This window comes from Bos indicus, chromosome 4 (genome assembly GCF_029378745.1).
Source record: "Bos indicus isolate NIAB-ARS_2022 breed Sahiwal x Tharparkar chromosome 4, NIAB-ARS_B.indTharparkar_mat_pri_1.0, whole genome shotgun sequence".
In the NCBI taxonomy this organism is placed as follows: domain Eukaryota; kingdom Metazoa; phylum Chordata; class Mammalia; order Artiodactyla; family Bovidae; genus Bos; species Bos indicus.
In genome coordinates, this window is record NC_091763.1 from 12,171,856 (window position 1) to 12,316,034 (window position 144,179).

At 37.8% G+C, this 144,179-nt stretch overlaps 1 protein-coding gene and 1 long non-coding RNA gene across 8 annotated transcripts; one reads left to right on the forward strand and one right to left on the reverse strand.

Annotated features, from left to right (window-relative positions):
- Positions 1-12,633: 12,633 nt before the first annotated feature.
- On the reverse strand, positions 12,634-53,118 carry LOC139182661 (uncharacterized). Of its 2 annotated transcripts, none has more exons than XR_011566167.1 (3): positions 52,847-53,118; positions 50,185-50,263; positions 12,634-14,090 (listed from the first exon to the last, which is right to left on the reverse strand). It is a non-coding gene; the product is annotated as an uncharacterized lncRNA (long non-coding RNA). The 2 variants fall into 2 exon arrangements; XR_011566166.1 differs by lacking the exon at positions 12,634-14,090 and adding an exon at positions 43,487-45,315.
- Positions 53,119-53,298: 180 nt separating this feature from the next.
- Positions 53,299-107,354, forward strand: CASD1 (CAS1 domain containing 1). Of its 6 annotated transcripts, XM_070787500.1 has the most exons (19): positions 53,299-53,999; positions 61,702-61,798; positions 62,328-62,448; positions 73,469-73,513; positions 74,724-74,786; positions 79,529-79,573; positions 80,019-80,142; positions 81,318-81,532; positions 83,310-83,732; positions 84,787-84,876; positions 90,004-90,123; positions 91,501-91,657; positions 93,074-93,153; positions 94,981-95,061; positions 95,632-95,733; positions 96,673-96,813; positions 97,523-97,600; positions 99,681-99,773; positions 105,912-107,354. In XM_070787500.1, the coding sequence occupies exons 1-19, from the start codon at positions 53,438-53,440 to the stop codon at positions 106,176-106,178; spliced, it is 2,904 nt and encodes a 967-aa protein (XP_070643601.1). In that variant the 5' UTR covers positions 53,299-53,437; the 3' UTR covers positions 106,179-107,354. The 6 variants fall into 6 exon arrangements, with proteins under 6 accessions (XP_070643601.1, XP_070643603.1, XP_070643602.1 ...); XM_070787502.1 differs by lacking the exon at positions 99,681-99,773; XM_070787501.1 differs by lacking the exon at positions 94,981-95,061.
- Positions 107,355-144,179: the final 36,825 nt, after the last annotated feature.

Below are 144,179 nucleotides of genomic sequence, written 5' to 3' on the forward strand. Positions count from 1 at the left end.
AATACTTATATTAAATAAACGCCAATAACTCTAGACCTACTGTGATCATATTCACAGCTGCAAGAGGACAGTGCTACAAATACTAATGAAGTAGAAAGAATTCCTTCTACAGTAATAAAATATTTAGTCTTTTTAATACTGTTCCTGGGGGAACAAAACCAAATAATTTTGTCAACAAACACAAATGATCTCTATTAGAGTAATGAAAAGTGGAAAAAAACTATCAGGAAAAGGTGGGGTTTTATGTCCTTTGTTAAATAACTTAAACATTTATCTAGATAAGTATCATATTTAAGGAGCCAAAGTCACCCTCAAAGGGAACCAGCTGGCCATGAAATACAATCTCTTTAGCTGGATGGAAGATAAGGATAAACAAAGTTCAGTCCTTCGTGCAGAACATGGAGTGAAGATAGAAAGCACATTGCCCTGGGATTTGTCCGGAGCAGGTGTCAGCAGCCTCTGTGAGATGGCTGCCAAGCCTTTATTTATTCACTTCTCGTGAACTGGAAGAGGGAAGGGCTCTAGTATCTTTAGGTCTCTCTCTCTCTCTCTCTCTCTCTCTCTCTCTCTCACACACACACACATGCCCAGGATGCACTTGGAGACAGCTAAGTTAATCTAGAAGCAGAAACACTGAAAAAAGCACCTGCTTTACGTTTTCTGCTCCACCAAAAATGTGGGGATAGGACATTTCCCCTCACTCTCAAAGAATCCCTGTTCCCACAATTCCAGTTACTGCTCCTAGGGCTTCTCTAGAGCCCTCAAGAATTTCCTTCCATACTACAAATAGCTTTAAGACAGACCACACCTTACATTCATCATTGCAAAAGCCTTTGTGAAGCTGAAAGACAGATAACGTTCAAGCACAGTTATGACATTATGACCCAAGCGGAGAACAATTCACTTCTATGTGTTTATCTGGTCCCACTGGTGTGGATCCAGGAGGCAGAAAGGGTAACCCTGTCGCTGGTTAAGAGGGGGAGTAGCTGCTTATTTTCTCGCTGTTCTATTTTTATCTGTGTTAAGATCTCAGAGGAAGGTGTAATAAATCAGTCTTGAGGCTAGAATTCCATACTACAATCATATTTTACATATATTTATACTACTGGGTGAGTTAGTAAACAAGAAAAATTGAGTTCTGACCAGAACCTAGAGCACTGTATCTGGGATTTATGGGAACAGCAAACACAGTTTGGTTTACCCCTAGGTTGCTAGCAAACAGATTTTTTTTTTTTAACCACTATTTACCTATACACTAGAGCCAAGTGGAGCAATGCAATTAAAGTGTTCCAGGTCCTCATAATAAATAAAAAGAGCCTTAAGGTATACTTGGATAATTTAATAAAACATTTACTTTTTCTAATTTACTCCTATATATTTCTATTTCTTTCTTTCTTCTGTTTAGTTTAATTCTAAATAAATTTTAAATAAGTAAATTAGTCTATATATAAGAACAGAAATAATATGTAAGACTGATGACAGAGCACTAATTAGAGACCTTTAAAAACCTTTATAATTTAATAAATTGTAATCAAATAGAAACTCACAGCCACCTTTACTTACTACAATTGGGAGTTTTTTGCCTATTTATCTATTTTCTCTGTCTTCAATATTCAACCATATCTATAAGACATGTTGTTGTTGACTATCCAATATCATGTCATGCTGCTTAAAGTTAAATTGCAGTTTTCCTTGGCAAACTATTTATCTTCCCTCTGAGTCTCAATCTGTGTATTTTGGGTGGCATGCCATCCTGATGCCTAGTCAATCAGAGCAAAAGATCCCCCAGGAGATTGGGTCAGAGCCCATATGATCCAAATTGGTCCCATTACAGTGGATCCCAGGAAATTTACATGGAAATTTCCAGAGGACGCTTTCTCCCATTTCCTCTGGACTTGAACACTGGAGAGGTTAGGCTTAGCCAGCCTGAGAATGAAGCCAACACACAGCATAGCTGAATGAAGAGCGATGGCAAAACCAGGTCCTAATGATAGTATTTTAAGTCCTGTATCAAACCTCTGGATTTTCTGTTACACGAGTCAACATGTTCTTTTTCTTAAGCTATTTGGAATTATTTCTCGTTTTCCATGTTGTCAGAGAAGACCTACCCGACACAGAGACCAACTTAGTTGCTTTTACCCTATTATACCCTTTTTGTTTCTATTCTCTAACTCAGTGTGTTAGATATTTACTAATAACAAGAATACCATATCTTTTGACTAAAGCAAAACTTTTTCATACTTTGTGGCCCAAGAACTTTGATGGATAAGTTGTGATGCCAACGTCCGTACACAGACATCCCAGTTAAGGAGTTTGTCATTGAGTCGTGAGCCTGTTTTCAGCAGTGGTGTCACATGCTATACTGTTACTCACAGACTGAAATTCAGATTTCAAATGTTCATTTAACATGCTCTCAAAATGAGTACATTATAAAACCACTGAAATGAAACAGTATTGTGAGAGAGGATACCCGGCAGAAGTCAGGTGATACAATTAAAGGCCCTGGAAATTGCCAGATCTTTTTAATAGATCATCAAATTCTCAAAGTGCGGAAAGACTGCTACAAACAACACATGATTACAAAGAACCACAGTCAGGCCTCCAAATAGTTATCTATTAAAATCTTTGGCTGACTTTCAAGAAAAGCTATTAAACTTCCAGAAATACTTAAGTCATTTAAAGATGAAAAGAAAACACGAACTTAATCAAATAGGAAATACAGACAGAATCCCAGTGCTGTTCCACATTATAGTGTCACTGTTTCAAGTCTAAACATACTAAAGAAGTCACTATGCTAGGAAGTGTGTTTTTCACATGGTGCTACATTTGAGTGCCCATTGAGAATGACTCAGAAAAGTCTTTTAAACTCCAAATACAAAGAAGCATTATAACTCTATCTTTATGAAGGATAAGACACAAAATGCCATTGTTTATGTAAATTCATTAACAAAAAGGTACTAAATTTCATTTATAGATTTTGGTTCTAAGATGCAGACTAACACACAACACCAGAGAATAAAGAAAAAGGAAGGAAGAGAGAGGAGAAGGAGGAGGAGGAAGAAGGGCAGAAAAGAGGGAGGGAGGGGAGAAGGAATGAAGACAGGAAGGAAGGAAGGAAAGGGAGAGAAAAGAAAGAAATTAATTCTTTTTTTTATTCAAATTATTTATTTTTTTAATTTACTTTATTTTATAAGAAATTAATTCTTAACAAGGAAAGGAAATCTTGGTGGGCATGAACTTGTGGAAACAATGGAAACAGTGACAGACTTTATTTTATTGGGCTTCAAAATCACTGCAAATGGTGACTGCAGCCATGAAATTAAAAGACACTTGCTCCTTGGAAGAAAATCTATGACAAATATAGACAGCATATTAAAAAGCAGAGACATTACTGACAAAGGTCCACCTAATCAAAGCTATGGTTTTTCCAGTAGTCATGTATGGATGTGAGAGTTGGACCATAAAGAAAGTTGAGTGCTGAAGAATTGATGCTGTTGAACTGTGGTGTTGGAGAAGACTCTTGAGAGTCCCATGGACAACAAGGAGATAAAACCAGTCCATCCTAAAGGAAATGAGTCCTGAATTTTCATTGGAAGAACTAATGTTGAAGCTGAAGCTCCCTGGCCACCTGAAGCTGAAGCCCCTTGGCCACCTGATGCAAAGAGCTAACTCATTAGAAAAGAGCCTGATGCCAGGAAAGACTGAAGGCAGGAGGAAAAGGGGACGACAGAGGATGGTTGGATGGAATCACCGACTCGATGGACATGAGTTTGACCAAGCTCCAAGAGTTGGTGATGGACAGGGAAGCCTGGTGTGCTGCAGTCCATGGGGTCGCAAAGAGTCAGACCCGACTGAGTGACTGAACTGAACTGAACTGATGAACTTGTGGAGTATTGTTAAAAGAAAGACCGGCAGTCATAGTGAGCCAAAATCACAAGAATAATTATAAGAGGCATCCATTGTGTGGGAAGCCATCACAACTGGAAGTATTATAGGCAGGAAATCTTTGGGACTTTTATATCTGGTGCACGCCACAGCTGCTGAGCTAAGAAGTCAAGACAGACATCCTGAAAGAAAATACCGCCCTTGCTGTAGCCATGTTATGTGGTATTAGGAGAACTACATCATCACCACTGGAAGTCATTTTGGACACGCAGGCAACTGTCAGTACTTGGCACACATGCAGAAGAATTCTGTCACTGGAGATAAATATCCAAATAAGATTTACTAATCCCATGGCAACACCATGAAAGACTGTCATCAAGATCAGTCATTCAACTCACAACAAAGAACTTTGACTTAAGGAGACGAATTAATGGAAAGGTCTTCAAAGAATGTTTAATACTATAGGAGAGACAAAACAGGAAATTCAATAAAATACATAAAAACAAGAAAAAGTGATTATGAAGCAAAAATAATAGTAATAAAAGAATCAGTTAAAGGTCTGTCAATGAAAAATGTACTCATTAGTAAATTCCATTGTTGTTTAGTCACTAACTCATGTCTGACACTTTTGCGGCCCCATGGACTGTAGCCCACCGGGCTCCTCTGTCCATGGGATTTCCCAGGCAAGGATCCTGGAGTGGGTTGACATTTCCTTCTCCAGGGGATCTTCCTGACCCAGGGATTGAACCTGTCTCTGTTGCATTGGTAGGCGGATACTTTACCAATGAGCCCCTAGAGAAGCCATATACAACTTAATAAACACACTAATATACTGGATCTACTTCCAAGTAAGTTGGTAAACTGGAATTTTACCAATTCCTCCAGGACATAATACAGAGGTAATGAGATGTAAACTCTGGAGAAAATTTTAAAAGACACAGAAAACAGATTCAGAAGTTCTAATGTCTGACAATGAATCTTCCTAAGAGGAAAAGAAAGACAAAAAGGAAGAGCTATGGTTGGAGAAATAGAGACAAAGAATTTCTAAGAACTAAGTGACAGGATTCTTTTGTCCAAAGAGTTCATCACTGCTACCAGAAAAAAATAATTCAGAAAAAAAAAAATCATGAAGGTAAAAAGAAAAACCCTTTGTTTCTCCTTTTCTTCCTCTACGTAATAGGCTTCTTCCACTTTCTGAAAGCACAGGAGACAGCAGTGAGTCTGGAGCTGACGAGGCATTGGGCCACGCAGCAAGCAACCGATTCAAGTGGGTGGCAGTAGGGACCAAGGCCGGGCAGACACGAGGTGGGGAGGGTGGGAAGGGGGTGAGCAAGGGCTGATGACGGAGCAAAGGCCAAACACACGGCTCCTGTGGTCCGGAGATCAGTTACGTGCAGAAAGACTGAGAAAAGAAGTAACTATATTAAAGACATTAGGGGAATTCCCTGGTGGGCCAGTGGTTAGGACTTGTGCTTTTACTGCTATGGGCCTGGGTTCAATCCCCGGGCAAGGAACTAAGATCCCACAAGCCATGTGGCAGGGCCTAAATAAATAAATAAACGACACTATAAGATGACTAGTGATACTGTGAGCCAGATTTTTCAGTGTTGGAGAAGTGAGTTACAAATAAGAAAAGGAGGACGGCTAGAAAGAAGCTTGAGCTGTTAAATTGGAATTGGAGATATCAATGCGAACTCACGTTTGAACATACTTTATACCTTTCTATGGATAGATATATGAATAGACATAGATATGTATGTGTCATAATATGTGTATACATATGTCCATACGCACATATATATTTTGTACCTTCTTTGGAGACCATCTAGAAGCAATGACACTTTAGTAACTAACAATGAACATAAGTGAGTGCCCAGATATTAGTTTCAAAATTCCATCTTCCTCTAAAGGAACCTAAAATCCTTGGGGAAATAACTGATTCCAGGATGGAGGCAAGAAAAGTATAAGATAGATGGTCCTGGAGTATCTTGGTGTGCCAGAATATAAGAAAGTACTTGAAGAATAACTGGGCAGGGTGTGGGCCGGTTACATAATGGGTAATATATCTGGTTACAGATCAGAAGAATAATTGGGCATTGTAAAAGGACATAAGAGCCAGCTTTGAAGAGGTTCATACTGGCCAAATTAAACAATTTGAGCATTAAAATAATGCTAGTAGTAGTGGTAATGTTCGTCACTCAGTCGTGTCTGACTCTTTGCAACCCCATGGACTGTAGCCTGCCAGGCTCCTCTGTCCCTGAGATTTCCCAGGCAAGAATACTGGAGTGTGTAGCCATTCCCTTCTCCGGGGGATCTTCCTGACCCAGGGATCAAACCTGTGTCTCTTGTGTCTCCTGCATTGGCAGGCAGATTCTTTACCACTAGCACCACCTGGGAAATCCAAATAGGAATTGATTAAAACTCAGTGAATAAAACAGAAATCCCTGAGTTGATACATACATATACACATACATAAAAGGGGTGATAATTCTACTACTTTCTTAGTAGAATTCCTATTAACAAGTAGACAAAAGTGGGAAAAAACAGAAATAGAAAATTACCATCCGGCAACAGCCATATGGTAGTTGATTCAGGTGGAAGTAGTCAATAGATGCTAAGGTTTCTGGGTTTGATGAAGAATGGATATTGATATAATCCAATATCCCCCTCCAAAATGGCTATCAATTACAAAAAGGAAAATGAAGCCTTCATAATGAAGTAGAAGAAACCAATATGATCAGGGTCAACATCAAAAAGAAGTTAAAAACATGACTTTCATAGAAATTCAGAAAGATCACACGTCAAAGATTTATAAACTGCTTATTTGTAAGTAATCAAAAATGAAAAAAATTGTTAATTTAGGCAAAAATATTACCTAGAACTTGGAAATAAGGCAGCACATCTTTTAATGTCATTAAAGAGCAAAGATCTACCCAACAATTACTTAAGGCAGAGTTCTGCAGTTTTTATCAGTAACGTACTGAAGAGCATATATTCTTGATCTTGCAAGCCACAGGGTGTCCATCACAACGACTCAACCCTGTTGCTGTCACACAAAAGGAGCCACAGACATCCCCCATATACAAATTAATGACTGAACTTGACTCATACTGCACTGGATTTGCCTGCAGGCTGTAGTTTACCAAGCCCTAATGGAGAGAAATATATGTAAAATAAGAGGAAATGGGTGGGGAGAGAAACAAGAATTATAATAATTTGAAAATTCATACAAGAGAGCAGAAATAATTCTAAACATATCAGTAATCATAATAAATATGAATGGATTAAATTATCCAAAACAGATTTAAACTATTCAAGCTCTATTTAACAACAACAACATGCCAGGCTAGTTATAATCAAAAGAAACCTGATAGTGTCTGATTAATAAAAGAATTGAAGGCAAAAGTCATTAAGAAATGAAGGAATGGCTTCATTCACATAAAAGCCATAAAATACATAGTCATCAAACAACATAAAATGTATCAGAATGAAAAGAAAAAACTCAGAACTGGAAAGATAAACTAACAGGCTTACAGAAATAGCAGGAACTTTTAAGATACCTATTTCAGATAGCAGAATAGATCAAGCAGATTCAAAATAAGTGTGGTGGACGACGTCTGAATGATATAACAACATTTGCTAATATATATAAATATGTACATGTGTGTCTACTTAGATATTTCTATACATACACAAACATATGTATATATAGAGAGAGATACCAGTATATACATGAATACATACACACACTCAGAGAATAAACACTTTTTTAATATAAGTAAGAAATTTATGATAAATAACCACACGCTACCCACAAGGGAAGTTTCAACAAATACAAACACAAAACCAAAAAAAAAATATTATGCACACCATGTTCACTGCCCCAAATATAATAAAATCAGGTGTATATAATTAAAAGATAGTGAAAAAACAGTAAAAACACATGGAATAATGGTAAATTATTTTGGGGCTTTCAAAACTATCATTTGAAATTGGTAACATCTTAAAATTGAAGAAATATAAGCCTACATTTTCTATTCAAAATTGCAAAATCCAGAAAGCTCTGAAAAGTCTGAGGTAAGTTTTTAATTTATCTGGCATCAAAACATAATCTGATCTGAAATTTTTAGTAGGAAAAGATATTCTGAAGTGACAAGAGACCATTTAAAGACTTAATCCTATGGAGTGTGAATATTCATTTTTTGCCATTCATTGATGGCAAAAAAAAAAAAAATTTCTGAGTAACCAGTGCTGTCCCAGGCCCCTCTGGAAGAAGTTACATAATAAATTTATATGAATTATGTTACCATTCTAAAAATCTAAGAATTTTTCAACTCCAAACAGATATTAAACTCAAGTGGTTTCTAAAGGGATTGTAGACTGGTACAGTATTTCTTCTATATTCTGAACCTAAGAGAAAGCACAATGAAGGGAGCTTACCAGCTCCAATATCAATTTTTCTACCTCCTAAAAGCATCCTAATCAAATACTTTTCTGTGGCAAGACTCCAATTTTATGACTATTATAATATACAAACTTAAACTTTTTAATTTTTTCCCTTTCATGCAGAGAATAATGGAATGCAAATATTTTTGCTTGCCTAGAGGCAGGGTTTGAATATTAAGAAAGAGAACTAATATTTTGCTTGTTAATGATTCAACCTCTAAAGGTAATGAGCCATCAAAGTTTACTGTGAGGAAAAAACAAAAGAACTAAACTAGGAAAGAAAAACTGTCTGTAAGGAAAGTCCAAATAGAGAGGAACAGATCTGCCCCTCTCCACCCATTATTCCTGACAAAAAGGAAGTTGGAAAGAGGTGAGGAAATGAGAGGGGGTAACAAAAAGGAGCCCTGGGAAATTTGGAGCCCAAGAAGAGAGCTTGCAACCTGGGAAGAAACCAGTAGGTAGATCTAATTAAGAACCACTGCCAAGAGCACCAATCAAGTGCCCAGATGGTGAATGCAAGCTGAATAAGCTGGAGCCTTCACTTGAGTGAGAATGTCACACAACTCCAGGTGATGCTCTCCTTAGCAACAAGAAAGGACTTTAGAACGCAGTGGTTCATCTACTGATTTTGAGCCTTGATGATGTCTTCTGGACTATAGGATTTTATTGTTTGAATAACCCAAAATCTTCCTCCTAATTATAATGTTTCAGTTCAGTCAGTTCAGTTCAGTCGCTCAGTCGTGTCCGACTCTTTGTGACCCCATGCATCGCAGCACGCCAGGCCTCCCTGTCCATCACCAACTCCCAGAGTTCACCCAGACTCATATGCATCGAGTCGGTGATGGCATCCAGCCATCTCATCCTCTGTCGTCCCCTTCTCCTCCTGCCCCCAACCCCTCCCAGCATCAGAGTGTTTTCCGATGAGTCAACTCTTCGCATGAGGTGGCCAAAGTACTGGAGTTTCAGCTTTAGCATCATTCCTTCCAAAGAAATCCCAGGGCTGGTCTCCCTCAGAATGGACTGGTTGGATCTCCTTGCAGTCCAAGGGATTCTCAAGAGTCTTCTCCAACACCACAGTTCAAAAGCATCAATTCTTCGGTGCTCAGCCTTCTTCACAGTCCAACTCTCACATCCATACATGACCACTGGAAAATCCATAGCCTTGACTACACAGACCCTCTTAAATTCAAGATGCATGCATGTGTGCTTAGTTGCTCAGTAGCGTCCAACTTTTTGTGACCCCATGGACTGTAGCCTGCCAGACACCTCTGTCCATGGAATTTCCCAGGCGAGAATACGGGAGTGGCTTGCCATTTCCTCCTCCAGGGATCTTCCTGACCCAACAATCGAATATACATCTCTTGCATCTCCTGCACTGGCGGGCAGATTCTTTACCACTGAACCCCCTGGGAAAACCAACGATAGGAGAGATGAAATCCTGGACAACTAGGGTAGTATTGATGATGGGGAAATTACTCCTTGCATTTCTGGTGCCGATGAAGGGGTACAGAACTGAGAAAGATTTTATTTTGTAAGTGGCTTAAGAGACTCTTCAAATTCTGAATGATTTGTAAATATATAATAATACATGTTCCTCTTTATTGGTAATTGTTATCAGAAGTGTGGGCAGTTTAGTTACTAAACCAATCTTTGAAATAAAGAAACAAACCAGGCTTTGAAATAAAGAGTACAACAAAAATCATATTAAAAATAATTGCAGTGTGTGTAACAGATTTAATGCGAAAAGATTTCTCTCTAGGTACTACTAAGGCACACAAACTAAAGCAACAACAAAACCTGAGAAATCTTTGTCATCTTAAGGACATATTTCCTGTGCTGAGTGGGTCTTTATCTCAAGCCTGGGGGAAGAAACAAGCTCTTGTCTTTCATACTTTCATTGACCATTATTATACTCATTCAAATCTACCTAAATTCCATCCACACATGAATTCACTTTCCATTAAGAGTTTCCATAAATGACAAGCCCAAGGGAGCATTAGGTTAGATGATAATTTTCAAAAGAAGATCAAATGTCATTCATACAAATGTAAAATTAACACATGTCAAAGATGTTACTTAACTCATTAATTAAATGAGGGACCCATTTCAATGGGTTCAAAAGGGGGATCGCAAAGAAGACATACTGCTGAATCTGTAATACTGAGATGAATTTGCAAAACTGGCTTTCCCACAGGAGGAAAATGTTTTCCTTCTACCAGAAAAATATTTTTACATGTCTACAGACAAGAATTCTTTGCATTATGGTGCTACTGGTACAGAACTCGCCTGCCAGTGCAGGAGACTTAAGAGATGCGGGTTCAATCCCTGGGTCAGGAAGATCCCCTGCAGGAGGACATGGCAACCCACTCCAGTATTCTCGCCTGGAGAATCCCATGGACAGAGGAGCCTGGCGGGCTACAGTCCACGGGGTCACAAAGAGTCGGACACAACTAAAGTGACTTAGCACGCGTCCATTTTATACAACTTTGTACAAAGTTGTAAAACAGCTTAGTTAGAGACAAAGTTGCATATCCCTATAGGTTCAGATAATCTCCAAAGGCTCTAAAATTGCATTGAAAATATAGAGTCACTCCTTTGTTTGTCTTGCAGTCATAAATTTCCCCATTACAAATATTATTGAAAACAATTTTTTAAATCTCACAGCTATTTCCATAATTCTCCAAGTAAAGCTGAAGGTTCTGTTTTAAAGGAAATGCTTATCACTTATGTGGATTATAATGAAATGTCAAGACTTTTGATAGTTGTCAAAGTATCAATGATAGTGAGTAGGCAGAAATAATTAGTTCTTGTTCTGACACTTAGTAGATATACTTAGAGTTTGCAGACACTTAGGCAAGGATAAAGAGAAAAATATTTTGTCAATTGTTACTTTAAAAACAATATTCAGTAGAAGAAACATCTTGATAGTCATCAACAGCAATATCAATAAATATGTTTATATGTACTATAATATTTCTGGGTAGAACTAAGATAAATAGAAGGAATTTGTTAATTTTCAAAAAAGGCTTCAGTTCAGTTAAGTTCAGTCGCTCAGTTGTGTCTAACTCTTTGCGACCCCATGGACTGTAGCAGGCCAGGCCTCCCTGTCCATCACCAACTTCCAGTTTACTCAAACTCATGTCCATTGATTCAGTGAGTTGATTCAGTGAGGCCATCCAACCATCTCATCCTCTGTCGTCCCCTTCTTCTCCCACCTTCAATTTTTCCCAGCATCAGGTTCTTTTCCAACGAGTCAGTTCTTTGCATCAGGTGTTCAAGTACTGGAGTTTCAGCTTCAGCATCAGTCCTTCCAGTGAATATTTAGGACTGATTTCCTTTAGGATGAACTGGTTGGATCACCTTGCAGTCCAAGAGACTCTCGAGAGTCTTCTCCAACACCACAGTTCAAAAGCATCAATTCTTTGGTGCCCAGCTTTCTTTAGAGTCCAACTCTCACATCCATACATGACTACTGGAAAAACCATAGTCTTGACTAGATGGACCTTTGTTGGAAAAGTAATGTCTCTGCTTTTTAATATGCTATCTAGGTTGGTCATAACTTTTCTTCCAAGGAGTAAGCGTCTTTTAATTTCATGGCTGCAGTCACTATCTGCAGTGATTTTGGAGCCCCCAAAAATAAAGTCTGTCACTGTTTCCATTGTTTCCCCATCTATTTGCCACGAAGTGATGGGACCAGATGCCATGATCTTAGTTTTCTGGATGTTGAGCTTTAAGCCAACTTTTTTACTCTCCTCTTTCACTTTTATCAAGAGGCTCTTTAGTTCTTCTTAACTTTCTGCCATAAGGGCGGTGTCATCTGCATAGCTGAGGTTATTGATATTTCTCCCGGCTATCTTGATTCCAGCTTGTGCTTCTTCCAGCCCAGCGTTTCTCATGATGTACTCTGCGTATAAGCTAAATAAGCAGGGTGACAATATACAGCCTTGATACTCCTTTCCCGATTTGGAAACAGTCTGTTGTTCCATGTCTAGTTCTAACTGTTGCTTCCTGACCTGCATATAGGTTTCTCAAGAGGCAGGTCAGGTGGTCTGGTATTCCCATCTCTTTCAGAATTTTCCACAGTTTATTGTGATCCACACAGTCAAAGGCTTTGGCATAATCAATAAAGCAGAAATAGATGTTTTTCTGGAACTCTCTTGCTTTTTTGATGATCCAGCAGATGTTGGCAAGTTGATCTCTGGTTCCTTTGCCTTTTCTAAAACCAGCTTGAACATCTGCAAGTTCACACTTCATGTACTGATGAAGCCTGGCTTGGAGAATTTTGAGCATTACTTTACTAGTGTGTGAGATGAGTGCAATTGTGCAATAGTTTGAGCATCTTTGGCACTGCCTTTTTTTGGGGATTGGAATGAAAATTGACCTTTTCCAGTCCTGTGACTACTGCTGCGTTTTCCACATTTCCTGGCATACTGAGTGCAGCACTTTCACAGCATCATCTTTTAAGATTTGAACTAGCTCAACTGGAATTCCATCACCTCCACTAGCTTTGTTTATAGTGATGCTTCCTAAGGCTCACTTGACCTCACATTCCAGGATGTCTGGCTCTAGGTGAGTGATCACACCATCGTGATTATCTGGGTCATGAAGATCTTTTTTGTATAGTTCTTCTATGTATTCTTGCCACCTCTTCTTAATATCTTTTGCTTCTGTTAGGTCCATACCATTTCTGTCCTTTATTGAGCCCATCTTTGCATGAAATGTTCCCTTGGTATCTCTAATTTTCTTGAAGAGATCTCTAGTCTTTCCCATTCTGTTGTTTTCCTCTATTTCTTTGCACTGGTCACTGAGGAAGGCTTTCTTATCTCACCTTGCTGTTCTTTGGAACTCTGCATTCAAATGGGTATATCTTTCTTTTTCTCCTTTGCCTCTAGCTTCTCTTCTTTTCACAGCTATCTGTAAGGCCTCCTCAGACAGCCATTTTGCTGTTTGCATTTCTTTTTCTTGGGGATGGTATTGATCCCTCTCTCCTGTACAATGTCATGAACCTCCATCCATAGTTCATCAGGCATTCTATCAGATCAAATCAAATCAAATCAAAAAAGGGGTTACTGAGAGAATATTTAGCAAGTTGCTCAAAGTTTTTTAGAGACATTTTAAAGAGACTTGGGCCACTCAAATTGTTTATTTTTGAAATATGTTTTACAGTCTAAAACAACAAAAATACAGTGAATTAAATGCTAAGGATAACTGACACATTAAGTATGGATCAAAATATTGGTACAACAGGTTTTCTTTAACATATTATATATCACGTATCTTGAGGTCTCATATATAGCCCAAAGAAACCCAGCCTGCTTTTATAAATTTTGAGTCATCATATCTCTGTGTAAATGTTATAGCACTGACACATAATTTTAGGGCACTCTCCTTACAATTTAAAGCCAAGTCTTCCAATCACAGATAAAACCCACAAATTATAACACCAAGAAAGTATCTTATTTTCTAAAAAGTATTACTTGCTGACACAACAGAACTATACTATAGTAAAAAGTAGGAATTCTCCTTGTATATTTCTTAAAAGAAAGCTGGGAAGACTCTGCTTCCAGTTAATACAGCAAAGTTAAATATCAGAGTAATTATCTTGTCAAAACTAATTATAAAATGCATGAAACAATAGCTTGACACATTAGCGAATGCTGACAGCAGGGAGAACGTGAGAAGCAGCCGTCCTGGAGAGAAGGCAAGCACGCGGAGATGAGCCTCTCTGCTCTGTGATCTTCCTCAAGACACCCGCAGATCTGCCGCAGAGAGAAACAGAGGCTAAACACAAAGACAAACCTGGCTGCAACATTCTCACTGGGCTGAAGAGACAGGATTCAGAGTTGAGGGCATCCAACAGGGTAGACTGGAGAAGGAAATGGCAGCCCACTTCCATATTCTTGCCTGGAAGATCCCATGGACAGATGAGCCTGGTGGCCTAAATTCCATGGTGTTGCAGAAGAGTTAGACATGGCTTAGAGGCTAAACAATAGGGTAGACTTGAAGAAAATGAGAAAACACATAAAAAGTGTACCTGAAATTCTGCATGCAATTTCCCTGCAAAGGGTTTTCCATCTTTGAAACCACATATGCACAGAGCAAGACTCACAGAAACCTAGCCAAAAATAGTAGTATGACAGCGAAGCAAAGATCCTGGCAGTATGGTAGTGCTGAGGACATGTAGGTTATCATTCAGGGCTCAGAAAGTAGAGGTGACACAGGAAACACCCTCATGACTGAGACCACAGAAAAACTATCCCTTAGAAGGAAGGACTTTGTCCTAAGAATGAAGGCAATTTAGAATAAGACCAATGCCATCAGAGTAGAGAATCCATTTTCCACTAGATCAAGGTGATCTGCCATGGTCTCTCTTCCTGTCAAATGAAATTAAACTATCTTGGGGAAAGACACCATCACCTATGATCTCTATGATTTTTCATTCAGAATATCAATACTTCATCAAATATTACTAGAGAAAATAAGAAATTGGAACATATAGAAAAAAAATAGGAAAAATTAGAGAACAGATATAGAACTAAAGATGATTCAGCTGTTGGAGTTATCATTAGATTTTAAAATAACAATACTTAATGTATTCTTTATAACAGAGAGAAGGGTGGAAATTTTATAAGAAAACAGGGATCTACTAAAAAGAATCAAGTATAAATTGTATGAATGAAAACTGATAATAATTGAAATCAAGAATCCAAAACATATGTTTAATAGCAGAAAAGGCAAAGATTAGAAAACCGAAAGAGAATAACTAGGAAACATACATGAGAAAAGGCAGAAAGAATATTCAACAGGGACAGTTCAAAGGGAAAAGAACAGTCTTTTTAAAAGTGGCCCGGGGACAGCCTCAAATGCACATGCAACAGAATAAAGCTGAACCACATACAAAATGAACTCAAAATAGGTTATATCCATAAATGTAAAGCTGAAGTCATAAAACATCTCCAGGACTCTAGCTTTAGCAATGGTTTCTTAGATATGCCGCCAAAAGCACAAGTGACAGAAATTTAAAAATGCACAAATTGGATTTCAATAAATTAAAACATCTGCACGTCAAAGGACATCACCAAGAAAATGAAAAAAAAAAACACCCTTAAATAATGGGAAAAATATCAGCAAATTATGTATTTGATAAGAGATACAAACAGAATATAAAAAGAACTATAAGAAAGAATGAAGTACATATATATGCTCATATAGATAAAGCTTGAAAATATTTTGCTAAGTGAGAGAAGCCAGACAAAGGTGATAGTTTTGTGATTCTCTTTTTATGAAATGTCCAAAATATGCAAATTTATAGAGACAAAAAGGAGATTATCAGTTGCCAAGGGCAGGGAGAAAATGGAATATGAATTGATAACGAGTACAAGGTTTCTTCAGGGATGATGAAATTAGACAGCATTTACGACTGTATAAATATAAATTAGACATTATATTTCAGTTCAGTTCAGTTGCTCAGTCATGTTCGACTCTTTGCAACCCCATGGACTGCAGCACGTGAGGCCTCCCTGTCCATCACCAACTCCCAGAGTTTACTCAAACTCATGTCCATTGAGTCAGTGATGAAATCCAACCATCTCATCCTCTGTGGTCCCCTTCTCCTCCTGCCTTCAATCTTTCCCAGCATCAGGGTCTTTTCAAATGAGTCAGTTCTTTGCATCAGGTGGCCAAAGTATTGGAGGTTCAGCTTCAACATCAGTCCTTCCAATGAAAATTCAGGACTGATTTCCTTTAGGATGGACTGGCTGGATCTCCTTGCAGTCCAAGGGACTCTTAAGAGTCTTCTCAAACACCACAGTTCAAAAGCATCAATTCTTTGGTGCTCAGCTTTCTTTATAGTCCAATTCTCACATCATACACGACTGCTGGAAAAACCATAGCCTTGCCTAGAGGGACCTTTGTTGGCAAAGTAATGTGACAAATAAAGACAGAATGTTTAGAGCGCTACAAATATAACAAAAAATAATGAATTGGAAATCTTTAAAAGGATGCATTCTATGCTCTGTAAATTATTAATATGAATCCAGCTGTTGTAAACTAAAATTCAAAACCAAGACTGAGAGAATTCAATGCAAGTATATGCTAAAAGACATACTAGCAAGGGTTTTTCCGTTAGGAAAATGATGAAGCTGTAAATCTTGTGATATAGGAATTAAGGAAAAGGATCAAAAGTTTAGAATGTAAGTAAATCTAAATTAATATTAGTTTATTTTTTAAAGTGACTTATGGGATTTAAAACATATGGAAACTAAGACATATAACAACAGCAGCACAAAAAACGACAGTTACTCTGGTGAGAATGTTTATGAGATCCTTGCATTGTCCAGAAAGCAGTAAAAGCACTAATTTAAGCTGGATTCTAATTTAATGAAGATAGTAATAATTCAAGAATGCATGTTGTAATCTCTTTATTAACTGTAATATCTTATCATCTGGAATATTTTCAGATGTATTATTATCAAGAAAAAATAGAAAAGAATAATATACTTATTAATTCAAAATAATTTAGTAAAAAGGAAAAAACAGACAAGAAATAAAATGAAATCAAGCCTAATATAGTACATTTAAACATAAATAATAGTAATTATATCAAATATAAATGGATCATATCCTCCAATTGAAGGACAAAATTATTCAAATAGATTTTTAAAAATCTGTATACTGCTTACAGAACCTTAAATTAAGGTATTTTATTTAAGACCTTACCTTAAATGTAAGGAAACAAAAGTTGAAAGAAATGTATGGAAAAAGAGATTATATGCAAACACTAACCAAAAGGGAGATGTTGAAACTATAGATAGATAAGATAAAGAAAACTTTAATGCAAAAATCAATAACTAGAAATAAAGAGAGATGTGAGTATGATTTTAAAAACAGTCAATCCAAAAGTATTTTATAATAATCTATATTTGTATGTACCTAGTAATGAAATGTCAAAATATGTAAAGCAATTACTGACAGTTAAAAGGATAGTTAATACACAATTCTGGCTGAAGATATTAATAAAATTTTAGTAATGATCAGAGCAGACAAAGATATCAAAAGGATATAGCAAGGCAAGAAAAAGAAACTATAAGCATACAAGTTGAAAAGTAAGAAGTCTTTACTTGCAGACATTAAAATATTCTATGTAGAAAACCCCAAGGAATATGCTTTAGAAATTAATAGAACTAATAGAGAAGTTTTCCAAGGTCATAAGATATAAGATTAATATAAAAAGTTAATAGTATTTCTCTATATTAGCAAAACAATCCAAAAACAAAATGAAGAAAACAATCACAATCACAGTAACATTAAAATTTAACAGTAAATTGAGTTACAAATTCAAGTTTGAGCTAACATTCAAAGTCTGAATTACAGAATCAACAAAATAATGATAAAATCCCAGTAGTTTCATTTTAAAAATTAACAAGTGATTCTAAAATTTATATAGAATTACAAATAATCTATAGCAGCTAGAAATTTTTCAAGCAATGAGAAAAAAGTTAGAGAGTTTATACTACCTGATTTCAAAATATACTATAAAGCTACAATAGTCTGGACAATGTGATCTTGGAATAAGGATAGACATACAGAACAGACAGTCCAGAAATGAACTTATATTACAGCCAACTGATTTTTTTTCAAGTCATGCAAAATATGTGTTAATAATACAAAGGTACTTTGAAAATCCACAAATCTTTAAAAACTAAATAACAAATTTCTAAACAGACCCTATGGCCAACAGATTTTTGACAAAGACACCAAGATACTTTGATGGGAAGGAATAATGTTTTCAAAAAACAGAAAAAATATCCACATGTTAAAAACAAACTTAGATATCTTATATCACATACAAAAATTAACTCAAAATGGATCACAATCCTAAATGCAAGATATAAAACTATAATATTTTAAGAGAAGATGTAGGAGAAGATCTTTGTGACCTGGATTAGGTAAAGAATGTTTAGATATGATACCAAAGCACAATCAATAAGAAAAAACTATAAATTGAATTTTATTAGTATCTTTTAAACTTTATTCTTCAAAGAACACTGTTTATGGAAATAAAAAGACAAAGCACAGACTAGGAGAAAATATTTACAAAACATATCTGATAAAGGACTAATATCTAAAACATATAAAGAACAATTAAAACTCTAGAATAAGAAGACATACAACTCAGTTTTTTAAATGAGCAAAAGATTTGATGGCACAACAAAAGATGGTCAACATTACTAGTCACAGGAGAAAGGCAAATTAAGCTACAATGAGATACTACTACATCTGCTAGAATGATTGAAATTGGAAAGACTTATCAACATCAAGTATGATTGAAGATGTGGAGACACTAAAACACTTTTATGCTGCTGGAGAGTGAAAGATAAAAGTGGTCTGGCAGATTTTTGGATGTGGAAACCTATCATATGTCCAAGAAATTCTATCCCATGTATCTTTGATACATGTAATAAAAAATGTATGCCCACACAAAGAATTGTATTAATATAAGAATGTTCAGCGAAGCTTATTCAAAATAGCCAAAAAGTATAAACAAAAGAGAAGAGACAATGTAAACATCAACCCCGGATGATCCAAACATTGAAATTAGTAGATGTCAAAAATCTAGAAATAACAAAATTAAAACCACCAAACCAAAAAATAGTATTTAGTCAGAGTTTATTGTGCATTTAAGAATAGTTTGTGAACTGGGAGTTTTCAAATTTAAAACTAATATGAAGCTCAGGGTATGACATTATAGGGCAGCTTATAATGTAAAAATGATTGATAATTATTACAATGGGGGCTTCCATAACACAGGAAATTTGTTAAAAGGATTATCTGATATCAGTTTTAGGAAGACAACTTAATGTTTCTTTTATAATTGTCAGAAGCATTTACAAGAAGCTAATCAAGTTAAATTTCACTTGCTTTGCAAAATAGTCTAAATCAAGTTACACTTACAGGATTTAATTGGTCTTGTCTGCTCAGGAAATTATCAAGTCTGGGTTCCATTTTGTACTTAATTTTAACACAGGCAAGGATTTTTAGAACAGCTATTGTAACTATACTCATTGAGGCAAAGAAAAATAGTATGGTAAATGATAAGTTTATTTAACTTATATACAGAGTACATCATGAGAAACGCTGGACTGGAAGAAACACAAGCTGGAATCAAGATGGCCAGGAGAAATATCAATAACTTCAGATATGCAGATGATACCAGCCTTATGGAAGAAAGTGAAGAGGAACTAAAAAGCCTCCTGATGAAAGTGAAAGAGGACAGTGAAAAAAGCTCAGCATTCAGAAAACGAAGATCATGGCATCCGGTCCCATCACTTCATGGCAAATAGATGGGGAAACAGTGGAAGCAGTGTCAGACTTTATTTTTTTGGGCTCCAAAATCACTGCAGATGGTGACTGCAGCCATGAAATTAAAAGACGCTTACTCCTTGGAAGGAAAGTTATGACCAACCTAGATAGCATATTCAAAAGCAGAGACATTACTTTGCCAACAAAGGTTTGTCTAGTCAAGGTTATGGTTTTTCCTGTGGTCATGTATGGATGTGAGAGTTGGACTGTGAAGAAGGCTGAGCGCCGAAGAATTGATGCTTTTGAACTATGGTGTTGGAGAAGACTCTTGAGAGTCCCTTGGACTGCAAGGAGATCCAACCAGTCCATTCTGAGGGAGATCAGCCCTGGGATTTCTTTGGAAGGAATGATGCTAAAGCTGAAACTCCAGTACTTTGGCCACCTCATGAGAAGAGTTGACTCATTGGAAAAGACTGTGATGCTGGGAGGGATTGGGGGCAGGAGGAGAAGGGGACGACAGAGGATGAGATGGCTGGATGGCATCACTGACTCAATGGACGTGAGTCTGAGTGAACTCTGGGAGTTGGTAACAGACAGGGAGGCCTGGCGTGCTGCGATTCATGGGGTCGCAAAGAGTCGGACACGACTGAGCTACTGATCTGATCTGAAATGATATGCAGGTCAGGAAGCAACAGTTAGAACTGGACATGGAAAAACAGACTGGTTTCAAATAGGAAAAGGAGTACGTCAAGGCTGTATATTGTCACCCTAATGGTTTAACTTATATGCAGAGTACATCATGAGAAACGCTGGGCTGGAAGAAGCACAAGCTGGAATCAAGACTGCCAGGAGAAATATCAATAACCTCAGATATGTAGATGACACCACCCTTATGGCATAAAGTGAAGAGGACTAAAAAGCCTCTTGATGAAAGTGAAAGAGGAGAGTGAAAAAGTTGGCTTAAAGCTCAGCATTCAGAAAACTAAGATCATGGCATCTAGTCCCATCACTTCGTGGGAAATAGATGGGGAAACAATGGAAACAGTGTCAGACTTTATTTTTTTGGGCTCCAAAATCACTGCAGATGGTGACTGCAGCCATTAAATTAAAAGACGCTTACTCCTTGGAAGAAAGTTATGACCAACCTAGATAGCATATTCAAAAGCAGAGATATTACTTTGCCAACAAAGCTCCGTCTGGTCAAGGCTATGGTTTTTCCTGTGGTCATGTATGGATGTGAGAGTTGGACTGTGAAGAAAGCTGAGCACCAAAGAACTGATGCTTTTGAACTGTGGTGTTGGAGAAGACTCTTGAGAGTCCCTTGGACTGCAAGGAGATCCAACCAGTCCATCCTAAAGGAGATTAGTCCTGGGTATTCATTGGAAGGACTGATGCTGAAGCTGAAACTCCAATACTTAGGCCACCTCATGTGAAGAGTTGACTCATTGGAAAAGACCCTAATGCTGGGAGGTATTGGGGTCAAGAGGACAAGGAGATGACAGAGGATGAGACGGCTGGATGGCATCATCAACTAGATGGACATGTCCATCAACTGGATGGACATGAGTGAACTCTGGGAGTTGGTGATAGACAGGGAGGCCTGGCATGCTGTGATTCAAGGGGTAGCAAAGAGTCGGACATGACTGAGCAACTGAACTGAACTGAACTGAATGAATGAAAAGTTAGGGAATCTCATTGAAGATATAGAAATTATGCAAAAGAAACTAATAAATTCTAAAACTGAAAATGAAATCTCAAATTAAAAAATATCCTTGGATAGGCTTGAATAATAGAGATGACAGAGAAAACAGCTTGATGATACAAAAAAAATTATCCAATCTGAAAAATAACCCAAAAAATTTAGAAGAAAATTAATAGAGCCTCAATGTCAAAAGATCTAACACATATGTATTGGAAGCCCAGGATGAGAAGAAGTATGGCCAAAAAGTATTTGAAAGAATAACCAAAATTTTTCCAAATTTGGTGAAATGCCTAAAAATAAAAGGTTGGTGAACCCTGAACATGATAAATATTTAAAAAGCTGTATGTAGAAACATCATAATCTAACTGCTGAAAATCAAAGAAAAAGAAAAATCTTGCAAGCAGTCAGAAAAAAAATGACACAGTTACATGGGAGAAAATAATCCCAATGATTACAGACTTTTCAATCTGAACTACAGAGGCCAGAATTTCATAAAAGTATCTTCCGGGTGTTGAAAGAAGAAATTGTCAGTCCAGAATTCCATATGCAGCAAACACATCTTTCAAAAACTAAGGTGAAATAATGTTTTCAAATAAAAGAAAACTAAGAACATTTGTCACCTAACAGATATGCCGAAATGCTAAATAAAATTCTTCAGGCTGAAGGGAAATGAAAAATTCAGATCTTCAAAAAGGAATAAAAATACTTGGGTATAAATTAAATATCTGAGCTAATATAAAATATTATTTCCTCACTTAATTTCTCTAAAATTATATGTGTTAGAATATACCTAGGTGTTTAGGTCAAAAATTATGAGATTTTCTTGTGAGGTAATAGAGGTAATACATATGAAAATTATTACATAAAGATTTGTTGGGGAATAATAGACCTATACAGCTATAAGATTTTTACATTTTATGTGAACTAGCTCATTATTAACTCTAAATTGAAATAAAAAGTTAAGTATATCTATTAACCTGTGGGGAACCACTTACCCTGGAATTATAATCTCTTAAAAAGATGACCTATTTTATTCGTCTTTCATCCTGAATCATAAATCACAGAGTAATGAATCTAATGACTAAATAAATATAATGAAACAATGTTTGTTGAGATGTTTTGAATCAACACTTTAAACTGGCACTCATTCACAGCTGAGTCATGATTCTACTTTTAGCACAACTGGATGTAGTAAAGGCATGATAAATGCTATTATTAGTGTTCCTAATGATGTCTTTGGAACACAAGAATATCATGGGTGACAAATTTTAAATCACCAAAGAATAATCAATTCATAGATAAGGGCACAGGTTCTAGAGTGCCCAAACTTAGGTTAGAGTTTTACTAACCACCTGTGTGACCTCTTAATTTTTGTCTAAAGTGAGATGGTGATCAAACTTGCTTTATAGAGCTGTTGAGAAGAGTAAATAAAAATCAATGTAAATTGCTTAATACAGTATTTGGCACAAGAAAGTACTCAATAAACACAGGCTGCACTTACTGAACACCCAATACAAACTTTAAATATTTATAATCCAGGGACTTTCCTGGTGGTCCAGTGGTTAAAAATTCATCTGGCAACGCAGGAGACATGGGTTCGATCCTTAGTCCAGGAACTAAGATTCCATATATCATGGAGCAACAAAGCTCATGTGCCCAAAGCTAGAGAGCCCGTATGCCACAATTACTGAAGCCCACGCTCTGGAGTCCAGATGCTACAACTAATACCGGATGCAGTCAAATAAGCAAATAAATATTTTTTTAATTTATACTATCCATGGATATTATATGTATATATATAGCAACTCTACACTAATTAGAATATTTGATGAACCAGAATACCCATTCCCCAATCTCATGTATCACTATTGATATCTCATGTATCACGTAACTCTACTGAGTTACGAAAACGTCCACATTCAGTCTAAAATGTGACACAAATGAACTTATCTACGAAAAAGAAACAGACTCACAGACATAAAGAACAGACTTACGGTTGCCAAGGGGAAGGGACATAGGGGAGGGATGGGCTGGGAGTCTGGGATTAGCAGGTGCAAGCTTCCGTATAGAATGACAGACAGCAAGGGCCCAGTGCACAGCACAGGGAACTATCAATATATTCATATCCTGAGATAAACCACAATGTTAAAGAATATGAACAAGAATGTACATACATGCACAACTGATCACTTTGCTGTACAGCAGGTATTAATATAACACTGTAAATCAACCACACTTCAACAAATACATTTTTTTAAAAAGAAAGTTTCTACATTTTCAAATCATTTGTTTTGTGCCCAACAAGTCAAAAACAAGATTGCATCTACTACTCTACCACTTGAAATAATAGCTACACAGATCTACTATCCCCCTGCAAAACCTTTGGGACTTGATATTTTCTGGAATTCAGAATGTCTCAGGTTTAAGAAAATCATGGCTATCTTATGTAACAACTTTAATGGAGGCTGTCAGGTGCTTTTAATCAAACATATTAATAATTCTTAAGTCATTAATATATAAGCCCTCTGTATCCATGGGTTCTGCATCTGGGATCCAATCAACCACAGACTAACAATATCCTTTTTAAAAAAACCTAGAAAGTTATAAAAATAAAAACTTGAATTTGCCACAGGCTGGTAACTATATGCAAAGTATTTACATTAGATTAGGTACTGTAAGTAATCTAGTGATGCTTTTAAGTATATGGGAGGATATGTATAGGTTATATGCAAGTACTACCCCATTTTACGGAGAAGGCAATGGCACCCACTCCAGTACTCTTGCCTGGAAAATCCCATGGACGGAGGAGCCTGGTAGGCTGTAGTCCATGGGGTCGCGAAGAGTTGAAGAGTCGTACACGACTGAGCAACTTCACTTTCACTTTTCACTTTCATGCATTGGAGAAGGAAATGGCAACCCACTCCAGTGTTCTTGCCTGGAGAATCCCAGGGACGGGGGAGCCTGGTGGGCTGCCGTCTATGGGGTCGCACAGAGTCAGACACGACTGAAGCGACTTAGCAGCAGCAGCAGCACCCCATTTTATATTAGAGACTTAAGCATCCAAGAATTTTGGTATTCACAGCAGGGCCTGAAACTAGTACCTGCAGACACCAAGGGACAACTGTATTTACACAAAGGAGGGGAAAGTGCACCTGTAAATTGCCACAGGTCATTTCCAGTCGGATCTTACCACTTAATGAGTTCACTGCAATAGGCGTTGGTTTTTTTTAAGTTTGCAAATAAGGGATTGTGGTCCTGTGAGAGTAAACACTTAGATTGTATGTATCATGATCCAAGCATACTCTAAATACTCTACATATCCATATATTTGACCCACAGCAAGCCTATCGGGTAGACACCAGGATTATCCTCATTATACAAATCAAGAAAGGAAGACACAAAGAGGGTAAGTCATTTACCCAATGTTACATACTTAATAAGATGTAGAATCAAGATTCTGTTCCAGGGCTTATGCCTTAACCACCTCGTTTTGCTGGCTTTCTGAAATCTAATTTAAATTCTAATTATCTGTAAAGCAAATGCGTTTAAAGGTCATTCTAAATAACAATTTCAAAATTCAGCTGGATACCAGTCATTTTCTGACCAAGAGACCATTAGGACCATAGAAGCACTTCTGCGCTCTGTGTGCACTCCCGCACTGTGAACAGAAATAGGAACTTGTTCAAAGTTCCAATAGGTACAATACCCACCAATATGTGCCAATAACCACATTTTTTTTCTCTGCCATGCTGGCAGTGAAAGAAATAGCAGGGAGTGAGAAATTAGTGGGAGAGGCAAGCAGAAGGGAAAATAACATGTGAAAATCAATAAACTCCCAAGTGGGTAGCCTTTTGTCATCCCCATGTGTTCAAGCCCTTCTCTTGAGAGAACAAGGTGACAAGTGTCTGGGCTTGACTGGAAGTTACAATGCACTGGGCCTCCAGATCTCCTCTTGAGAAATTATATAAAAGTCACATTCGAATGCTGGTTATTGATTTAGAACATTTCTCGCCTCTGATTCACTCAGTGTATTATATAAAAACAACTTGAAAAACTTTCCCAGAGTTTCTACAACTTAAATTCAACTACAAATGTATATTCTTTGAGGTCTCTTTAGTAACTGCAGAAAATCAAGAAATTAGCTTTTTTTTTTCCAAATTAGATTTCTTTACAGGTATCTAGTAACCACATTTTGCCCAGATATCTTCTGTTTGGGTGATTGGCTTTGCAGTTTAGGACATTACTGTTGAAAACGTACTTTTTTAATGAGATGTTTTCACTATTAGCCAAAGAAACAAGGCATTCATTGTGTCCCTTGCCCTCCTGGATACAGTCAAATCTAGGCTGTGCCTGCAACTTGAAAATCATTTTAATTATATGTCTATATCCCTGTTAGAAAACAATCTGCCTTATTTTATACCCTTGTTTTCCTACTCTCATTTCATGCCCTCGGCCCGCAGCATTGGCTCTTACATTTGAAAAACGACTTTAGTGAGATTAGATTTGATTCTCTATGGTGAAAAAAATGTTGATTCACTATAATATTGTATTTATGGCATTCAGAGAACATTCAGAAGATAAAGAAGTCTAAGAACCAAAGGCTCCACAAGTTACTTAATTCTTAAAAAAAAAAAGAAAGAAAGAAAGAAAAGCTAAGATAACCAGACCAATTTTGAAAGATCTGAAAAACAAATGAGAATATAACAATGTATGAAATGAACTACTTCCAGACCCCAGCCTTGAATGCCATTGAGTATTTTAAAAAAGAAGGAATTTAAAAAAGAAAAAGCTTTATATTAAATGGATACAAGTGGAAAAGGACAAAACCACATAGATGAAATTTTCAACCAACTCAGTAACCCTTATAATCTCTCTCCCCAAGGGCAGAAGGGGCATTACTGCCACTGTAGGACAGTGAAATATCCTCCTCATCGCCAAATTGAACCAATCTCCTCTCTTATCAGTGATCACAGCAAGGGTAAGTACACTAAGCGAATCAGGGAAAGAGACTGCCGGCAGGGATGTCTGCAGACAAGGCGTGAAAGAGCTCTTCTCTAGTTTTTTTTTTTACCAGGGTGATCACATTAAGAGAAGAGAAACTTTCAATCAACTAGAATAAAAAGGTCTTACCCTGGAAGTCCTCTTTTCTAATCTGGTTACAATTAAACGTCATGGGTTAGGAAGAGAAGGAAAGCAGCATTTGAACACCACAGCGGTTTAGGCACTTAGTCCATGTGACTTCCTTTGATGTTATAATAAATGCTGTAACCTAGATGTCTTCTTCCCTCATTATACTGATAAGACTCAAGCAGAGAAGCTGTGCAAATGTCGACCATTATCCTATTGGTAAGTGATAAGATGGGATTCAAGCACAAGTTTGTATGACTTCAAAGCATGTATCCTTCCCACTGCATTTGGAAAACCTTCCCTCCCAACAAACAGGTTCCCTCTTTCTTGCTTCTCTTCTCAGAAATATAAGCTCACTCCTCTCCCCTTTACCTGAGCAAAGGATTCTCCTTCAAACTGGACCATGCTTGCCTCCCCTCAAACACAGACTCCTCTGCAACCAACCATTTTACCTTGAACACCCTCAGGAAATCCCACTTAACAAAAACTGAGATTAGATGAATCACTTCCTAGTTTTCTTTAATAGTGGAGAATAGTCCACTCGTTTTTTCAGAAGTTCAGTATTACTTAATTTGCTTAACTTGCAGGTATTCAGAGAATACTTGTGACTTCTATGTGCTACCTATATATAAGTTTTAAAAACTGTACTTGTAATCTTAATTTATATTTTAGTTTATAAATGATATTCCCTCGTTCCTCAGACAGTCGAGAATCTGCCTGCAATGTGGGAGACCCAGGTTCAATCCCTGGTTTGGGAAGATCCCCTGGAGAAGGGAATAACTACCCACTCCAGTATTCTAGCCTGGAGAATCCTGTGGACAGAGGATTCTCTGGCAGGCTATGGTCCATGGGGTCACAAAGAGTCAGACATGACTGAGCGACTAACACTACATTTTAGCCTTTCCCTCCTCCAGGGGATCTTCCCATTCCAGCAATCAAACCCAGGTCTCCCACGTTGCAGGTGGATTCTTTACTGTCTGAGGCACCAGGGAAGCTCAAATGATAACCAGTGAAAGTTAAAAGTAAAATTCTCTTGAAGTCAGTACATGAAGGATTACAGTTTTCCCTGAGACTGCAAAATGAGGGACTATGAACCTTAAATGGCTAAGCAAGCTTAGAACACAATGACTAACAAGAAGAGATATAAAAGAGAGAAGAAAAGCTCTCAGGCCAGTTAAGTTGACTGTGTTCTGAATGCATTAACAGTTAAGGAATGGTTTATTTAACCAATTCCCTTTGTACTGATTTCATATTCATCAAATAAGCTTCAGGTTATAATCTTACATCTCATGTTCAATTATCTAAAGAAAGATCAGAGACTATAGCTTTCTAACTAGTATGACAACGCCACTTCCCATTAAAAATTAGTACATTGGCACTACATTTTGGATCTCAACCTTGTGAACATGGTTTACATGAAACCATCACAAAGAAATGCATCCATTTCATGAAATGACTAAAGCTTCAGGGCTTCAAGCCTAGACAAGTCAGAGTCAGATCACTTACTGTGATAAATTCACCAAAATAAAGCCCCCTCACAGGGTTCTGTGAGGTGTCTGCAGAGCCAGCTGCTGGCTTGGCCCTGACAACACACCTCTCACAGCCTGGACCTGTCTTCACGTTGCTATGCCTCCTGTGCATCCGAGTTAACCTTCAGTTCAGTTCAGTTCAGTCGCTCAGTCGTGTCTGACTCTTTGCGACCCCATGAATCGCAGCACGCCAGGCCTCCCTGTCCATCACCAACTCCCGGAGTTCACTCAGACTCACGTCCAGCGAGTCAGTGATGCCATCTAGCCATCTCATCCTCTGTCGTCCCCTTCTCCTCCTGCCCTCAATCCCTTCCAGCATCAGAGTCTTTTCCAATGAGTCAACTCTTCGCATGAGGTGGCCAAAGTACTGGAGTTTCAGCTTTAGCACCATTCCTTCCAAAGAAATCCCAGGGCAGCCCACAACTACTGGCATCCTAGTCGGCCTTATGGGCAGACATGCATTACAAACAGAACACATTCTTCACATCTAGCTGGGGGGAAATGCACCTTCGTGGTTTCCTCATCCCACTTGTGTCAGTTGCCAACTGTCACTTTCAGCAAGAAAAATGAAATTAAAAAAGGGATAGTCAATAATCTTTGCCCCTATTTTGCCACCAAGAACAGCAAGCTAATACATAAAAGATAACATTGCAAAAAAAGAAACAAAATCCCAGACTTTTACACGCTTTTTCCAATTTACCATACATGCTTACCTTCACCAGTTTTGATAGGAAAATACACAGGTTTTTATTTCCTGTGCAATTTTTCTGTTTCTTGAACATTTAAGCAGACAGATTTGCAAATCCGTCATCAAGGTAGGATACTGTAAATGTATTTTATTCATGTTTACCCCTGTTATCTAGACAGTTGTTTGCTTTTCCAACTATTTCTAGGGGAAAGTGAAAGCTCTGCTTCACAGGACTACCACAAACAACCATAATGTAATTTCATGACAGCCAACACGAAGAAGCACTTCTTTATCAGTTTCCAGGTGTATACTGAATTAAATCAACCAATATTTACTGAGTTCCTAATATGTGTGCTCAGCACAGAGGAATCCCCAAGTTCAGTCATGAAAATGTTATATGTGAAGTATGTTTTAGGTGTCTATTTGAAATTGTGTTGAGACAGAGACAATCAGGGTCATTGCTTGTTCTCGAGTTGCTGTCCCAAAAGGTTTCACTTTTATTTATGAAAAATGAAATAAGATCTAACCATCAAAGGAGAGTTAAAAATTTAAACACAAACAGTCTTAGCTACAGAAGTCTGAGATGTAGGCCCACTGGTCATCAATAGCCTTTGAGACTGGTTAATCAAAGGAATCTATGGCTGCCATGCACAGCCACAGAATCTTGTGGGAAGAGTATGTATGCTTCTGTCACTAGAAACGTGAGCAATATTACCATGTAAACCACCCTATTCCAATTAATCAGCAAAATCTTGGTTAAAAGGGAGAAGAAAAAAATGTTACACAATAATAAATGATAACCACAATAAATGTGTATGATTTCTTCTCTCTTGTATTAGCTCTTTTAGGGCTTCCCAGGTGGCTCAGTGATAAAGAATCTGCCTGCCAAGCAGAAGATACAGTTTCAATCCCTTAGTCAGGAAGATTCTCTGGAGGAGGAAATGACAACCCACTCCAGTATTCTTGCCTGGGAAATCCCACGGACAGAGTGACTGGCATGCTACAGTCCATGGGGTCATGAACAGTCGGACAAGAGTTAGCAACTAAATGCACCAGCATTAGCTCTTTTTACATATATTTTGTGCTTATTATTTTTATAACATAGGGGATGATATGTCTTCTGAATGGATGGGGAAACTGAGGAACCATAAATTCCTCAGTGCCCAGGGAAATGTAACTGCATTCTTAGCAGAGCTTTGGAAAACAAGTGATCTCTGATGAGAAGATACATTGTTACTAGGTTTAGAGAATAGATTGTGTCAAGAGTTACACTGTTCCTTTTCCCACAAGGGACCATAAAGCCCTTCTGAGAACTAAAAGATGCAATGTAGTAGACTAGATGGAGAAGGCGATGGCAACCCACTCCAGTACTCTTGCCTGGAAAATCCCATGGGTGGAGGAGCCTGGTAGGCTGCAGTCCATGAGGTCGCTAAGAGTCGGACACAACTGAGCGACTTCACTTTCACTTTTCACTTTCATGCATTGGAGAAGGAAATGGCAACCCACTCCAGCGTTCTTGCCTGGAGAATCCCAGGGACGGCAGAGCCTGGTGGGCTGCCGTCTATGGGGTCGCACAGAGTCGGACACGACTGAAGCGACTTAGCAGCAGCAGAAGCAGTGGACTAGATACAATACTGAAAATCCCACAGACTGAATTTTTATGGCTTCTGTATGTTTTTCTTTGTGTTTGATTCTTCGGTGAAGCATTTTAAATCTCCCTTCATGGACTTCATCTCAACATCTATTTATCCAACCTTTTCTATAAAGTCTCTCAATAACTCCAGTATAAACTGAACTAGCTTCTCTAGCCTCAGCAATTTAATACACAGTGGACATTTGTCATTAGCCATCCTACTTCTTGGGCTTCCCTGGTAGCTCAGCTGGTAAAGAATCTGCCTGCAATGCAAGAGACCCTGGTTCGATTTCTTGGTTGGAAAGATCCCCTGGAGAAGGGAAAGGCTACCCACTCCAGTATTCTTAAGCTTCCCTGGTGGCTCAGACAGTAAAAGAAGCCACCTGCAATGTGGAAGATCTGGGTTTGATCCCTGGGTTTGGAAGTCCCTTTGAGGAGGGCATGACAACCCACTGCAGTATTCTTGCCTGGAGAATCCCCATGGACAGAGGAGCCTGATGGGCTACAGGCTATGGGGTGGCAAAGAGTCAGATACAACTAAGCACATCCTACTTCTTAATAGCACTCTAATATCCTTTTAGCAAATAAGTTCTCTTCTTTGTGTATTTATCACAGTTAGAGAATAACTGTGCCATCTGTCAGGCTCCTATCTCTAAATACACCCTGAGGGTGGGCTCACGACCTAACATCAGCCCACTGAATGCTTTCATCCTATATTATGAACAAGTAATGGAAGAATAAAACAAATGGTTGATAGGTATATTTGGGGTGACAACCTAACAGCAGAATCCTGACAAGACTGCACTTCCCACTTCTCTGCTCTACAGAGTTCCCTGGAATTCTCCCTTTCCCCAAGCCTGGTCCCTGACCTAGCCTCCAACTGATTGTGAGAGTCCCTGACAGCTTTTGCAACAACCTCAGTTTTTGCTTAATCAGTGGACTCCTGTTGTGTGCAATCAATATCCCTCATTAACATACTATATGTGAGTAATTGATTATATATTTTCCATAATTTCTGTACTTCAATTTTGTCTCCCCAACAGGATTTTTAGTTACAGAGTTAATATTTACTAAATGCTGAAGAATCTTAGGGTAATAGAAAACCTAAACTGAAGGGGATTTAAAAAAATAAGCTACACGTAAAAGAAACAAATGCTGTATAAAGTAACTTGCCACAGGTCATATATTTAACAGTGGGATCACAAACTAGAACAAGGATCACCAGCTCTGCTGTTTATTACTTTTTCCACCAGAACCAGCTTCTTTCATATTCATCAGGTGCTTTTTGGAAAACATTAAGGCTAAACCATGAATCATATTCTCAGGTGATATTCAAAGAGAATGCAATATGCATTCAAACAAGGAGCCCTAAGAGCAGTTATGGAGCAAGCTAACAAAACAACAGAACTGAATCTGTCGGTTTAGGGTGTCATCCCGCAGAGCTAATGGAACATAGGAAATAATTCCCAAGAATGTGCCAAAGAAAGTAATTTCCCATAAGAACTCAAGGAAATATACTGCTATAATGATGACTGCAATAACTGATATACTATTCACAAGTCTTCGTTTATCATGAGTTTTACAGTTATTTCCATACTGACAGAAATTTTTCTCTGTTTCTTCCATGAGACAGCTGTGATAGTTAATGTTCCAGGATTACCTAAAAAGTATCATGTTGGATTCAGAGTGACTATTTGCATAAGTGTAGCAGAAAGAAGTTGTTTTGCGTTTGTTTTTTTTTTTAATTGGAGGCTACTTACTTTACAATATTGTGGTGGTTTTTGCCATACATTCAGTTCATATTAGAGAAGAAGCCCAGAACATCGCTGCTAGAAGGATGAGCACAGCCTCTGTACAGTCTGTGCATTCTTTAATGTGGTTATGGAAGAACTGGCTCTAACGAGAGACAACAGGCACTGCTCTTGGGAGAGACTCCATCTCTGGAGTTTATAGCTAAGTCCAAGAGGAAAAGGTTTACTCTTCTGGGAGTTAAATCATACCCATCAAAGAGGAGAACTTTTAAGCTGCCATGATTTCATTATTTTCCACACATTTTCCATTTGCTACCAAATTAATAGTTTGTTCTTTTTTTTCTTTGGGTATGATTAATATGAATTATTTACAAAGCCTGGACCCATCATTTCAGTCCTCTAGAAAAGAAAGAAAGTGGAGTCGCTCAGATGTGTCCCACTCTATGTGACCCCATGGATTGTAGACTGCCAGGCTCCTCCGTCCATTGGATTCTCCAGGCAAGAGTACTGGAGTGGGTTTCCATTGCCTTCTCCAGAGGATCTTCCCAATCCAGGGATCAAACTGGGTCTCCTACATTGCAGGTAGACTCTTTACCATCTGAACTACAAGGGAAGCTAGTTACCAGTTATAACTACTTAGGTATGTACACCCCTATGATAGCCAAGAATTCAACAAGAAAGAGTTGAATGAGATGAAAGATCGAATAGCAGAAATTTTTATAACAATATAAAGGAGCAGCATTATGGTCATAAGAGAACAAATGTAAGATATATTTATATTTTCTTACTTCTGAGAGCAGAAGTATTTAGAACTATATGGTATGTGTGACCCATCAAATATAACTATGTTAACAAATTCAGAGTCTTCTATAATACAAAGAAGCTAAGTCCAAGAAAATGTTTGAAAATTTTTTGAGGAAAGCAAAATTGCTATCAAAATATTTTACCGTGGCCTACAAGGCCTTCTGTTACTTGGCTTTCTGCCCGTTTTACCAGAAGTATTTTCTATCAGTGCCTAACTATCTAAACTCTAGCCATATTGATTTTTTTTTTAATCTTACCTTGGGTCATTTTACACTTTTGCCCCTGAGTTTGGAATAAACGGCTCTTTCTCATCATGGAAATTCTCAACCCAAAGAGGCTTCCTAGATCATCATAGCTAAAGTGGCCTCCTACCCAAACTCATCTTCATAGTTACTTTCTACTCATTACTCTATTTTCTCCACAGCATAAACACCAAATAAAACTGTCCCCCTTCTTTGTAAGTGGTTTATTTACAGTCTGAACTCTACAGAGGAATAAGCATGAAAGAAGTTTTATTTTTTTTTCCAATCATTGGCTTCAACCTTGCGTTGTTCAATTTTCCTTTCCTGCCTCTTAACAATAACTCAGGCAGCTCTCAAAGATGCTGGGTTGCTTCTAGTTATTACAACTCAGTCTAGTTCATTTTTAAGTCTCATTCTCCTTCTCAGGATGTTCCTTCACAGTTCCTCTCCATTTCTACCAATATTAGGGCTTCTGGAATTGGGAGTGAAAGGGGAAGAAAACCAGGAAAGATGGCCAAGATCTTGGGGAACAGGCTGCTTGTCAATGGTTCTCTCTTGGTCACTGAGGTGTCTCTGGGTAAGAACCACTAGCCTTCATGCTCTCTTTACAAACAGTTTCCAACTCTGTGGGTTCAGAAAACCCACAGAGATCCTTCACTTAGTCCCCCTCCAGCTCACGTCTTCCAACCTTCCCACAGCAGCTGTTCTAGTGGTATATCACAAAGCTCCTGGTGTCAAAACCTACTCATCAGGTGAGGCACCAGAAGGTCAGCCTGAGTCCATGTACAGTTTAGTGTGTCTTCTTGAACTGCAGACCTCTCATATCCTTGCCATGCAAAGGTTCAAGGACAGCCTGCTTCCTCTCTCTGTTCCGTCATTTGTTTCCAATTTTTTCCCTTCTATGTTAAAATGACACAGAGGCTGGTCAACAACATGCATAAGTCGATGATCCAATACAAAACAAGATGCAGTCTCACTTTCCTGCAGATGCCCCCAACCTCTACAGGCAGCTTTTGTGCAGCTCCTCTTACCTGGCTCTTGGAGTTAACGAACACTCACTTGACTTTTAGCAGATATCTCCTCAACTCCACCAAGTAGAAGAGAAGAAATTGCCAATCACTCTCACTTTAGACAGCTGCTTCTCTCTTTCTCTCTCCTTTCCTCTTTAATCCCCTCTAAGAGAGACTGAAAGGGGAGCAGACCAAGCCCCGATGGGGCATCTGTCCCTGGTTCTCTGCTGTTGTCTTTAGGATCTGAAGCACTCAATACATTTTTTAACCTCAGATTTGTCTTCCTGATAGCTCAATTGGTAAAGAATCCCTCTGCAATGCAGGAGACCCTGGTTCGATTCCTGGGTTGGGAAGATTCACTGGAGAAAGGATAATCTACCCAGTCCAGAATTCTTGGGCTTCCCTTGTGACTCAGCTGGTAAAGAATCTGCCTGCAATGTGGGAGACCTGGGTTCCATCCCTGGGTTGGGAAGATCCCCTGGAGAAGGGAAAGATTAACCATTCCAGCATTCTGACATGGAGAATTCCATGGACTGTATAGTCCATGGGGTCACAAACAGTCAGACACAACTGAGTCACTTTCACTTGGCTTCTAAATCATGAGTACAGGAGTAACAAGAAAGGTCTCCTTTACTTGGCATCCTATATTAAACTTTCTTTTACTTATGCGTGTTTATTTTTCAGTACCTCCCATAAGAGCAAATCTCTAAACAGGGCAAAGATGCCTTAATTTACTAGCCTCCTGTACATGACTTGGCACATATGAGGCACTGAATAATACTGACCAACTATGGTATGAAAGAAACAACAATGAAGCTTAAGGAAAGTTGTGGTTTGGTGCTGCTCAGTGCTCAAAACACGGAGATCCTGGATCTATAGTAGCGACCAGACTAACTCTGTTGTAGCAAGTGAGTGATCAAACTGCAACTAGAATCAGTGTCGCACCCCCACAACACACACATTTTTCCTATTTTTCTCTTTCTCCACTACTGTCCTTGTTCCTTTCCTTTCGTCCTTCCTTCCTTAAGGAACAAAGATATATGGTACCTCATATTCATATACTGGATAAACAGAAAATATATATTAATTTAAGGTGAAATTGCGGAATGTTGGGAAACCAGAACAGCAAGTTTAGAGCAGACGTTGGTTTTAAAACTGAGTTTCAAAGGACCTTAAGCTAAGCAAACAGTAATATGGTTTATTATAAACAAGGAACCTAGAGTTCTTCATATTTTAAATATGATAATGGTTCCTGGTCATATAATTGCCTTTTCTCTCAAACTTTTAGAAGAAAGGGTAATATATCTTCAGTTCCCCCTACTTTTTTTCTCCCTTAGAATATTCTCTTATCAAATTCACACTGGGGAAAAAGAAAAGTAATGAGCATTGACTCCTGTGATTCCCTTTAGGAATTTCCTAAATTCCCACTTAAATTTTTGTAGGTCCACAAGTGATTCCTGACCAAGTGCACCAAAAAGGGCGATATACTCTGAGTCAATTCCAGAAAAGGAAGCTAAAGGATTTACCCAGGAGCTTCCAGGCAGAGTAAGCACGCCATTTCCACTTAGGCTGTGTGATTATGTCATGTGGCCTTAAAAAGGGTGGGTCTACGGATAATGCAATGCTCCTCATCACTACCAAAAGACCTCTTTACGATCACAAAACGTGAGTTTCTAAAATGACCCCTTCTTAAAACAGTTCCCTCGATTTTCCTTTCATTGACCCCACACCCTACAGGTTACTATCCTAGTCCCTGTGAATCAACCACTGAGCACTGTGGCAAGCACCACACATGTAATGAATGATCTTTGACGTCTCCTTCCCACTCACTACTACATCTGAGCAACTACCAGTTGCATAGTTTCTACTCCCAAAGCAGATCTCAAGTCTGCCTTGCCTCCTTTTCCCATTATTAAGCCAGTCAAGCTCACAGTAGGGAAAAAATTATACTTCAGTGTAAAAGAGTATATACTATTTAGATCACATCTTTCCAGGTTTCTGATTCTAGCCTTTCATTATTCTTAAGTTATCTTACAGCTCTGTAAGTTGTAGATAACTGGTAACAATGCACAATAATTATTGTCCATAATTGTGCAAGTTCTACCTGGTGGAGAGTCAACTAACTTTCCTCCCTTCCCACCTGCCCCCTTGAGGCCAATATTACTTTGATTTGCATATTTATTTCACTATTCCTGATTTGCAAATATCTTTTTCTTAAATCCTACCTTGAACTTATAATACCTCAACAGTTTCCCATTAATGAGTTAAAATTTTGACATCTACTTATTCTTATATCTGTGTGAAAGCTGTAATTTTACCTTTTAAAAAAGAAGTATAGTTTAACTCATTCAGCAAAGTTTAACACTTTTTAACACTCAAGTTTATCAGTTAACATGGCCCCTCTGCCCATCCTACTCCCCATGTAAATTGTTTGATATCAAAATAGCCTAAATCATTGTTTCTGAGTAAACCATAGAAACTCTTTGTTTCTTTGTTCTGGTTCTTGGCCAAGTCTATTCATCTGTTCATGTCTTGTCTAACTCCACAGCTGCACCCATGGATACACTGGACCACTGGGACAGTCTTTGTTTCATAGTCAAGAAGGCATCTTGTGTAGATTTATGCACAGTCAACAATTTTTTCCTCATTGTAACAACAGTATTTGGGAATCTGCTTTTATGATCTCATCATTAGGTGATCTCGCTCAGAATATAATGGGGAACAGTTAGGTGAGGAAGTCTGATTCTGAAGCCAGCGGATTCTTTACCAGCTAAGCTACCAGGGAAGCCCTAATTAAATCTTTAACATCAACTCATTTTTAGATCTGTGTGAAAGCTGTGATTTTACCTTTTAAAAAAAGAAGCATAGTTTAACACATTCAGCAAAGATACACTTGTACTTTTTGACAAGGTTCGGGGTTATCAGTTAACATGGCCCCTCTGCCCATCGTACTCCCCATGTAAATTCTTTGATATCAAAACAGCCGAAATCATTGTTCCTGAGTAAACCATAGACACTTTTTGTCTCTTTGTTCTGGTTCTTGGCCAAGTCTGTTCATCTAGTCAAGTCTTGTCTAACTTTACAGCTGCACCCATGGGCCAAGTTGATACACTGGACCACTGGCACAGTCTTGATTTCATAGTCAAGAAAGCATCTTGTGCTCATTTATGCACAGTCAACAATTTTTTCCTCATTGTAACAATGGTATTTGGGAATCTGCTTTTATGATCTCATCATTAGGTGATCTCACTCAGAATATAATGGGGAACAAACAGGCAAGAGATGATAAAGAGTCTGGTTTGCCAGCATTTGTTTGTTGAGGAGTATATGTGAACTGTACTCAGTCAAGAAAACATTTTATGCTCTCTGAAAGTAGAAGATCCCTTGAGATCTGCTTTAATGAGTATTTATGGTTCTGCATTTAATGTTAATCTGTGATTGAAGCTGTAGAACTCAAGCTGCAATCTCTCAGCAAGTCTGCGTATGTCACTGAGAAAGACCTTTGCCTCTCATCATTTTTGATGTTTTCCTGTCTCTAGAATATATAAACTATAAAGTCTCTCAAATACAAATAGTGCCATTCTAATTGGCTCAAAATTAGTAATGCTCAAAATTCTCCAAGCCAGGTTTCAGCAATATGTGAACCGTGAACTTCCTGTTCAAGCTGGTTTTAGAAAAGGCAGAGGAACCAGAGATCAAATTGCCAACATCCGCTGGATCATGGAAAAAGCAAGAGAGTTCCAGAAAAAACATCTATTTCTGCTTTATTGACTATGCCAAAGCCTTTGACTGTGTGGATCACAATAAACTGTGGAAAATTCTGAAAGAGATGGGAATATCAGACCACCTGATCTGCCTCTCGAGAAATTTGTATGCAGGTCAGGAAGCAACAGTTAGAACTGGACATGGAACAACAGACTGGTTCCAAATAGGAAAAGGAGTTCGTCAAGGCTGTATATTGTCACCCTGTTTATTTAACTTATATGCAGAGTACATCATGAGAAACACTGGACTGGAAGAAACATAAGCTGGAATCAAGATTGCCGGGAGAAATATCAATAACCTCAGATATGCAGATGACACCACCCTTATGGCAGAAAGTGAAGAGGAACTAAAAAGCCTCTTGATGAAAGTGAAAGAGGAGAATGAAAAAGTTGGCTTAAAGCTCAACATTCAGAAAACGAAGATCATGGCATCCGGTCCCATCACTTCACGGGAAATAGATGGGCTCCAAAACCACTGCAGATGGTAACTGCAGCCATGAAATTAAAAGACACTTACTCCTTGGAAGGAAAGTTATGACCAACCTAGATAGCATATTCAAAAGCAGAGACATTACTTTGCCAACAAAGGTTCATCTAGTCAAGGCTATGGTTTTTCCTATGGTCATGTATGGATGTGAGAGTTGGACTGTGAAGAAGGCTGAGCGCCGAAGAATTGATGCTTTTGAACTGTGGTGTTGGAGAAGACTCTTGAGAGTCCCTTGGACTGCAAGGAGATCCAACCAGTTCATTCTGAAGGAGATCAGCCCTGGGATTTCTTTGGAAGGAATGATGCTAAAGCTGAAACTCCAGTACTTTGGCTACCTCATGCAAAGAGTTGACTCACTGGAAAAGACTCTAATGCTGGGAGGGATTGGGGGCAAGAGGAGAAGGGGACGACAGAGGATGAGATGGCTGGATGGCATCACTGACTCGATGGACGTGAGTCTCAGTGAACTCTGGGAGTTGGTAATGGACAGGGAGGCCTGGCGTGCTGTGATTCATGGGGTCGCAAAGAGTCAGACATGACTGAGTGACTGATCTGATCTGATCTGATCTCAATTGGCTCATAACGAAAAATAAGCACTTATATAACTTTATTAATCCCATATTTCTCAGGAAATAAAGAAATCAAATTTGTAAAACTGGTTTTAAAATGAATCTTACAGAAAGCTCAAAATCAGAAGCAGGTCAATATAAAAACTTAAGTTCATTTTTAATCTTTTATAAACAAGGCTGGTTTAATAACTTTGGGGTTGAAAACAGCAATGATGCTCTCTTGGTTTTATCAATGTGGTCTTATGAGTTTATTGCTGCAACAATATTAGCACAAACTTCTCAGCTTAAAGCAATGTACGTTTATTAAACTCACAGTTTCTGTTTATCAATCAAAGTTAATTTTATTAGGCCCACTGCAGTAAGGGAGAACACTACCTTGAGAGATTCTAAGGACGTCTCAAATGGGGAGACTGGGGAAGGACTTGGGGATCTGGGCTTAAATGGTTGAAGGCAGGACAGTCCTTGACATAACAGTTTAGGATTGAGAGACAAAGAAAGTCAGCTTCTTGACATGAGTCTTAACAATGTTTTTTATAAGCTACCTATTTGGCCAAGTGAGCAGTCTATTATCCTGACAGGAGATAGAGCTGTCTGGCCAGATGGACAAACTATGGAGATAAATCACTTTTCAGGAATTTCCTGAAGCAAGTGGTCAAACTGTTAATTGGCTACAGCTTTTATATTCCTGAACAAGAATGTCCTAGAACAAATATTAGGTAAAACTGATACAGAGGATCTCAGTTCTCAGTCCCAATCATTAAGCTATGTAAATACAAATGGTCTATATAAATTCTTAAATTATAATTCTGATAAGTGATTTTCTAAATAGTTACAAGCCAACTTAAGATCCTTATTTAACCCTAAAACCTTACATTATGATTTCCTTCCCACTTAGGTCCCCACAGAGCACTGAGTTCTTTGTGCTATACAACAGGTTCTCACTAGTTATCTATTTTATAAATTTGCATGCTCAGTCACATCCGATTCTTTGCGACCCCATGGACTGCAGCTTGCCAGGCTTCTCTGCCTATGGAATTTTCCAGGCAAGAATACTGGAGTGGGTTGCCATTTCCTCTTCCAGGGATCTTCCTGACCCAGGGATCGAATCTGCAACTCCTGTGTCTCCTGCTTTGGCAGGTGGATTCTTTACCACTAAGCCACCTGGGAAGACCATTTTATACACAGAAGTGTATATATGTCAATCCCAATCTCCCAGTTTATCTTACCCCTACTTCCCTCCTTAATATCCATACATTTATTTTCTATATCCTGTGTCTCTGTTCCTGCTTTGCAAAAATATCATTTTTCTAGATTCCACATGTAAGTGATTTGCTTTTCTCTCTCTGACTTACTTCACTCTGTATGACTGTCTCTAGGTCTAGACACATCTCTGCAAATTGCACAATTTCATTCCTTTTTATGGTCTAGTAATATTCCACTGTATATTTTACCGTACCACATCTTATTTATTCCTGTGTTGATGGACATGGGCGTTCCTTTCACATCCTGGCTATTGTAAATAGTGCTGCAATGAACACTGGGATACAAGTACCTTTCTGAATTATGGTTTTTCTCCGAGTTTATGCCCAGGAATGGGATTGCTGGGTCATATGATTGTTCTATTTTTTGTATTTTAATGAATCTTCATACTGTTCTCCATAGTGGTTGGATCAATTTATATTTCCATGGACAGTATAAAAGGGTTCCCTTTTCTCCACACCTCTCCAACATTTATTGTTTGTATATTTTTTTGATGATGGGCATTCTGACCAGGGTGAGGTGATACTTCAGTGTAGTTTCGATTTGCAATTTTCTAATAATTAGTAATGCTGAACATTTTTTCATGTGTTTTGTTGGCCATCTGTATGTCTTTTTTGGAGAAAAGTCTATTTAGTTCTTCCACCCATTTTTTTATTTTTATTTTTTTATATTGAGCTGTTTGTATATTTTGGAGATTAACCCCTTGTTAGTTGCTTCACTTGCAAATGTTTTCTCCCATTCTTGTCTTTCATCTTGTTTGTAGTTTCCTTTGTTCTGCTTTGAGTTTATTCTTGTGTATGGTGTTAGGAGAATGTTCTGATTGCATTCTTTTACAATCTAGATGTAGCTATCTAGTTTTCCTAGCACCACTTAGTGAAGAGACTGTCTTTTCTCCATTGTATATTCTTGCATTCTTTGGCATAGATTAGGTGGCCATAGGTGCATGGGTTTATCTCTGGGCTTTCTCTTGTTATCTTGCTCCATCGATCTATATTTCTGTTTTTGTGCCAGTATCATACTATCTTGATAACTGTAGCTTTGTAGTATAGTCTGAAGTCACGGAGCCTGATTCCTCCCACTCTGTTTTTCTGTCTCAAGATTGCTTTGGTTACCCAGAGAATTTTGCATTTCCATGAAAATTATAAGATTTTTTTGTCTTAATTCTGTGAAAAGTGCCATTGGTAATTTGACAGGGATTGCACTGAATCTGTGTATTTTGGGGGGTAGCACAGTCAGTTTTTTCACAATATTGGATCTTCCAGTCCAAGAATATGATATGTCTTTCCATCTGTTTGTGTCATCTTTAGTTTCTTTCATCAGTATCTTATAGTTTTCTGCATACAGGTCTTTTGTCTCCCTAGGTAGATTTATTCCTAGGCATTTCATTTTTTGTTGTTGCAATGGTAAATGAGATTGTTTCCTTAATTTCTTTCTGATCTTTTGTATGAAAAAGATTTCTATGTATTAACTTTGAATCCTGCAACTTTACCAAATTCATTGGTTAGCTCTAAAAGTAGAACCTGGACTATTCTTATATCATGGAGAAGGAAATGGCAACCCATTCCAGTATTCTTGCCTGGAGAGTCCCATGGACAGACGAGCCTGGTGGGCTATGGTCCACGGAGTCACAGAGTCGGACACGACTGGAGCACACAACACATTCTTAAATCAAGTTCTTTAATGAATAACCTTGGACGCATAGAAAATGTCTAAGTGAGTGAAATATTAAACTGAAATGTGGTCACCCAACATATATATATATATATACACGTATATATACGTGTGTGTGTGTATATATATATATATATATATATATGTTTTTGTTTCTTATAGTGGCTAAGTGTGTTGGCCATGATAGTGATTATATTTATTTTTCTAATTCATAAAGGTGAAAATGGATGTAGGGGATTGTAGAGGGTTTTATGTGTGTATTTATGAGTTTTGTTAATTTGATGTGTATGAGATTCTTTGACACTCCTTTCCAGTTTTCTCTGTGAAACAGAAGTCAGTTAATTTGACTGAGAGTCATGAACCACATAGGTAGTCAAAGACTGCTAAAGCAATAGTAGCAGAAAATTACAACTGAATGTAAGATAGTGATATGTGTTTTTGTTTTCAAGAAAAGGAGACTAGTCTTGTCTTTGAAACTCTGGTTTTTCCTTAATACAAAAAAGGATTGTGTAAGAAAATTTTTGAATATAGAAAAGTACATACATTGGCAGGAAAAAACTGTATTTGTCTCAAATTAGAAATTATGAAATGGATTCAAATTTTGACAAAGTTCACTGAGTCTTGATAGATTTATTTATAAGAAAATTTAAAAAGTAGGGCAGGGAGTTCATGAATCCTTTACTGCTAAACATAATATTATTGTAAATAATAGAATTCTAATAATAGAATTCTAATGTAAATATAGAATTTTATTTTCTATATATTAAAAGTTCAAGTTTATCTCGAACTCTTTAGTCTTCTCTTTACAAGGGGTAGTAAGTAGCTACTCTTTTACATTCTGTGTGATATGTCTGCATTTTGGAAATCCCACATCCTAACAGAAGAGTTTTCTGAAGACTTTGTCAAGGACTTTATTATTAGGCAACAAAAACATAATATTCCTCACTTCTGAAAAAGCTAGGATTCCTTTCAATTGTGTTGCTTTCTTCTTATTTAGAATATTGTATTGTATTGTCAGTTTGCTTAACAGTCAGCCAACTTACTGTTTCTCAGGCACATCTGATCCTGTCTTAATAAATTATCTAATGTCCTCTGATAACTCTCTTGATTTTGCTTTCCCACAATATCTTATATTCAGAAAAATAAAATTTTCAGGATTTTCATTACAAATAAAACTTCTTTGAAATTCTCCATAAGATCCCTGGAAATTCATGACGATTTATTCTTTTGCTTTATAAAAAGAGGTGATGCCCCCAAATTGTTTTCTTGACATGTTCTGTATTTCTAGATTAGCTCAACTATACTGTAAGAACCAATCGAAAGAGTGGTCAGGTTAAAGGGTAAATTTTTATATAGACAAAATATTATTCACATATATGTTTCGGAGACTGTATGCATTATAAAATGAATTGGAAGGTCCTGGAGATTTATCAGTGCTGTCATTGTCTATAATATGTTCTTACTCCCAGGAAAAACACTGATCAAATTCTTACAAAAAATTACGTACTACATTTAGTAAAGAATTTTACTGTCTTCAGCTTTGACATTGTTAGTTACCACGATATATTAACCATAATCATTTAGTCTCATTGACAGATGACTCCTATTATCTTCTGATGCTTGTCAAAAGGCTCACAGGTTAAAATTTTAATATTCAACAAAGGACAATCTCAGAATCTCATGGGAAAGAATACACTTTGTACTCTTAATTGATGATAGTTCAATGAATAGGCTCATGAGTAACAACTTTCGAGCACAAAGATGACATTGCTTGCACAACTGTCAGATATATTTGGGAATGAGTTGAGATTTTCAAGACTCTTTTCTTTTTTCAGAGTGAGATGACTTCATGAAAGCAGACTGATGACCCAAGATACAGCAGAACAAGAAATATGTACATAAAGCTAAATGAATTGATACAGGAAGTTTAACTAGAGTTATTTGGTTTGGAATACTGACAGCATTTATTTGTTAACTGTCTATTTTCTGATGCTTTTGTGAAGAAGTACTTTACTTGGCATTAACAATTTATGTCTAGCTCTCTAACTCTCAACATCAAATGTAACTTTCAACATCAAATGAAACATTTAAAAAAATGGCTGCTAGCTTTCAGTGCCTCCTTCAGAATTTAGAACCAAATATCTTTACTGAGTCTCCAAAGTTACTTGCATAGGTCAAAAAGCAGCTGTCTTCCTTTCAGTTCAGTTCAGTCGCTCAGTCCTGTCCGACTCTTTGCAACCCCATGGAGTGCAGCACACCAGGCCTCCCTGTCCATCACCAACTCCCAGAGTTTACTCAAACTCATGTCAACTGAGTCAGTGATGCCATCGAACCATCTCATCCTCTGTCATCCCCTTCTTTTGCCACCTTCAATCTTTACCAGCATCAGGGTCTTTTCCAATGAGTCAGCTCTTCACATCAGATGGCCAAAGTATTGGAGTTTCAGCTTCAGCATCAGTCCTTCCAATGAATATTCAGGACTGATTTCCTTTAGAATGGACTGGATGGATCTCCTTGCAGTCCAAGGGACTCTCAAGAGTCTTCTCCAACACCACAGTTCAAAAGCATCAATTCTTCAGCACTCAGCTTTCTTTATAGTCCAGCTCTTACATCCATACATGATTACCGGAAAAACCATAGCCTTAACTAGATGGATCTTTGTTGGCAAAATAATGTCTCTGCTTTTTAATATGCTATCTAGGTTGGTCATAACTTTTCTTCCAAGGAGTAAGCATCTTTTAATTTCATGGCTGCAATCACCATCTGCAGTAATTTTGGAGCCTAAAAAAATAAAGTCTGACACTGTTTCCACTGTTTCCCTATCGATTTCCCATGAAGTGATGGGACCAGATGCCATGATCTTAGTTTTCTGAATGTCGAGCTTTAAGCCAACTTTTTCATTCTCCTCTTTCACTTTCATCAAGAGGCTCTTTAGTTCTTCTTCACTTTCTGCCATAATGGTGATGTCATCTGCATAGCTGAGGTTATTGATATTTCTACCAGCAATCTTGATTCCAGCTTGTGCTTCTTCCAGCATTTCTCATGATGTACTCTGCATATAAGTTAAACCATTAGGGTGACAATATACAGCCTTGATGTACTCCTTTTCCTATTTGAAACCAGTCTGTTGTTCCATGTCCAGTTCTAACTGTTGCTTCTTGACCTGCATACAGATTTCTCAAGAGGCAGTCAGGTGGTCTGGTATTCCCATTTCTTGAAGAATTTTCCACAGTTTATTGTGATCCACACAGTCAAAGGCTTTGGCATAGTCAATAAAGCAGAAATAGATGTTTTTCTGGAACTCTCTTGCTTTTTCAATGATCCAGTGGATGTTGGCAATTTGATCTCTGGTTCCTCTTCCTTTCACCAGGTATCAAATTCTTATTAAAAGATTATGTCTTGCACCCCAACACTGAAGATTTTGACATCATCATACAAAGTCATACCTGGGAGTCATATTTGAAAATAAATTACAATCAGATATGGAAATCTCATCATTAACAAGCAAGTGTTGTATTTTATATGTGTATGCAATGCCTACAACCCCACCTAAAAAAACTAGGCTGGTACCTATTTTATGGTTAAAGCCCCAGAAGTCAGAAGCAACAGACTTACTGCTGGCCAGGAACCTCAGCATACTTGGAACATAAAGTAGAAAAGAGTTCACCAGAATCTATAAGCCATGAGTGAAATAGGTTTTCTTGGGCTTGGGTGGATAGGTTTTCTTGGGCTTGGTTTCCTAATCTTAGGATAGAAGAAAATAATGGATCCTTTTAAATTATTTGAATCTTACATTTCTTAATGAAAAAACTCAGCAGAATGTAATTCTTTGGCTCTACGGTTGCTCAGCACTGAACACTCAAGTAGGCATACACAGACAGTTAATACCTTTGGCTGAATTACGTAAACAACCACTCCAAAGCATAATGAATCCAGCCTTTCGTGTGTGCGATCAAAAATAGATCTCTAAAGGTTATTTATGATCAAAAGAACAGACTGTTAAGCAGAAATTATTAAAAATTTCTAAACAAGGCAAAAGGTGGGTGATAGGACCTCTCATTATCATACTGGAGTATTATTTAACAGACTAAACCAAAGATTATTTAATTATCTAAAGGACTGTATCTATGTTTGACTGGGCTATTTTCCATTAATTAAACACTCAGTCTCCATGACACATATGCTAGCCAGTAGAGAACAAATTTAAGAAAACTTCTGGCAAATTTACCAGTGACAGGGAACTTTGAAGGAAGAACGAATCTTTTATTAAGCATCACCTAAGTGTCAAAAACTATACATTACTCGTTTAGTCATAAAAACAACCTTGAGTGATAGGTCTTATTATCCTCTTTTTACAAGGAAGAAAGTTGAAGTTCAACAGGTAAAACAATTTGCCACAGTGTTTAGCTAGTAAGTGGTGGATCCAGGTGTCAAACCCCGAATGTTCTTTCAAAGCCTATGCTTTCTTTCCTTTTTTTTTTCTACATTATTCTACTCCCATAGTAAAAACTTTCCACTAACAACCACAAGGTTATACCTGCCACTTCTGCAAACCAAAAATGATATCTAAATGTCACCTCAAAAAATATGCTAGTTAGAAAAGCAGAATTTCATGATGGGAAATGTAAGTTTATATTCTGTGTGCACAGAGTAAAAGACCTATGAGTCATCTCCTGCAACCCACTAAGTATTTAGTTGAAGACTGCTCTTTATCATCTAGCTAGATGGCAATTAGAAGCCTGTGAGACAAAGTATCCCTTAGGAAAAACTGGCTAAAGAATAAATCATTTAAAGTGCTTTACAGACATTACCTAATACATTTTCACACAACTCTGTGAGCTCCACAGCATTATACATGAAGTGATCCTAATTTGTTTATGGACGTTCAAAGGTGAGAGTGTGTAAAGTGGAAGGCCAGAACACTGCTAACAACATTAGACTTACCTGAGGCCTTGGGCAGTTTTGTCTGTTTCAGCTGAGACACCACTAAGTCAATTAACCTCTACTGTTTTCCTTAACCTGTTTAATGAAAATGTCAGTACCACTTGGGCCAGAAGGCTGTGTGAAACCAGGCAGGTCATTTAGAATTTTTTTCTTCTCTTTAAGTTGCCGGACTCTGATCTGATCAATGGTTAACATCCTGCTCCTTAGAAACAAAGGGGAGATACTCATATTTGCCTTCCCTAAGGGATTTTTTCAAAGCAGCGAACTGTGAATTTCCAGCTAATTTAATACAACTACTCTACAGAAAGGAGAATTTGTCTCAGCCACTGAGTAAGACTCAGGGCAAAATTATTGTTATACTATCATCCTTGTCTCCCTTTATTTGTTAACTGTTGATAGGAAACATTGATTTCACCTAAGAAAAACCTGTGTAATTTGGGAATAAAGTGGATGATACATGTTTCTGTCCTGGAGAAAGGATACTGAAGATGGCAGAGGCGTAGGGCAGAATTTCACATGTGAAAATCTAATATGTATTGGATTGTCTGGGCTTTGATGTAAGTAAGAAGAAACTGGAGAACTGTTCTGACAATCTTTCCCACGTAGGTAAGTGATCCCTGAAGCCACCAGTTGCTCAAGCAGAAACAGAAATCACCCCTGATTCTCTTCCTCCCTTATCTTCCCACAGGCAATCCATGGCATGTTCTGTCAGGTTTTACTGCTAAAACCTCTCTGATCTGTCCACATTTCCCCCCTATCTCTTCTGCTTTCACCTTTGTGCAAACAGCGAAGTGAATGATTCTATCAAGGCAGGGAATGAAGAGCTTTCTCAATAGTGCAGATAACTGTGGAAAACACCGCAACTGGTAGCAGAAGAAAAGTTCAAAGAGCCTCTGAAACAGTCTGAGAACCAGAATATAATGGGGATAAACAGAGAATTTAGACAGAAAGGACCTGAGACTTTAAAGTTGACTTCGAGCTGTTTCCCCATCAGGATATGTTTCTTATACATGATAGTGAAGACTACAGTATTGTGTATAAACTTTTACTTTATACAATTTCCAAATGATTACTGAGATCTGTATAATTTTTAAGGTGAGATCTTCCAGATTAAAAAAAAAAAAACTAAAAGCATGTAATAAAATAATGGTGTAATACTTCATAATTTCTTACTATTTTGTATTAGTTTTTTTGACATTTAAATACACACAAATCAGATATTTGGCTTTTGTTTTGTTTGGGGTACACTCAGTCAAAAAATCAAAAGGCCAATATTGAAATTCATTGTGATAAAAGCAAGTTTCTCAGTCTTGCATAGGAAATTGTTCATTTGTTCAAACAAGCCAAATTCACTTTGGAAAATACATCTGTATCCTATAGTCTTAAAAATTCTAAGAAAGGTGTCTCAATTTTTTCCAATGTTCTTCATTAAAATGATCTTTGATCTGAACTTAAGAAATATTAATATTTATTAAGTTCAAGGCATATTCATGTATTAAAAGATAATTTTTAGAAGAGAATATAGCATGACTTTCATAACATAAAATTAACATGTGTCAAAGCTTTAATTTAATTCACTAATTAATGAATGAACCAGAAAGACATTACAATTGGTTCAAAAGAGAATTCAAAGAATCTCATATATCTGGGCATTAGGAATGGTGAAATAAATTTGCTTAACAAATGTAAAACTTCAAAACTGCTCAATATCCACACAGCAATAATCAACTGAATCCCAATGAGATACAATTTGCATTTCTATGGACAAGAATCATTTGCATTACTATAAGTATTATATAACTTACAGCAATGCAAAATAATTCAAAGACAATAAAAGACTCAGAAACCGGACAGAAGCAGATAAGCTGGACAATGCCCAATTTCCCATTGAAGACAACCCTAATATCTGGGTCTATTTCTAAGTCTTTCACAAGTTTTCCCTACAAATAAAACAAAACGTACTAATTCCCTGTGCCCCACTGCACAAAATCTGGAGGGGAAAGGAATGAAGAAGAGGGAGATAGACACATTAACTGAGCAGATTACAAGGCACAGTGGGATATAGCCCAGAAGAACTGGTGGTTTCCCAATAAACACAACATGCACAAGGAAAGGAGACATAATACCTACTCTGATTGGGTGCTGTCTGTTGCTGCATGCACACTGAAGCATACCCAGAAACAAAAGTACCATGACAAACCCCGTGCGGGGAAAGAGCCATATTCCCACAAGGAGCCTTGGCCAAGAGGCACAGTGTTGCAGGTCTTTACAGGAGAAAGTTCTTCTGATTGTGCTAATCATTTCACAAAGGATGGTTATATCAAATCATTACTTTGTACCCTCTAAACAATTTTATTTGTCAATTATACCTTACTAAGGCTGAAGGCGGGGGTGGGGGGGTGGGAAGGGGGGAAGAAGAAAGGTTTTAAATAAGTAGCATATGAGGTACAGGAGAAAAAGTATTCAAGCTAAGTGAATGATATTAATAGTAAGAAAAAAGCAACAGATACATAATGTTTTTTGGCTTGTACTTTGGTATGGCTGGATAATATGAGAGCTAAAGAAAGTAGTGTAGGTAAAGTAATAGGAGTAGAAGTCAGTTTTCAAGTATTTAAAGAACGAATAAACAGTTGAGAAAAGATCAGGCCAGAAGTTTGACAGTTAAGGGAGAAGAGATTGTGTGGTGAATTAAGGAAGATGCTTTAAATAGGAAGTAATTGAGATTACACGCTGGGTAAACAGCGAAGAGGGAGCAGTTTATAGGTAAAATTAAAGAAGGGAAACTTATGATACCAAGATTCTCAAATGAAATTTTACTGATACAATCAAGGACAAAGAAGAAAGAAGAGAAAAAAAATTGGGAAAAGAAGAGAAAGAATTTCTCAAGTCAGAATGGAAGTATAGTTAATTACACCGTATTGCATATTTGCAAGTTGCTAAAAGAGTAGATCTTAAAAGTTCTAATCATAAGAAAAAAATCCTGTAACCATGTCCGTATGTTGTTGTTGTTTAGTTACTCAGTCACGTCCAACTCTTCTGCGACCCCATGAACTGCAGCCTGCCAGGCTCTTCTGCTGGGATTTTCTGGGCAAGAATACTGAAGTGGGTTGCCATTTCCTTCTCCAGAGAACCTTCCCAACCCAGGTATAGAACTCACATCTCCACGTCTCTTATATTGCAGGCAGATTCTTTATGTATGTATGCATGGTGACAAATGTTAACCAGTTATGATTTTGCACTATATACAAATATCAAATCACATTGTATGCTAGAAACTAATACAGTGCCAAATGTCAATTATACCCAAATTTTAAAATCCCAACAAAATGGACACAGTAGAGCAGGAACAGTTTATATCAAAATATTCTCACCTCAGAACTGTGCTTCTCCTATGGTGCTGGTCCTTTTCGAACCTGTTTCCTCTCTTCTTTATCCTCATGACCTCCTGTGCTACAATAGGAAATAGATATTTGGTTAAAAAGGAAAAAAAAAAAAAAAATAGAAGGGCAGGAGTAAAGTGTGGTCAGTATTTTTCATTTTGTCTCCTATTAGATCGTTTCTTTTTTTTTTATATATAATATTAGCATTGAGATAATCTGCTGAGCATTAGTTAACATTCTGGCAAATAAACGTGGAGCCACTAACTAGTTTTTAGCATTTTATATTTAAGAAATTTCAGTCTGGTTAGAGGAATGGCAGGAAGCTGTAAGATTGAATTTTTGAGCCAGACATGAGGGAGAAAAGTTTAAAGGATAAAAAGTTCCAGCAAGATATCATGCCTTAAGCAAGGCAACAACAAGGGAATGGAGAGGAGGCAACATATTTGAGTTATTTAGAAGAGAGAATGGGAGTAGAGCAAGTGAAGACTGAAAAGTCAACACTATTCTTCCTAGAGCTTGTCAGAGAAGGAACTAGATGGAGAGTTAAACACAAAGAAACACAGTCCACGGATGGGCTTCACTAACAAAATAAAGTTATTAGCAGAAGGGAAATGTCCAGGAGAGATGAAGAGTTTAAAGAAGACACAGAAAGAGAATGACTGACATAGGGATAACTGATGGGGTCATCAACACTCCCAAGAAAGGGGGACAGGAAGAGATTCAGAGCAGAGAAGGATTAGCTTTAAACTGGAGGGAAAGCTATTCAAATGACCCCACACTTATGGCAGAAAGTAAAGAACTAAAGAGCCTCTTGATGAAAGTGAGAGTGGAAAAGTTGGCTTAAAGCTCAACATTCAGAAAACTAAGATCATGGCATCTGGTCCCATCACTTCATAGCAAATAGATGGGGAAACAATGGAAACTTTGTGAGAGACTTTATTTTTGGGGGACTCCAAAATCACTGCAGATGGTGATTGCAGCCATGAAATTAAAAGACGCTTGCTCCTTGAAAGGAAAGTTATGAGCAACCTACACAGCGTATTAAAAAGCAGAGACGTTACTTTGCCGACAAAGTCCCGTCTAGTCAAAGCTATGGTTTTTCAGAGTCATGTATGGATGTGAGAGCTGGACTGTAAAGAAAGTGAAAGTGAAGTCGCTCAGTCATGTCCGACTCTTTGCAACCCCGTGGACTGCAGCCCACCAGGCTCTTCATGCCATTTCCTTCTCCAGGGCATCTTCCTGACCCAGGGATCAAACCCAGGTCTCCTGCATTGCAGGCAGACACTTTAACCTCTGAACCACCAGGGAAGCCTACTATAAAGAAAGCTGAGCGCCAAAGAATAGATGCTTTTGAACTGGGGTGTGGAGAAGACTCTTGAGAGTCCCTTGGACTGCAAGGAGATCCAACCAGTCCATCCTAAAGGAAATCATTCCTTAATATTCATTGGAAGGACTGATGTTAAAGCTGAAACTCCAATACTTAGGCCACCTGATGCGAAGAACTGACTCATTAGAAAAGACCCTGATGCTGGGAAAGATTGAATGTGGGAGAAGGGGATGACAGAGGATGAGATGGTTGGATGGCATCACTGACTCGATGGACAGGAGTTTGAGTAAGCTCCGGGAGTTGGTGATGGACAGGGAGGCCTGGCGTGCTGCAGTCCATGGGGTCACAAAGAGTTGGACACAACTGAGTGGCTTAACTGAACTGGAGGGAAGGAAGGGGGGGCACAAGCTATTCACAACATTTCAGAAAGCCTTCTGGAAATTGCAATTAAATAAAATGTCAAGTTTCTTTACTTTTGGCAGGCATTAAATCAACCCTGCAGGCTAACTCTGGTTATCACGTGTTGATCAGAAATTCTAATTTGCTGTTGATGACATCATAGAAATTTCCAAGATGTGATTTGGTAGACTGTATACTGTTAGCAGAGTTATTTATCTGTTTTTTTTGTTTGTTTTTTTGTGTTTTTTTTTGCAATATCTGATTTAATTCTCCCAGCATGTGATCAACCTTGGATCAGAAGAACGACAGCCAAAATTAAGCAACCATTTCCAGGGAACAGTGCCTAGTGTTTGTACACTTATTTAGCTTTGCTGCTTATTAGCATTACATCCATGACAGTGATGTATGTGATTTCATTTAAGTGTCAAAAATCTTTCAAGATATGGGGTCCATAGATAAAAATATAATAAAAAGACTCCTTGGATGAAAAGAATTGGGATGACAAGATCTCTACAGTCCCATCATATCGAACATTCTATCACTTTAAGAGGGACCTATAAGTACAAGTTCAGGAATGGCTAAACGGGAAAGTTGCAAAGAAAGCCTGAAAACACCCTAACTAATCAGGAACTCACTCCAGCAGAAAAGGAAGCAAATGTAAATAACCATTCCCACATGGAAGGCAGCACAGGGGAACCCAGAAAACTAACGGAATAAATAAAATGGAGGACTAAGGAGGGTTTAACAAAGGCAAAAGAGTGCTCCCTTTTTTGATAACCACATTAACCAACTTCAGGAGCATGAATGATGGTCCCGAGAACACATTTTGACGTCTGGCCCAACCACCTAGCCAACGCTCGAGTAAACACAAAAAAAGTGGAGTTCTTTTCTCACTAACACCTACGTCAAGCGAGGCTCGTTTTGTACCTTCTACTCTGTTCATTCCAGAAGGGAGCGAATTCCAGTGTTCTTGCCTGGTGAATCCCATGGACAGAGGAAGCTGGTGGGCTGTAAGTTCATGGGGTCTCAACGAGTCGGACTTGACTGAAGCGACTGAGCAAGGAAGCACTCTGTACTTTTGATATACTTTCGCTCACTGGAACTGGGTAAACCCAGGGCTTCCCCACCCCGCCCCCAAGTTTTCAAGAGAAATGGGCTTCCGAGCAGTGAGTTAAGAGTTAAGACTGGTCATCATACAGGTGGGTTGGTGCTAAGGCTGTCCGCAGTGTCTTCACCTGGCTTGCATCAGGGGGGCATCCAGACTGACCAGAGAGCCTGACGATAAGCCCCGGTGACTTTAGGGTGGCCTTCGCACCCTGCTAGGCAGGTTTAGGGAGTAGAAAGCTCGTTAAAGGGTGTGTTGCGGAAGGAAGGAGGGGAACGGTGTGTGCTTTTCTTCCGGAACTGTACTTCTATTGCCCCAACCTGGGCTCAGGTTGCAGCCAGTAAGCTAATTAAAAGCCCAGGAGTCGCGTTCGGGCCAGGGTTGGAAGCCTGGTCCCCTCTCCTCATATCCCCATGTCTCTGCCGCCACCGCCGCCGCCTGCCGCAGGTGACCCGGTGACCCCTGAGGACAGTCTGGGGTCCGTGACCCTGGAGGACTGGGCAACCGGACCCCCCTTGCAAGCGCAGCCTCTCTTAAGACAGGAGGCTAAAGGGAAGGAGGAGGAAGGGGAGGAGACAGGCGTCCAGGGCGCCTGGGGGAAAGGCACGGCGGAACAGCGGCGGCGGGGCTGGGGGGAGGCCGCCGAGGCGGCCGCGGCCGAGGAAGGGCAGGTGGACGCCGGGGGCGCCGCGGGGTCAGCCTCCCCGGCGGGAGCCGCGGGTGGCGGCCGCGAGGGCTGGCGGCGGCTCCTCGCCTGGCTGCGGCGGCGGCAGCCCCAGTGCTGCCCCTGTGCGGCGCCCCTTCCCCGCTCCGCCGCGCACTGTTGTCATGGAGGAACCAAGATGGCGGCTCTGGCCTACAACCTGGGCAAGCGGGAGATCAACCACTACTTCAGCGTGAGGAGCGCCAAGGTATTGGCGCTGGTGGCCGTACTGCTGCTCGCGGTGTGCCACCTCGCCTCCCGCCGCTACCGAGGTGAGCGGGCCCTCCCCCTGCCCGGGCCGGCCGGGGCGGGAGGAGGCGACGCGGAGGCTGGAGGCCGCCCCCCTTGCCCGACACACGCCCACGCTCACGCGGCCGCCCGCCGGCGCGCCCAGCGGGCGGGGCAGGCGGTACCCCCACGTGCCCCCAGGTGGCCCGGGCGGCGGGCCAGGCGCCCCCGACCGACCGAGTGGACCCCAGTTCAGGCGGCCAAGGGTCGAGGGCCCGTGGTCCTGGGCACCGCCCCCCCACCCCGAGCCGCCACTGCTGGAGTCGGGGGCGCCCGCCCGGCCGGGCCCAGCGGGTAGCGGGGGTCCCGGCTTCTCCGCGGGCTGGCCCGGGGGAGACGGGGCAGGCCCGGGGCTCGCGTGCAGGAGGCGAGCAGGCGGCCCTCGGCGGGCCAGCCCAGGGCGCCTGAAGGCCAAGGCCGCCCGGCACAGGGGCACCTCGTCTCCAAGTGGGGTCGCCCAATTCTGCGCCTTAGGTGCCCGGCTTTTTAGCCTTTGTTTTATCCCGTTTCTGCCCCTGGAACAGCGGGGCCAAGCTGTTGGACAGCGGCAGGGGCCGCCCCATTTTCTCTTGCGGCCGAGTTGACAGCTGGCAGAAGATGCTCTTGGCCAAATGGAGGAGGTGTCACCCAGGCTTTGTGATTCAGAAACGTTTAAAGGGGTCTGGTTGCACACTTTTTACAAAGTGAAGCTGCTGCCAATATTAGAAAAGAACTTATGGGTTGACAGGAGTTGAGGTGGGCAATGAAAACAAGTTGGAAGCAGTCTGAGAGGAGGCCTTTGCTGTGGGTTTTGAAATTGGTGCAAAGAGCAAGGAAATATGACCTCATTATTTCAGAACGTGTTATTTTTCAGTAATCAAGGGATATTTACTTGTCCTTCTTGATTGATTTTTTTTTCCCCTTGATTTTCTCTGTAAGAATGTCACTAGGATAGAGTCTGACAGGCTGAGGGAAATTAACAAAGATAGGATCTCTTGTTTGTGGTTCTTGTAGTTTTGAAGCCATTATCGGGACAGCTCTTGGTGATTGTGACATAACTGGTCAAGAGGTAATGTGTAATAGGTGCACATTTAAGGTGTTTACCTTTTAGCGTCACACATACTTTGGCAAAATATCCAGTAAAGGGGGCACTGGAATCTGAACTCGCTTCTCATTTTAGGAAATCTTTAAAAGTAAAGGATGTTTTGATCAGTTGTGCCCCTTTGTTTTCTCCAATGCTTGAGAGTTAAAAATCTTATACTCTAGTGCTGTACTGGATGAATAGCCCTTTATATAAATACACGAAATCGATTGAAAAAGGTAAATCGCTTATACCCTCTTGGCCTTTCTCCTCCAGGTTCCCATAGATCCCATTCACGTGACCTGGCAAGACTTTGGTTCATTTGCTGTAAGAGAAGTCCAACACTTTCATATACAAAATAAAGCCAACGATTTGATGCATTCATTTATTGTCATTTTAAAGAAGATTTTCTGACCACTGACATTTTATGCTATTTTGTTATAAGATGATAGTAATCTAACTCAATTTTATGTGTGTGATAGTGGAGATAACTTTTATAACTGTGTTCTATGGTCCTCCTATAAGTTAAACATCTAGTCCCCCCCACCTCCCTTTTTTAATTGTGCTTTTGTCTTTTGATAATCATGGATCCTAATTGCTATATTTACATTATAAATTTCATCCTTTCAAGATCTGTCCTCCGCAGGGAAAATAGAATGTCAGATGGAACCTTGTGAGTCAGTGTAGCAATCTGGGATTGTTTATAAAGCCTCCTCCAGAAGCTCATCAGCAGCTTCTGTAGGTGCTTCCGTGTCTTGAGTGTGAAGCAGTACACCTGGTGTGTGTACATGCCCACGTGGAATGTCAGGAACTTGAGACGGGGTGTGTGGTGGGGGGCAGGTGATATGATCTTACCAGGAACTTTTTTTAGCCAGCCTCATGCTTTAGCAGTGTGAAACAGTCAGATGCAATGCTTTTCACACAAGGATAATCAAACACTTGAATCACAGCATCATAAATCTTTAGAATACAAAAGGACTTTATGTTACATATAGAGGTTTAGGCTGTGTATGAAAATCTCCAGTGCGTGAGTGTGGGTTTGCCTCAGGCCAGGAGAGGGAATGCAGTTGAAATACACAGATTCAGTATCTCTTGTTTTACAAACTAAAGAAAGTAAAAAATTGCACACTACAGAAAGCAAAGCTTGGCAAAACTACATGCTATCATTGAGCACCTATCATATGCCAGGTGCTGTTCTACTAAGGGTTTTAAATCTTAACTCATTTTGTCTTTACAACCAGCCTATGGGTAGATACAATTACTAGATTTCAAACTTCCCACTTCCTCCTTCCACCATTTTTAATATCTGTAATCAAGATGAGTTTTTAAAACTTTGATTGCATGTCAAAGTTTAATTGATAACATTTTTCCTACTGTTATATAAAATAATGGTGTATTTTATAATCAGTGGTCTTAGATTCAGAGAATTGCACTATTATTTACATTTTAAAGATGAGGCATGAGAGGTTAAGTTGCCTAAAGACACACAATTTATCTGACTGAGCTAGGATTTAAAACCCAGTTAGTCCTGTCTCATACTATTATGTTATATTCTGCCTTTCTGGAGCCTCTTAGACAGTAGTAAAGTATAAAAGGAGTGAGAAAGTGTTTTCCGTCAGAACATGGGTTATCATTTAGAAATACTAATTCAACCTCACAGTGCCAGCCAAGAATTGTCTTATTCATTTTCCAATAAATGGTGATTTTCTAGAAGTTACATGTCTAAAACTTCAAAATCTGACCTGTTTACTTGTTCCTTCAAATCCTGGTTCAGATGTCACCAGCGTAGAAGTAGAAATTAGGAATTCAGTGTTTCTACAGTAAATAGTATAGACTTACCATCTTGTATTATAATAATTTGTATCTGACTTTCCCACACAAACTTTGAGCTTCCAAGGGTGGTATTTTATTCATCCTTAAATCATCAGAGCTTAACACATAGTAGGAACTCTGTAACAATTATTGGATAAACAGATTTTTGAAGTCCTTATTTCCTTCTCTTTGCCTCCCTGCATTTGCTTCTTTTGGTTTTAATTGAATTTCATGTTCTAAGAGCATGTTCTGATCTTAACTTTAGAAAGTAGTGTTTTGTGTTTTTTTTCATTATTATTTCACATAAAAATGACGTTTTAAAATGTAGTTATTCTTTTAGTTACATTTTTTGTAAATTTTACCATTATGGAATCACAAGATATTAATATTATGATTACAGACTAAAGACACCATTTCTAGGATAAGAAGCCAGTATCAGTAGCCTTAAGAATAGTTCCAATCTGGTTAAATTTAGATTTTCTAATTGATAAAGTTAACTTGCTTCAAATGTCTTAGTTTTGTTGAATTCTAATTCCTTTCTGTCATAGGCATATTTAATGCAAATATGAAATAATACTGCATGGTTTGGAATATGAGTTCAAAGCTTCAGAAATTAAAACAAGAAGCAGTGTTAGGTCTCTCAGGCTTTCCCTTCTTTGGCTGCTAGAAAAATCCTGATCTACATGACACCGCTTGTAAAGAGGCACTCCTAGCTTATCTAAAGAAAATTGTAAATGGTGATTTTTCAACACAGACAAGTATAACTTGCTAAGCTTGGGGGAAAATAAAATATTCTGCAGATCACATTGTAAACTTTATGGTCTGGTATTTTCATGGTTGATAGTAAGAAACACAGCTTTGTCAAGATGATTCAGTCTAAAGGTGCAGTGTGCCAGAGGTATTCTATTCAATGAAAAATATAAGCCTCAGTTTATTTAGCAGGTCAGGTGTTTTCTTTAGTTGTTTTGTTTTTCAGGGTTTTTTTTAACTTGTTTACTTACTTTGTCTGCTCTTAGTATCTTTCTGTTGTAGAAAAATCATGCATAAAAACCTGAGACTTTAGATTGACAAACCAGAATGCTTATGCTTAAGATAACAGAATGAAGGGAAAACAGCCATTCATCTAGATAATCTTTGTATTAGAGATAGCTGAAGTAGATAATTCTATCCCATTAGTTGCTTTTTTTTTTTTTTCTTTTTTTAAATTCTGTTCCTAACTTGATTTATCTGAACACTTGGTAACTTTCATCTCACTGGTTGTATTAAGGTAGCTGTCAAAATTATATGAAGCAATTGAAAATAATGACTGCATTATTTTGTTTTTTTTTTGTTTGGGGTTCTTCTGGGTAAATTTTGAAAGGAAAATAATGTGCCAGCGTATGTTAACATGTAGCTGCTGCTGCTGCTAAGTCGCTTCAGTCGTGTCCGACTCTGTGCAACCCCATAGACGGCAGCCCACCGCATACATAATATAAATGTGTCACATTAATTGAACATTTAGATTTACATTTAGTGATTTGATTTTAAAACTGTTTCCTTCCCAGGAAAAGAACTAGTTTTAGAGTATAGAATTTTGTAGAGTTTTTTTTTTTTTAGGACTAATTTATTTCTAATTAGGTATTATAGTATTTACTAGCGCTACTATTTTTATTATTTTGCTGACAAATATGTAAAAGTATGTGTCCTCCTAACCTTTTCAGTTATCTACTTAGCCATTCTTTTACTTTCCTAACAGTTCTTCATACTACATTCTCTCTACTAAAATAGCTGGTGTAGTTTCTGTGTTTTGAGTAGACCTTAACTGGCTTCCATGGTGGCTCAGACGGTAAAGAATCCACCTGCAATTCGGGAGACCTGGGTTTGATCCCTGAGTCAGGAAGATCCCCTAGAGAAGGGAATGGCTACCCACTCCAATATTCTGGCCTGGAAAAGTCCATGGACAGAGGAGCCTGGCAGACCTCAGTCCATGGGGTCCCGAAGAGTCGGACACGACTGAGCAATTTTCACTTTAACGATAAGATACAGAGACTGTTTCAGATACAATTTTTTAAAAAAATTTTAATTTGCATCATATAATATATTATGAAGAGTCACCATTAACTAGCATTTATTCAACTACCTTAATATGGTAGTTGAATATTTTTCCCAGAAAGACCAGCTAGTTTTTTTTTTTTTTTTGAACCAGCTAGTTTTTAAAATGCAGTGTTCATAATGTCTTTTGGCTAGTGACAACTTTAAAATCTGTGTTGGTATGAGGTTTTTCTAATGTGGGGTCTTGAGATTAGAGCTTTTGTTTTCTACCAGCTGAACTACTGAAAAATAATGTCTGAGTAGTAATATTGAAGAGGGAAAGAAGAATTTGGCGTTTTAACACACATTTTCTGGTGGAGAAAATTGGTTCTTTTAAGACGCTGGTGTGGCACTTCCATCTCCACAAAATCACCTGTAGAGATGGTTAGGCAAACAGCATCATCTCGCACACTGAAGATTGACCCAGCTTCTACTAAGAAACGGAAGTCAAGTAACAGCAACAACAAGAAGGGATGAAGAAAGGAAAACTTTACAGGATGCCAGTTGTTTAAAACTTCTTATATAACTTTTTAATAAAATAAATGTGTTACTAACTTGGTGCTTGGTTTAATGGATGTATTTGAAGAGGTAGAAGTGCTGTAAATATGGAATTTTCATCCTAATTTTAAACATTTACTGGATTTTTAATAGGATTTTACTATATGGCCATTATTAAAAAATGCAGCAGCAGTGCTGATTTTAGGAAATAATTGTGTGTTTCTATAGTCCTTTCTTTACTCCTCCGTGATTGTTTATGTAACTTTATTTTGTTTTTTAGAACTAGCATTAGTTTTTGATAATTGAAAAGAATTAAGAACTGATTATTTATAGTTTCCTTAGAGAGATGTTATTAAAAAATCTTTAAAATACAGAAAAAACTGCTTAGGCTACATCTGTAATTACAAAAATATAATACCTTTCCTTATCCAGTTTTCACCAACAGAACAGTGTACTATTTTCACTTTGCTCGATATTCTGTTTTAGAATTTATGACACTGTGGTATCAACATTTTCATTGTTTATGCTTAGTTGCCTTGTGTTTGTATCACCTTTTATCTGTGTGTTGTCCAGATAAATGGATGACTGGATGGAAAAAAGAGATGTGTTCTACTTAAAGTATCTTTGGCTCTTTCCTATCTCCACCATTTGGTTCTGTAGTATTCTTTTTTACCAGATTCTCCGTCCTGACCTTAACTATTTGTAAAACAAATAGAGATTGCTATTGACTGTTAAAGAATTGGAGATCAAATTTAGAAGCACATTAACTGTAACCCTACAGTTAATGTACACATCTCATTTCTCCCTCGTCCTTTTGACATATTTGAGCTTTTCTAATGCCTCCAACCCCCCTTTTAACCACATACATTGGTCATGTGCATTAAGCTAATGTACAGTAAAATGGCCAAAAGAAGTAGGGTAACCATCTGTCCCAGTCTACACAGGAGTGGGGGGGTTGCTTATATGGGATTTTCTGTTTGAAACTTCTCCCAACCACAGTGGGAGGAGTTTGCTGTCATCCTGATGGTGGAGGCAAGAGACAATCGAGAAAAGTAGAGGATGGATATTAATAATAGCATTTATTACTGGTAATTGATCATGTGTATCTTCAGCCATCTTTTGACTAACAGTGTTTCAAGTCTTTGTGAGATTGTAGAAGTATGACATTTTATTATGCATTTTAAGAAGTTTTTAATAAGTCTTTCTCTGTTTGCACATTTACAGAGTAGGGATATAGCCCTCTTCCTTCCAGAGAAGTTGTGAAAATTAGGGCGTAGATTTATAAAATACTTCAACATGTACCAGGTTTCTGATGTACTAATGCACGAAGTACTGTAATAGTTGAATATAAAGTCATTTCCAAAATCTTCTCTTTTATCCCTTAAACTTTTGTTTTCCAACTAGAAGTTATCAGATCAGAGATCAGTCACTCAGTTGTGTCCGACTCTTTGCGACCCCATGAATCGCAGCATGCCAGGCCTCCCTGTCCATCACCAACTCCCGGAGTTCACTCAGACTCACGTCCATCGAGTCAGTGATGCCATCCAGCCATATCATCCTCTGTCGTCCCCTTCTCCTCCTGCCCCCAATCCCTCCCAGCATCACAGTCTTTTCCAATGAGTCAACTCTTGGCATGAGGTGGCCAAAGTACTGGAGTTTCAGCTTTAGCATCATTCCTTCCAAAGAAATCCCAGGGCTGATCACCTTCAGAATGGACTGGTTGGATCTCCTTGCAGTCCAAGGGACTCTCGAGAGTCTTCTCCAACACCACAGTTCAAAAGCATCAGTTCTTCGGCGCTCAGCCTTCTTCACAGTCCAACTCTCACATCCATACATGACCACAGGAAAAACCATAGCCTTGACTAGATGAACCTTTGTTGGCAAAGTAATGTCTCTGCTTTTGAACATGCTATCTAGGTTGGTTATAAACAGATATAAAGGCTATTTTGAGGCAAGATGTCCCTGGAGGGGAAACTTGCAGTAGAAGGAACTGCCAAAGCATTAACGTAGCACTGGGGACGAAGAATACTCTAGGTGAATTATCTGTCCTAGTGTCTCTCATTGTCTTCAATATTAATATATTAATAGTTGCTATGCTTCTCATGGATGAGTCGTATGTACCTAGAAGGCACAGTGAAGTGTGGAAAACTCTGTACTCTCTCATCTCCAAAGGTAAAATGGGATAGACAACCAACGTATAAAAATATAACTATTGTTAGCAACATTATTGTGTTTAATTATTACAGGCAATGACTCATGTGAATACCTTCTCTCAAGTGGCAGATTTCTTGGAGAGAAAGTTTGGCAGCCTCACAGCTGTATGATGCATAAGTACAAAATCAGGTAAAGTTTCTTCATCTATTTATTTATTTTTTCTTCTTGTCTAAGATGGGTCTTAGTATCTGGTAGAGAAGTGTTAATAGAGCAAAGAAAGTGGCAGATGGTACTTCTCCGTGTGACGGTAGAGAAGTGCTGACAGGGCAGGAGTGGGGGTGAGTCCAAGGGAGTATTCTCTAAAGCATTAGGGAGAGCTTTGGACCAATCTGCCTTATCTCAGGTGAGAGACAACCAGGGGCCAAGGGCAATAGCCTGTGAATGAAGGACTTTTGCTTTGGGACTTGGATAGCTACCTCGTGCAGTTTTTCTGAGAGAGTGGGTATTAAGCACTTACTGTGGTTCGAGTACATATGAAACACTTAATCGAATTAATCAATCATACACAAACTGGTAGGTTAAACAAACCTGGCCACCTGTTTCTAAAATGACAACATAACTATATAATAATCCTTACTACTTCTTCACAAATCATGTGCTTTGAAGATGCCTGGGCTAATTTTCTGTATTCTAATTGATGTTTCCTTGTTGATTTCAGTGAAGCAAAGAACTGCCTCGTAGATAAACATATTGCATTTATTGGAGATTCCAGAATTCGTCAGTTATTTTATTCTTTTGTGAAAATAATTAATCCTCAATTCAAAGAAGAAGGAAATAAGGTAAAATCCTGTCTATTCGTTTCATTAGGGTGTTGTTTTAGAAGTTAGGCAACTGAATAGTTACAGGAGGAGTGTGCCCTTTCACATGAACAAAAGAAACTATAAAATTTTTAGTTTGGTTTTGGGGAAGGTAACGGGATAATTTGCCATTACGGAGCCATAAGAAAAAGAAGTGGTGGGTAAAGTATTGGCAAACCTTTTATTGACTTAAACTTTTTGTTTTCAGAAATATTAAAATTCTTTCCATGGAAAAACTTAAAAAAAATTTTTTTTAGAAAGAATGAAGAAGAAATATCCCTTATCCTCCTTTTAATACTTTGCTATATTTCTTTTCAGTCTCTTTTTTAAAAGACAAAATTGTAATAGATTAGCATGTACAATTTGATATCTTCTTTGCCACCACTTATCATAATTTACCATATTATTATAAATCAATGTAAGTATCTTCATAATGGCAACATACTAGTGAGTGGATATAATGTGATCTTATATAATCGTCCCTTTTCTTAACTTTTCGTAGTTTTCTAATTTTTAATAAGGACATTTTTATTACATTTTTGTGTGAAAACTTTGCTTTTTAAATTATTTCCTTAGGATAGAATCTTTACAGTGCAAATATTAGGTTAAAGAATATAGTACTTTAAAAATTATTGATTATATTATTGAATTCTTTCAATCTATACTGTAATTAGCAATGTACATTGGAACCTAATTTTCTGTAACCTTTCTGGCACTGGACATTCATGCTATATAATTAAAATGACAGTGTGACAAATTTCTGCTCTTTTTAATTTCTAATTTTAAAAATGTATCTTTAAAAAAAACTAACAAGGGTGAACATCTTTCTAAATGTTAATTTGTTAATTAGTTAATTTTTGTGAACTATTTCATCATATCTTTCTGAAGTTCTCATTTCTGTCTTTAATTGCATATGGTTGAGAGTGGGGAATAATAAGAAAAAAGTAAAGTACAAGAAAGTTCAGAATTGTAGGGGTAAGTAGCTCATTAATTTATGATAAAAATCTGCCTGTACACATCACCTTGTCCAGTGGTAGGAAACTGAAAAATTGGGGACTTCACAGCTAACTAACTAGTCTCATCATGATGATGGTAATGGATACTGAGTCCTTAGGAACTCTTCTAAGAAGAGTCCAGTAGCAATTTTGTCTACTAGGAAAAGCCAGTATAGATTTTAAAGCTGAATAATAGAAGATAACAAAGTCAACTTTTCATTTTATTTGATATCTATAAATGTATTTTGCATTTGTATTTATAAATACAAAACTATACAGAAGATTTAAAACTATTTAATGACTTGAGATTCTTACAGCTTAAAGTAAAAAAACCTCAGTAAACATTTAAAAAATAGATGTCTGAATTTAAAAAAAAATAGTTTTACTATTTCTAGGCTTAGACTAGAGGATTTGAAAATTGGAATAATGCATTTGGCAACAGTTAGTTGAAAAAAATCTATAATGGTTTTAGTCCATGGCCAGAAGTAGCTACAATATGGTATGGTGTTCCTGGGCACTAGGTTTCCAATTTTTATTTTCTAGAGGTTCCTAGTTATCCCACAATAGTCAAACAAGATGCATTTTATTTTATATACATTTTGCAAAGAAAGTTTTTTATAGTTTTAAAGAGACAGTTATTGTGAAACTAGTTTAAACTACTGGTGGAGCATTTGCTAAGTTGTATTTTACTTATTCTCTTCTCTCTGAACACCTTGAGGACAGAGATTATGGATTATCATTATTTTTTAAATATATTTCTTACATATTTCACAACATAGCCTGGCATGTTGTGAAAGTTGATTAATTTTATTTTAGCCTTGGTAATGGGATTCTTTAAGTAGAATAGGAGTGTTGAAGATAATTTTTTTTAATTTCTTTTCTGTACTGAGGAAAAATTTTTAAAAAGAAGCTTTAGAGCAGGATTTATTTTTTTTAAATTATATTTTGTGGAAGACTAGTTCTGTAAGAAGCTCTGGTCAAATAAGTTTGGGCAGAGGTGGATATCATATCCTCCTCTTAGATAGTTTTAGTTTAGGCTAGGATATTAAAAACTTGAGAAGTCTTGCAATGAAGAAAGCTGTTTGTGTTACTTCCAGCCAGAGGGCAAGCTAGATACTCTGGGGGCCCCTTCCACCTCAAACCAACTAGATCCTAGATTAAAAAATACTTGTTGATGTATTTCTAGACTTTGAAATAGGGGACACATCCCCCACAAAAAAGGAACAAACTGTGAGGCCAGTCCAGTAATGGGAACAATAACAGTCGGTATGCAATAGAGATTTGGGTTGCCCTTAAGATGGATGCCTGTAGCTACAATGCCCTGTATGTAGCAAACAAAGCTCTGAGCCAGCATATTTCTCAACAGTAATATTGATAGCCAGAGGCCAGTAGACTAATAGCTTTAATGTTCTGATAGAAAGTAGGCTTTAACCTAGAATTGTATCCCTAACATACAAATTCCTCTATTCTTGAATTATAGGACATTTTTAAATAAACAACAACTACGAGGGCTTACTGCCATATAAACTTATACTAAAGAGTTTTCCAAAGAATAAACTTCGAGAAGGAGGGAAATGATTCAGAAAAAAAATGATCTGAATTAATGGTTAAAGAAAATAGGAAACATGTGTATGAATCTAAACAAACTATGTCAAATAACGTCTTTTTACACTTTACGAAAACACAGTACTAAAGAACTGACATAGCATATAAGTCAGAGAGCTGCTGCTAAGTTGCTTCAGTCATGTCCAACCCCATAGACGGCGGCCCACCAGGCTCCCCCGTCCCTGGGATTCTCCAGGCAAGAACATTGGAGTGGGTCGCCATTTCCTTCTCCAGTGCATGAAAGTGAAAAGTGAAAGTGAAGTTGCTCAGTCTTGTCCAACTCCTAGCGACCCCGTGGACTGCAGCCCACCAGGCTCCTCCGTCCATGGGATTTTCCAGGCAAGAGAACTGGAGTGGGGTGCCATTGCCTTCTCCGGAGAGAGATGACCACAATTAAAGTGTTCTGATGTCCTCTTTACACTTTAAGTTGTCATCTTAACTTAGAACTTAAGATGCCCTTTATTCCAAGGGCAAGGACTGGAAGGATAGAATTAGGGTGGGTAGTTCCAAACCAGAAGAAGAAAAAAATAAACCAAATTCATCTAATATCAAATATAATATATAAACATACATACATAAGCACACATGTATGTGTGTACTCTGATACACACATGTGAATACATACATACATATATAAACATATTACATGTTAAAAATCTGTTTAATTTTATGTTTATATAAAAGTGTGAGGGAGCTAGAAATCAAAAATTAAGATGGAAACATTTATTATCAAAATAAATATAAGTTGTCTAAACTTGTCAGCTAAACACAGATTTTTCAGACTGATTTCAGACTGACTGTCTACCATAGTGGGAGAATTACTCACTGCTCATGTAATTAATGATAGTTTAAGCAAATAAGTAAATATGGGCTGTTAGTATGCTGATTTTATAAACTTATAACTCAGTACTTAATACGCTAAGATATCAGAGAATATCTTTCAAAGCACACATGGAATCCTTATTTTGATCACATTTTGGTCCATTAAACAAGTCCTAACAGTATCAGGGAATTGGTATCATCTCTCTCTTTTAAGTAAGTTCCTTTATATTCTTATTCTGATAAAAATTCTAAAAGCCTACAATAAATGTTCCAGTGATAAGATGGTAGACATATTTCCATTAAACTCAGGATGTTCATTATTGCTGCTTCTACTTAGTATTGTATTAGAGATCCTTAGGGAGACCCAGGTTCAATCCCTGGGTTGGGAAGATCCCCTGGAAGAGGAAATGGCAACCCATGCCAGTATTCTTGCCTGGAGAATCCCATAGATAGAGGAGCCTGGTGGGCTACAGTCCATGGGATAGCAAAGAGTCAGATATGACTGAGCAACTAACTCTTTCTCTCTCAGCCAAAGAAAGGTGGTACTTTGAAAATGTAAGGATTGTAAAGAAATAACTTGATATTTTATAATACAGTTGTCTACATAGAAAATCCCAAAGAACCTATAGAAGATTTACTAGATACAATAAAATTTTTAACAATATAGCTAATTATAAGATAAATATATGAAAATTGCACTGACTCAATAAAGCTGTTAAAAATTAATTGCATATCTACTTGTCAGGAATAGAGAGTTCAAAAATGTTATTTAAAATATACTCTGTGCAATAATAATAATAATTTAAAAAACACAGTACATAGGAATAAACCTAGTAAATAAGCCTACATCTGTATGCAGAAAGCTCACAAAATTTTATTAAAAGACAATTTAGTTTTCTGAGGAACCTCCATACTGTTCTCCATAGTGGCTGTACCAACTTACATTCCCATAAACAATGTAGGAGGGTTCCCTTTTCTCCACATCCTGTCCAGCATTTGTTATTTGTAGACTTTTTAATGATGACTATCTGTAGGCTGGGACCTCATTGTAGTTTTGATTTGCATGTCTCTGATAATTAATGACACTGAGCATCTTTTCATGTGCCTGCTGGCCATCTGTTTGTCTTCTTTGGAGAGATGTCTGTTAAGGTCTTCTGCCCATTTTTTGATTGGATTATTTGGTGTTTTGTTGTTGTTGCTGAGTTGTATGAGTTATGTGTGTATTTTGGAGCTTAAGCCCTTGTCTGTAGCATCATTTCCTCCAATTCTGTAGCACTGTCTTTTCATGTTTTTATGGTTTCCTTTACTGTGCAAAAGCTTCTAAGTTTGATTGTGCTGTGCTGTGCTTAGTGGCTCAGTCCTGTCCAACTCTTTGCAACCCCATGGACTATATCTCATTAGGTTTCACTGTCCATTGGGATTCTCCAGGCAAGAATACTGAAATGGGTTGCCATGCCCTCCTCCAGGGGCTCTTCCCAACCCAGGGATCAAACCCAGGGCTCCTGCATTGCAGGTGGATTCTTTACCAGCTGAGTCACCAGCAAAAGCCCAAGAATACTGGAGTGAGTAACTAACCTTTCTCCAGAGGAAGTTCCCGACCCAGGAATTGAACCAGGGTCTCTTGCATTGCAGGTGGATTCATTACCAGCTGAGCTACCTGGGAAGCCCCAAGTTTGATTAGGTCCCATTTATATATTTTTGTTTTTATTTCTATTTCCTTGGGAGACTGAGCTAAGGAAATATTGATAAGATTTGTATCAGAGAACGTTTTGCCTATGTTCTTTTCTAGGAGTTTTATGGTATCATTATGTTTAAGTCTTTAAGCCATTTTGAGTTTATTTTTGTGCAAGGTGTGAGGGTATGTTCTATCAGACAAAAATATAATTCAAAAAGATACATGCATCTGTCAAGCCGCACTGTTCACAATAACCAAAACATGGAAACAACCTAAGTGTCCATCGACAGAGGAATGCACTGCATAAAGATGTGGCACATAGATACAATGGCATAGTACTTAGCTAGAGAAAGGAACAAAATAATGCCATTTGCAGCAACATGGATGCAACTAGAGTTTATTATATTAAGTGAAGTAAGTCAGAAAGAAAAATACAAATACTAAGGACTGTGATGAAAAAAATTTCATGGTCTAAAGGTATTGAGATCATACAGACTGTTCTCTTACCACTGTGAAATTATGTTAGAAATCAATATCAAAAAAAATATTTGAAAATAACCCACATATTTTCAAGTGCATTGTGACATTCACCAAGAGAGATCTTTGGCTTAGTCATTGAAAGCCTCAATAAAGTCAAGACAAAAAACACAGAGGGTGATTGCAGAGAAGAAAGGATTTAAATGAGAAATTAATATCAAAATAAGAAATTAATATCAAAGATACTTTTAAAAAGCCCATGTATTTGGAAATTAAGTGACCCCTTTTAAATGATGGGTGTATCTAAGAAGCTGTAACAAGGAAAATTAGAAAATATTTGTAACAGAAGAAAAATGAAAAAAGACTGTACCAGAATTTGTTGCATGCAGCTGAAGCTGCCGTTTTTTGGATTTGGTTTTGTAGGGTCATTTTCTTCTTCCTTCTTTTGTTCTCTTCTGATTTAATGACTATGTTTAGTGCTGTACTTGGATTTTTTATAGTTTTTTGGCTCGTGGTTATCATGAGGTTTTGATATAGCAGTCTCTCTCTGTACACACACACACACGCACACACACACATATATATATACGATTAAGTTGCTGATCTCTTAATTTCAAATGCATTTCAAATATCCTGAATTTGTACTTTCCACCTCTCACAGTTACTGGTTTATGTATTATATTTGTGTGAGGGTAGTTTCCTTTACTATATGTTTGCTTTATCCAGTGAGCTTTCCCATTTTGTAATTTTAGTGTTTCTAATTGTTGGCTTCTCTTTTTCATGTAGAGCAGTTTGTTTAGCATTTGATTTGGTGGTGCTGAATTCTTTTGGTTTTTGCTTATCTGTAAAGTTTTGATTTCTCAAACCAATCTGAACAAGGCCTTTGCTGGGTAGGGTATTTTTTCATTGTAGTTTCTTCCCTTTCATCACTTTAAATATATCATGCCACTCAATTCTGGCCAGTACAATTTCTCCTGAAAAATCAGCTGATAGTCTTATAGGGATTCCCTTGTTGGTTATTTGTTGCTTTTCCTTCATTGCTTTTAATGTTTTCGCTTTGGTCTTTAATTTTTATTGGTTTTATTACTGTCTTTCTGGGCCTGTACCTCCTTGGGTTGGTTAATCCTATATGGGACTTTGTGCTCCCTGGACTTTGTTGACTGTTTCTTTTCCCATGTTAGGCACGTTTTCAGCTATTGTCTCTTCAAATATTTTTAGGCCCCTTCTCTCCTCCTTCTGGGACCCTTATTATGTTAGTGTTGGTGTATTTGACAGAGCCCCAGAAGTCTCTTAAATTGTCCTTTTTTCTTTTCATTCTGTTTTCTTATTCTCTTCTATAGCAGTAGTTTCCAGCACTGTCTTCAAGCTTACTTACCCATTCATCTGCCTCATTTATTTTGCTGTTGAGTTTTTCTCGTGTATTTTCAGCTCAGTTGTTGTATTCTTCATCTCTTTGGTTGTTCTTGGTATTTTCTGACTCTTGTATAAACTTCTTGTACCTTCCTGCTCTGTGCATCCATTACTCTTAACTCTTTCCTCGGATAGATTGCCTGTCTTCATGCCGTTAGTTGTCATTTTGGGTGTCTTTCTTTTTCCTTCCTCTGGAACATATTCCTCTGCCACCACATTTTGTCTAAATTTCCATTTGTATTTTTATGTATGTGGAAGTTTTGGAGAAGTTTCCTCCAATAGGGGATGCCCTAGGTGTCCAAGCAGTGCGTTTCCCTCTTTTACCCAAGGTCCCTCTTTTACCCAGCTGGTCCCAGGGTCGGTCTGACCTGAGTTTGCAGATTCAGTTCCGTAGGGTGCTGTATGGTTGTTTTCTTGCTTCTGGTGTCTGCCCTCTGGTGGGTGAATCTGGTCTAGAGTCTTGTACAGGCTTTCTGGTGAGAGGCCAGTGTCTGCCCCCTGGTGGGTGAGCCTGTTCTAGAGGCTTGTGAAGGCTTCCTGGTAGGAGAGGCTGTTGCTTGCCCACTGGTGAATGGAGCTGGCTCTTGGTTCTCTGGTGGGCAGGGCTGTGTCAAGGGCCATGTCTATAGGTGACCATGGGCTCAGAAAGTCTTTAGGCAGCCCGTCTGCTAATGAGTGGCCAATACTTTGGCCACCTTATGTGAAGAACTGACTCATTGGAAAAGACCCTGATGCTGGGAAAGATTGAAGGTGGGAGAAGGGGACGACAGAGGAGGAGATGGTTGGATGGCATCACCAACTTGATGGACATGAGTTTGAGTAAGCTCTGGGAGTTGGTGATGGACAGGGAAGCCTGGCATGTTGCAGTCCATGGGGTTGCAAAGAGTCGGACACGACTGAGCAACTGAACTGAACTGGGACTGCTAATGAGTGGGGCTGTGTTCCTGCCCTGTGGATTGTTTGGCCTGAGGCGCTCCAACTTTGGAGCCTACAGACTGTTGGGCAGGGCATGGTCTTGCTGCTAATTACCCATGTAAGATGTCTGCCTCTAACAAGAGTTCAAGTAGAGGAACACTCCCCAATATTACCACTGCCAGCTTTTAGGACACTAGAGAGACTCATAGCTGCCCCATGCCTCCACAGGACACCCTCCAAGACCAGCAGGTAGGTCCAGCCCAGTCCCCTTTGAAGTCCTTGCTTTTGCTCTGGGTCACTGTTCTCATAGGACCTTGTGTGCACCCCTCGATGTGTGGAGTCTGTCCCCCAGTCCTGTGGATCTCCTATAATCATCCCCTTTGCTGGGAAAGCCAAATGCTCTGGAGGCTCCTCCTCTCAATACCAGACCTCTACACTGGGGAGCCTGGCATGGGGCTCGGAACACTCTCTCCTGTGTGAGAACTTCTGTGATAAAATTATTCTCCAGTTTGTGGGTCAGGATATGTAATTTGATTATATCACAAGTGTGACTCTCCTACCATTTTGTTGGCCTTCTTTTTGTCTTTGGGTATAGAATATCTTTTTTGAAAGGTTCCAATCTTATTATCCATGGTTGTTTAGCAATTAGTTGTGATTTTGGTGTTCTTGTGAGAGGAGATGGGCTCAAGGTCTGTTTCCTCCACCATCTTGTCTTCAGTCACATACATAATACCTGGCTGTTATTGAATTCTAGGTTAAAATATAAGAACTGTAGCAAAGACTTTATTAGGGACAGTTGAACATGCACTGTATTATTAGATTTGATAATATTTTATCAATGTCAGATTCTTTGGGACTATAGTATTACAGATATGCAAGAGAATGTCCATATTCTTCAAAGATATGTGTTGAAATATTTAAGGGTGAAATGTTATTATGTCTGCAGTTTACTTTTACATGGCTCAGCAAAGAAGAAAAACTATGTATATGTGGTGCATAGAGACACATGGAATTAGTGTAGAAAATACTAACAATTGGTAAAGGATGTCGATTTTGCTGTGAGTCTGAGATTTTTCAAAATTAAAATGGCATGAAAGCCAACAACATTGAACAGCGTATCATTTACAGATGCATATATGTGTGACAAGCTGTATAGTAAAATAGAAAGGAAAATAAAATTTAAGATGATTGTTCTTTTTGGGTGAAGAAAGGAATTTAGAGAAGGAATTTAGAAGCCAACATAGCTCATGTCGTGTGTTGGTAACACTGATTTGTGCCATGGATTCATGAGTGCTTATTTATTTTTACTATGACTTGTGACTTACATATATGTGATATGTTATTTTGTATACAGCAGATGTTATATTAAAATGAAGAGATTGAGTTGACTGAATTAACTGTGCCATGCAAAAAGGAGAAATATTTCATGACACACTGTATCTTGGAGGGAGAATTTTTTAAAGGGATAGGAAGAGAACACCTGTGTGATTTTCTCTGACCCTATGTCCCAGACTTATTTGACCAAGGAAACTCTTTTCATATAACATACCTTGAAGTACTGGAAAAGGAAATGGCAGCCCAGTCCAGTATTCTTGCCTGGAAAAATCCCACGGACAGAGGAGCCTGGTGGGCTGCTGTCCATGACTTAGGGACTCAATCACCACAAGTACTATTGAATTAATGGTCTCAAGAGTCCTTTTGGGAAAAAAGAATACAAATGAACTTATTTAAAAAACAGAAGTAGAGTCACAGATGTAGAAAACAAACTTATGGTTACCAGGGAATAAGAGGGAGAAGGGATAAATTGGAATATTGGGATTAGCATATGCTAAGTCACTTCAGTCGTGTCCAACTCTGTGCGACCCCATAAACGGCAGCCCACCAGGCTCCCCGTCCCTGGGATTTTCCAGGCAGGAGTACTGGAGTGGGGGGGGATTAGCATATACATACTACTATAGATACAAAATATTAACTAAAAAAAGAGTGGATGAATGTATATGTATAACTGACTCACTTTGCCATACACCTGAAACTAACAGCACTGTAAGTCAACTCGATTTTTTTTTTTTAAGCCCTTTTGGGAAAAGATGCTTAAACAGGACTAACAAGAATTTTAAAATTTAGCCTGTTGATAGAAACAAACTTTATTTCTTAATAGAAATACTATCTGTTTAGTTAATGAAAATGTTTTAACCTTGATTTTAGGAAGACAATTAGCTTATTAACCACCCCTGTTCCATCCTGAATATTTAATTATGAAATGATTTTTTTTCTTTTTATGAAACAGTTACAAGAAGTTATAGTCTTTGGATTTTAGTTTTTTTCTACAACTAGACTATGTACCATCTTCAGAGTGAAATCTTTAATAACCTAGAGTCCTGTGTGTCCATTCATGTTTAGGCAGGGCCTTCATTAGTATAGTGGTGAGGACGGACCAGCTGTTGCTACAGCAATAAACCCATATCACAGTCTTACTACTTAGCACTTCTTGTCCTAACCACCTGGGACAAAGGGCTTTGTTCCCTACAGTCATTCAGGGATCTTTGCTGTTGGAATTTTTACTGTTTTCTAGTTGTTCCATTTGGGACATTCAACCTCCTCAGTCTCTGTATCAGGTTAAACCAGATGAGCAGAATCGCCCTGGGAACTTTAGCCTGGGAGTGACCCGCATTACATCTAGTCATGGTATATTGGCCAGAACTAGTCATGTGGTCCTGTCTAACTGGAAGGGATCTGGGAGACACAGGGCAGCAACTGGTCTCTGCCATAGATGGTAATACTAGGACTAAATTGGAACCATGGGAAGCTTGACAAAAAGATAATTTATGTAGGCATGTTCTCCTATCTGCTTATTCATAGTGGGAGTTTTATCATCTTTAACCCACCTCTAAGATGTTGAAAATCACAAATAAAAAGTTTTTTTTTTTAATAGTATCACTTATTTTGGGGTAGTCTATGCAGGTCTTTTCCCCTTGGGGTTGAAGGTAGATAATTGGGATATGGTGTATAAATGAATCAACAAAAGCGGCTGAAGGAGGAATTATTTACATAAAATTAATCTATACATTAATATTTTTCTGTCATCTCTCCCTCATTATGGTAGCATGAAAACATTCCTTTTGAAGACAAGATTGCATCAGTTAAAGTGGTAAGTTCATATAATAGTAAGCTCAGTGTTATGATGTTGAAACTGTTCGTTGGTTAATTTACATGTACATGTAGTGTATTGAGAGAAGACAGGTAGAGTAAGATCATGTAATACATACACTGTTTTGTGTAATAGAAAATTTGGTCTCTTAGATTTTTATCCAGGAAAAAGTATGTCAATTTGAAACCAGTGTGTATTCAGGATTACTCTTCATAAGAGAACATTATATGAATTTTCTGAATTCCCAGTGCCTTCTAGGTCCTGAGAATACAGATGGAGATCAAGACAGCAGTGTCCTAGATCTATCTAATGGAGCTTGCAAGTCATTATGGTTTTCTGTGTGCATTTAATCATGGGATTAAGTGTTAAAGTGTTAGTCGCTCAGTTGTGTCTGACTCTTTGTGACCCCATGGACTGTTCAGCTCACCAGGCTCCTCTGTCCATGGAATTCTCAAGGAAAGAATGCTGGAGTGGGTTGCCATTCCCTTCTCCAGGGGATCTTCCCAACCCAGGGATCGAACCCGGGTCTCCTGCATTGCCGGCAGATTCTTTACTGTCTGAGCCACCAGGGAAGCTAAGGATGACAAAAAGGAAAAAGTAGGACATTATAAATGTGTAGAACGGGGAATTAAAAGTAGCATTAAAAAGCATTTTCCTCCTTGAGGAAGTGATGCTTTACCGGAGGCCTCAAGGGTAAGTAGGAGCTAGGTAGACTGAGGGAGAGAGCTTATGAGCATTATAGGTGGAAGGAACAGGAACAAAGCCCTGGAGAAAAAGGAACATGTAGAGCATTCCAAGATCCGAAGGAGAACCAAAAGTATACTTAGAACAAGCGGGAAAGTAGCAGAAAAAAGGCAGACTATCTGGGCAGAGGCCAGACTGCAACTTCTTGGAATTTTAAGGACTTTGAAACTTATCCTCAGGGCAATTGATTGAAAATTCTTAAATACTTAAGCGGGGATGTGGCAAGATCAGATTTTAAATTTTAAAACATTACTCTGTTGAAAATATGCGGAAATATTCTAGAAAATAGCAAAAGTGGACATACAGAGAACTATTGTGAGACTTGCCAAATTGGGATGAGAGATGAAGATATTGTAGATGAGGTAGTGTTTTACTTTTAACTACTCTGTAAGAGATGTGTTCAAGTTTGTTTTGAATGGTGGACATAGTATTTTCTTTGACTTCTTTTCTTACATTTCTCTCTTAGGATTTTCTGTGGCATCCAGAGGTTAATGGTTCTATGAAACAGTGTATCAAAGTGTGGACTGAGGTCTGTATTTGAAAATATGGCCTTGCTGGTTTTGAGCAGTCAGATTTTGGAAGTCCATTCTCCTACACTCGCCTATCCTACTCGCCTCTACTTTATACCAGCCTTCTTAATTTTGACCATGCTGGATTGATTGTCACTCTACAGAGAAAGCAGAGTTTTGATCCAGTGTCTCTGGGCATTACCATTCTAACCCTGTGGTGATTAGGCTTATACCACACTTTACTGATTTAAAGCTTTCTTGATTTAAAGCTTTCTGTTACTGTTATGCATGTTTGCATGCTCAGTCATGGTCAAGTCTTTGCAACCCTATGGACCGTAGCCTGCTCAGTTCCGCTATCTGTGGAATTTTCCAGGGAAAAAATACTGGAGTAGGTTGCCATAGCTCAGTTAATTCAAACTCAGATAATCTTTCTATCACAATACACATTTTCTTGAGCATTTTTCTACTTTGTTCTTCAAACTTATGTCCTGATACTTCTGAAAAAAAATTTATTTTTAATATCCTTATACCCTTTTATTATTACACTTGTGACCTAAAAGTCAAGCCTAGTGTGTTTTGGCTCATAATGTTTGGAGATAAATTAGATAGAAGACAAGAGTGCTGTTAACCTCAGAAAACCCCTAACTTCTCACAAGTCCACTTTAGAATTCCCACAAAGTCTCCATACATCTCCTTGTCAGTCCTTTAATTAAACCTGTATCCTTTCCCAGAGGTATTTGCATTAGGGATGGATAAAACAATACTCGACTTTGTTGGCCTTGTTTTGCTTAATTACTTGGGTTGCAATGGTATTTTTCTTTGCTTCTTTTCACAATAAGTATTTTAATACAGCAACTGTAACACATTAAATAGAATTTTATAGGATCCAGTGAGAACCTAGTCAACATTTTTAACTTTGTTTCTTTGAGAAAATATTAAAGTTTTCAAAAAACAAACATACAGACAACTTTTAGAATTCAACTTTCTGGAAAATTTGGATCTCATATAGTTTTGTTTTGTTTTTATTAATATGTTTTTAAATGTCCAGAAATAAGAATAATGTTATGTGTGTATTTCAGATGATTTAAACATGTGATTTATATTTATGCTGAACCTGAAAGTATATCCATCAAAGTTGTAGAAATTCACAGTTAAGCAACATTAGTGTGATGTAATTTAGAATTCAGGCAAGATCACAAAAACCTTTGTTATGACTAAGCTGAAGATATATTGCATATTCAGATCTTCTGTTCTTATAATTTACTAAAACTTGATTTTGGAGCTTTAGGTTCTATTGTAAAACTCCTTTTGATTCTTGGGGGAGAGGAAATATTCTTCTTATTGAATAAATGGTCATGTAATTACCTGAGATTGATTAGTTGACTTGTTTTAATTATTCAAGGAGTATGTTTGTATGCATATATTCATGTATTTTTTTTTACGGTTTCCATAGTAAGCTGCTGAATCCTGAGAATACATATTTTTATTATGTCTGTACTATAACTAGCTTTGTTCTCGGTATTAGGAATGTGGCTGGAAATTAGCCCCAGTCTCAGCCCTCAAGGAGTAAGCAATCTAGAAGGTAGACTAGACTTTCTTATGAATGATGACATGATAATACGAAGGGTAACAGTAGACTTGGCCACAGAGAACTGTGAAAGCACCATGTCAGAGGCACCTAGGATGAGAGTTGTTTAGAGTATAGGTGAAGATCTAAGAAAGCTTTACAGAGGAGATGAGAAGAACACTGGATTAGAAAGATATGACTGAAATAACCTTACAGATACCTATAGGCATATAAGCAAAGTTGAATTTAAATAACTCCACTGTTATCCAACAGATATTTATAAATCATGTCATATTTTAGGCCTCAGGCTAAACACTGCTGATACTTTGATTAACATAACAGAGTTCCTCTCCTCAGAGAGCTTCTAGATGACTGGCAGATATGGGTAATTAGGGAAACCAGCAATTTAGATTTATTTCTACAGATGAATGGTAAGCATTAGGTCTGAGTTACTTAGACCAGTTTGGGGAGTCTTGGTATGAAGTGAGGTGATATTTGAAGTGACTTGAATGGAAATAATTCAATAGACAGCAAGTGTAGATTAAAGAAGAGAATGTAGGAATGAAACAGAAAAGATTCTGAGAGAAGGCAGTAAAAGAGGTAAGGCAACAAAAGCAGAAGAATAACGGTAATATAACACACAGGGAAGGAAGGAGTTTTAAAAGTGGATAGTGTCACTTTAGGAACTAGATAGGACAGACTGAAACTACAGGACCTGCAATTCAGAATTCATTAATGGGCTCTGAGGGAGGTTTTAATGGATTATTAACTCAAAATCAAAGCATGATAAATTGAGGCATAAATGAGACAGAAATTAAAATTAGCACAGTGAAAGCCGAATGCCCTTCTGAGTAATCCGTTGGTCAAGAGTGAATGAGAAACATTTGAGGGTGAGACAGAATTGAAGGAACATTTTTTGAGGATAAAGATGATTTGACATTTTGTGGATTGAGAGAAGGATGAAGAGAAGAGGATGAAAGGGATAATTCCAGAGTTTGAGAAGATAACTTACAGACATAGCTCCAGATCTAAAAAGGGAAGAGATACAGACTCAAGAGTAACAGGTTAGCCATTAAGTAGAATAGGGACATATTTGGTTTACTCTTCATCTATCAGAAGATGATAGACTGGGTGTATGGATAAAGTTGTGAGAATGGAGCAAGGAAGGCAAGAGCACACAGACCACATGAGTTCTATTTTTCTCTAAGTTTGAGGATTAGGCTTTATGCCAAAAGTGAGGAGGAGGGCAGGTGGGACCTGTGTAAGAAAAATATTTAGTATGATTTGGGATAGCTGCTGTGAAGAGTGAGGAAGGGAGCCACCTACAGATCAGGAAAAAGTTTCAGTAAAATAGCAATATAAAATGGGGCATGCTAGCCTGGAAATAGACTAATTTTGTTATTACATTTCTCTGCTTTCATACTTCTCTACACTTAGCATGTTTTACCTTCATAATGAGACAGTAACTGTCACTTCTCTTTTTGAATATGGCTTGGACGTTTTCTGATTTCTTAATTTTAATCGTTTCTTGTACACATGATCGTAATATCAGGTCTTCTGTGTTGTGAAAAGTGCATTGAACTCAGTAGTCAGAGACTTAATTTCTGGTTCTATCTCTGCCAGGCCTCAGCAATACCTATAAACCTGAGTCTATAGCCTTTTTTAAAAAACAATATATACATATGTGTATGTATACATATGTAATCTCCCTGCCTATCTCACAAGTGGCAAGAATCTATATTAAAATGAGCTAATTTAAGAGAAATAGTTAGTAAATTACCAAGTAGTATGCAATTGGTGTGTGTGCGCTCAGTTTTGTCTTTGCAACCCTAGGACCATAGCCCGCCAGGCTTCTCTGTCCATGGGATTTTCTTAGCAAGAATGCTGGACTGTATTGTCATTTCCTCCTTCAGAGGATCTTCCTAATCCAGGGATCTCCTTTGGCAGATGGATTCTTTACCACTGAACCAACTGGGAAGCCTCTATATAATTGGTAGTATTATAAGTAATATAATTTGCATTAGGTGAGGATTTCTACCAAATTTTCTCCTTGTTTTTTTCCCACATTATGGTCTATGGTTAATACATACCAGACCCAAAAGATCTTGTCTCCTTAGAGCCCTACTTTTATTTAACACTGTAACTGTGTCCACTGTAGGCTTCCAAAGATACTTTTTAATTGGCTGACATAATATACTAGAGCTTTACACGATTTACTCAGAATTCAGAATAATATTAGGCCATATTAGATTTTGGTAGTGTTTTTTATGGTTTGGGTTTCATCTTCAGTTCAGTCACACAGTCATGTCCGACTCTTTGCAATACCACGGACTGCCGCACGCCAGGCCTCTCTGTCCATCACCAACTCCCAGAGCCTACTCAGACTCATGTCCATTGAGTTGGTGATGCCATCCAATCATCTCATCCTCTGTTGTCCCCTTCTCTTCCCACCTTCAACCTTTCCCAGCATCAGGGTCTTTTCCAGTGGGTCAGTTCTTCGCATTAAGTGGCCAAAGTATTGGAGTTTCAGCTTCAGCATAAGTCCTTCCAATGAATATTCATGACTGAATTCCTTTAAGATGGACTGGTTGGATCTCCTTGCAGTCCAAGGGACTCTCAAGAGTCTTCTCCAACACCACAGTTCAAAAGCATCAATTCTTCAGTGCCCAGCTTTCTTTATAATCCAACTCTCACATCCATACATGACTACTGGAAAAGCCAAAGCTTTGACTAGACAGACCTTTATTGGCAAAGTAATGTCTCTGCTTTTTAATATGGTGTCTAGATTGGTCATAACTTTTCTTTCAAGGAGTATGTGTCTTTTAATTTCATGGCTGCAGTCACCATCTGCACTGATTTTGGAGCCCCCAAAAATAAAATCTCTCACTGTTTCCCCATCTATTTGCCATAAAGTGATGGGACCAGATGCCATGATCTTAAGTTTTCTGAATGTTGAGTTTTATCTTAAAGAACACCAAAGAATTAGCCATACAAGCTTCATGCCATCCTGTGTAGTCATACAACCATGTAAGGTTTTAAGCAAAGGAGATCCATCTTGTTGTAACAAGAATCTGAATAGGAACCCTAGAAAATTAAAATGGAAGAAGAACTTAAGGGAAAAAAGTTAAGTAATATTACTTGTATTAATCTCCTGAACTAACTATAACATTATTATAAAGATTTTTCTTTCTTCAGGATTCTGTTGCAAAGCCCCATGTGATTGTAGCAGGAGCTGCCACAGTAAGTTATTATCTGTATTCTTACATAAATGATTTTTGTTTCATATACTTAAGAACATGCTAAGAAAGAATTAACTTATGCTAAATAGAATTCTTGATTATACTTATATTTTAATTCTTATTTCTCTTACAATTAATTAGACTGATAATTTTAATTAAGTTCTGAATGAACTTAGGAAATTTGATGGTAAATGTCAATATTATTTTTATATCTAAAATTACATTCTTTTTTCTTGAATGTTATACATTGAAAGTCTAATTTTTTATCAGCTCTTTGTAACTGCCTTCATGTATTTCATGAAATAATTGACCATATTTTATTCTAATATTAAATAAAAATGGGAATTCTCTTAAAATGAGAACCTTTTTTACAATAGAGGAAATGCTATACTTTCATTTTCCTGTGATAAATACTGAATTAATGCTTAATTTTTACTTCCTCTCAGTGGTCTATCAAGATTCACAATGGCAGCAATGAAGCGCTTTCCCAATATAAAATGAATATTACCTCCATAGCACCACTTTTAGAAAAACTGGCAAAGACTAGTGATGTTTATTGGGTCTTACAAGGTAAAAGTAATGAAAAAATGTCATTTTTATGTGTTTTGAGGCTTGGGTTTCTATTATCTATTTCAAGAAGCAAAATTACTACTTTATGAGAATAAATGTTTGCAAAATTAGAGTAAACTTGAGCTATTTGGTTTCCTGTTTTGAACTTAAGGAACAGACAGACTAATAAATATAATAAGTAAAAAATTAATAATAAATAAATTCTCCAAGAGTCTCAGCAGTTAGAATAGAACATAACAAAGAGAGTAAGTCCTAAAGGCAAATTAGATGCTTGCCTTTGATTTTATTTCTTAACAAGTTTTTATTGTGATTGGGAAATATAGAAAAAGTTATCTGGTTCATAATATTAGACTCATTGGAAGTAAACATTCTTTGGAATTGACAGAATATATTTAAATTCAAACCATCTAGTTTATACTTGGCAATGAAATTCTTTAAGAAAAAGTTAACATTAGATCAACTCACTTCAGTTTATTGAATGTCCATTATTTAATGCCCTGCACAATATGAAATGCCTTGGGTATTTTAGCAATTTAAGTTGTTTGTCAGAAACTATTATAATTATTTCCAAGTTTAATGTCAAACTGAGAGAAATAACAAGGATAGTAATAATCTCTTCCAAAATCACTATTTCATTTACAGACTCATTAACCTTTCTCTTTCTAAAGTGAGAAAAAGTTACATTTAAATGATTATGCTAAGTGGTAAAAAGCTTTGATCATTAGTAATATTACCTCCTAATTGTGGGAATAAAGTTTGCAAAAATTAAGCAGCAACAGGAGGAAAAAGAAAAGATTGATTGCTATTCTTAATTAGGTGATCTTCCATAATCCAGTTTTGAATTCCCGTTACCTGATATAATCCAGCATCCAAAATTTTCAAACTCTTAAGACGTGCTAGAACATAAAAATGTTTCCTAAAAGTTGTGTACTTAAGAGAGACGAGGTATAAAATTCTTTTAATTTGAAGAGAGGTATAGATTCAAAATTTGACTATAAGCTAGGAAATCTATTACAAAATCTTGGTCAACTATTTTTAAAAAAATGAATTATTAGGTGCTTGGAATTCTCAACTTTAACAACAAAATATGAAATGCAGTTAACTTACTTGCATGATTATAATTTCTACCAGTAGGGACTTCTAAGTGTATTTTAAAAAATATGTTTCATGTGCAGATCCTGTTTATGAAGATCTATTAAGTGAAAATAGGAAAATGATCACTAATGAGAAGATAGATGCCTACAATGAAGCTGCAGTCAGTATTTTGAATAGCAGCACCAGAAATTCTAAATCACATGTTAAGGTGTTCAGTGTTTCCAAATTGATTGCTCAAGAAACTATCATGGAATCTTTGGATGGCTTACATCTTCCTGAATCAAGCAGAGAAACTGTAAGAATTCTTGTATCTGTCAGTAGGGACCGTAATATCTAACTGATAGCTATATATCACTGTTCCAGTACTTTGGCCACCTCATGCGAAGAGTTGACTCATTGGAAAAGACTCTGACGCTGGGAGGGATTAGGGGCAGGATGAAAAGGGGACGACAGAGGATGAGATGGCTGGATGGCATCACCGACTTGATGGACGTGGGTTTGGGTGAACTCTGGGAGTTGGTGATGGACAGGGAGGCCTGGTGTGCTGCAGTTCATGGGGTCGCAAAGAGTCGGACGCTACTGAGTGACTGAACCGAACTGAACTGAATTGCAGTCAGTTATTTTCAGTTTTTCTGTCTAGACATAGATCTAGAAATAAGTTGACTTTCATCACCTAGCTGAATATGTAAGAGTTTTCATATACTCTAAGGAAGAAGGTTATGGAAGGAAGGAAATGCAACTTCATTTAGTCAGTGCTAGATACTCTTAAAAAGCTTTTAAGTCCTCATTACATTCATGTTTGAAAACTACTGCTCCATGTTCTCTTTGCCTTAAACCTTAAAATAAAATTAAGCTTCCACGAAGGGAATATTTTAATATGGAGAACATTTTTTTTTTTAAATTTCCTTCTAATTCTGATACCCTAAGCATTAGTCATGGTACAGAGTAGATACTGAACAACTCCAGATTGATGGGTGGAAAGGGATTTTAGTTTAAATACAAGAGAGAACTGGATAATTATAAATTTTCACACACAGTGCAACAGATAAAGTAGTGGTCCTGAATCTTTTTGAGTATCACATAACCCTTGTATCTGATAAAAAGTAATTGTTCCATTCCTCTCCTGTAGAAAAATGCATATTTGCATACACACACACACAACACTTCTCCATATTTTTTCAAGGGCTTTGTGGACTCCCTAGAACTGGTTATGAACCTTGGGATGGACTTTGTAGACTAGTGTCTGCAAGAGTTCCAGGCTCAGAATCTTCTAAAGTCTTAAAGCTGAGAGAATGAGATTTTCTAAATGGCTGAATACTTTGAATGCTTTACAGTTCTAAAGGTTTTTAGAACCATGAAATTTTAATAAAACTAAATTTGACTGAACCTTCATCTAGAAAGGCTCCTGATAGCTTGCCTAGAATATTTTATGATGATAAAACTATGTTGAAGATTCCACTTCAAGTTAGAAACACTAAAACTATTGAGTCTCAAGTGGTCCATAAACTTGTAAACCAAATGAAAGACATAAATATTGTTAGCTAAGAGTTAATCATTTTTGGTGGCAATTACTCTACATTCTTTTTTCATATGTAAAGACTGGAAGTGTATCTTAAGTATCTTGGTATCTTCTGTATTGAATATCTGTTAATTACAATACTTTGGTCCTTGACATCTGTCAGTGTTTTTGTAACCAAAAGTCACGGCCCATTAACAGTCATGAAATCCGTATTTTTTTCTTTTTTTAAAGAATAGAATGGAAAAAACTCAGATGCATTCCAAGTAGTAAGGATGGGTATTGTTTCTTATATGTATGTATATATATTCTGAGTCACATTATAAAATGAACTTTTCACTATGGATCATAACCCAAGAAGTTTGAAAAACCCTGAACTAGTTACTTACAGATTGAAGGACTATCATTATTTACATGATTGTTTGGGAAATGATAGTAAAAAGTACAAAAGCATTTTGGTTTCAGTGCTAAAAAGTCAGTTGTATTCACAGGAGAAAATCTAATGGGAAATACATTACTGACAAGATAATAACGAAATCACTTGATTTGTTCACAGAGTGCAATGATTCTTATGAACGTGTATTGCAATAAGATTTTGAAGCCTGTAGATGGTTCCTGTTGTCAACCTCGGCCTCCTCTTACTCTGATACAGAAGCTAGCTGCTTGCTTTTTCACTTTATCTATTGTTGGATATTTAATTTTTTATATAATTCATCGTAATGCTCATCGGAAGAATAAGCCTTGTACTGACTTGGAAAGTGGAGAAGAAAAGAAAAATATTATCAATCCCCCTGTGTCTCCATTAGAAATATTTTTACAGTCTTTCTGCAAACTTGGCCTGATTATGGCTTATTTCTATATGTGTGACCGGGCAAATCTATTTATGAAGGAAAACAAATTTTATACACATTCAACTTTCTTTATTCCTATTATCTACATCTTGGTTTTGGGAGTATTTTACAATGAAAATACCAAGGAGGTAAGAATCATTTCTTTTTAGTTCATGTTATCCTTCTCATCTCATTATAAAGTCTGGATTAAAGAATTAATACCATTTATCATGCCATCATATACAAACATTTACATATATAGAAGAGGATGAAGGAATATTGCAGTTGTATGTCACTTGGTGGACTCTTAACTGTTGCTTTTGTGAAACAGTTTGGAGAAAGCTCAGTTTCATAAAGATTGTTGAAAAGTTGGAAAATAATGACTGTGAAAAAGATATCGTGACTTGGTGTTATTTTGGCTGCCTGAGGATGGAGAAAGTAGAGATGCTCCCCACTTTCTGATGGTCCACAAACATGAGATACCATTATCTTTTAGAAGTTAAAAGTATATAATTACACTAATAAGCACTTTTTCTATTTATATATTTATACGCTCAGGCATGCACACACATATTAGAACTTACATAATAATGTGGGCACTGTTAAAAGTGTTCTGAATGCCTATTTTAGCTTTGCTGTAATTGCTCAGAATATAAATGTAACTCCTTTATAAGTCATGATTTATTTGAATTAATAAATTCTTTTGTAAGAAATAACTTTCATATGAGGATGATTAATCAGTTCTTCATCCCCAGTGGGAATATTCTAGAGAAAATAAAGTATGATAATGGAGCTTTTTTCTTCACAGTACAGTGTAAGAGAACTATGAGATTTTTTTCTAACTGAAATTTTAATTTTTTCTAACTGAAATTTAAGATTTTCTTAAAGAAAATTATAAAATACCACTTTTTAGATTTATAAATACATCTGTCACAGTTTAAAAAATAATATTAAACCATATGATTCAACTTAAATATTTAAAATCTTTTATGTTCATTTTTTAATTCATATTATACTTAAATAGTTTATTATCTCTTTTATCAAGAAACTAAATGACAGTCTTTAACTGTTTTCCCCCCAAGGTTCTTTTGAAAGAAGGATTAATTTATATCCTATAAGAAAAATTTTAACATATTTAATATATTCTGTCTAAATAATAGCTTTTTGATGATTTTTAAAACAAATATTAATTATTTTGCACAGACTAAAGTATTAAATAGAGAACAAACAGATGAATGGAAAGGCTGGATGCAACTTGTGATTTTGATTTATCATATCTCTGGAGCAAGTACAGTAAGTATTTAAAATTTAAGTTCAGAAAATATAGGAAATAATGTCACCTTAATGTTTCCTTTAGGACACCAACTCTTTGTGTTTAATATTCTCTACCATTTAGAGACCCATCTTATTTCCCACCCAATCTTTCTGTCTTCCCATTTCTCTTCTACCACCTGATCTGAGAATGTATACACTTAAAAGCAAAATAATTATTTTTTAAAAGATAAGGCAATAATTTGTTTGTATTTACCTGACATTAATTTTGATGTAGTAGGAACAATCATCCAAGGGTATTGTTTCATGTCATACTGTTAGAAAACTAATTTAAGTTATTAAGAGACTTTCTAGATGATACTTAGTTGCAAAGGACTTAGAATAGGCAAGTTACTATTAAAAGAAATCAGATTAGATGATTATATTTTATATTCTACCCTTCATTGTATTTTAGCAAGTTTGACCAACCATTTTTATACTTCTAAAGTTTAAAAATGTAGAACTCTCTTGCCTCAGTATTCAGAATCCTCAGATACTGATGGTCTTCTGTTGTTGACCATGTATTATGTTCCATACCTCCTAAGTATTACCACTTCCATGAGATGGAGGACTCTTCCTTAGCTCACCTGGTGCCCTCTGTACCTGGCCAAAATCATTTTTCCCTCAAGTAGGTGTCTTTTTAAGTCTTTTAGACTTAGGGTTCTCATTAACTGGGGACACCAGATTTGGTAGGGGTAGAAAAAAATGTATTCAGAATTGTAACATTAGAGCTACAGTTAAAACAAGATTTTAAGAGTGAACCTAGGTATCTAATAACCGCTTTTCACACTTTTTAAGTGAAGGTACAAATTGATTTCTATAAAATTTGTTTTTAAAGAAATAAAATTTTATTTTATTTCTAAAAAATATGTTTTAAAAATTTAACAGATTGTTTCATAATTTGGGAACTATTGAACATGAACTGGTTTTTATTTTATTTGCTTATATAAAGCACATATCTATAAACAGTAATTTAACATAGAATCAATATCATATTGAGATAACAGGGGAGATTTGCCAGAAAGGAGTGTTTTGAAATTTCCATAGCAACAGTTAAATAATACTGGGGTTCATCAGATATCTCTTAACAATTAGTACTAATGTTATTCTTCATTAAGTCTGTTTATTTTCAAAAATTGCTGGTAATTTTATGAATGACTTGTTAAAAGGGTAAAAGGCAGAGGGAGAAGTATAACTTTTAAAACTGAAGTTGCACAGCTATAATATGTATATTTGTGACAGCAGTGAAATTCCTGTGGCACTGCAGCTGGAGGGGACCTAGTAAGTTCAAGCAATTGTGGAAGAGCCAAGACCGTAAAAGAGATCCAAAGCAAGAAGACATGAAGATAGTAAGGGTTAGTTTATAAGCCCGATTCAGAATTTGTAGGATAAATTTAGCAAGTTCTCTAGAAAGTAAGTAAAGATGAATATTGAGTCATGGAAATAGCTCTGACACGTGAAGAAAGATTAGATTAATTTGGGGTGGGGATGGGGAAAGATTTGATAGGATGTGGAAAGGGTTTTGTTTTAAGAAAATGCCACTTAAAGACATAATTAATTGCTGACATATTAAAGAGTAATAGTACTGTTAAAAAAAAAAACAAAAAACAAATTCAGTGATTGCAGAAAGCATTTGGATCGTAAAGGGATGAAAGCAGCTTGGCATTCTATTATAATCATTTGCCAAGTTAACATTCTAATACGTCTTAAACTACATCCCAACTCATTCTAAATTACAATTTTATAATGTCTATATTCTGGAAAGATATAAAGATCATTTGTGATGATTCACATATCCCTGTTCTTTTATATAGAATTTTGTGGTTAAAAATTACCTGTATCTACATTTGGCAAAGCATTATCAGCATGGGTTATAACATATTTGGGACTTGATTCTTGGATATTTATGGAATTACCCTCATTAAAAACTTTTTAATTGTCATGATTATCTTAATTACCTTATTAATGTTTTATATTTTGAGTAAAATATGTCAAGCATTAGTTGTGCCGTGTTTTTATAGTAAAATAGAAACTATGTAAAAAATTACAGAGAATTATTAAAATAATCTAGGTGGACTGGCAGATTGCAATTGTTGGTGTAAAAATTCCTTTAAAACATAGCTTATATCAGATATAGAGTGTACAGCAAGTTAGGTATATACAGTAGATGACTTTGTGTTCCACTGTGGCTTTTTCTTCTTTGAGAGTTTGTAAATAACTTCCCTGAAGGTCTTAAGGGAAAATTTGTGAGGCTAGAAAAAGAACAGAACCAGAAGTCAGCCTCGTTATTAATTCTAATGAAGTTGGATACTAAATACATTTTTAATACTAACATTTTGTTGTACTATTTGACTCCTGAAAGACAAAAAAGGAAAACAGTTCAGATTAAAGGAGGCTAAAGAGGAATAAAAAATAAATGCAGTGTATGATTCTTAAGGTTCCTAAATTTTTTAAAAAAATTAATAATAAAGGATATCACTGGGACAATCAAAGAAATTTGTATATGGATTGTACAGTGGATGCTGTTATATTCATATTAAATTTATTGGGTGTTATAATGGTATTACAGTCATGTAAGAAACTGTTCTTTCTTCGGTGATACTGGTAGTTGCTGAAATTTCTAGAGATGGTGTCATGTGGCAGCAACACACTTTTTAAGTAGTTCAGCACAGTAAACAGGCGTGTGTTGCACTGTTCTTGCAACTCTTCTGTTGGCTTTATCTTTAAAAAGTCAAAAGTTTCTTACAACATTTGCAATAATGCAGCATTGGTAGAAACTTGGCAAATTGTGATAGTGTTTAATTCCATTTAAATGGTTGCATTTCCTGTTTAAATATGACTTAAGTCTCAACATTGTAGGCCCAGACCCATTCTTGAAGGGGCTCAAAAGCATGTTTCATGGAGAATGGTTTACGTACTTGGGAATGATTAGCCTGTTTGACCTCTGTTTATAAATGCTTACAGAACACTCAGATGTAAAAGTGATAAAGGGCATGCATATGGGTCTAGAGCTAAGCTGTCCATTTTGGTGGCCACTGAGCACTTGAAGTGCAGTCAGAATTGAGATGTTCTGAAATGTGAAATATGTATAAGATTAAGTATGACTCATTTTGATAAATGTATACAAAGTTCACAAACCTAGTATGAAAAAATATGAAATGTCTCATATATGTTGGGATGGTATAATATTTTGGGTATATTGAGTTAAATAAAATTTGTTTATTAAAATTAATTTCACTTATTTCTTTTAACTGTTTAAATGTCTGGCAGCCACATGAAAGATTTGCCACACAGCTCGCATTTTATTTCATTGCAGAACACTGCCCTAGGGAGCTTAAATTGGTAGCTTTTACATAGTTTGATTTCAGTTTTTCATGACAAGGAACTTTATAGCAATTAATGACCATCTGAAAATGGAATGGATTGCCTTGAGAATTTGTATGTTTTCCACTATTAAAAGGTGCTCAAATACTTGAAGGAAATATTTTAAAGTGCAATCAAGAATAAAGTAAAGATACAGGTTTGGATTAGAACAGTTTCAAGTCTCTTTCAATCCTGTGTTCCCACCTTCATCCCCTTGATTCTAATATGTTATACCTGCACTGAAAATTTCCCATCTAATGGTAAGACATTTAGAAAGAACTAATGATGAAGAGCAATAAATAAAAAATCTGATATGTAGATGTTTGTACTAAAAGACGTCAAAGGAAGAAGAAATGACTTTCATCTGAGAGTAAAAGACTGGAAAATGTCACCAGGGCTCTCGAGAAGAATAGGATATGTATAAATGACATGTGATTAGGAGAACATTCCAGGGTAGAATGAGCAGGTAAACAAAGGAGAGGCAGCAGGAAAACACAAGAAGGGCCAGTTTAGGAGACAGAGAATCCAACAGTTTGGCTAAAGTGGAGGCTATATTGAAGAACTTATAATTTATTATAATCGGGGGTTTCCTTCCAGAAAAAAGTTATCCCTCAGAAAAGATAGAAGAAATGTTCAAGGATACATACAAAAGATGCATATGTTCAAGGCCTTATTAAATCTGTTTAAGGCATCTGCTCAGTTATTTTATCCTGCAAAGTATCACTTGGGGAAGAAACACTTAGCTGAAGTGGCCATAACCAGTGTTAATGCTGGATAATTAGAGATGATCAGATGAGTCAATCAAATAGAAGCAAAAAAAAAAAAATGTTTACATAGATTTAGTAATTATTCATAAAAGATAGCCTTTTATTACAAATGTTGGATGTCACTGAACAAGTCTTTTAAAGATCATTTTAAAAGGCAGCACACTACCTGTGTTGTGAAATAGTGAATAGACAACCAAGGGACTAAAACGTGGTGGAGAGGTGCAATGACAGTGGTTTAAGGTTAAGAGAATTAGGACTTGTAAAGGAAATAATGTTTCCAGTGACTCCCATAAGATATAGATGAGAAATGTATTTCAGCTTAGACAGAAGTGAAGATGTGATGCTTTGAAAAATCATGGTAAAGATGAAACATCGAAGAAGGAGGGAAAAATAAAATTGTTTTATAAAAGATTAGGAGGGAAATAATATTTCTGAATTATGCTTGCATATTTTTTAAATGTGTAATTTTTGCTAAGTAATAAGTAATTGTGACAATTTTATTTACAAGTCTAAATTCTATATGTTTAAGGGGGCCAAAAATGTAGGATTTTGTTCATTTTTTTAATCTTCTTATTGAGAAAATGTGAACTCCAGAGTGACCTCATGTTCAGCATATATGATGATTAATAATTATGGATATCATAGATTTAATTCAAGTTGAATGAAGTGTATAAAGTGCTTCACATTTATCAAATCATTCATTTCTCACAAAACCCTTTGAGAAAGGAGAAGATACTTCCATTTTGCAGTTTAGAAAACTCTAAAGTCACATAACTAAGTGTTAGAGCCAGAATTTGAATCTAGGTCCATCAGATTCCAGAGTCTACTTTTTTAATTTTAACCCCTGCTATAATGCCTAATTTTTGAGAATAAATCTATTCATTGAGCTAACACCGAATGATGATAATGCTCCATTGTCTTGGTTAAATGTACTGGTTCTGATTAGTTAGGTATTTGACCTGTTTATTTTTGTCCACAGTTTTTGCCTGTGTACATGCACATTCGGGTTCTGGTTGCCGCGTATCTATTTCAGACAGGGTATGGGCATTTCTCATACTTTTGGGTCAAAGGAGACTTTGGAATCCATAGAGTATGTCAGGTAGGAATGCATTGTTTTTCTTTTTCTTTCATTTCAACGTGCTTTTGTGCCTGACTGTTGAGAAAATATAAATATGGCCATGAATAATTTGAAGTAATTTGAATTTGTGAAATGGCACTTTAAAGTTGTATTATTTCCATGTTCTATGGTTAATAATTCAAAATAAGTAATTTATTACTGAGGGATGGAAAAACAGAATTTAGATGAATGTATAATAGATGCACACAAGGGAAAACACTGCTGAATCACTTTCAGTTCAGTTCCGTCGCTCAGTCGTGTTTGGCTCTTTGTGACCCCATGAATCGCAGCATGCCAGGCCTCCCTGTTTAGTTTTGTAGAAATGTGCAGTTACCTGGGATTGTTATAATATGCTATGTTTTCTGTCTCTAAGAAGAGGATTAAGATTTATTAAGTTTCTACATTGTGCTAGGCAGTTTGTAAACATTATTCTATTTACCCTTCATTACAACCCTGAGTTATGATCTTTATGTTTACAGACAAGGACACTGAGGCTCAGAGAGGTTAAATAATTTGCCTAAGCTTCCCTGATGGCTCAGTTGGTAAAGAATCCTCCTGCAATGCAGGAGACCCTGGTTCAGCTCCTGGGTCAGGAAGATCCGCTGGAGAAGGGATAGGCGACCTACTCCAGTATTCTTGGCCTCTCTTGTGGTTCAGCTGGTAAAGAATCCGCCTGCAATGTGGGATCCCTAGGTTCGATCCCTGATTCAAAAGATCCCCTGGAGAAGGGAATGACTACCCAATCCAGTACTCTAGCCTGGAGAACTCCATGCACTGTACAGTCCCTGGTGTCTCAAAGAGTCAGACATGACTGAGCGACTTTCACTTAGTCACATAGTAAGTGATAAAGCTCTAATATTAATCTGCTCAAATTCTGTGTTCTTTGACATCACACCATCTGAAATGACTGTTACAGAAGTCCCAAAGATACTTTTGTTTTTCAAAGACCCTTTTTAATTTGAGTAATATTATTTTGTATCTATTAAAACTTTCAACTTAATACCACATGGGATGAATCAACATCAAACGGAGATCAAATGGACATTCTTTCATTGAGATAATCTAATCTTTTGTTTATAAACTGTAGCTCTAGGAAGGAAGTTTATGATTCTTTTCCTGCATTTAACAAGATGACACTTGTAGCCAGAGGTTGGTGTTTTTCTGGGATCCAGTTAATAAAATGATGCATAAATATTTTATGTTCAGCTCTTTACAATGATTTTAGAACAAATATGATTTTTTAGGGATTAGTAAATAGTACTTGTACAGTTATTATTTTAGTCTTAAACGTTTATACTCTGTCAGAGAGAATCTGTCTACTTTTCAAAGTGAAAACCGTTTTCTTCTCCTTTTTAATAGGTCTTATTTCGTCTCAATTTCCTGGTAGTGGTGTTATGCATAGTAATGGATCGGCCTTATCAATTCTATTACTTTGTCCCCTTGGTCACTGTATGGTTCATGGTCATATATGTTACTTTAGCACTATGGCCACAAATAACCCAAAAAAAAGCAAACGGTAAATATATTTTCTTACTAATGTTAATAAATATATTCTTCCAGTGCAAGTTTCTTTTTAGTTGCTAAAGGCTATTATTTTTATTGAGATGTATTGACAGTTTAAATTTATATGTAGCATTGATATTTTGAAAATTTGTTCTTAAATTATGTTTCTAGAATGTTAGTTACATGGTTCAAGTAGTATTAACAGTGAGGAACAATAGTTTGCATTTATATTATGTTTTCTCTTTTTAAAGTTAAACTTTCAAAGCCATTTTACGTATCGGCTAGTGCAGCCGTTTTCAAACTCTGTTGTGTGGAGCCAGCATGGAGCGTGCCAGAGGGCCACACATCCTGCTTCAGTCTCGGCAGCTCTGGTTTACTTGACCCTGTGTCTGTGTGTGTGTGTGTGTGCGCGCGCGTGTGTGTGCGTGTGTAGATTTTGAGTGGACATTCATTTGCAAAAAGGCTTTTTGTGTCAAACAAGCTTAAAAAGCACTAGTATAGCTTATCTTCTAAACAACCCTTTAAGCAGTTACTATCAACCTGTTTTATGTTTAAGGAAACGTAAGTGCCCACAAGGTGTCATCTTCAAATTTTACACAGCTAGGTCTGATGAATGTTCAAAGTAAGGTCACAGTCATTGATCCTAATGCTTTTCTCCATCAAGATCATGTCATTAAAATTAAAGCTTGTTTTTTTTTGTTTTTTTTTTTTGGAAAAAGAATTTTTTTTTAATCTTTAATAATGTCTTTTAGGTCTTTCAATCAAATATTATATATCAAAAAAATATTTTCTGTTGACTTCTATTATAATACAAAACAATTTTTCAGGAAAGAGTTAAGCTCCAGCCTTCAGTAAAGTCCATTTGTGTCTTGGAGAGTCTGTGGTTCAATTCCTCAACACAAACCCTGCATATTTATAAAATGATAATCAATATGTATAAACTGTGAACACATAACTTTAAAATATGCATATGTTGAAATACATCTTATGATTAAACTAGTCCACTGGGAAGTTCTTAAGCTCCCTCCTTAAAACTGTAATGCTTCAGCAGTATTACCTAAGTTATTAAACATGAGTGTTTGTTAGAATTACATTGAACCTGTTCCAAGTTTTGTTGTAACTTTCAATAATGAATAGTATAATTTAATCTGGGATGTATTTTCAAATGCATTTAGAGTGGCTAAATATCAAGTATATGGGGTATCAGATTAATGTTGTAGCCTCATTCCTAGTAAGGATGCTCCACCTTTTCTTCCTTTGTGTCCCACTTGTAATTTATTCTACTTAGATATATTTTGTGTATCCTGTAGGCAGCCTTAAATTATTATAAAGAACTATGCAGGGTATTAATATGTTAAATAGAGAGTATTTAACATGTTTTCTAATGTAAGTTTACATTTCTTAGTAAATTAAATATTTTCTCTCTTAGGAAATTGTTTGTGGCATTTTGGCTTACTGTTGAAACTAGCCTTCTTGCTGTTATGTATATGTTTTTTGGCATATTCTCAGGTTTGTATTGTCCTTTTTGGTTTACATTTTGTTGTATTTTATTCTAAAGTTAAAATCTGTTAAAGTATGAGAGAAGAATCAGAGCTTTTTTTGAAGCTTCATTTTTTAATGACTATAATAAAAGTGTCATTCTGTAGTTGACTACTCAGTGGAGTTCTTTTGAGACCTATCTACTTTTGTTACCTCTGTTTTTGTTGTAAGAGCAATTTAAAGCTGTTCCTCTGGCAATTGTTCAGAATCCATTTTACTTGACTTTGATCAATCAAACTTTTATTGAACGCCTCTTATAAGACACTACTCTAAGTGAAGATCAAAATTCTCTTGACAGAATTTGCAACTTGGTTTGTGCATTATTCATGGCATCAAAGTGTTACTTGACTTTTCCCATAAATTCATAGAGCAAAAATTTGGCTGTTAATAAAGCCAACTTAGGGGCAGAGGGACTTGTTTATATGTAATATGTATCTCTAACCTTTTATCCCCCTATTTTGATGGTTGAGATTTTCTTAACTATTTTCTCAAGGTGGCAAACTGCTACCTGCTGGTCAGTCCATCAAACAGACTTATTATTTGGGCAGCATGATATTTATAACAATATTTTAATTTAAATGCATTTAGTTGTGACATATTCTGTAGTTTACTGCCATCTCCAACACTGTCTTGTATCCGACTCTACCAGATGAAAATGCCATATGAGCATTGTGTGTGTGTGTGTGTGTCTGTAAACTCCTATAGAGGGCTTTTCTTTTTTTTTTTTTTTTTCTATAGGCTTTCCTGTTTATTTTCATTCTTAGAAATAAAGTATCTTATATCTTCCTGACTTCTAAGGTTTTTTGCAGGAAATATGTAAAGTAATAAGGAAACAATAGGCAAATGTTAAAGAAATAGCCAGTTGAGTGTCACACTGCTGCTGCCACTGCTAAGTCGCTTCAGTTGTGTTCAACTCTGTGCGACCCCATAGACAGCAGCCCACCAGGCTCCGCCGTCCCTGGGATTCTCCAGGCAAGAACACTGGAGTGGGTTGCCATTTCCTTCTCCAGTGCATGAAAGTGAAGAGTGAAAGTGAAGTCGCGCAGTCGTGTCCGACTCTTTAGCGACCCCATGGACTGCAGCCCACCAGGCTCCTCCGTCCATGGGATTTTCCAGGCAAGAGTACTGGAGTGGGGTGCCAGTGCCACTTGACAATTAGTCATTAAAATTCCCAAGACTCCCTGGTTCATCTGAGGGAGGGAGACGAAGACAGACCAGGAGTTCATAAAAAGAATTAAGATTTAACTTTGAATCAGTATTGACTACTGGCTAAGAAAAAAAAACCAGAAATAGCCCAGTACAGCCCAGTGCCTTGTGCAAATGGGTGCTCATTAAATACTTGCTTATTGATTACATAAAAAATAAATTTTGATGAGAAATAAACTTGATACATGATCTGTGGAATCCTGTATCTCTAATACATGTTGGTGTAATAGAGAAATGTGATATAATATGTATACACTTCATATTGCAGGTCTTGGTAATAATCATCCTGAGGCATAGACCTTGATAGAACCTATTTTTATAAGTGACTAGCATTTTAAATTCTGTGACTAAATGGAGAATATTGCATTTTATTAAAATAATAAAGTTCTTCTGACCTAAAGATTTGGTATTACCTAAAACATAATACTATTTTCATGTTTTACTTTGATTTTTTATTAGCCTTTTAAAAAACTGAAGTTACACATTTTTTTTTAATGCCATGGCATCATGTGTAATAATGGAGTTTCCATAATAGAGTTTGTTGTCATTCTTTAGTCTGGAAATTGAGTGTTTTGTTCTCTTTTTTGAAAGACTTCATTAATGTTCAGAAATGTACCCAAGACTTCTGCCCCTTCATTCCCAGATTTTCCAGACTGTCAGATCAATAAGAAGGTACATTCACTAATGACCAGAGTAAAGTTGTAAGCTTTGTTTCAAAGTCTAATAATGGCATTTGGGTATACTTGATTGCGTAAGGTGACTAATTCAGAGGATTCTTTTAATTTATATGGTTCATTATAGATTGATTATTAAGGACATTACATAAAGAAAAACTATAACTTTAACCATCATCCTTTAGGTTATTGATACCATATTGGCTGAAGTAATTTGTAGTTTTGTGTTTTGATCATTAAATAGTAGCTCTTTTGTACACTAGATTAAATGGAATAACTTTCCAATTACCAACTTGGGGTTTGTTTTGTTCTGTTTTTTTTTTTTTTGATTTTGCAGTCTCATGTGCTATGAAAGTAAGTTAACAAAAATGTTTTGTTATCTTTACTACCCATTAGTAAAATAAGTTTCTTTTCAAATGAAATGACATTTTGATATGAAATAAATAGAATTTTAAAATTACAAATGACCTTAATATAATCTTAACTTTAGAAAATTACAGTTTATAATAGAATTGCAAAAGCCAGTATTGACTTATACCATCTTAATTTTCTGAATTCCTCTTCTCAGGGTGCATTTGAGAAGATCTTTTCTCTTTGGCCATTGTCCAAGTGTTTTGAACTGAAAGGAAATGTATATGAATGGTGGTTCAGATGGAGGTTAGACCGTTATGTATGTATTTACCTTCTGCTCTTTTGCCATTTCAAATTATACTTTTAAAACTTATTTGGAAAAATGTAATTTGTTTTTATTTGGTTTTGGAATAAGGAAACATGTTGATTTGGTAAATCAAAGCAGTCCAGCCCACCCCTTGGTTTTCTTTTCTTTTTTGCAGTGGGCAAAATACTTTTTATTTCTAAACAGTTTATCTTAACATTTATTGTTATTGTTTTGATTAATCTGGTCTTTTAAAGATTATTATTTTTTAACTGAAATATACTTGATTTACAATGTGTCAGTTTTTAAATGAAAATTCTTAAATGTTGGGAAGGGTTTAAAGTCAGGAGTATCATAGCAGTTTGGCAACATGTGCCCAGGGCTTGTGGTTGTTTAGTCTCTAAGTCATGTCTGACTCTTTTGAGATCCCATGGACTGTAGCCCACCAGGCTCCTCTGTCCATGGGATTTCCCAGGCAAGAATTACTATTACTGCAAGTGGCATTTTTTCATTCTTTTTTATGGCTGAGTAATGTTCCATTGTATATATGTACCACATCTTTGTCCATTCACCCACTGATGGATATTTAGGTTGCTTCCACGTCCTGGCTGTTGTAAATAGTGCTTCAGTGAACATTGGGGTGCATGTATCTTTTCAAATTATGGTTTTATCTAGATATATAAAATGTCTTTATTTCTTTACTTGCTGCTGAGACTACTTGAAGTAAACCAGCTTATCTTGTCATTGCAAGAGATGTTTGCTTGTCCATTGCAGATTGTTTCCAATGATCATTGACTTGACCTCATTTCTTGATTTTAGGTTCTTCACAGAAACTTTGGATCTTTAAGCTTTTAACCTATATACTTCTATACATATTGTGCTCCTTTACCAAGTATATTTGCTATTTATTGAAAAGTAGCTATTTAAAACAGGTTTTCCCCCCTTATTTTTCAGGTAGTCTTTCATGGAATGTTGTTTGCTTTCATTTATCTGGCTTTACAGAAGCGCCAAATACTTTCTGAAGGAAAGGGTGAACCTCTTTTTTCAAGCAAAATTTCAAATTTTCTATTATTTATTTCAGTAGTTTCTTTCTTGGTAAGTTTCACATGTAATCTTCTAAATTTCCAAAATCCCAAATGGTGCAGAAAATTAAGAATTTAATCATTTATTTTTAATGAATAAAATCTTTTACTTTTGAAATATCTTTTTCTCATTTTAAATTGAACATAAATTCTAAAGAGAATATAAACATATATGTGTTAAATATGAAGAATAACTTGAGATCTCAATGATATAGGAATTTTAAAAGTTGTAGTAAGTTTGGGAAAAAATATAAGATATTTAACAGAAAGAGCCATCACTGCATTATGATCACTATTTCTGGAAAAACAGACTTATGCTCCTTTCTCTCTACTTTGTTATATTTGAGCTTGCCAAAATGAGAGAGGAGCAAACCTGTGTACAGTTTTTACTGAACTTTAATAGCATAATGAAGTATCATGTCGGACTTCCCTGGCAGTCCAGTGGTTAGAACTTTGCCTTCCAATGCAGGAGGTGTGGGTTTGATCCTTGGTCAGGCAGCTAAGATACCACATGGCTCCTGGCCAAAAAAGTCAAAACATGAAACAAAAGCAATATTGTAACAAATTCAATAAAGGCTTTTAAAATGGTCCACATCCAAAAAAAAAAAGAAATCTTAAAAAAAAATTATGAAGTATGTTATAAAGAAACTTCTTAAAATTGAGTGCTGCCTTTTTAAGGCATAGCTATGTTTGTGAAGTGACCCATAAATGTTTTGTTTTAGACCTATTCCATCTGGGCTAGCAGTTGTAAAAACAAAGCACAGTGCAATGAACTCCACCCATCCGTCTCTGTGGTGCAGGTAATTATCTTTATTTAGAGAAAGTTTTCTAAGTTTTTGATTAGAACAGGAGTCTTTAGAGACAACTTTTAAATCGGAATCTATTAAATGTAGTATATCTTTCTAAGCCCTACCTTCCTCTACTGTAATAGAGATACTAAAATCTCTTTTAAAGGGTGATTATTAAAGGTTATTATTAAATGTATAAAAATGATCGGTGTTTAGCACTTGATAAGCACTTAGAAAATGTTAATTCATTTCTCCTGTTTGCTTTTTCATCATTTATTTATTCAGATTTCTTCATTTACTTGTTTTTGGCCTTACTTATTAATGGCCTTCCGTGTGTTAAGAACCATGCTACAGGTCAGAAGTGCATGTAGTTCCTGCCCTCAGAACTTACAGTCCAACAGAAATATGGTTGAACATTTATTCATTAAACAGTTTTTTTTTTAATTCATTTAACAAGTCTTTGATACTTCTTTCTATGTGCTAGATATTATGCTGAGGGATGTAGTGATGACCAAAGCAGATGTGGTCCCTACCCTCACAGAGCCTGTATTCTTCGGTTACAGATAGTAATCGTATAATCACCAAGTAATCATGAACAGAAGTTCATGATGCTACAAGGGAATACAATAAAGGTATATGACCTAGTTGGAGTTGGAGTGAAGGTGGATAGGGTTCAGAGACGGTTTCCCTGATAAAATTAAGCTGAGAGGAGCTTCCCTGGTGGTCCAGCAGTTAAGACTCTGTGATTCCACTGCAGGGGGTGCAAGTTTGATCCCCGGTCTGGGAAGTTCTGAATGCCATAAGGTACAGCCAAAGAGGGGTGGAAAAATTAAGCTAAGATTGGAGGAATGAAGGCAGGCAGTGAGAACTTAGGCCATGTGGGTAGAAAAGAGTATATTCCCATTCAGGGAACTTGAAGAAAGCCATTGGGGCTGGAACTCAGAGAGCCAGAGTCTAAAGAAGTATGTGTAGTGACTGGGAGGTGGGCAGAGGCTGCTCAGCAGCCCAAATCACATTTGCATTTTACAGAGATACCTGTGGTTGCAGGTAATCATAGGGCGTTGTGATTAGTGTGGTGATGGTTAACTACAGGGTACTTTAGAACATTTGGGGTTTCTTCCTAATCCATCTTGATATCAGAGCAGGGTTCTTGGACAAAGTTATGTCTAAGCCAAAGCCTAAAAACTGTGTGGTTCAACAGAAAGGAACAGGGAGGGTTTCTGGAGGATCTTCTTTTAGGTTTTAAGTTCTCTTCAATGAAGAAACTATTTCATCCATCTTAAACCTCTGTACAGTCAGTAGAACTAAGCATATGAGCAACTCTCCAAACACAGTTGACAGTGACATTTTAAAAATTGTACTATATTAATATAGCATTTTCAGGACTTCTGCAGAAGTCACGGTTACAAGTAACACTTTGTATTTTGTATCTGATGTCATTTCTATAGCAACATGAAAGGAAGGGGGCTGTTCCACTAACATGACACCAATACAGAACAATGTAAGAGTAGCTAAGGGAGAAAGTGACTGGACATAGAATAAGGCTAACATAAACCCTGCTGAGCCACATCACTTTTACTCCTGGCCACTATATGCCACATATTCATCTTTCCTTAGTTACTTTTTCCCACATTTACATTGCTGTCAGTAGAAGGAGCCTTGAAGAGAGCGAAAAGATGGGGGTGGGTAGCTCCCAACAGAGTGAATACTTTTTAGAAGAAGCAAAATCATGTCATGGAATTTTATTAATTTTGATACATAAATATAGCATTTTTTTCTACACAAAGGTCCTCAAGATGAGTTTATATTTTTTCTATAAAATATAAAATAAAATAAAAACATATACATAAAAAATAAAACCGTCCAGCCATATAAAACCTGCCCTTGTTTGCACTATATAGACCACCTGCTCAGAAATCCAGTTTGAGTAGACTCTAGATCAAAGATAACTTGCAGATACTTCATCTATTGAGGAAAAAAAAAACAGTATGTATTAAGTTCAGTAACATGAAGAATAAAATTATCACTTGAAAGAAAGCAAAGTTCTTTTAATAAGCAGATTATTAATATTTCCTGTGTGTTTTTTCTTTAGATTTTAGCCTTCATCCTAATAAGGAATATCCCTGGGTATGCTCGTTCAGTTTACAGTTCATTTTTTGCTTGGTTTGGAAAAATTTCATTAGAGGTTGGTGCATTAATATTTTGATCTGTCTTACACTACCCAGGGTTTTATGGAGCTGTGTATATAAATGTATATATAGGTGTGTAACTGATTTTTTTTTAAACCAAAGCTATGTTTATGAAATTATAGGCAAGAAACTTTGAACTTCAACAGCAGTATTGTAGAATGCTTTTAAAGTCTTATTTAAATGGCTAGATACAGATGACTTTCACATATTTATTTTGTCTTAAACTTTCAAGTACAGCCAAGATGCAGAAATAGGAAGAGAAAAAAAATGAAATAGATGCAAATGAAATTTGTAAATAGACATAAATGAAATCAAGCTGAGAGGATTTTGATTTGTTGTTCATTCATAATTAAATATTATATTGTTGGAATTTAGTTTATTGATGCTTATCATAATAAAATTCACTCTTACTGAAAGTTTGGGGAAAATTTTTAAACTCATTATTTTGTGTGCAGTAACTAATATGAATTTATCCTCAAAATCAGTTTAAAGTAGGTATGAAATACATTCAGTGTATTCTGAGTTTTATAATTGAAATAGAACATTTTAAAATAGTAGAATTCATTTAATCATAAAAGATACATTTTAGAGTTATAATATGTATTAAGTTGTCTTTAAAATGGGAAAGACTTCTGTGTGATTCAATTACACATTCTTTTTCAGATTCTCTTCCCTTACAAGTTATTACAAGATATTGAGTATAGTTCCAGTGCTATTTATTAGGTTCTTGTTGGCTATCTATTTTACATATAATAGTGTGTTAATCCCAACCTGCTAATTTATCACCTCCCCATTTTCCCATTGGTAACTAACCATAAGTTTGTTTTCTATATCTGTGAATTAAGTTCTTGGAATTAAGTTCATTCGTTTTGTTTTGTTTGTAAGATTCTACATATAAGTGGTATCATATGATACTTGTCTTTGTCTGGCTTACTTCACTTAGTATTTTCTAGGTCTGTCTATGTTGCTGCAAATGGCATTATTTCATTCTTTTTTATGCCTGATGTTCCATATACACACACACACCCCCCCCATCTTTATCCTTTCACCCGCCCATGGACATTTAGGTTGCTTCTGTGTCTTGGTGATTGTAAATAGTACTGCAAAGAAGACTAGATATTTTTGAATTATCATTTTCTCCAGCTATATGCCAAAGTGGAATTATTGAATCATATGGACACTTGAATGTGTATTCTGTTTTGTTTTGTTTTTTTTGAGTGTAATGTCCTGAAGGTATCATTTAAGTCGGACTATTCTGTTGTATCATTTAGCATTTCTGTTGCCTTATTGATTTTCTCTCTCAAAGATCTGTCCATTGATGTGCCTGGGGTGTTAAAGGCTTCTAATTATTGTATTCCTGTCAGTTTCTCCCTTCATGTTTGTTAGCATCTCTTTGCAGTGGTCCTTTTATCATTATACAGTATCCTCCTTTATCTTTCTGTATATCCTTTGTTTTAAAGTCTGTCTTCTCTCATATGAGTATTGTGACTCTAGTCATTTCTGTTTGCATGAAATATCTTTTTACATCCCCTCCCTTTTAATCTTTAAGTGTCCTTTGCCCTAAAGTGGGTCTTCTGAAGGCAGCATATTTTAGGCTTTTGTTTTTTTAATCCAGTCTGCCACTGTGTGTCTTTTGATTGGAGCATTTAGTCCACTAACATTTAAAGTAATTATTGATAGATATGTTATTTATTGCCATTTTAAACCTTGTCTTCTTGTTGGTTTTATATTTCTTGTCTCTCTTTGTTTTTCCTTTTGTGGTTTGATGGTTTTCTTTTGTATTATACTTATGTTCTCTTCTTGGTTTTCATGATCTGTTGTGTTTTGATTTGCTATTGCTCTGTTTTCAAGTATGTTAACTTCTTTCTATATCTATTTGGTTTAGACTGGTAGTCATATAGGCTCACACACTTGCTAAAAAAAAAGTCTATATTTTCTTACTCTCCTCCCCCACATTTTATGATGTCCTTATTTACATTTTCATGTTCAGCCTGTTGCTGTCCATTGTGGTCATCATTGCTTTCACAGAATTTTTAAATTTTTTTTAATCTTTCTACTGGCTTATTTAAGAGATGTACTTTTCAATTGTGATATTTTTCTTCCCTATAGATTCCTCTTTTCTATTTAGAGACGACCTTTCAATATTTCCTTTAGGATAGGTTTAATGTTGCTGTATTTTTTTAGTTTTTGCTTATCTGAGAAATTATTTCTCTCTCCTTTTATTCTAAATTATAATCTTGCTGGGTAAAGTATCCTACATTACAGGATTTTGCCTTACAAGACTTTTAATATACCTTGCCACTCCCTTCTAACCTGCAGCATTTCTGTAGAGAAATTACCCGATAACCTTATAGGGGTTCCCTTGTCATTAACTCTCTGCTTTTCTGTTACAAGCCTTTAGAATCTTCTCTTTAACTTTTGCCATTTTAATTATGTCTTGAAACAGGTCTGTTTGGGTTCATCTTGTTTGGGACCCTGTGTACTTCCTGTACCTGAGATATCTCTGCTTCCTTCTTTAGGTTTGGGCAATTTTCAGCAATAATTTCTTCAAATACATTTTCAATCCCCTTTTCTCTCTCTGCTCCTTCTGGGATCCCTACTTGTGGATCAGCATGCTTTATCTTATCCTATAAGTCTGTTACATTGCTTTCATTTTTTTTTTTTCATTTGGCTTTCTCTCCACTATTCTAATTGGGTGATTTCCATTATTCTATCTTCTAGATCACTTATTCTTTCTTCTGCATTATCCATTCTGCTCTTCATTGCAGCAGTTATGCAAATGAGTTTTCTAATTTTTCTTGGCTCCTCCTCATAGTTTCTAGTTGCTTTTTACAATAATTTGCATTTCTGTCCATAACCTCTCTTCATTCCTTCAGTATTTTCACTGTCTCCTTTTTAAACTCAGTTTCTGTTAGACTGAAGAGGGCTCTTTTATTGCTTGTTCTTTCAGGGGAATTCTTTTCATACTTTTAATTGGGAGTGGTTCCTCTGCTTCTTCATTTTGCATATTTCTCTTGCTGTCTAAGTTTAGGAGGAACAGTCATCCTCTATGGTCTTAGAGGTCTATTTTTCTGTAGGTGCGTCCCTGTGTAGTCTGCGTGGGTTTAGTATTTTTTGGTGCAAGTGCTCTTTTTAGTATGGAGCCTGCCACCTCTTTGCTCAGTTATACTGGTCGTTATCCTTCTGATAGGAGGTGTGACTCGTGATGGCCAGAGCCTGCACTGGATATTGACCTGGGCCTCCTCCTGGCTCTGTAGTTGTCACTGCCCTATCAGGGGCAGGGTCTGCTCCCTAGTTGTTGGTGTAGAGGCGCCCAGATGCTTTTCTGAGCTGCATTTCAGAGCTACAGTGTGAGGCAGGTGGGATTGGAGCTCTCCCGCTGGGAGAGGAGCCACTGAGTTTTCCTTGCAGGAGCTGTTCACCAGTGAGTGTGCTCTGTCGTGTCACCTTTCACTTGTCAGGGTTCACAGAATGCGTTGTTGTTGGCACTGTCCTTGGCTCTGCCTCAGTAATGGGAATGCCAGCCATGGCCCTGGTGTCCCTGGGGTGTTGTCTTCACAAGGCCACCAGTGCAGGATCTGGGTCCAGTCAGGTCCCAGGACCGCAGTACTCACGCCTCTGAATCCAGGGGGAGCTGTGGAGACATCTCATACCCTGGCCTAGCCCAGCCCTCATGCGCGTGTACCCACAGAGCCCACAGCTGCTGAGGTCAGAGCCCTCCCAGCGGCAGAAGCACCTGTTGTCTATTTGTATGTCCCACAGGTGCTGAATTACAAAGCTGCCAGTGGAGGTGTTCCATGGCTCACACAGCCATGGGGAGAGAATTCAGTCCTGCTTCCTAAGTTGCTTGGCCCCTGGGGCTCAGCTGTGGTTTCAGCCCCGCTTCTGCATATGGGCAACCCACTGGCATCTGCTCCTGGGGCCTGCCGAGGTGGTGGTTGACACCAGAGTCTCCTGAAGCAGTGGCAGCTGGGGCGCACTCTCCTGGAGGCGGAGGAGGCAAGGCATGGGCCTGCATATGGAGCAAGAGGCTGCTGTGGAGGCCCACCCTTCACACACCACTCAACAATGGCCCTTCGTGTCTATGGCAAGCCCACGCTTCTGCAGACGCCAACCGTTGCAGCCACACCACACTCCAGCTCTTCAGGCTGTCTCCATGCGTTCAGCACCAGTCTTTTCCCCAGGTCTGCCTTAGAGTAGTTTTGATTTGCATTTTTCTGGTAATTAGTGATGTTCAACATCTTCTCATGTACATTTTGGCCCTCTGTATGTCCTCTTTGGAGAAACATCTATTAGAGCTTCTGCCATTTTTGACTGAGTTGTTTGTGGGATTTTTTTTAATTGTATTGGAATACAGTTGTGTTCGTTTCAGGTATACAGCATGTTGTGTTCGTTTCAGGTATACAGCAAAATGAATCAGGTATACACTCTTCTAGAGCAGATTCTTTTCCCACATAGGTCAGATAGAGTGCTGAGTAGAGTTCCATGGTATAGTAGTTATTTGTTTTCTGTTTTATATAGAGTAGCGTATATATGTCAGTCGCAGTCTTCCAGTTTATCCCTACACCCTCTTTACCCGCTGGTAACCACAAGTTTGTTTTCTACATCTGTAACTCTGTTTCCGTTTTATATATACGTTCATTATACATAATGAAGTTCTTTGACCTTTTCCTTCACTCAGTATCAATCCATCTTGTGTCCGTCCATGTTGCAGCAAATGGTGTTATTTCATTCTTTTATATGGCTGAGTAATGTTCCATTATAAATATGTACCGCATCTTCTGTATCCATTCCTCTGTTGGACGTTTCGGTTGCTTCCATGTCCTGGCTATTGTAAATACTGCTGAATATTGGCGTGCATGTCTCTTTTCAAATTGTGGTTTTCTCTGAATGTATGCTCAGGAGTGGGATTGCTGGATCATATGGCAGCTCTGATTTTAGTTTTTAAGAAACCTTCGTGCTTCCTCCATAGTGGCTGTACCCAGTTCACATTTCCACCAAGTGTAGGGGAGCTCACTTTTCTCCATACTCTCTCCAGCACTTACTGTTTATAGATTTTTTTGATGATGGCCATTCTGACTGTTGTGAGGTGATACCTCATGGTAGTTTTGATTTGCATTTCTCTAATAATTAGTGATGTTGAACATCTTTTCATGTGTTTTTTAGCCAGCTGTATATCTTTTTTGGAGAAATGTCTGTTTAGATCTTCTGCCTATGTTTTGATTGGGTTGCTTTTTGATACTGAGCTGCATGAGCTGTTTGTATATTTTGGAGATTAATCCCTCGTCAGTTGCTTCATTTGCAAATATTTTCTCCAGTTCTGTAGGTTGTCTTTTCATTTTGTTTATGGTTTCCTTTGCTGTGCAACAGCTTTTAAGTTTAATTAGGTCATATTTGTTTATTTTTGTTTCTATTTTCATTACTATAGGAGGTGGATTGAAAAAGATCTTGCTGTGGTTTATGTCAAAGTGTTTTTGTGGTGTTTTCCTACAAGAACTTTATAGTGTCTGGTCTTACATTTAGGCCTTTAATCCATTTTGAGTTCATTTTTGTGTTCTAATTTCATCCTTTTACATGGAGCTGTCCAGATCTCCTAGCACCACTTACTGAAGAGGCTTTCTTCTCCCCATCATGAGTTCTTGCCTCCTCTGTCATAGGTTAGGTGACGGTGGGTGTGGGTTTGCCTCTGGGCTTTCTGTCTTGTCCCACGGATGCATACTTCTGTTTTTGTGCCACTGCCATTTTATTTTTGTGCCACTGCCATTTTATTTTTGTGCCAGTGTCATGCTGTTTTGATTATTGTATCTTTGTAGTATAGTCTGGAATCAGGGAGCCTGATTCCCCAGTTCCATTTTTCTTAAGATTACTGTGTCTGTTTGGGGTTTTTTGTGTTTCCATATAATTTTTCAGATTTTTTGTTGTTGTTGTTCTAGATCTGCAAAAAAAATGGCATTGGTAACTTGACAGGTATTGCATTGAATCTGTAGTTCACTTTGTGGTGTAGGCATTTTGACAATAGACTTTTCAAGGCCAGTAGTGAAACAATTATGCTATCATATGTTTTAATTAGGAAAACCTATAATACATTTATGGACTTTCTGAAAATACCTAACTTGAAATATTTTTCCTTCCAGCTGTTTATTTGCCAGTATCACATATGGCTGGCAGCAGACACAAGGGGTATCTTGGTCCTCATACCTGGAAATCCTATGCTCAACATTATTGTCAGCACTTTCATATTTGTTTGTGTGGCACATGAAATTTCTCAGATCACTAATGATCTTGCACAGATTATTATTCCTAAAGATAACTCATCTCTGTTGAAAAGATTGGCATGTATAGCTGCATTTTTTTGTGGACTCCTCATCTTATCATCCATTCAAGATAAATCAAGACATTAGGATTCTAAAAACTTAAAACTCTTCAGGTTAACTTTGAACCTACCTAAAGGAGAACAGCATCTATCTGGAGATGTATTGTAAATGTATATGTAAATAAAAATGTGTGTGGCAAGAAGATAGCTCAGTGACATCTGTTGAACATGTGTGGTTGTATATTTTGGAAATGTACATATACAATGTGAATTACTGAAAAAAATTGAAGCAGAGTGCATCATATAGGATTGCATGTGAAAAGTCTTTTCTACTGGATCTACATTTCCATTTATAAGTGATTTTAAGTTAACATATGAAGGCAGGGAAATAATTACCTTTCCAGTAAAAAATACAGATAATTTAATTAGCTTAGTAACACCACTGAGTGTTTTGATATTTACTAAATTTATGGTAATAAAAATTGTATGCACCTGTATTCATCATGGAACTTCCTACTTCATCAAAAACTTTCTTACTCAAGAAAGATTGCAGTGTTGTTTCCTTATATGTGCAATGATGTGGAATGACAAACGGTATGTCTTTTATTGTTCATGTTCTGATATTATGTTCCCTGATATGATTTTTCTTCCTAACGGTGGTTTTCAGGTATATAAGCCTAAAATCTTTGTATACTTTGTCCCAGAGTTGTTCTATGCTCCATGACAGGGTTTTGTCATTGATGCTATTGTAGCTTTTTATAAAAAGGCCAAATTTTCTTTCCAGTCCAAACATTTACCTGTTTCCTTTCCTTGAGCTACACCAGTGTAATACCAGTTACCCTGTGGATTCATCACATACGCTTTCCCCGATCTAATTAGTTTATGTATATTATTTCCAATGTTTGGAAGCTCTTTATAACCATTTTGGTATTTCCTATTACTCCCTCCTATTTTAAAAAAATATATATATTTATCAATCTAAATGTGTGCAGTGTAGTAAAGATTCAAGGTATGTTTGAGATGTATAAGTAGAATTTTAAGTAAACTGGTCACCTTGGGCAGTGTTTGTTTTTGGTTCTGTTATAGGCTTAACTGGTAGAGGTATAAATTTATTTATCTGTTGTACAGATTTGATTACAGATTTTAATGTTTTAAAAATTGCACTTGTTTGCTGTTACTGTGTATGGGGTAAAATATTTTTTGTTCATGGTATATGAAAATATGGAATAATTTAAACAGTAAATAAACATTCTGTGGATGCTTATTTTTGTATTGTAAAGTATCAATTAAACTATGTGGTTTTTTTTAAAAGCTGGATCCATTAATGATTGGTTCAAATGTCTAATTCATTTCCTCAGTTTAAATTTACTTTTTTAACCTCAGCATATATGGGTAAGTCACAGTAATAGTTAAAGAATAATTTAGTTATCAGTGCTTTAGAGGATAATCTGTCCTTTCTGCTCATGAGTTAAAACATTGTTTTATTAGTAATGTTACTTGAAGATTTAAAAAATTGGAGTATTTCTTTAGCACTGGATTTATGTGCTAGTGATATATTTCCATTAATTGAGGAGTGCCTTTCAAACAGATGTGTGCTCTTTCTTTTTCTCTCTTCTTCTGCCCTTACTTAGTCTTTTGACATTTCCCAGATAGACAATTGTAATGATTCATTGCTCTGCTTAGGCTTATAAGTAGAGAATAGTATAGTTATAAATCAAAAACTTCCAAGTCCTCTGATCACATTATTCTTGCTAGTGTGGCTTGCCAATGAGTAGAGTGCATTTTAATTTAGCTTGTAAGTTTTATCACCTGAGAAAGATTCTTCCTGATGAAACAACTGAAAAAAAAAGATGACCAGTATTTGTTTTTTAGAAGCATTTATATCTTCTAATAGTGATACCCAAGTGAATATAAGTTTTCTTCCCTATTTGAACTCAAGCCTAAAACTTAACTGGTGAGCCGTATTTCTTCTTCACAAGTTTTCATTTAATGTAGATATAAAATAACACAGTGACAGATAAAAATTAAAATAATATTACATTTGTAATTAAAATATTCTATTTGTATTTGATTTTTTTAATGAGTCTTTATAGATAAGAGGTTGTTGTGCTCTAAGTTGCCACAATGTTAGCATCTATGTATGGTATGTTTTAATATTTTTTTCTGCATTGACTCACATAATGATTATCTGCATTACTCATTCATACCATTCTTCAGAGAAAGATGTTTAACAGAATATTTAGATATGCTAAAATTTAAAGAAAATCACAGGTTCTCTGAAACTCAGAGTTTCTATAAATTACATCACATTGAAAAATCTGTCCTCTGGCCTCAGAAGGCACTTGTCTTACTCAGTCTACCCAAGTCTTCCCCTGTTGCCTTTGTCAAACCTTCCCATTTGTAAATTCAGAGCCTTGTGATACACCATATTAACAAATTGAAAGATAAAAACCATGTGATAATCTCAATATATGCAGAAAAAGCCTTTGACAAAATTCAGCACCCATTTATGATTAAAGCTCTTCAAAACATGGGCATAGAAGGACCCTACCTCAACATAGTAAAGACCATATGTGATAAGCCTACAGCAAACATTATTCTCAATGGTGAAAAACTGAAAGCATTTTCCCTAAGATCAGGAACAAGACAAGGGTGTCCACCTTCCCCACTATTATTCAACATCGTTCTGAAAGTCCTAGTTAAAGCAGTCAGGGAAGAAAAGAGGAATCCAGATTGGAAAAGAAGTACAGCTCTCACTGTTTACAGATGACATGATTCTGTACATAGAAAGCCTGAAAGACAGTATCAGAAAATTACTAGAGCTAATCAGTGAATTTAGAAAAGTTTCAGGATACAAAATCAATACACAGAAATCACTTGCATTTCTATATACTAACAATGAAAAATCAGAGAAATTAAGGAATCAATCCCATTCACCATTGCAACAAAAAGAAATATCTAGGGATAAACTTACCTAAGGAGAAAAAACTGTACACAGAAAATTATAAGACATGAATGAAAGAAATCAAAGACAACATAAACAGATGGAGAGATAACCCATGTTCCTGGGTAGTAAGAATCAATATTGTGAAAATGATTATACTACCAAATGCAATCTGCAGATTCAATGTGATGCCTATCAGACTACCAATGACATTTTTCACAGAACTAGAACAAAAAAGTTAACAATTCATACGGGAACACAAAAGACCTCGAATAGCCAAAGCAGTCTTCAGAAAGAAGAATGGAACTGGAGGAATCAAGCTTCCTGACTTTAGATCACACTACAAAGCTACAGTCATGAAGACAGTATGGTACTGGCACAGAAACAGAAACATAGAACAATGGAACAAGATAGAAAGCCAAGAAATAAACTCATGCACCTATGGGCACCTTATTTCTTACAAAGAAGGCAAGAATATACAATGGGGCAGAGAAAGCCTCTTCAATAAATGGTGCTGGAAAACTGGACAGCTACATGTAAAAAAAATTTGAACACTTTCTAACACCAAACACAAAGATAAACTCAAAATGGATTAAAGACCTAAATGTAAGACCAGAAACTGTAAAATTCTTAGAGGAAAACATAGGCAGAACACTCAACATAAAGCACGATCCTCTATGACCCATCTCCTAGAGTAAAAGAAATAGAAACAAAAGTAAACAAGTGGGACCTGGTTAAACTTAAAAGCTTTTGCACAGAAAAGGAAGCTATAAGTGAGGTGAAAAGACAACCCTCAGAATGGGAGAAAATGATACCAAATGAAACAACTGACACAGGATTAATTTCCAAAATATACAAGCAGCTCATAGAACTCAATACCAGAAAAACAAACACATTTCTCCAAAGAAGACATACAGGTGGTTAACAAACACATGAAAAGACACTCAACATCACTCATTAGAGAAATGCAAATCAAAACTACAATGAGATATCACCTCACACCAGTTAGAATGGCCATCATCAAAAAGTCAACAAGCAATAAATGCTGGAGAGGGTGTGGGGAAAAGGGACTGCTCTTGCACTGTTGGTGGGAATATAAATTGATATAGCCACTATTGAAGATGGTATGGAGATTCCTTTAAAAGCTAGGAATAAAACCACCATATGACCCATCCCACTCTTAGGCATATGCCCTGAAGAAACCAAAAATTTAAAAGACTCATGTATCCCATTGTTCACTGCAGCACTATTGACAATAGAACATGGAAGCAATGTAGATGTCCATCAACAGTTGAATGGATAAAGAAGTCCTGGTACATATACACAATGGAGTATTAGCCATAAAAAGGAACGCATTTGAGTCAGTTCTTATGAGGTGGATGAACCTAGAACCTATTATACAGAGTGAAGTAAGCCAGAAAGAGAAATATCGTATTCTAATGCATATATACGGAATCTAGAAAAATGGTACTGAAGAATTTATTTACAGAACAGCAATGGAGAAACAGACATAGAGAATAGACTTATGGATGTGGGGAGAGGGGAGGAGAGGGTGAGATGTATGGAAAGAGTAACATGGAAACTTACATTATCATATGTAAAATAGATAGCCAATGGAAATTTGCTGTGTGGCTCAGGAAACTCAAACAGGAGCTCTGTGTCAACCTAGAGGGGTAGGATGGGAGGAAGATTCAAAAGGAGGGGATATATGTATGCCTGTGGCTGATTCATGTTAAGGTTTGACAGAAAACAAAATTCGGTAAAGCTATTATCATTCAATAAAAAAATAAATTATTAAAAAAATTCAGAGCCTTCACATAAAACCATTCACTGTACCTATGAAATGAATCCTATTACTCTAGGTGCTGGTATAAAACAACATTTCTATCCTACCATTCCATTGTAAGACAAGTTGCCAGTTAAAATTTTTTAAATGGGTGAATATTATTTCAAATGTTAGAAGGCTTTTAAGCATTGTAAAATTAACTTTAACAATAAGCATATATATGTTTGATTATTATATTTTTTAACTAGATTGTAAAAAATATTTAATACATGTGTAAACTATTAAGCCTATGAAATAGACCATAGGACCTAGGGTAGAACCTTCATAAAACAGACTTAATAAAAGACAGTTTGTCAAGGAACATACAACTTCTAGGAGAATGCCTCTTCTGCTTCAGATGGATAAAAATGGGAAGGAAAATCTAGTAAGCCTGAGAGCCAAATTGGAATTTTTTTTGTTGAGCAGTATTAAATCATTAATACACTGTCATTTTGACCTACAAAACGGGACTCAACAGCTTCTCTTGATTAAAACAACTTGGATAGTTACCTCCAGAATTGATTTTGACACCAAAAATTCTAAATACTCATGCTTGAAAAGCATCTTTAAATCCATTCTGATATTTTAGTGAAGTCACTTCTAGTGTCTTATATGCTACACATTAGAATGATAAAACTTGCTTAAAAGTTAGATTGATAAGGTAGTATAAGAGACTATTTTCTAAGAGTAGAGTTGAATATATTATGAGGTATAAATTATCTAATAGATTAAGAAATAAGATTTAAATTTCTGTGATTAAAAATACTTCCAAACAAAAGTCCAGGACCAGATGGCTTCACAGGTGAATTGTATGAAACATTTAGAAAAGCATTAACACCCTGATACCAAAACTTAACAAAGATACCACCAAAGAAAGAAAATTACAGGCCAGTATCACTGATCAACATATAGACAAAAATCCTCAACGAAATCCTAGCAAGCCAAATCCACCAACACATTAAAAGGAACATACACCATGATCAAGTAGGATTTACCCCAGGAATGCAAGGATTCTTCAATATCTGCAAATCAATCAGTGTGATACACCATATTAACAAGTTGAAGAATAAAAACCATATGATCATCTCAATAGATGCAGAAAAAACTTTGACAAAACTCAATACTCATGATAAAAACTCTCCAGAAAGTGGGCATAAAGGGAACTTAATATAATAAAAACCATATACAACAAACCCAAAGCTAGCATCATTCTCAGTGGTGAAAAGCTGAAAGCATTCCCTCTAAGACCAGGAACAAGACAAGGGTATCCATTCCCTGCCACTTTTTTTCAACATATTTTAGAAGTTTTAGCAACAGCCATTCAAGAAGAAAGACAAAATGGATCCAAATTTTAAAACTCTCACTTTTTATACAAAATATATATTTTTATACAAAATTTTATACAAAATTATTTGTGAAACACTTTAAAATACCATTCTAAAGTATAAAAATGAAGTAGATCAACATTTTAAAAGGAAATGCTTGCCTGGAAGTGATTGTCATGTGCAGGCAAAATCTTCATCCTTAAAAGTAATCATATTTTAAAATTCAGCTGATTGTATTATCATTTACTTCACTAATACCTGGGCTTCCCAGGTGACACTGGTGGTGAAGTATCCACTGACCAATGCAGGGGGTCCAGGTTCGATCCCTGGAGGTGCAGGGAGATCCCCTGGAGGAGGGTATGGCAACCCATTCTTGCTTGGAGAATCCCATGGACAGAGGCTCCTGGTGGGCTGCAGTCCATAGGGTCACAAAGAGTTGGACAAGACTGAAGTGACTTAGCATGCACGCCCTAATACCTAGTGGTCCTATTCCATAGAAGATATTTGATAGAATTGTTTTTTAATTTTCTTTCTTTTTGGCTATGCTGCGTCTTCAGTGCTTCACTGGGGCTTTTCTCTAGCTGTGGTGAGTGGGGACTACTCTCCCTGCAGTGTGTGGACTTCTCATTATGGTTGGCTTCTCTTACTGTGCCTCCCAGACTCAGTAGTCGGGGCACACAGGCTTAGTTGCTCCACGGCATGCAAAATCTTCCCAGACCAGGTGTTGAACCCAAGTCCCTTGAATTGGCTCACGGATTCCTAAGCACTGGACCACCAAGGAAGTCCCTTGAGAGAATTTTTTAATAATGAAAATTGCTTAAAAGGATCATAAAAGTATTAATAATTTTTTCTTAATTCTGAAGCTACCACAGATGGATTATTTAAATTTTTTAATCTCCACTGCCAAAATAATAAACCAGAACTTAGCTGATGGTGAAAGTTCTCCATGTTTATCTCTTAATATGAGTTCCAGCCAGACCAGTCTTCAGATCAGATCAGTCGCTCAGTCGTGACTGACTCTTTGCGACCCCATGAATCGCAGCACGCCAGGCCTCCCTGTCCATCACCAATTCCCAGAGTTCACGGAGACTCACGTCCATCGAGTCAGTGATGCCATCCAGCCATCTCATCCTCTGTCGTCCCCTTCTCCTCTTGCCCCCAATCCCTCCCAGCATCAGAGTCTTTTCCAATGAGTCAACTCTTTGCATGAGGTGGCCAGAGTACTGGAGTTTCAGCTTTAGCATCAGTCCTTTCAAAGAAATCCCAGGGCTGAGCTCCTTCAGAATGGACTGGTTGGATCTCCTTGCAGTCCAAGGGACTCTCAAGAGTCTTCTCCAACACCACAGTTCAAAAACATCAATTCTTCGGCGCTCAGCCTTCTTCACAGTCCAACTCTCACATCCATACATGACCACAGGAAAAACCATAGCCTTGACTAGACGAACCTTTGTTGCCAAAGTAATGTCTCTGCTTTTGAATATGCTATCTAGGTTGGTCATAACTTTCCTTCCAAGGAGTAAGTGTCTTTTAATTTCATGGCAGCAGTCACCATCCGTAGTGATTTTGGAGCCCAGAAAAATAAAGTCTGACACTGTTTCCACTGTTTCCCCATCTATTTCCCATGAAGTGATGGGACCAGATGCCATGATCTTCGTTTTCTGAATGTTGAGCTTTAAGCCAACTTTTTCACTCTCCACTTTCACTTTCATCAAGAGGCTTTTTAGTTCCTCTTCACTTTCTGCCATAAGGGTGGTGTCATCTGCATATCTGAGGTTATTGAGATTTCTCCCAGCAATCTTGATTCCAGCTTGTGTTTCTTCGAGTCCAGCGTTTCTCATGATGTACTCTGCATATAAGTTAAATAAACAGGGTGACAATATACAGCCTTGACGAACTCCTCCTATTTGGAACCAGTCTGTTGTTCCACGTCCAGTTCTAACTGTTGCTTCCTGACCTGCATACAAATTTCTCGAGAGGCAGATCAGGTGGTCTGGTATTCCCATCTCTTTCAGAATTTTCCACAGTTTATTGTGATCCACACAGTCAAAGGCTTTGGCATAGTCAATAAAGCAGAAATAGATGCTTTTCTGGAACTCTCTTGCTTTTTCCATGATCCAGCAGATGTTGGCAATTTGATCTCTGGTTCCTCTGCCTTTTCTAAAACCCCGCCATTCCCGAGGAAGTAGACTCCTTAAGATGACAGTGCAGAATGTTTGCCAAGGGGTGACCACCCCATGTCCAAGGAGCCGTGGCTGCGCGGGCACAGGAGGGCCTAGAGGAGCTATCCCATGTTGAAGGTCAGAAAGGGCGGAGGTGAGGAGATACCCCTCATCCAAGATAAGGAGCAATGGCTGTGCTTTGCTGGAGCAGCCGTGAAGAGATACTCCATGCCCAAGGTAAGAGAAACCCAAGTAAGATGGTAGGTATTGCAAGAGGGCATCAGAGGGCAAACACACTGAAACCATACTCACAGAAAACTACTCAATCTAATCACACTAGGACCACAGCCTTGTCTAACTCAGTGAAACTAAGCCATGCCCGTGGGGCAACCCAACATGGGCGGGTCATGGTGGAGAGATCTGACAGAATATGGTCCACTGGAGAAGGGAATGGCAAGCCACTTCAATATTCTTGCCTTGAGAACCCCATGAACAGTATGAAAAGGCAAAATGATAGGATACTGAAAGAGAAACTCCCCAGGTCAGTAGGTGCCCAATATGCTACTGGAGATCAGTGGAAAAATAACTCCAGAAAGAATGAAGGGATGGAGCCAAAGCAAAAAGAATACCCAGCTGTGGATGTGACTGGTGATAGAAGCAAGGTTCGATGCTGTAAAGAGCAATATTGTGTAGGAACCTGGAATGTCAGGTCCATGAATCAAGGCAAATTGGAAGTGGTCAAACAAGAGATGGCAAGAGTGAATGTTGACGTTCTAGGAATCAGCGAACTGAAATGGACTGGAATGGGTGAATTTAACTCAGATGACCATTATATCTACTACTGCGGGCAAGAATCCCTCAGAAGAAATGGAGTGGCCATCATGGTCAACAAAAGAGTCTGAAATGCAGTACTTGGATGCAATCTCAAAAACGACAGAATGATCTCTGTTCATTTCCAAGGCAAACCATTCAATATCACAGTAATCCAAGTCTATGCCCCAACCAGTAACGCTGAAGAAGCTGAAGTTGAACAGTTCTATTAAGACCTACAAGACCTTTTAGAACTAACACCCAAAAAAGATGTCCTTTTCATTATAGGGGACTGGAATGCAAAAGTAGGAAGTCAAGAAACACCTGGAGTAACAGGCAAATTTGGCCTTGGAATATGGAATGAAGCAGGGCAAAGACTAACAGAGACCAGTCTTACTGTTCCCCAAATGTACTATTCTTTAGTTCCCACTCTTTCATCCACCTAAATCCAACTTTTTTAACATAGAATTTAAACTCCACATCCTCTGTGAAACTAACAGTTTATATTCTTTTCAACTGTTCTAGCATTAATTACCTGGTTCCATTATATTGTCCTTTTTTTCCACTCCTTCAGTAAGGTTGCAACTCCAGTGTCAAGATGGATATAGTCATGTGCTATACACAAAGTAGGTCTAGAAATGCTTGGCCATCAGTTAAGGAGTTCTGGTTTTACTTCTGCTCTCTTAAAAACAAAATTCCTCTATCTCTAGCATTCCCAAAGCTACTGCTTCATTTATCTTCTCCTACAGACCTGAATTGCCTCTTGTCAAGATCAACAAGCGCCTCCATATTGCTAAATCTATTGATCAACTCTCTTAGTTTCCACCCTACTTAACCTATGTTCGACACAGTTGATTCACTGCCATCTCTTCCACTGTGATTCCAGGACGTCACCACTTCCTGCTTTCTCACCGCCTCAGCAGCCGTTCCGTCACAGTCCTAGAAACTAGACCCTCCTCATTCTATCAGTCTCTGAACTCAGTCCTCAGAACTTCAGGCGATATTACTTAAGGAGTGAATACAAATAGTCAAATGGCTTTAAACATTATATTTGGATGTATTTTGATGTCTACCAGCCAAATTTATGTCTTTAGTCTGAACTTCTTCCCTGAAATTCAAATCTAGATACCTGAATATCTCTATTTGAATATTCAAAAGACATCTCAAACTTAACAGGTCTAAAACTAGGCTTCTCCACTACTGGCCACAAACAAAAACACCTATAGTCTTTTTTATTTTTTTAAGAGGCCTAGCTTTTTTTCCTTTTCTGCTGTGCTGGGTCTTCATGGCTGCATGTGGGCTTCCTCTAGTTGCAGCGAGTGGGGGCTTCTCTAGTTGCAGAGCATAGTCTCTAGTTGTACGGGCTTCAATAGTTGCGGCAAGCACAAAAACACCCACTGTCTTTTTCTCAGTAAATGGCAACTACATTGTTCAGTTGTTCAAAAAACTTTGACTCTTATACTTTTTGTTTTATACTTTAGTAAATCTTGTCATTTTCATCTTCAAAATAGATCCATAATTCAGTAACTCAACCACTTTTCAGCATCTCCAATGTGATCACTCTGTTCCAGAAGTCCGCTGGCTCTTTCTTGAATTATGGTACTAGTCAGCTTTTTTCTTTGTAGGTCTGCCATACTTACTCTTTTTACACACCTATGCTTTTCAGCTTCCATCTCGCCCCTCCTTAGAACATACTCTTTCGAGGACAAGTTTTTTATTTTACTCCCTATGGTATCCGCAGCTCCTAGAATAATACCTCATAATTATTTGCCAAATGAACTAACTAATAAAAGCTACAGAAATAGTATCAAGTACTAATCCCATACAGGGCAGGTGGGCAGCCCTGCAAAATGATGAAAAGGAAAATTATTTTCCCAGCTGCCGCCTTAGTGATTTGGACAAGAGGCTAAAAATATGCTTTATTTGAGTTTTAGGATATTGATTTGAATACTGTTATAAAAAATTTAACCCACTTACGTGGTCAGATAAAGAATGAGTGCAAATAGTCACATGGCACCTAACCTGTGACTCTGCAGCAAAGAAGGGTTTTTGTGTGGCTTCCCAGGTGGCACTAGAGGTGAAGAATCTGCCTGCCAAAGCAGGAGATCCAAGAAACCTAGGTTCGATCCCTGGGTCAGGAAGATCGCCTGGAGTAGGAGACGGCAACCCACTCCAGTATCCTTGCCTGGAGAATCCCATGTGCAGGGAAGTCTGGGGGGCTACTGTCCATGGGGCTGCAAAGAGTCTGACAGGACTGAACAAGTGAGCCTAAGGGTTTTTACAGCCTTGATGGAAGCCACTTGCATGCCTGAGTGCTAGCCATGCTAGGCAGAACAGGCTCTTACTTGCTGTGCATTCTACTATTTTTCATCTTCTTGCTTTATGCTGGGAAAAATGTCAATTGCAATTTGTCATTGTACTTATGCTATTATATTTGTTGTAGTAGCGGGAATTATTTGGAATCCTATCTCCACCAAAAGTGGAAAATGAACAGATAAACTAGGAAGGCTATATATTTTAAAAAGAGATTGTGCTTTTTGTGGAAGTAAAAAATATTCTTCTGTGTTCAGACAAAATGTGACTGTGTCATAAAACTACTTAAAAATACTACTTCAAAAACCATTATGAAATCAACTCTACGAAAAACTATTGCCAGTACATAAAAATGTATATGTGGGTGCCAGTATAAGTAAAACTCAGATTAATGAATTAAATGAAAGCCTGAAATTTTAACAGGACTTTAATGAAAACTTATTAAATAATAAATGCTGTGAAATTCAGGTATATATTAACTGAAAAAATTACATCAGAATATGTAACAGATGGTAAGTTTTTAAATCATATCTATTGAATGTAGCAGAAATTGCATGCCAAAAAAATAAGCTTTGAAAATAGAAGGCTAATGAGGAAAACTTATCTCCCTCAGTATATCAAGATATGGCCACCTAATTATATTTGTGCTTACGTTGAGAATTCTAATGTAACCAACTCAGAAATATACCAATGTCCTATTCATTATAAGAAAATGATAAACTGATTGATTGAGGAGATCCTAAAGTTTGATATAGGATGAATACAGTCATTGATACCATAAACTGGGAATGTTTGGTGGCTTATTTTATGGACAAGTCAGTATTTTCTTTGATAAATCGGATTGTACCATACGGGAGCCTGCTATATAAAAAGAGGTTACATGGCATTGTACTTAGAGTTCTTTAAAACTTTTGAAAGAGATTAAAATTTTTTCATAAGTCAAGAGAAAATGACCGTTAGCCTGGTTTCAAAGACTGAAATAAAGATGGCCTGTTTTGATTGGCTCTTCAACTCATCTTACCAGTTTGAATATTTCTCTGCAAAGACATTCAAAACTGATTGAATATATGACTCGATTTGTTCATTCTCAGGATAGCTGAGATTCGGAGAAATGTATTTGGCAACATTTATTCTGGTTCATTTTTTTACACTAAAAATGGTTTCTACAGAAGGAACAGTTGGCACCTACGTTTCCAAAATTATAGGGTGGAAGACTAAATTCTAGAAAACTTTTTCTTGTTTCAAATTTTATAAAATGTAAAAGCACTATTTGTTTTCCTTTTTATATTAATAGTGACAGTACAAGTGAACTATGAGGGGAAAGTGCAAGTTATATGGCTGCCATTCAATATGGTCCCCAAACCTAAATTTGACAAAATTGCAAGACCTGAGTCCTAGGTAACACCAGGAATAGTTGTTTTAAAATATAAACGTTATACAGGTATCTTATCCATTATGAAGAATTTGGGGAACTATGAAACAGGACGAAATGAAATGCTTTGTCTTTAAAGGATTCAAAGATAAAATTTTACTAAACATCATAATGGAAAAAAATCTGACATTTTTACATCTTAAGAAAAAATGGTACCAAGATTCTTTTTCCAAATTCAAGGTAAACCAACAAAGAAAACTTCTGCATTTTTTATTTTCAAATTTAAAATATCTCCAATATTATAAACATGTTATATTACATGCTTACAGCATCTTACATTAAAAATAAAAAGGTTTTCTGGTAGTTGTGGGTCTTTTTTTCTTTAATTCTTAGCTTTCTTGACTCTCTAATCAAAGTACTTGATTTTTGACCATAGTTTTTTCATAACTAGGTCAGTATGTTTTGTTTTGTCTCATAAATCATAGGATCAGTGTGAGTCGCTCAGTCATGTCTGACACTGTGACCCCATGAACTGTGGCCCGCCAGGCTCCTCTGTCCATGGGATTCTCCAGACAAGGTAAATAAAACTGAGAGCATCTTCTATGTTCTCCTCACCTCCCCTCAGAAAACAGCAGCCAACACTTTCTCCTGTGTTTCCTCCTTCAGTGGAAGGTAGCACCATCCTTCTTTCTCCCCAGTGGAAAATCTAGGAATCATTCTCAACTCTTGTACCTTTCTCATACATTCCATGCAATCCATTTCTTAAATCCTTTTCAGTCTTCACATTTCTCTTCTCTCGTTGCCACCGCCTCTGTTCAGGCTCTTATTATTTCTCCTCTAGAATTTGGAAATATCTGGTTTTGCTTTTATCTTTACCTAGATCATTTTCTTCTTCCTTTCTCTTTCAGTGTTGCATATTAAATCAGATTCTGGCCAATGAGGTCAATGAAATTAAAATCTCATAGGGTAGATGAAGATTAGTATTTCTTATATGTTCTGCAGCCACATATTGTAGAATGTGGCTAGGCTGACAATCAGTGTCGGAGAAATTTCAGAAGTCTTTGCCAGTCTTTGTACAAAGTCTTCATTATCTTCAAGATAGTTTGTCATTTCCTTCTCCAGGGGATCTTCCTGACTCAGAGATTGAACCTGGGTCTCCTGCATTGCAGGCAGACTCTTTACCATCTGAGCCACCAGAGAAGCCCTAATTAAGAGGATCATACTGTACTCTGTGAGACTAGACTAGATAGGTTTGGGGTAGCAAGATGAGTTTTTTCCTAAGTGATTCAGGAGAAAAATAGTGACAGCCATCTCTGATGTAGAGAGGGTAAACTAGAATTAAGAACCCACCTCACCTCCTTCCATCTCAGCCTCACCTCAGGACACTATCACTAAGAAAAAATCATGGAAAAACATTTACTTGAAGACCAAAAGGTCCAGCACTTTCAAAACACATTCACGCACGAGGGAAACAGCTGGAGCACTTAGAGATTGTGAAATTTTAAAGGGAAACTGTAGAAAAGTAATGTGTGGGCATGGCTATCCAAAGAAGAATTTAAATAGAATAATGGAAGGAACACACACATACAATGGAAGGAGTAGGAATTGTGTTGAAACAATTGGATGTATAGACACATTAAGCTCTAGGTGTTAATGTGGAATATATAGATTAATAGAATATAAAACAAATATTTTAATTCAGAAAATATTAGAATAAGGTAATATTTGATTCACATTGCTAAGGAAAGATAGACATAGTCTTTAAATAGTCCTGAGACAACTGCTTAATTGTGGGAGTGTATACATGCATGGGTAATCACTCAGTCATGTCTGACTCTTTGCAACCCTATGGACTGTAGCCCACTAGGCTCCTCTATCCATGGGATTCTCCAGGTAAGAATACTGGAGTGAGTTGCCATTTCCTACTCCAGGGGATCTTACCAAACCCAGGGATTGAACCTGAGTCTGAATGGGGGCAATAAATTCCCTTTCTTACTCAAGACTGTATATTGTCACTCTGTTTATTTAACTTATATGCAGAGTATTGGGCTAGGTGCGAAATGCCGGACTGGAAGCGAAATGCTGGGCTGGATGAAGCACAAACTGGAATCAAGATTGCCAGGAGAAATATTAGTAACCTCAAATATGCAGATGATACCACCCCAATGGCAGAAAGCAAAGAGGAACTAAAGAGCCTGTTGATGAAGGTTAAAGGAGAGTGAAAAAGCTGGCTTAAAACTCGTTCAAAAAAACTAAGATCATGGGATACAATCCCATCGCTTCATGGCAAATAGACAAGGAAAAAATGGAAACAGTGATAGACTTTATTTTCTTGGACTCCAAAATCACTGTAGATGGTGACTGCAGCCATGAAAATAAAAGATGCTTGCTCCTAGACAGCCTATTAAAAAGCAGAGATATCACTTTGCCAACAAAGGTCCACATAGTCAAAGCTATGGTTTTTCCAGTTGTCATGTACAGACATGAAAGTTGGACCATAAAGAAGGGTGAGCACCAAAGAACAGATGTATTCGAACTGTGGTGCTGGAGAAGACTCTTGAGAGTCCCTTGGATTGCAAGGAGATCAAACCAGTCAATCCTAAAGGAAATCAACCCTGAATATTTGTTGGAAGGACTGATGCTTAAGCTCCAGTACTTTGGCCACCTGATGCAAAGAGCCAGTTCATTGGAAAAAACCCTGATGCTGAGAAAGATTGAGGGCAGGAGGAGAAGGGGATGACAGGGGATGAAATGGTTGGATGGAATCACCAACTCGATGGATATGAGTTTGAGCAAGCTCTGGGAGTTAGTGATGGACAGGAGGCCTGGCATGATGCAGTACATGGGGTTGCAAACTGTCGAACATGATTGAGTGACTGAATAACAACTCCATATATCAAAAGATATTTAAGGTGATTAAAGGATTTAAAGACATACAAAAGAAGAAGTAGAAAATGTACATTAAAAAGTCTGAGCTCATACTGCTCACCACCCAACAGGTCAATTAATTGAGAGATGAGTTGCTAGGGTAAGGAATAGTGACTTTATTTGGAAAGCCAGCAGAGTGAGAAGATGATAAACTATTGTTCAATGAACCAATGTCACAAAAAACCATCTTTTCTGATTTAGAACTCAGGCTTCTTTGATAGGGGGAAGGGATAGTTAGGGAATTGGGATGGACAGGTATACACTGCTGTATTTAAAATGGATAACCAACAAGCACCTACTCTATAGCACAGGAAACTCTGCTCAATGTTATGCAGCAGCCTGGATGGGAGTGGGGTTTGGGGGAGAGTGGATACACATGTATATACATGGCTGAGTCCCTTCGCTGTTCACCTGAAACCATCACAACATTGTTGGTCAACTATACTCCAATATAAAAGTGTGGTTTTTTTTTGTTTTTTTTTGTTTTTTTTTAAGTTCAGAGAGAGGTGAAAAGGAATACTGGGATCATCAGGAAGAGAAGGTATTCACATTGTGACAGAGGGAGGGTGAGTTCCCAGGGTCTCCATGCCTCACTGAAACCTTCATAGTCCATTCCCCTACGAACAACCCTCTGCTCCATTCTGTAACCCATTAAAGTTCCAAGAAATGTTAAAAAAAAAAAAAAGAATTCAGGCTTCTTTTATATTAAAACAGGGTGGAGGAGGTAAAATCGTAGACAGGATGTGTTAATTTCTTACTGCCTAAGACTGTTCACAGGTGGGCCTGGTCAGCATGTTTCCTGTGAGCTAGACAAAACTATTTTAACTCAACACTCACTTCCTGGGAAGCAGGGTTCCCAGAGATGCGCCATTATGTATAATTTAGGCTTATAAGCAATATCCCTTTAGTGGTTAATTTGTAATTGAATACAGAGTTTCTTCCCTATTACAGTTTCCACTGTCAATGATCCATTTCAGACTCCTGTGGGAAAAGGGACAAAGATCTCCCTAATTCCAGCTGAAAAGGGATGACAAAAAGGTGATTACAAAATGCAATTGGTCAACCTTGAACAGAAAATATTTCTTAGAATCTTTTGATCAGTTCAGTTCAGTCACTCAGTCGTGTCCGACTCTGCAGCCCCATGAACCGCAGCACACCAGGCTTCCCTGTCCATCACCAACTCCCGAAGTTCACTCAAACTCACATCCATCAAGTCAGTGATGCCATCCAGCCATCTCATCCTCTGTTGTCCCCTTCTCCTCCTGCCCCCAATCTGTCCCAGCATCAGAGTCTTTTCCAATGACTCAACTCTTTGCATGAGGTGGCCAAAGTACTGGAGTTTCAGCTTTAGCATCATTCCTTCCAAAGAACACCCAAGGCTGATCTCCTTTAGAATGGACTGGTTGGATCTCCTTGCAGTTCAAGAGACTCTCAAGAGTCTTCTCCATCACCACAGTTCAAAAGCATCAATTCTTCGGCGCTTAGCTTTCTTCACAGTCCAACTCTCACATCCATACATGACCAGTAGTACCGTCATATTTCCTTTTTCATCCACAACTATCTGAATCTAGTTTAAGCCCTTAGCACTTTATTGTCTAATTTAATTGAACTTGGGGTTTTGGTTCCTGGTCCCAACACATATAAATTCCTATGCCATTTATTTGGACAAAATTAAATATGCTGACCCTTCTCTAGCTACAGTGAAATTATAATGAACATTTGGCTTTTTTTTTTTTTTTTGAGAGAGCAAGGTAAAGTCTAAGAGTTCACAAACCCACTGCTCTCCAGGCCTCTCAGAAATAGGGTCATTTTTGGACGATAGTGGTATTGCTTTTTATCCCAGTGTGATGAATCCATGGCTCACTCCAGCCAGTCTGACAGATGAATGCATGGTAAACAGTAGCATGTGTGGCCCTGTCCACCTTGCAATCAACTGATATCCAGGCCCTTATTCTCTCTGGACGTTAGGAAGGACTCAGTCTCCAGGTCAGAAAGGATGTAAAGCAACTTCAGTTGGAAAGGCTACTTCCGGTGGAAGCAAACTCATAAGCAGGGGTTGTTGTAGGGTCCAAGGTTTTAACATAATTGGCAATTTCTAGGTCTTTAGAGCATTTAGAGATTCTCCCACCCAGGCAAACACCTGGAATGGCTGACCACACCATATTCCAAAGGGGCTTAGTTTAAGCCCACTTCTAGGAGCCACTCTGATCCGTAGCAGGGCCACTCTTGAGGCCTTATCCCAAGTTAAATTAGTCTCCTGACATTTTAGCAATGCTCCTTTTTAACAGATGACTCATTTTCTTGGTTTTTTTCTATTGATTGTGGTCTCCGAGATGAACATAGTTTCCAATTAATTTGCAGCACTTTAGACAGCTGTTTGATTATACTGGAGACAAACGCAGTCCCACCATCGTTATGAAGGGCATGAGGCAATCCAAATCAGGGAATAATTTCCCTAAGCAGGACTTTAACCACTTCAGAGCCTTTTTCTGTCTGGATGGGATATGCCTCCACCAGCCTGAAAAAGTACCCAAAACACTGGCAAGTCTATGAAATTTCCTGCAGCTGAAGGCATTTGAGTAAAGTCTACTTGCCAGTCCCCGGTGGGGCAGATTCCTTTGTGTTGAGCCCTCATCTGGGGAGGTCTGACAGCAGTCTTCAGTTATTTTTAAGCACATTTCATGCAATTCTGAGTGACTTCCTGGATGGTCTTTTGTAGGTTGCTGTCTTTCCATCATGTTTGATTCTTTGCAACCCTATGCACTATAGCCAGCCAGTTTCCTCTGCCCATGGGATTTCCCAGGCAAGAACACTGGAGTAGGTTGCTATTTCCTTCTCCAGGGCATCTTCCCAACCCCAGGACTGAACCCACATCTCCTGCATTTGCAGGCAGATTCTCTAACTTTGAGCCACCAGGGAAGCCCAGCAGAATATTACTCGGCCATGAAACAACAATGAAATAATGCCATTTGCAGCAACAAGAATGGGTCTAGAGATTATCACACTAAGTGACCTATAACAGATAGAGAAAGACAAATATTATAACCTATATATGGAATTTGGAAAAAAGATACAAATGAACTTATATACAAAACAGAAATAGACCTGCAGACATAGAAAACAAACATGGTTACCAAAGCGAACGGGGAGGGGGAAGGATAAATTAGGATTATATGTTAATCCTAATTAACATATAATCACTACTTTATATAAAATAGATAACCAACAAGGACCTACTGTATAGCACAGGGAACTATACTTATTATTTTGTACTAACCTGTAAGGGAAAAGAATCTGAAAAAGAATACATGTGTGTGTGTGACTGTGTGTGTGTATAACTGACTTACTGCTATACACCTGAAACCAACACAACATTGTAACTCAAAGTACGTTTCACTTTTAGAAAGTAATGAAAGGAAAAAATGGCATTTAGCTTTGCATCTTCTTTATGCAGTCATTGTTCCCTGTTGTTGAACATTTTAAAAGCAACATCTACCAACTGAGAAAGGTTCACTCCAAATGCACCATTTAACGTTTGCAACTTTCTCCTGATATCTGACACTCTTTCCCCAAAAAAGCAGTCAAATTTACCCTTCTCGTATTTTCAGGAGTCTCGGGATCTATATCAGGATAGTGTCTGTAACCTGATCAATATTTTTCAAAAATTCAGAGGTGAGGCAGAGCAGCAGAACTGCCTGCAGGTCCGTTCTTGGGTCACGTGGCCCTTTGCAGCACCAACCCACCCAGTGTGCCTGAGCCCCGACACCACGGGAGTGCAGGTGGAGACCCCGTCTTCCTGGAGCCCGGCCCTCCTTCCCCAAAAGCAGCCAGGCCTGCGTGTTGCACTACACGAGGCACTTGAGGATGGAAAGAAATCTGATTCCTCCCAAGAGAGAAATAAGCCCTTTAAGTTTGTCCTGGGTGCTGAGTGAGCAGGAAGTGATCTGAGGCTGAAATGAAAGGGTTGCTCAGATGCCTTTGGGTCACAAGGCTAAGCCATTTCCCCAAACTATGCCTACTGTGCTGCTGAGAATCCAGGCATCATCCTGGTCTCTGTGGGAGCTTCTAAAACTGGAATGACTGGAATGGTCTCCTTCCTGGGCTCCCCATTCTTGGATGTGCCTTAGAAGGATCTGGTTCCTCCAGCTATGCACAGCGAATCTGCAAGTAGCTTTTCCTGATGTTCCACTACTCTTTGTAGAAACATCTTCCCTGGCTGACTCTGTTCTGTCACCGGCTTTGCTCATCCCTTTTCTCCTCACATGGGTGTTGACCTGAACCACGGGCCATAAATCTCGTTGCTCATTTTAGTTTGTCTTCATTTTGAGGTGAAGATTGAGTTTCAGTCTTTTTTGTTTCCAGTTAGGGTTTTAGTCAAGTATTAACAGCACAAGTTATGGGTTAACTTTAGAACGGGAATTGGTATATGTGTGTGTGTGGGGCTGGGGGGAGGTGATGCAAGAATCTGTATCTTGTTTTTTTGGATGACAGTTTTATTACATACTAAACATTCTTGTTGCTGTTGCACTTCAAAGCGCACTGCAAAGTAGATCTGAGGTGCTTTTGAGGGCCAAGTTATTCTCCAAGTTTAGAGATGTCTTTGGGTTGAATTAGAAGCCCAACCCAAAACTAAAATGGGAAGGGGGAGAGTCTTTGCCTCCACTGTCCCACCCCTACCATCCCCTGTATCTGTCCCCAAGCCAGCAGGGACCTCTGAAGCCTTCTTCACAGCCTGGTTTTTCTAATGGATATTCATGACTCTTATAATCTCATAACCATCCAGGCACCACTTCTTAAATTTTAAAAACTTTAATTGAAAGTTAAATTGAGGGTGCTGTTGTAGACACTTAACACCCAAGAAAGCCCAGCCATCATGACAAATCCTGTTGCCTCAAGAAAATGACGGTCATCACAGCTTCAGCATCTCCTGGTTTTTATGCTCGGCAACCCCTACTGATCTCAGAGTTCCCTGGCTCCTCCTTGCCCCCCACCCTTTCGCTGTCCTGTGTAGTGATTTGGTGAGAGCAATTGCTGTCTACTCCCCCTGTCCCCAGAGGCTTCCCAGGTGGCACCTTGGTAAAGAATCCACCTGCCACCGCAGGTTCAATCCCTGATTCGGGAAGATGGCAACCCACTCCAATATTCTCGCCTGGAGAATCCCATGGACAGAGGAGGCTGGCAGGATACAGTCCATGGGATTGCAGAGAGTCGGACATGACTGAATATGCACGAGTGCACACGTGCACACACACATATGAGTTTCAAGTTTTATTATAGCAATAAAAACGGTGTATGCTGGCTTAAAAAAAAAAATGAGGCATCTTTGTTTTTTGCTGAATTTCCTAAATTTTGTTCAAACCATTTTGCTCTGGTACCTCGTTTCAAAGCCCTGCCAAGATGAACTTATGACAGAGCTCCAATAAGGGCATTCCTCACTCACTGGGGTTCCGATTTGGCTCAGTCGTGGGCACTGGCACACGTGCTTCCTGTGTGCCTTTTGGGTCTATCAGGCAGAGCTGGTACGCTTCTTCCCTGGCCTTATCAATGACCTTTCAGTTCCTGTTAGCATATCTTCCCTCTAAGGAGGGCTGCCATCTTTCCAATTAAACAAGTCTGAGAAAAGACCGTGGATTCATAGAAACCCGGGTGCCTGCCATTTGTATTAAAACCTCCTACAGAATATCGGCACCAGGGAGATTGCCCTGGTCCAAGATGGCTCCTGGCCCAGACTGAGTGCCTTGTGCAGTTAAAGCTGGTGCCAGACTAGGTCTCTGTGCCCCAGGAACTAACACAGATTTTCCAATTGACTCTCTGAGAAGGTGGAGCCAGTCTGACCACTTCCTAATCCCCAGTGTAGGGAACTGGGACTGGACAGGATTGGGAGGCAGGGCTTCGTCTGTGGCTCAGTGGTAAAGAGTCTGCCTGCCAATGTAGGAGATGTGAGTTCAACACCTAGGTCAGGAAGATCCCCATGAAAAGGAGGTGAAACCCACTCCAGTATTCTTGCCTGGGAAAACCCATTGATGGGGGAGCCTGACAGGGCTACAGTTAATGGTGTCGCAAACAGTCAGACACAACTGAACAACTAAATGACAAAACAAAGAACAAGAGGCACTGGAAGTGGTGGGTATATTGGCATAACAGCTGGAGGAGCTGGGACGGTCAGCTCAGCCAGAGCTTGGAGCAACATATCCTCACCCTCATCCCCCCACTTTTTTTTTTTTCATATATGACAAGTTTTCCCTTGGGGCTTCCCTGGTGGCTCAGATGGTAAAGCATCTACCTGCAATGCAGGAGACCTGGGTTCAATCCCTGGGTCGGGAAGATCCCCTGGAGAAGGAAATGGCAACCCACTCCAGTATTCTTGCCTGGAAAATTCCATGGACAGAGGAGCCTTGTAGGATACAGTCCAAGGGGTTGCAAAGAGTCAGACATGACTGAGTGATTTCACTTCACTTCTTTTACCATAAAGGTGACGACTGTCTGGCTTTTCTGATGTAGTAACACAAATGCCACACATAGAGGATTTCATCATTCTTCTTCCCTGTTTCTTCAAAGAATAGCTATAGAGCCATTCAAAGGCCACTATAAAACCATAAACAGCAATTGATCATCTCTAACCATTAAAAGAATGCCTTTTTCCCTTGACATTAGCCAGCCAGGCTGAATTCAGGGATGGGGTTTTGGGTGATTTTAGGAACCAAGTGGAAACTTTATCTTCTCCCTGAGAATATCCCGCTTTCAGACAAAAACAGATAGGTTTTTTGTTGTTGCTGTTGTTCCTTTCCTCCATTTGACATTAGTCTGTAAACAAAAAATGGTATCAAGACAAAATGAAAAACCTGAAGACCAAACAGAAAACCCTAAATAAACCCTCAAATTTGGTCTCAGGGTTTTACATAATGCAAGAAACATTAACCCCACGGCAACATGACTCCTCAGAGAGCTGCTGGATCCACACCAATGACACAAGAAGCCACAAATGATGTGCTTGACCAGCAAGGGTGAGAATACGAGGTGCACAGGATCCCAAGGTAACCATGCCTCAAGCCCTTGTTGAGAGCCTACCAGGGATTGTTGCCACCCATTGTTACAACCAGAAACCTTCCTCTCAGTCGTGGGTTCATAGCTGTAATCACTTACCCAAAATGTGCTTCAGAGAACTTGCTCTAGGAATCGTGGAAATATTCCCCATTTTTAAAACACAGAAATACAACAAACAAAATAAACAGCATGCACATGCTAGCATCCAAAGAAACAAAACACCTGTTCACAAATCAGGTAAAAGTCCAAGAACTATTTTCTCTTTCCAACAGGATGCTTCCCAGTGGCCCTAGTGGTAAAGAACGTGCCTGCCAATGCAGGAGAAGAAAGAGATGCAGGTTCAAAACCTGGGTGAGGTAGATCCCCTGGAGGAGGGCGTGGCAACCCACTCCAGTATTCTTGCCTGGAGAATCCCATGGACAGATGAGCCTGCTGGGCTACAATCCATAGGGTCACAAAAAGCTGGACATAACTGAGGTGACTCAGCACACACACACCCTACTCAAATAGAAAACAAGTTTGGTTTATTCCAGAGGAGAAAACCCAAAATGGAAGAGAAAGAACTTCTTGCATTTTCACATACCAGAGTGACTTACCCTACTGTACTGAGTCCATATTTCCTGGATATCGATTCCCGGCTCCCGTTGCCACGCCCTGGGGCCGCCAGTTCCATTTTGGTAATCTTGAAGGGAAGACCCTCAGGGCAAGCAGCCCTGATTAAGGTCTTACCTGAAAATTCCCCAACTGAGACTGACTGCCCACCAGCAGCAAGGCTCCCGACTGGCTTTGTCAATTTGTTAACCAAATCCAAGTTCATACTTCCCACCAAAGCCAGGCAAGTAAATCAAGAGTTGCTGGTCACGTTATAGTGACTTTATTTGGAAAATCAGCAGACTAAGAACATGGTGGGCTAGTATCCCAAAAAGCCATCTTCCTGGTGAGAACTCAGGCTTCTTTTATACTGAAGGGGGTGGAGTTAAAGTCCTGGTTCCGCCCAAACCCCAGAGGGGATGTGTTAACTTCCCCTTCCTTTAACTGTTCACAGGTGGGCCTGGTCAGGATGTTTCCTGTGAACCAATGAAAGGTACTTTAGCTAAATTCTCATTACCTGGTAGGCAGCGTTCCCAGAGATGGGCCATTACGTATATTTTAAACTTATAGGCAATACCCTTTTAGGGATTAACTTGTAACCGAAGACAGAGGTTATTCCCTATTGCAAGTAAATATCTCAAGATGAGAAAAGATCTACTAAGATCTAGGCAAAAGATAAAACCAGAATTGTTATAGTCCATTACATAGAAATGTCAAACCAATATGCCAGAAGATATTATATAGGAAAACTACAAGCCAGAATATTTTAGAACATGAGTACTGGACAAAAATGTAAACTAAGGTATTTTCTGAATTTCAGTTGGCTCCTGATTAATTCTATACAGAAGCCACTTCATTCAGATACCCTGATGTACATTACAAAAATCATTTAACTTGGAAGAACATCAGGAAATCACAGGACTCAAAGCCAGGCTTTCTATGGATGTTTGTCAGGAGTTAGGGGAGGGGAGGATTAATTTTAATGGCCACAGTGTTTAGTTTGCCCTTCTTACACATTTTCCAGACTAATATTAATTAAGACTAGGTTATACTGAGCAGAAATTTGGAACCTAAATGGCCCATCTGTCTGAGAGTACATATTCCACTTTTTTTTTTTTCCCTAAAGAGAATCTTGGCCAAACACTAGAGTACTCCCTCAGAAACTCCTGATTATTGAGACTGCTAAATTTACCCAAAAGGTGTCACTCCTACACTTACTCAATGTTCCATTGTGTTGCTACTTCCCCCTAGATCTCTGAAATAGTAGAACTCCACATGGAAGATATCCAGTTTTGAACTTCCAGCTACCTAATAATCTATCAGCTATGGGTTGATACCTTGGGCCAAATGTATAAAGGAACATTAAGGATTTGGTTTTTACTATTTCCTCAGATCCTTTAAAATGTACCTCAGAATTAAAATCAGGCAGGCACCCAGAAAATTCTTTTCGTACCCTCAGGATTCGTCCTTGGTTTGCATCGTCCTTGGTCAGCATTGCAGGACATTCTGCAAAATGGTTACATGAAATTTATCATTGTGCTCCTGTAAGAATGTTGTTGATTACATTGCACAATGGCCTCTTTATGTGGACTCTCAAGAGTTATTTCGTTCTGCCCTTCTCACTGGATATTTGTGCGTCTCCTGAACAGTTAGTTCATTTGCCACTATCTTATGGACCCTGAGAGTTGGCTTTTCAAACTTGCTGATAAAAACCAGAGTTAAGTCTGTGCTCCATCCCAGAATACAGGGCACTTTGGTCTTCGTTACGTATGCCAGCCTCATTCTTGGCCCCTTTATCCCCCTCTCACCTATTTCAAATGATGTTAAAAGTGAAAGTGTTAGTCACTCAGTCGTGTCCAACTCTTTGCGACCCCGTGGACTGTAGCCTATCAGACGCCTCTGTCCATGGGATTCTCCAGCAAGAATACTGCCGTGGGTAGCCATTCCCTTGATATTATCTGGCTCCATTTTGCCTAGTGCTGTAAGCCATCTTACAGCCTTTGTTGGAACAAGGCAAAGTGGCAGTCATAAAGCGTCTTCAGATCACGCCAGCCAGCATTGCGACAGAGCCATCCCCAGAGTAGCTCATAAAATATCCCACAAATGTGTTCGATTGCTGGGTGGGGGAGATCCCCTGCAAAAGGAAACGGCAACCCACTCCAGTATTCTCGCATGGAGAATCCCAAGGACAGAGGAGCCTGACGGGCTACAGTCCGTGAGTTCACAAGAGCCAGACATGATTGAGCAATTAAATATGCAACAACAACCTGATATGTGGTTGACCGAAAGGAGAGTAGGATCTGCCCCATGCCCAACCCCTACTTACACATAGGGACCTTGAGAGAAATCAGAGGGACTCTAACTCATGAATTCCCGATCTATATCCCAGTAAGAAGTGACCCTTGACAGAGAGAAAGGAAAAGAAGAACATGCCACTTGGAGGAGGGTATACTGCTTCCCTCCTCATTGCCTTTTCCATATTTTTTAAAAAGAGGCAATATTACAGAGGTCTCTTCCACGCAAAGGTCAGAAAAGGGCTCTCTGAGAAGATCATATTTAGACTCTGGGAAACTCGTACATGGGCTTCCCATGTGGAGCTAGGGGTAAAGAACCCACCTACCAATGCAGGAGACGTAAGAGACACAGGTTCTATCCCTGGGTTGGGAAGATGCCCTGGAGAAGGAAATGACAACCCACTCTAGCATTCTTTCCTGGGAAATCCCATGGACAGAGGAGCCTGACAGGCTACAGTTCACAGAGTCACAAAGAGTGGGATACAACTGAAAGGACTTGGCACACAAATTCATACATAGCTGAAGAATTCTTCAAGAGAAGGTGTGTTTTGCCTTTAAGTCACAATTATTTATCTTCATTTTTCAATTTTTTTCTTAATAAAATGCTTACTCATTTCCTTTATCCATATGGGACTAAAGGTTTGCCTTTCTTTCAGTAATCTAATTTATACCACTTTTATTACTCTCCTTCCCTCAAATAATGATGTATTTGTGATATTTGTGAAAGGAAAGGGGAAGGGATAGAAATTTGAGTACGAGGAGTGTTAGCATGTATGAAATACTAAGAAAGTCTCAACTGGGCTATTTTGAGGTGCCCTGGGTCAAAGATCCCCCATTCAGAGGAATTCTGCCTTCGGGGTGAATAGCTTGGCCAGTGGACCCCCATCATTCTCACTATTGGCTTGGGGCAGCCCAGGGAAATGAAGACCTCAGCCTGAACAATGAGGCAGGTACGTATGTGCTGTATTTGCAGACCATCCACTACGACTTTCTTCACATCGGGTTCTCTTGAAGGGAGATGTGAACAGGGGACCTCCACAGCCACCACAGTTCACTGCTGGTGGTGGACACGAACCCTCCACACCCACACATGTGTCCTGCATAATTTCAATGGGCCACTTTTTCTGATGACGAATTTTCAAAACAGAAGTGAACAGGACACATTACAGTCCTTGTGTCTGCAGTTAGCCTTTGGGCCACAGCTTACGCTCACATCTCCCCTCTCCACCATCAATTCTAAATCTCTTTTGCCCTTAGCCATGCAGTTCTCGATGCCTCACCTGGAATTGTGATCCAAACTCCCCTTCTAGCAGGGTCTGAGTTCTTGGCAATCCTACTCTTATTAGTGCATTACCACTGATACACTTGTTCCTTTGCAGTTCCAGTAGGATAAGGGAGTAACGAGTGGAACCCTAGTGGATCACCTTGGCTTCACATACGTCCTTTCCATCTGCCATCATGGAAAAGTAGCCCTACCTCCTACTGTTGATCAGGTTCTTTTGCCCCTTCCAAAATGGCAACTCCTCTTCTTGTGTACTGGCTTATCCCATATATGTTTTGAGAGAAGACTTGAACAGCACACTTCCAGGGCAACCACAGCAAATAATAAGGGAAGTATCTGAAGTCAACAGGAATGAAGAAACCCAGAAGATTACAATTAAATTCATGTGCTACATGCAAAAGAGTGGAAGAAAAAGTTGGAAATCAAGTCTTATACAGGATAATTCTTAATATAGTGAACATAGAATTTTACATAAGCAAGGGAAGGAGGGGAAAAAATACAACTTAGTTTTAATGTAATCTCTAATACAGAAAGAATAGCTTAAACATACACCCAAAAGAAGAAAGCAAAATGCAAAGGATTAGGATTATTGATGTTGTTTAGTCACTAAGTTATGTCTGACTCTTTTTCTACCCCATGGACTGTAGCCCACCAGGCTCCTCTGCCCATGGGATTTTCCCAGGCAAAATAATGGAGTGGATCATTTCCTTCTCCAGAGGATCTCCCCAACCCAGGGATCAAACCTGAGTCTCCTGCATTGGCAAGCAGATCCTTTACCCCTGAGACACCTTGGAAGCCCATTATTGAGATTGTTGTTGTTCAGTCGCCAAGTCATGTCCAACTCTTTGAGACCCCATGGACTGCAGCAAGCCAGGCTTCCCTGTCCCTCACCATCTCCCGGAGTTTGCCCAAGTGCATGTCCATTGAATCGGTGATGCCATCCAACCATCTCATTCTCTGTAACCCTCTTCTCCTTCTGCCTTCAATCTTTCCCAGCATCGAAGTATCCCACCACAATTGGGATACTAATTTATTTTTTAAAAAAAGAACAGGATTTCTCTTGGTCAAAAGAAATGCCATAAATAACTTAAAAGGCAAATCTAAAAGTATTATAAAAATAAATAGACCTGCTTTCCATATTCTTATATAAAGAAACTCTTACAGTTTTACTTTTTAAAGCAAGATTTTCTCCCACTTATGACGGGTGTGTAGTTTGCGATTCCAAATCACTTCATTCCGTTACTTTGGCTACATTACATAAACAGTTTAACGGGAAGCAACAGTGCTCAACGCTGGTCATTCTATGGGAGCTTTATTGAGTTTTTCCTTTTTGTTTTTTCCCCCAATGTGCCACAGTGGGCTTTTGGTTACACCTTCTTTAAACATTTTACAGAATAAAACTATTGAGTCTGTGCTATATAGAGCAGAAACTTGGGTCCTCAATGGCCCGCTTTTTTGTGATTACGAGCAAATTCCAAGTTTGTTCCTGAGGAGCATCTTGGCGTGGTCTTTACTCCCCCGAGCCACTCCTGGCGCACCAGAATGATGGTTCTTTTGGTTTTCAAGACACAGAGAAAATGTTTCTTTAACCCTGGTCCCCTGCCAGGTTCTGTTTAAATTTGCACTCTGAATCAACCAAACAGAATAGCTGTAGGCCAGATATTGCCAGAGGGGTTTTACACTTTCCTATTTATACTGCTAACTGTATTTTTTTAGTCTTATTACTTCCATCTTGTTTTATATTATTTGATTACTTTCTATTGCTGTGATTTATTTTCCTCTAACATATTACAGTTGTCCAAATTTTTTTCTTTTCTACAGATTTAAACCTTTGATATCTACTTTTTACCAGACCAAAATTATCTTTAATTCTTTTCTCAGAGTTCTAATTTTATATGAGTGGAGACATGTAAAAGGAACAGGCATATTATTGGAACAAAAATTAAAATTGCCATCACTTCCCGCATGAAACATGTGTACACTTCATCTTTGGCAAGGCGCTAGCTTTGAAAATACCAATGGAGTTATAAGGGGATATCAGAAAGAAGACACCAGAGGATTGGTAAGCCTCTCTCTCAGCATTCTGCTCATCTTTAAAATACCAGGGGAGATATGTGGTGATAACCAAAATAGGAATGTATACTGGCGCCAGCCATGTCCCTAGCATCTTCCCTCAAGGTCAACTTCCTGCACTGTTTATTTTAATTTATTTATTTTTGAATAGAGAATACATTTAGATGGCTCAAAAATAAATATATTAAAAGAAAAGTTTTCTAGGGTTGGTTGAAAAGTTCGCTCAGGGTTTTTGGTGAGACTGCACAAAAATCCAAACAAACTTTTTGGCCAACCCAATGTTTTTAACTCCACTCTTCCTCATCTAATTATCCCCTATTACATGTAGCCACTTTCACTAGCTTTTCCTGTGTTCTTTCAAAATCCCTTTATATAGCACAAGGAAATACATATTTCCATTTCTTTAACATAAAATATACTATCCAGGTTTCTGTACTTTTTTTTCCCACTTAGCAATATTCCTTACAGATCCCTCCCTATTCATGTATAGTTTTCCCACTATTTGTAACCCCTCAGTAGGGTTGTATGGCAACAGCAATCTACCATTCCTTTATTGACTCCCACCATCCTCTTATTAATTAGTTCCAACAAATTGCTATTACAAATAATACTTATAGTGAATAGACTAATTTATATGTCATATTCTACTCATGGAAAAGACCCTGATGGTGGAAAAGATTGAAGGCAGGAGGAGAAGGGGATGACAGAGGATGAGATGGTTGGAATGCATCACCAACTAAATGGACATGAGTTTGAGCAAGCTCCAGGAGATGGTGATGGACAGGGAAGCTTGGCATGGTGCAGACCGTGGGGTTGCAAAGAGTTGGACACAACTGAGTGACTGAACTGAGCTGATTCTACCAATAGGGATCTATGTATAAAAGTTAAGTTCACAGATATGGGATAACTGGGTCACAGGATATATGCATTTTCAATTTTGATATTTATAGCAAGATTGCTTTCCTTAAGGACCCTCACAATTTACACTTACAACCAACAACAAATCAATGCTTGTCTCTCACAGCCTACACCCCAGATACAATGTTGAAAAAAAAAGTGAAAATGTTAGTCACTTAGTCGTGTCCAACTCTGCAACCCCAGGACTGTTGCCCTCCAGGCTCCTCTGTCCATGGAATTCTCCAGGCAAGAATACTGAGGTGGGTAGCCATTCCCTTATCCAGAGGATATTCCCAACTCAGGGATTGAACCTGGGTCTCCTGATTTGCAGACAGATTCTTTACAGTCTGAGTCACCAGGGAAGTCCCATCTAGTCATATATTTAAAAGCAATTTCTAGTTCAATTGCTGTGACTACTTTGATTATACTGTTTGCTCATTTATGTATTGTAGGTCTTTTTCTTATCAACTTCAAGGAATTCTTCACATGCTCATATGATGTAAAATACAGATAATTTTCTCAAGTCTGTCTTTTGCTTTGCTTTTGGTGTTTTTGCTTTGTAGATGTTTTATAAGCATATAAAGTTTTGTCAGTCTTTTCTTTTGTGACTTTTGGATTTTGAATAGTTAAAGATTTATCCACTCCAAACTAATAAAGGAAATCCCTTGTATTTTTTTCCTAGGTCTCATCACTTCATGGGAAATAGATGGGGAAAGAGTGGAAACAGTGTCAGACTTTATTTTGGGGGGCTCCCAAATCACTACAGATGGTGACTACAGCCATGAAATTAAAAGATGCTTACTCCTTGGAAGGAAAGTTATGACCAACCTAGATAGCATATTCAAAAGCAGAGACATTACTTTGCCAACAAAGATTCGTCTAGTCAAGGCTATGGTTTTCCCAGTGGTCATGTATGGATGTGAGAGTTGGACTGTGAAGAAAGCTGAGCGCCGAAAAATTGATGCTTTTGAACTGTGGTGTTGGAGAAGACTCTTGAGAGTCCCTTGGACTGCAAGGAGATCCAACCAGTCCATTCTAAAGGAGATCAGTCCTGGGTTTTCACTGGAGGGACTGATGCTGAAGCTGAAACTCCAGTACTTTGGCCACCTCATGCGAAGAGTTGACTCATTGGAAAAGACTCTGATGCTGGGAGGGATTGGGGGCAGGAGGAGAAGGGGACGACAGAGGATGAGATGGCTGGATGGTATCACCGACTTGATGGACATGAGTTTGGGTGAACTCCGGGAGTTGGTGATGGACAGGGAGGCCTGGCTTGCTGCAATTCATAGGGACACAAAGAGTCGGACATTACTGAGCGACTGAACTAAACTGAACTGAACTGATGACATGAAAAGGGACTCCAACTTAATTTTGTTTCAAATGACTACCTACTTGCCGGTACTATTTGTTGAATAGTCCACTTTTTCCATCATTGACTTTATATGTTATCTATCAGTTCAGTCGCTCAGTCATGTCTGACTCTTTGTGACCCCATGAATCATAGCACGGCAGGCCTCCCTGTCCATCACCAACTCCCGGAGTCCACCCAAACCCATGTCCATTGAGTCGGTGATGCCATCCAGCCATCTTATCTTCTGTCATCCCCTTTTCCTCCTGCCCTCAATCTTTCCAAGCATCAGGGTCTTTTCCAATGAGTCAACTCTTTGCATGAGGTGGCCAAAGTACTGGAGTTTCAGCTTCAACACCAGTCCTTCCAATGAACACCCAGGACTAATCTCCTTTAGAATGGACTGGTTGGATATTCTTGCAGTCCAAGGGACTCTCAAGAGTCTTATCCAACACCACAGTTCAAAAGCATCAATTCTTTGGTGCTCAGCTTTCTTCTTTATAGTGCAACTCTCACATCCATACCTGATCTTAAATTATTGATATCTCAAAGACAGCCACACTGTATTATTATGTTACTACAAGTTAGGGTAGTGCCCAGTTCCATGGCAAAGGGATATAAACATGATTTAGGCTTCAGTTCAGTCGCTCAGTTGTGTCTGACTCTGCGACCCCATGAATAGCAGCACACCAGGCCTTCCTGTCCATCACCAAGAGTCACTCAAGAGTCTTCTCCACACCACAGTTCAAAAGCATTAATTCTAGGCCCGCAGTCTTAATATTAGCAGGGTTTATGTTCAAATGACCCTTACTTAATAATGACGCCAAAACTCTAGAGTAATGATTTGGCAATTGGGGTATGCCAAAAAGAAGTCGTGAAGTGCTTCCTCTAAGTGAAAAGGTGACTTAAGAAGGAAAGAAGTCCTACGAGGAGGTTGCTAAGACCTACGGCCGGAGGAGCTAAGATGGCAGAGGAATAGGACGGGGAGACCACTTTCTCCCCCACAAATTCATCAAAAGAACATTTAAACGCCAAGTAAATTCCACAAAACAACTTTGAAAGCCAGCAGAGGACATCAGGCACCCAGAAAAGCAGTCCATTGTCTTCAAAAGGAGATGTTTTATCAATGGTGCTATATAGAAGGAGAAGTTTTGAGACTACTGTAAAAATAAGACTGAAAACCAGAAGCAGGAGGCTTAAGTCCAAACCCTGACTCCAGGGAACTCCTGACTCCAGGGGAAATTAATTGACAGGAGCTGATCAAATGCCTCCATACCTACACTGAAACCAAGCACCACACAAGGGCCAACAAGTTCCAGAACAAGACATACCACGCAAATTCTCCAGCAACACAGGAACACAGCCCTGAGCTCCAATATACAGGCTGCCCAAAGTTACTACAAATCCATTGACATCTCATAACTCATTACTGGACACTTCATTGGCACTCCAGAGAGAAGAGACCCAGCTCCACCCACCAGAACACCAACACAAGCTTCCCTAACCAAGCCACCTATACAAACCCACACACAGCGAGGAAACTCCACAATAAAGAGAACTCCACAAACTGCCAGAATACAGAAAGGACACCCCAAACTCAGCAATATAAAGAAGATGAAGAGTCAGATGAATTCCCAACAGGTAAAGGAACAGGATAAATGCCCACCAAACCAAACAAAAGAGGAAGAGATAGGGAATCTACCTGATAAAGAATTCTGAATAATGATAGTGAAAATGATCCAAAATCTTGAAATGAAAATGGAATCACAGATAAATAGCCTGGAGACAAGGATTGAGAAGATGCAAAAAAGTTTTAACAAGGACCTAGAAGAAATAAAAAAGAGTCAATATATAATGAATAATGCAATAAATGAGATAAAAAACACTCTGGAGGCAACAAGTAGTAGAATAACAGAGGCAGAAGATAGGATTAGTGAATTAGAAGATAGAGTGGTAGAAGTAAATGAATCAGAGAGGAAAAAAGAAAAATGAATTAAAAGAAATGAGGACAATCTCAGAGACCTCCAGGACAATATTAAACGCTACAACATTCGAATCATAGGAGTCCCAGAAGAAGAAGACAAAAAGAAAGACCATGAGAAAATACTTGAGGAGATAATAGTTGAAAACTTCCCTAAAATGGGGAAGGAAATAATCACCCAAGTCCAAGAAACCCAGAGAGTCCCAAACAGGATAAACCCAAGGCAAAACACCCCAAGACACATATTAATCAAATTAACAAAGATCAAACACAAAGAACAAATATTAAAAGCAGCAAGGGAAAAACAACAAATAACACACAAGGGAATTCCCATAAGGATAACAGCTGATCTTTCAATAGAAACTCTTCAAGCCAGGAGGGAATGGCAAGACATACTTAAAGTGATGAAAGAAAATAACCTACAGCCCAGATTACTGTACCCAGCAAGGATCTCATTCAAATATGAAGGAGAAATCAAAAGCTTTACAGACAAGCAAAAGCTGAGAGAATTCAGCACCACCAAACCAGCTATCCAACAAATACTAAAGGATATTTTCTAGACAGGAAACACAAAAAGGGTGTATAAACTCGAACCCAAAACAATAAAGTAAATGGCAACTGGATCATACTTATCAATAATTACCTTAAATGTAAATGGGTTGAATGCCCCAACCAAAAGACAAAGACTGGCTGAATGGATACAAAAACAAAACCCCTATATATGTTGTCTACAAGAGACCCACCTCAAAACAGGGGACACGTACAGACTGAAAGTGAAGGGCTAGAAAAAGATTTTCCATGCAAATAGAGACCAAAAGAAAGCAGGAGTAGTAATACTCATATCAGATAAAATAGACTTTAAAACAAAGGCTGTGAAAAGAGACAAAGAAGGTCACTACATAATGATCAAAGGATCAATCCAAGAAGAAGATATAACAATTATAAATATATATGCACCCAACATAGGAGCACCGCAATATGTAAGACAAATGCTAACAAGTATGAAATGGGAAATTAACAATAACACAATAATAGTGGGAAACTTTAATACCCCACTCACACCTATGGGTAGATCAACTAAACAGAAAATTAACAAGGAAACACAAACTTTAAATGATACAATAGACCAGTTAGACCTAATTGATATCTATAGGACATTTCACCCCAAAATAATGAATTTCACCTTTTTCTCAAGCACACATGGAACCTTCTCCAGGATAGATCACATCCTGGGCCATAAATCTAGCCTTGGTAAATTCAAAAAAATTGAAATCATTCCAAGCATCTTTTCTGACCACAGTGCAGTAAGATTAGATCTCAATTACAGGAGAAAAACTATTAAAAATTCCAACATATGGAGGCTGAAGAACCAACAAATTGGTTGCTGAATAACCAACAAATCACAGAAGAAATCAAAAAAGAGATCAAAATTTGCATAGAAACATGAAAATGAAAACACAACAACCCAAAACCTGTGGGACACTGTTAAAGCAGTCCTAAGGGGAAAGTTCATAGCAATACAGGCATACCTCAAGAAACAAGAAAAAAGTCAAATAAATAACCTAACTCTACACCTAAAGCAACTAGAAAAGGAAGAAATGAAGAACTCTAGGGTTAGTAGAAGGAAAGAAATCTTAAAAATTAGGGCAGAAATAAATGCAAAAGAAACAAAAGAGACCATAGCAAAAATCAACAAAGCCAAAAGTTGGTTCTTTGAAAGGATAAATAAAATTGACAAACCATTAGCCAGACTCATCAAGAAACAAAGGGAGAAAACTCAAATCAATAAAATTAGAAATGAAAATGGAGAGATCACAACAGACAACACAGAAATACAAAGGATCATAAGAGACTACTATCAGCAATTATATGCGAATAAAATGGACAACGTGGAAGAAATGGACAAATTCTTAGAAAAGTACAACTTTCCAAAACTGAACCAGGAAGAAATAGAAAATCTTAACAGACCCATCACAAGCACGGAAATTGAAACTGTAATCAGAAATCTTCCAGCAAACAAAAGCCCAGGTCCAGATGGCTTCACAGCTGAATTCTACCAAAAACTTAGAGAAGAGCTAACACCTATCCTACTCAAACTCTTCCAGAAAATTGCAGAGGAAGGTAAACTTCCAAACTCATTCTATGAGGCCACCATCACCCTAATACCAAAACCTATCAAAGATGCCACAAAAAAAGAAAACTACAGGCCAATATCACTGATGAACATAGATGCAAAAAATCCTTAACAAAATTCTAGCAATCAGAATCCAACAACACATTGAAAAGATCATACACCATGACCAAGTGGGCTTTATCCCAGGGATGCAAGGATTCTTCAATATCTGCAAATCAATCAATGTAATACACCACATTAACAAGTTGAAAAATAAAAACCATATGATTATCTCAGTAGATACAGAGAAAGCCTTTGACAAAATTCAACATCCATTTATGATAAAAGCTCTCCAGAAAGCAGGAATAGAAGGAACATACCTCAACATAATAAAAGCTATATATGATAAACCCACAGCAAACATTATTCTCAATTGTGAAAAATTGAAAGCATTTCCCCTAAAGTCAGGAACAAGACAAGAGTGCCCACTCTCACCACTACTATTCAACATAGTTTTGGAAGTTTTGGCCACAGCAATCAGAGCAGAAAAAGATATAAAAGGAATCCAAATTGGAAAACAAGAAGTAAAACTCTCACTGTTTGCAGATGACATGATCCTCTACATAGAAAACCCTAAAGACTCCACCAGAAAATTACTAGAACTAATCAATGACTATAGTAAAGTTGCAGGATATAAAATCAACACACAGAAATCCCTTGCATTCCTATACACTAATAATGAGAAAAAAGAAACAGAAATTAAGGAAACAATTCCATTCACCAACAAAAAGAATAAAATACTTAGGAATATATCTACCTAAAGAAACTAAAGACCTATATATAGAAAACTATAAAACGCTGATGAAAGAAATCAAAGAGGACACTAATAGATGGAGAAATATACCATGTTCATGGATTGGAAGAATCAATATAGTGAAAATGAGTATACTACCCAAAGCAATTTATAGATTCAATGCAATCCCTATCAAGCTACCAATGGTATTCTTCACAGAGCTAGAACAAATAATTTCACAATTTGTATGGAAATACAAAAAACCTCGAATAGGCAAAGCAATCTTGAGAAAGAAGAATGGAACTGAAGGAATCAACCTGCCTGACTTCAGGCTCTACTACAAAGCCACAGTCATCAAGACAGTATGGTACTGGCACAAAGACAGAAATATAGATCAATGGAACAAAATAGAAAGCCCAGAGATAAATCCACGCACCTATGGATACCTTATCTTTGACAAAGGAGGCAAGAATATACAATGAATTAAAGACAATCTCTTTAACAAATGGTGCTGGGAAAACTGGTCAACCACTTGTAAAAGAATGAAACTATAACACTTTCTAACACCCATATACAAAAATAAACTCAAAATGGATTAAGGATCTAAACGTAAGACCAGAAACTATAAAACTCCTAGAGGAGAACATAAGCAAAACACTCTCTGATATACATCACAGCAGGATCCTCTATGACCCACCTCCCAGAATATTGGAAATAAAAGAAAAAATAAACAAATGGGACCTAATTAAACTTAAAAGCTTCTTCACAACAAAGGAAATTATAAGCAAGGTGAAAAGACAGCCTTCAGAATGGGAGAAAATAATAGCAAATGAAGCAACTGACAAACAACTAATCTCAAAAATATACAAGCAACTCCTGCAGCTCAATTCCAGAAAAATAAATGACCCAATCAAAAAATGGGCCAAAGAACTAAATAGATATTTCTCCAAAGAAGACATACAGATGGATAACAAACACATGAAAAGATGCTCAACATCACTCATTATCAGAGAAATGCAAATCAAAACCACTATGAGGTACCATTTCACACCAGTCAGAATGGCTGTGATCCAAAAGTCTACAAGCAATAAATGCTGAAGAGGGTGTGGAGAAAAGGGAACCCTCTTACACTGTTGGTGGGAATGCAAACTAGTACAGCCACTATGGAGAACAGTGTGGAGATTCCTTAAAAAAACTGGAAATAGAACTGCCTTATGACCCAGCAATCCCACTGCTGGGCATACACACTGAGGAAACCAGAATTGAAAGAGACACGTGTACCCCAATGTTCATCGCAGCACTGTTTATAATAGCCAGGACATGGAAGCAACCTAGATGTCCATCAGCAGATGAATGAATAAGAAAGCTGTGGTACATATACACAATGGAGTATTACTCAGCCATTAAAAAGAATACATTTGAATCAGTTCTAATGAGGTGGATGAAACTGGAGCCCATTATACAGAGTGAAGTAAGCCAGAAAGAAAAACACCAATACAGTATACTAACACATATATATGGAATTTAGAGAGATGGTAACAATAACCCTGTATATGAGACAGCAAAAGAGACATTGATGTATAGATCAGTCTTATGGACTCTGTGGGAGAGGGAGAGGGTGGGATGATTTGGGAGAATGGCATTGAAACATGTATAATATCATATATGAAACGAGTGGCCAGTCCAGGTTCGATGCACGATACTGGATGCTTGGGGCTGGTGCACTGGGACAATCCAGAGGGATGGTATGGGGAGGGAGGATGGAGGAGAGTTTAGGATGGGGAACACATGTATACCTATGGCAGATTCATGTTGATATATGGCAAAACCAATACAATATTGTAAAGTTAAAAAATAAAATAAAATATAAAAAAATTAAAAATAAATAAAAATAAAATATTTATTTATTAAAAAAAAACCAAAAGCATCAATTCTTTGGCACTCAGCTTTCTTCACAGTCCAACTCTCACGTCCATACATGACCATTGGAAAAACCA

What these genes read in the sequence shown, in the direction of transcription:
- CASD1 (XM_070787500.1), top strand. Translation starts at nt 53,438, where the DNA reads ATGTCTCTGCCGCCACCGCCGCCGCCTGCCGCAGGTGACCCGGTGACC. An exon ending in AGATTGCATCAGTTAAAGTG is followed by an intron (nt 73,514 to 74,723) that starts GTAAGTTCATAT and finishes TTTCTCTCTTAG; the next exon opens with GATTTTCTGTGGCATCCAGA. An exon ending in TTGGAAAAATTTCATTAGAG is followed by an intron (nt 99,774 to 105,911) that starts GTTGGTGCATTA and finishes TTTTCCTTCCAG; the next exon opens with CTGTTTATTTGCCAGTATCA.